A 113516-nucleotide genomic window follows, 5' to 3' on the forward strand; every position below is an offset into this window, starting at 1 on the left:
GTTTATCCCTGATCCCAGTTTGGTTGTAAATTTAATTCTAACTAACCTAATTCTAGTTTTAACTTCATCACAGCTGTCTGTAATGTTACAAGCAGCATACGTACAGAGAAAATACGAGATAGACATGAAATGTAGAAATTCTTCCCTTGGGGCTTTTTTTATTTCCTATTGCAGAAATATTCATGAAAAAAATACTGTTTTCCTTTCTTGTCTTCCATGTTGCTTCCTTACAAGCTTCCTCCTCATATCTGCCATGTACAATTCAAAGCAGCACCACAACCAGCACTGACAGATGATGAAATTCATAATATACTGACCAGACTTCTGCTGGACATCCCAGCCATCAGTTCCAGCAGGGCAGCCGTGATAGCTGTCATAAACCACTGTGCTAATTCCATTTGGGATCCATCACCTAACACATTATTTAGTGATCTGTGAGATCCGGCTCTAGAACAACTGAAATGTTCAGGCTATAGACTCTCATACATAGAGCAGAAGATAGAGAAAATGAGTAACAGAAGAATCGAGAAACAAAATATACTTAGTGCGTAACGATTACATTTTGTGATTGTTTCTCCCACAGCATGAAAGTGTAACACCGTCCCTTTTCCTTCAGAGAAACACAGCTGGGTAGCCAGGGAGACATCAATTGCAGGGACCGTGATCATGCAGTGCCATCAACTGTTTGCTTCTGGTATCCACAGCATCTGAGACCTATTGCTTTCAACAAAAATGAGCGAAAAAAACTATGAAAATTGAGCAACTCATCAGGATTTTATTTCTGAATGAAAGTTTATCAATATAAGTACAATATTTTGCTACAAATCTCAGGTTCGCTTTTCTTGTGCAAGAAGCTGGACACCTGAGGGCAGGTACCTTGCTGTTGAGAGCAGCAGTTGAAGCAGCTCAAGCACTTGTGCCATCTGCTGGGAACAACTTAGTTTAGTGTTGCTGCTTGCACAGGGAGCAGCAGACCCAGCCCTCCTTGTTTGGCAACAGGCCATCTTTGACAATGAGGTTGTTCCGCTTCTTTTAACTATTACTGATACTAAGTAAACTTCATGCTAGAGAAATCCTGTCTCTTTAGTGAAAGCAGTTGCAAAAGACAGGAACAAACTGTCCTTGCACACCTCAGCTGTCTGCAGAGAGGCTGCTTCTAAAGGTGAATCCTGTTATGCAGCCGAAGAGCACAAGTCTCACAATTCTGGTAATGAACCACTCCTCTAACGAGGGGACTCCATCTCAGCCATGGGCTGTCTCCTTTTTCGGAGCAGAATCCTGTAATTTCCTTCCTCATGGTTTTAGTCTGTGCCTGCCTACAACTCACCATGCACATGCCAACGAGCATGCTCTTGGCGCAGCCATTCTGCCCTACACAGAGCAATGACAGGGTTAATGCTGACCAGCTGCTAAAGCCAAATTTGATTTTTAATTCTTCATGCTTATTTCCCTGAAATGTATCTCTGGGAAAACATGAGACAGCAGTGCATTTTCTGCTGGAGAGCCAGGCAGGCTGGTCTCTGTGTTGAGCTTGTTTATTCATGGATCGAGCCTGTCCCTGAGATAAAGGCTGTTCTTTCACAGGATTTTGGATCTCCTGTCTCGGATCCTTTGAGCTGCATCAAGCCAACGTGGGCTTCCTCCTCTGAAAGGTGACACTTTGAAAGACTTACTGCTGTTGCAACATGTTTCAGAGCTGAGGTTTGGTGTTAGTTCCAGCCCTCACCCGTCTGTGCCTGGAGAAACTTCAGGATGCATTGCTTATCTCTCCCACCAAACCAGGCATACAAAGACTAGGTTGACCCCAGGGTAAGAGGAGCTCATGGAGGAATGAACTGTATTATTAACACAGTTGGCTCTCAGTGGCCTCTGGCCCACAAGGGACCCAGCCGCAGGAGCAGCAGCATGCTCTCTGTAAAAGCGGAGGGTGGTATTTTCACCTTTGGGACTACACGGTGCTGAATTGCTCTACCTGCATATTGTGATGCCGAATGCACGGTCCAGAAATACCAGCTAAGAAGGACTGCAAGCACTTTGGAGGTGATGACTGGAATTTGACCTGGACAAATTGTAGGAGCAGTATAAAGGGATCTGGGGGCACCTCGCTGGAAGTAGGAGGCATGAGCTGTGACAACATGGGCAGGGCAGTAACGAGCTGGAGTAGGCAGCAAGGTGAGAAGGTTGAAGGAGGTACAGCAGGCGACTAAACAAACGTGTCGACAGTACACTTCTACAAATCCAGTATTATATGTGGATCTACGTGAAAGGAGCATTGAATACAAATAATTCTGCCATGAGTCAGCACTCCCAAAGCCTCAGCAAGAACACTGGGAATGGCCCAGACGGATACCGGGAAAATAGGGGCTATGGAGAAGATCAGGGGAAAAAACAAGTTTCACCTAGAGAAAAAAAAAACAAGAGAGACATATGACAATAACTGATCTAGCTGAATCGGTGTTTGCAGCTTAAGATAACACGCGGGTGCCAAGTGATTTTGCTTTTGACTTTCCAAAGTAATTAACCTTCGGACCAAGACTAGGCAGGAAACTAATGAAGTCCTTCCATCATCGAAAAGGAATCTGACAGTGACTTTGACGGGACCAGGATTGTATCTGAAAGTATAAGAGAAAATTGGGCTCCAGGATACTGTAATTGAACAGAGTGCCTTTCAGCCCCAATAATGCTTTGACAAGTGGTGCTGCTATAAACTTGAGACTTGGGAGTGGGGGTGCGTGTGTGTTCAGCCACTTCTTATCCAAAAGGATTACATGCATTATAAAATTGAACTCTTTTCCTTGGATTCCGTCTTGGAGACAGAGCTAGACTTTTCCTCATGCCCCAAAAATGCTCTCTCTCGCCTAAACGCCATTTATTACGGTTGCATAAAACTTCTCTAGCCGATAAGGATCTTGGTTTTTTCACCGAAAACATGCAATTTAAATTGCAGGGAGGAGCCACTACTGAAACAGTTTTTAAAAGTGACCTCGCAATTCAAAGCGTTTGCGAACTTTTCCTCGTACGACGGTGCGCAGAATGGCACCCGCTGCCTGCGCAGGTGTCCCTTATCGCGAGGTTCAGCCAGAGAACGGCAAGAAAACCAAAAAATGCCATCGCCTCGTCGCTCGAGAAGCTGCTGCACTTCCCAGCCGGAGCAGCTCTCTCCCCGCGGTGCCCACCACCGCCACGGCGGTCGGCACTGCCCGGAGACGGAGCCCCGGCGAGACAAAGAGCTGACGGCCCGAAGGGCGCCAAGGTGTGACAGAAAACGGCGGCCTCATCCCGGCCCGACAGGCCCTCGGCCACCTCGGCCTCCCCCCCCCGCGCCAACGTCCCCGGGAAGGGAAGGAGGGAGGGAGTGGGGGAGAGCCGCCCGCCCTCCGGCCTGGCCGAGCCCCCTTCCGCCGGTGGGCGCTTCTGGGCCGCAGGGGCCGGGCCCGCCCGAGGCGGGACGGCGGAGGGGAGGGGGGACCGGAGGCGCAGGGCTCCCCCCACCCGAGGCGGCTGGGCCGGGGGTGGGGGGAGCGGAGGGGGCCCGGCCCCCTCCCGTCGCTAGAGCAACCGGGCGCCGGCTGCCGCCCGCCGCCGCCGCCCCGCCGGCCCAATGGGGTAGGCGGGAGGGGGCGGTGGTGCCCCCCTGGCGCCGGAAGGGGCGTGTCCGCGGCGCCGGAAGCGGGGCCGCAGCGCCGCAGGGTGTGTGTGCGTGCGCCGAGCAGCGGCCGCCGCGCTCCCAGTCGCCTCGCCCGCCGGGATCCAGGCCGCGGTGCCGCCGCCCCCGCCAGGTGAGGGTCCCGGGCCCCTCCCCGCCGGCCCCGCCCGCCGAGCGGGCTCCCTCCCCTCCCCTCCCCTTCCCTTCCCCTCCAACCCTTCCCCCGCCGCTCGGGTTGGGCCGCGCCGGGCCGCTGCGGCCCCGCTGGCGCCCGCGGGGGGAGGCCTCCCCGGCCTGCCCCCCTCCCCCCGCCCGCCTCCCCGCCGACCGTGCCGGCGCAGCCCCGCGGCGGGGAGGGGCGTCGAAGACCGCAGCAGGCGGTGGGGGGCCGCTGCGGGAGGGTCCCCGCGCGGAGCGGGGGGGCGGCGGCGGGTCCTGGCTGCCCGCCGCGAGTAACGGTGTGACCCTCCCTCGGCTGCTGCCGCCGCGGAGCCCGGGCGGGCGGCGCCGCCTCCCCGAGCGCCCGGCCCGGCCCCGCCCCGCCCCGAGTGAGTCTCTTGCTCCCGGGAGGGTGAGGCCGGCCCCGCACACCTGTACCGAATGGCCAGCGGCGGTGGGGGCTGGCCCGGCGGCCGGGGGAGGAGGGAAAGCGAGCCCCGCCGCGCCGGGGCTGGGGCCGGTGACAGTGACAGCCCTCCTCTTCCCGAAGGCTCCTGCCTTCACGCCCCCAAAGCAGGAAAGGGGTTTGGGGCGTCCTCGCAGCTTCACCGACCCAGGAGGTGGGTGCCCAGCCGAAATGCCGGGCCCTTCCAGCCTGAGAGGGGAGGTGCCGTTTCTATGCCGGCTGGTATGAGCCTGCTCACATAGGAGCGAAGGGGATCACGGAGATGTCGTGAACGCTTTAGAAGGAAACGCAACGATTTTATTGTTATTTTCCGATTTTGGTCGTTTCTGTCCACTTGGGAATAGAGATGCATTTAGGGAGGACACCAGAGGGAAAGAAGGTTGCTTCAGGCCAGCCCCAGTCTGCAAAAAGGCTGGGCAGTAACCCCAGACTAGCAACCGTAGGTTTTATTTGAGGTATGTATGATCAGATATTAACTGGGGTGATCAAATGTCAGTGGCGTGCAGTCACCGTGTTAGCATGTGGGAGCAAAAATGCATCTGACTCAGAGACTGCAATGTAAATTGGTTGCTTTCAGCTAAATTCCTTATTAATAATTAAAATAACTTTTCTGGTGGTAGGAAAACAAACTGCACCTCATGCAGCACCATAAAAGCTAAATTCCTACATAAAAATATCAGAACGTTTGTAAGGTTTTGTAACTTCGGTGACTGTAGGAATATTTGTGTCTTTACACATTCGCTGCTGCAGGACACCTCAGTCAGAAATTTTAATACTTCCTTATGGAAAGAAAAGCTTGCTTTTATTTTAAAATAATAATGAGACAAACTGGTCTAGGAAAGAAAACAAGGAAGAATGCCAGTGCCTTTTTCAGTCTTCATATCAAAGGACTGCAGAAATATAGCTTGTATAATATTTTGTTTATTAAATTGGTACCAATAAAGTGATAGACTGGTTGCACAGATGGGCCTAGTGCAGTTTGCTCAACCTCATTATGTCAGTACCGCATGTTCTGATCTCTGCTATTTTGATGTTGAGTCTTTTTTTTTTTTTTCCTAAGCAGGCCTTTGCCAGTATGCAGTTTTTTGTGCTGCATGTGAATAAACTCAGATGAAGAGGAGTTAAGTAAATGATTTGAATAATGAGGTAGAAAGTTAGTACTCTAATCCGCCTGGTATCATCATACATCCCAGTAAGATTAGGCGTTACAGTAGTGTGTCTTTTATATGGCCGCACTTTTTGCCCCACCCTGCAATATAAATACTCTCAGTTTATTATTAACAAAAGTGATTTACCTGTGATATGAATACATTAGTTTGGCATGAACTTTATGCCTGGGGGAAGATTTTTTGGGATAACTCACTATTTCCACCTGGACTCTAGCCAAAAACAATCCTGCTAGTTGGAACATAAAGATGTTACCGTGTAAGTATATTGTACTTTGGAACTGTGTGCTTGTCTCCACCTGCAGCTGTCCTGTGCAAAGTGCTATAGGTATGTAGCAGTGCAGTGCTTTTCAGCCCGCAGTCTCTCGTTTAAGTGACATTAAGAACAACAAGGCTACTGTCACTAAATTTAAGTTGTCCTTACAATATCAGTATTCCTACACGCTATTGGTACTTGTCATAGAAATTTCATAATTGTCTATGGAGACTGAAAACTCTTGAGTGTCAGTTTATTCAAAAATTATATTGGTCAGTTTTAGGAAGCAACAAGTAATGATGGCAGAAGATGGCCAGAGCAGGTTTAGGCATGGCTTTATAGAATGTTAATTTTATCTGAACATTTGCATAAAGATTTGAGCTGAAGGCCACGGTAGATGGTTAATCAGTAGGTGCAGAGGAGGCTAAAGTTATGTGCTGCACAAGGTCAGCAATAATATCACAACTATGAAGTCGTTTTCCTTTTTCCCTCATTATGTTTGCAGTATATTTTACTGAACTTGTTGTTATACCCAAGCTGTTGACAGTTGCGGAAGATTTCACTGTTCAGCTCTTAACAGGCACATTCATTTTCTAATCAGTTATTTAACAATACGTGGTAGCCTTTGAAGGAACCAAAACAGAGAAACACAACTAATAAAATTAAATGCCTAGTACCACGAAAAAGCAAGGAAGGTTCCTTGCACTCCATTTAAAGAGTCGATGCCTTTCCTGTAAAGAATATTTATTGGGAGCGATGTCTACTTGACAGTGGATGCCATCAACATCATGCAGATACTTGTGTCAGCATGTGTATACCTGAATTATGGAGAAGGATTTTCCGTTTGTTTTAGAAATAGTATCTCCAAAGCTCTTACCCTCTGTAATTATAGAACTGTAATTTAAAATCCACTTACCTCATGTGAATGTTTAATTTCGGAATGAATTGCCTATTCAGAAATCAAATAAGGTATGTTCACATATTGTTGGAAGATTGAACTACAAATTCTGTACCAGTCTGCTGCTTTTCCTGTTACAATTTGAATGAACTTAGAAACTTTGTGACTGAGAAGTATGATTACATCCCATTTCACCAAATCTGGTTTTACATTCATTTCTCACAGTGAAACATGCAGGTCTATTAACCTGCATCTATACTTGACTCATTAGCGACCAGTATGTCAAACCAGTAACCTCACTGCTTTCTCACCAGTATTTTTACAAAGTGGAAGCATTTGTCTGATAGATTCTCATGCTTGCTATAAAGAGAAGAACAGTACCTAAAAATCAATTACTTAATTAGCATCAGAAGAACAGGTCATTGAGAGCAGCAGACTTCAGGCCAACGTAGGCTCATTAGTATTGTCTCATCAGTTCAATATGTTATATAAGCCAAGATTTTTTTCAGTGTCAGTTTTCATTTGATTTCTGCAGACTTTGAACACAGTTAATTCTGATCTGTTTTGGCTTTGTCCTAAACAGCTCATCAAGATTGGAAACAATAAAGGCTAAGAAGCAGATGTAATAACTGCTGAGCAGTAAGATATAGTTCTCAAGCTCCTGCAGTCTTCTGAAGAACATTATCTGTATGTTTTACTCCTCAGCTGTTACTGAGATGTGAACATCCAGTTCTGGGTGTCCATCCACTCTTGAAAGATTGGTGGATGTACTGACTTCAGGTGCTGTTCCCAGGATGGTTGCACCATCCCCCTCTCACTGCATCTTCCACTGAAAGTAACAAGGCAGTTACAAACCGATGTGTTTTACAGGTTCTGACCTCGGCCTTTGATGCTTTGTTTCAGAGTCTTGTCTACACAGGCATAGAGTTTTTCTGGGGGGGTGGGAAGGAAGCACTTGTAACTTCTACTACCTGCATATATGCTATTGTGCATTTGTAAGAGAGATTGAAAGAACTCTAGGCTGTATGGGAGATAGAGGAAAAAAAAAAATTTAAAAAAATTACATTTCAAGTGTGGGATTTAGGGTGATTCAAATTTCTGGCAGCTGGTACTATTGGCTGTGACTGCTGGCTAGTGGTTGGCATTCCTTATTGTAAATAGTGTCCACCCACTTCTTTATGGAGGGCTACTAAGTTGTGGTTTGACAGATTCTTAAGAAGACAGTGTCTTAAGAATTTGAAATGTATTAATGCATCTAATATAAGAATCTTCTGCTTAGAACGGGCAACTTTCAGGACTCCTCCATGGCTGTGATCTGCACGTCTCTGCTCCTTTTTCCATATTCCCTCTTTCCCCCTTGCCGACATGGCATGGCTTCATTAGTCCTAGAATAGATCATTCCTGTCAGCCTCCTGTGCATCACCTTTGTGTGTTTCGCTCCTAGCTGCAGGTAACCTTTGTTAGATGGCTTCTGTTTGTGGCCTAGGAGTATTTTTAGCTCTAGGCTTTGCTTGTTTCAGACTGTGGCACACTGATCCATTGTTAGAGTGTGGCTTTCATCTCCTCTATGGGAGGGACCAGTTATAACTGATAGTTGCTTCTTTGCTTTTTCAAACATCACTCCTTTCCTTGTATCTTTTTTCCTTCTGGCAAACACTTCCCTCTTTTGGAGCTCAAGCCAGCATAGCTCTGCAAAGCTCTCTCCAAGCTTCTAACAAGGTAAGCAATGGAGAATCAAATAAGGATTTTAAGTGTTCCTTTATGCAGCACCCTGTGAACGAAATAACGGTAGGCTGTCGATTGCAGATGTTTTGGTGTGGGCAACGATTTTCTTACTTCATTTAAGTTCTGTGAAATCCATGTTATTGAATAATACTTTGTGTTTCATAGCAAACCTACTAACAGTACAGATATTAAGATGAATTAACTAAACAACTCAAGCCCCTGTATACGGATTTTTTTTTAATGTCAAAACTAAGCCAGTGAAGTTCTGAGGAACTCCATCTTCAGTAATTGGTTTGAGTTACATTTAAGATGTGCATAAATTAGTTACATCACTGAGGAAAGTTGTTTGATGAGAAACAAAATTCTAATGCTTTGTGCTGGTATTTCGCCTATATAATTGAGATGTTAAACTGGTTTCTGGGTCTCTTTTATCCACTAGGTCTTAATACCCTTGCAGTTCCCTCTGTAATTTCCTTCATGTGTCCTTATATGAACCCATTGACTGCCATGAACTGGCTTGCATCTAAAGATAAATATGTCAGTGAGCTTGATGAAACAAACTCTGCGCCATCTCTAAACTAAACTCTATATTGTTTGTAAACGGAATTCTGCATGGATGACTTGTCTACAAATTAGACCAGTATTGGCAAAGTGCAGATCAAAGATAAAACTGACCTTTCAATGGCAAAATGTAAACTCTGTTGGAGCTACTTGCCTCTGGACTTCAGTAAGCAGGCTTTTTCTACATAATAATCACATTCCGTAAGAAGAGGAGAAGATAAGACGGTTGCAATAGAAATGCTTCTAGAAGCTGTGCAGACCGTGAGGAAACTAGAATTGCTCTGAAACTGTTTTGTTTAAATGTCCTGTTATTTAAAGTTGCCTCTTGTAACATAAAAAGCATTCTTCAGGTGTACTTTGTACATGTTCAGATTTTAGTGAGTGGATAGAGAAATGCCACTCGCAAATTACTTCCTGCGTTAAGTACATAGTCTAAATTTAGTGCTGAGTTAAGAGAATGGTTTACGAGGTTTGATAGACACAACAATGAAAAGTGGGATGGGTTCACTCAATGGCAGACAGTCTGATGATTTCCTTAGGCTTGTTAGGTATCAGTACTAAGATACACTTCAGAGTAGGGAGAAAAAATTCACATCACAAACTCCACTTATCCCTTTCCATCCTCAGGAGCTATCCTTTTGATAAGTCTGCAGAAGCCAATGACAATATAGCATATCCCCATGGTAAAAGCCTCTTGGGAAAGACAGAGCCAAATTAATCATGCCTTACAAGAACTTGTCACACTGCTACCCACAGTCAGCCTGTCTTGTTGAGAGCTTCGATCTGAAGTCTGTGTGTCACCTTTTAATAGGTGCCAGAATCCACTAGTTTAAATGCAGTATTTAAAATGGAACTGAACTGCAGCCCAACTTTAATTACAAGTCTGCAAGACGTCTCTTTCCAGGAGGCTGGTTTTAGCATTAGATATCCTTACTGAGTGCCTTACAGGGATGGATGCGTTAGGCTAGATCTGCAGAGGGTGAAATGCAAGCAGGAGTGAGCATGACCTGCAAATATATAGCAGGTAGGACATTTGGTTGCTGGGTTTACTTCAGGAGCTTTCATGTGAAATAACAATGTTTGATTTGATATCTTGGGTGATTTTTTAATTATTTTTTGCTAACATGAAGTATCTTCAGCTGGAGGGGTTGAATACGCTCATCCCAAAATAATTTTGTAGTTGGGACTCCATACTTGGCAGTAGGAAACTCTGAAACTGCTCATACACACGATGGGAATTTGGGTCTGCATCTCATCGTCCTGGCTGAGGATTTAGTATAGGGACCTGGTTTCCCTGTATAATAGTGTGCTAGGTGACACTTTGATTAAAATACAAACTGAGCAGTGTGTGCAAGACATTCTCCATCAGGAGCCTGTCAGACTGGGATCTTCAAAGGAGATGGCCAGGGAAAAGGCTACAGCAGCCACTTCCAGCCTGTTGGTTCTTTCTAATAGGGCTGTAGATGCTTGTCTAATGAACAGAAGCCTATGGAAGACAATTGTAAACTTACTGTTTGTGTTTGCTTTTTATTGTTCTTCTAGAAGTTGTTTTTAGACTGTTAGGTCTCAGCCTGAAAACTTCTCATCTGGACAGTGAGAGTTCTGACTGGGATTTAGGTAGTAGGAGAAGAACGTTATTGCTCAGTACTGACAAGAATAACAGTTCTGGGTCTGTCTGAAAGTGAACCTACACCTGGAGAAATTTTACAGATTAAGTTGGGGTATTTGGGAGTTTGTGAGGTATCGAGGTCCACTTACTTTGATAAAGGCAAAGAAACTTGTTTAAGTTCTGTGAACATGGCCCTGGGTGGCTGAGTATAAGGTTGGTAGCCCAATGGTCGAGTTAACTATATGTTAGCATTGTCTTGTAGAAGTAAGCAACACTCAAGCTGCCTCACAGACACATTCCTTACTAACTTCATTTTTCATTGCTTAAGGTCTTCAGGGACCTTGTGGTCATGTGATAATGTTTTTCTTGGCTTCAGATGTTAAACTGCAGTATCAGAAATGATAAACAAATTGTTTCCATGTAAGCAATTAGTTCTGCAGTAGTGACTGTCATGTTGGCCATGTCCCATTTGGGTTTTGTGAATGTCAATGTTATTTAAAAGGTTTTGAAAACCTGAGACTGCAGCCACCCTAGCTGTGTAGAATTGTCCGTTATATGTACGTTGATGCATGTATAAAAAAAGTTTTCCGGTAGAACAGTATAAATGTACTTTCCGTAGTTGCCAACAACTACAACTTTACTGGCTATGGTTTATTTAAACCCACAGAAATACCTCGTGTAGTGTGCAAAAAATCTTCAGTGTCAGGAGGAGCTGTCCAGTGCTTCAATGCTCCTAACTAGTTGCTGTTGTATAATAGTGGGGGGGGAAACAAATGAAAAAAACCCACACCAAAACCAACCAAAACTGGTGGTTTCTGGGTTAGAACATGCAGTGTCTCCTAGGCTGAGCTGTGGGCCATATAGGAAAGGGGAGAGGTTTACATAGGGAACGTACCGATGTGCTGTGCTTAATGCCAATACAAATTTTGCTGCATTTTGAAGAATAATGCTTACATATCTTCAGGATTGTGATTAGTTGTTTACACATAGAAATGATACATATTTGGCAAAAGGTCAAATAATCTTTTAAAAAGAAACCCTTCATATTACTTTGTTAGAGTTGATAGATTTTCCACTTACTAGTGACTGTGAGTTCTGCTTCACTCTTTAGCATTAAATTCCATGGTGCAGACAATCGAGACATTTTTCTCTTATTTTTATTCACCGCTTATTACAGGAGAGCCATGGATAAAAGTGAGTTGGTACAGAAAGCCAAACTGGCTGAACAGGCTGAGCGTTACGATGACATGGCTGCTGCTATGAAGGCTGTCACTGAGCAAGGACATGAACTGTCCAATGAAGAAAGGAATCTACTCTCAGTTGCCTACAAGAATGTGGTTGGTGCCCGTCGCTCGTCCTGGCGTGTAATTTCCAGCATTGAACAGAAAACAGAGAGGAATGAGAAGAAACAGCAGATGGGAAGAGAATATCGTGAGAAAATCGAGGCTGAATTGCAGGATATCTGCAATGATGTTCTGGTAATAATCCAACAGCAAAAATAACAGTAGTTAGTACTGCAGCATTCTTCAGAGAGGCTTAAGGAATCTTACTAGTGCTGTAGACACTGCAGCACCTTAGCAGGGGAATATTGCATAGCCACATACTTGGGTCCAATTCTAACTCCTAAGTCATCTAGTTTGTTTCTTTGTTGAATTTGTTATAAAAGAGCTTTTTTTTTTTTTTTTAATAGAAAAAAGCAAATGAGGTAATGTTGAAGATCCTTAGCTGCTGGCTAGGGGTCACCATGAAAACAAATTTAGATCTGGGGCACTGGCATGAGTCCTGCTAAAAGGCCTACCATTTAAATTCTTTTGTTAAGGAATGCTGACGTCCTGAGGCTTGTTTAGGACTTTTTTTTGGACAGAGAAGGTGTGTACTTCTTCCCCCCAAATGGTTTTGCAATTTCTTTCACTTAGAGGAGAGGGATTCTTTTTATTGCTGTTCAGTTTGCTAAAGATCAGTCAGGAGCAGTTGCTGTCAGTACTGTCAGTCTTTCCATCTCTTTCTGAATGCACATGTGCTGACTGTGCCACTATTCAGTTTTTCAGCTGGAGCTGCAGATAGAATCAGTTTGCTGTGAATAATGTCACTGCTCTGTATAGAATTCAAGTTTGTGGCAGCAAAAGTTACCAGACTTGTGCTAATGTCAAGCTGCTGCTCTTCGTTAGCTTGGTGGTGGACATAGGTTTGCATCAGTATATTTAAAGGAAAATCTTCGTAGACTTGAGCCCTGATATCTGTTAGATTCTACAGGAGTGAATTGTGGATAGCCTCAGCACAGCAAGTTTTCTGCTTTCCAGGAATTAGGTTACAAGTAGTTTCTCTTTTTTTCTGAGTTTAGACAACAGCAGGCAAAGTGATTAACACATGAGTATACATAAGTCATTGTTAATGTTTTAACAGTTCATGCTTACCATTGTAACGAAGGCTGTTTCAGACATTATTTTTATGACTTGGGGGGGAAAAAAAAAAAAGTGATGTTTCCTTTCTCAGGAACTCCTGGATAAATACCTTATTGTCAATGCCACACAGCCAGAAAGCAAGGTCTTCTATTTGAAAATGAAAGGTGATTACTACAGATACCTCTCAGAGGTGGCATCTGGGGACAATAAGCAAAGTAAGTAGAGATGAAATCTCTCATTCTGCTGGGGGCCGAGCAGGATAAAGCATGAAAAATACTTGTGTTGTTCTTCCCTAACGTGAAGTATTTATTTCTTTTCGCTATTGCTCTATAGTATTGAAGACGGGTGCAGTGCAAGTCACTTTTAGAGAAAGACTTCACTGACATGAATAGAAGTGATTGACAGACATTCATCAAACCAGTCAAATTCTGCTTGCAGCCCCTGACTTCTCACTGATTCTCAAGCATATTTGGCAGTGTAAAAGCCTTTTCCTGGAGAATGTGTTTTTTCTCATGGAAAATGCTTTGTTCCTATCATCTCTTGTTTAAACTATGAATTTAGCTTGTAAGTCTTACCTGTTTGCAAGCTTTGTGCATGCAAATATGGGATATTGGGTTACTGGGTCCTAAGCCAATTAATCCTGAAATGTTAAAGTAATGCTGAACTGTGCCTGAATTTCTGGTGAGTGTCTGATGTAGTCCATGTCTTGCAAACTTAGTTTGACACCGTTCTGGAGCTGATTCTTACCCATTAGCCAGGAAGGGACTGTTGTCTTTCCTCTGAAACCCCAAGCTGAAATATGACCTACCTGCTAAATGTTTCCTTCAGTTTAAATATGTAGTTTAGATACCTCTTCTTCCCCATATGGTTTTGTCTGGATTATTGTCCAGATCTACTACTTCTTCAGCGAGGCTGGAAGTGAGTGTTTAATCACAGTACACTTTGACTTAGGTAGAGCTTGTGTATATTCAGATTGGTTGGAATTTATTTTGAATAAATTTCATTTTAAGTCTCTATTAAAATGTTGAACTGAATTTCTGTATGTCAAAGCTTTATTCGAACAAATATTTATGCCTTAATAGCTCAGCCAGTGGTAGGCTTTTACATCTAAAAACATTGAAAGAAGCGTCTGTGCATAGGTAATTGTATGAATATCTGGTGGCACATTAGTCTAGACCAAGAATGTAATAGCTTCCCCGGTGAAGTACAGTGATGTACTGTGCATTAATATGATTGTAATTACTTCTTGCAGCAACAGTAGCAAACTCTCAGCAAGCTTACCAGGAGGCATTTGAAATTAGCAAGAAAGAGATGCAGCCAACACACCCCATTCGACTTGGTTTGGCTCTAAATTTCTCTGTCTTCTACTATGAGATACTAAATTCTCCTGAAAAAGCCTGTAATCTGGCAAAGACGGTAAGCAGACTCTTCATATTACCAATTTTTGTGGAGGCTAAGGAGATAATTACATGGTTGCAATAGCACTTTGTAGATGATTATACTTTTTCATATCAAATTCCTTAAAAATGCTGTCATCTTTAAACTATTGTCATTGTAGCATACTTTCAGTAAGTTAGTTAGCTAGACTAGCTTAGCTTTAAGAAAAGCTAATTTGCTAGTGCAGTTGATCCAGTGAAAGGGGAGACAAAGTGCCTCTTATGTCCATGTAATTCTCTTAGAATGAGCTTGTGTCAAATTTGAAAACACTTGTATTAATTTAGCACTTCTAAAGTGAAATATTTATTTAAATTTGAACACTTCAGCAAATAGATGAAGTGTCTTCTTTGTGACTATAGTCATAGCCTTAAATGTCCTCATGTATCTGTGTGCATGCCTCTCTCATTGGACCGAAAAGAGCCTGTGTGATGGGTTGTGCCAAACAAATATTTAGTCATTTTTGTCTTAGCCTTCTCCCTAAAACAGGATTAGAGCCTTCTAAATGGAGCTCTTTTGCATCTGTGAAAATTGTCTGGTAGTAATTTGAATAATATGGCATTAGGTGAATCTTTGCATTCCTGATATGCACTTCAATAATACTTTGTAACAAGAAGTGATGTTTTGCTGTGTAAAATGCTGCTGCTGTTCCTGCTTTTTTAGTTAATATGCTTACATCCATTTGAAACCTGAATGAAGAAATAGCACTTATTTGTGGCTCTCGGCTCTCAGACTTGCAGCATGGGCTTTCATGATTGATGGGAAGAATGGCTTTATTAATCTTTTGCAGAACAGACCTGATTTCCTATGCTGTTTTGAAAAGAAATCCAAGACCTTCCACCCCACTGTCAAAAAACCCTTGTCTTCCATTTTCTTGCCTACTTACTTATGTACTATATATCAACTTAATGGTACCTTTTTCTTTTACTGCCAGTTTAGACAGTGAGACCTTCATTTTCAATGGAGGTATTGCTTTTAAGTGTTGTTCTTAAACCTGACTTCAAGCTGTGTGAATCAGTCTTCAGTATGACAGAGAGTGCGCTTGCCTCTTCAGTACTTGGTATTGGCATGGTAGTGAAGTTGTTCTGGGCTTTAATCCGGACCTCCGTGAAGACTTCTGCTTTCCCGCTGGTGGTCTAGTGATCTGGTGCTCACTTTGTTTTACATTTCTTCTCTTGGTGGAAAAGAAAAATTCTGGAAGCTTTTGTCACAGAATTTGAATAGTAATGTGGCAAATTTGTAAGCTCTGTGTAAGCAGAAGTGAATTCAGAGAGCAGAGTGTGAAAGTGCTGTCTCGCATGTTTTTAGGCATTTGATGAAGCGATAGCAGAGCTGGACACGCTGAATGAAGAGTCTTACAAAGACAGCACTCTGATCATGCAGCTGCTTAGGGACAACCTCACTGTAAGTATTACGGGGCAAACCGCGGCACTGTGTGCTGTTACTTCTTTAGGCTGCTGGACTCCGCTAAGTGGGACTTAACATCTGAAGACTTATATAGTTCTGTGCTATTAAAAGCCTTTTCTGAGCCATTAACTGCATGTCTTAACTGCACTGCTTTTTGTACCAGACCAGTTAGACTTGCTTGTTTAAACCAGAAATCACTTGTTAACCACTGTAACAAACTCAGATTTTTTTGTAACACAAAGTGGAGTTTGTCTGTTCTCAACACCCAGCTTTATGTTGAGCTTGCAAACTTGTGCTGGCTTTTTACTTGTTCTCCTCTACCCATTTTCTAGTTCATTATTCTTTAGCTTTACTGTTAAGTTCAGTTTTGTATTGCTCTTAGCTGAGAAAATTGCACAGCCACTGCTAATTATGCTGTCTTCCCTTTCCTGACAATTGTAATTAACTGTGTGCTTTCAGCATAAACATGTGTTCATATTTTCTTACAGCTATGGACGTCGGAAAACCAGGGAGATGAAGGGGATGCTGGGGAGGGAGAGAACTAATGGCTGTCACGCTTCACTATATGTTCAATGTCACCCTGTATCCTACACATATATCCCTTTGTGCGACAAGCAAAAAGAATAGTACATCGACTTTCACAACCTCAACGTAGCAAAAACTGTCTGTGGGGTAAAAACGGTTGGTTGGTGTTTTGTGTACTTAAAGCGGAGGTCGGTTATTATAATGGCATTCCGAACTTTCCTATTATGAACATTTACAGTTATGATTACCGTGTTTATATTTTTAACTGAACACTGTGATTATGGGTTTTGTGATTGCAATTGACTTTACAAAACTCTTATTGGTAGAAGAGTAGACATCAATTATGTAACTCTGGCGAGCTTAATTTGGCACCAAAATAGTCGAAGTACAATTCTGTTGTAAAGTTGTACAGAAAGTTATAGAGATTCTATTGTGACACTGGGGCATGGAAGGAAAACAGTCTGATGTATGGCATTCCAGTTAGTAACACTGCTATGAATTAGTTTAACAGGCACACTCTGTAGACATTTGTAACTAAGTCTGAGGCACCGCTTTCAGTCAGAAGCTCACTTTGTCAATCCTATCTTTCTGTGGATGGGGTTTGTTTTGGGGAGGAGGGTGATGGGGGAGTTAGCAGCTTGATTTCCAAACTCTTTACACTGGCAGATAACTGGGATTTGACTTCTAAAAGTGCTTTCATGCTCATACGACATGCATGACTAAGCCCCTTCCCACAGCAATAACTTACTTAATTATACCTTAGATATTCTTCAGTAGTGAGAATTCTTGGTTCACTACCATGGACTTGCAATAGGAGAAGCTTCAATTTTTTGAATGGCCTTATTAGTTTGGATGATACCATGAAGTGATCTACCACTTTTGCATTACTTTACTCTTAGGTGAGTTGAAATCTCCATGGTATTCCCATTTGGAATTTATCCTGAAAACTTTTTAAGTAATCCACTGAGCCATCTTTAAGTTCACTTTACAGAAATTTTTCTCCCATTGGACTCTGTTCATCCTTGACCCTCTCACCTGTTTAAACTCCATTAAAGCAATTTTGGACTCCCACATATGCATCATCCTTTCTTTGATTATGGGTGATGTCAGGATGCTGGGTGAGACCTGAGCCTGCTGGAGGACAGGTTTCTTTCTTGGATATTTGAGAGCTGCCGGTGCTGTTGCAGTCTTCAGCTCTTGTCTGCCATTTTTTGGTAGTACCAGGATCTGGCTCAAATATTCAGGATTTCCCGTTTATTGTACTGGAATGCAGACCTACACATTTGTAATGCTTGTAATATTTGAGCTCCAAACGTCCTCACCTAGTTATGTTTCAAACATGTCCCATTAAATAAAACCTAATAAGAGTTGCGTGAATAATGCAGTGGAAAAGATTAGGAATAGTCACCTATCAGTCTCGCGGTATCATCCCCCTACCTTCACATTCCACTTAGGTATAGGATCCATCTGTTTGTCTGTCCATCTGTCTGCTGAAGAGAATTTCATGCACTGATTTTAAAACTCCCCTCTACTAGCTGAACAAATTGTGCAGTTAATACTTGGCGCTTGATAAATGCAGTAGTGAATGTGGAACCGAGCCTGTCTGTATATCTGGTAGCTCTTTTCGCTTTGTTTTTACTGACCAGTATTCTGCCTAAAGTTTGCTTCTGTGACGGTTATATTGCCTAGCACACACGTGGTTGTGAGAATAGTATAGCAAAAAGAAATACCTGGTTATTGATGTACTAGATTTGTGTATGTCTTTTAAACAGTTCTAGTTTCACCTTACACAAAATAATCAGGAAAGTGTAAAAGAATACAAAAATGAATAATAAAAAAAAATTTTATCAGTTGTTTGTGTCTTTCATCTTTGCCATATTAGTGGCAAAAAACTTGCGGGAGTAAGATCACCACTTCTATTAAATGCACAGATCTTGGATTGTGTGAGTTGATTCATGATTTCCAAATGGTGTGAATACTTAATTACTCATCCCTTTGCAGAGACTTCCCCCCACACACCCTCGCAGATTTGTAGTAGAGAACACTGGTTCTCTTTGGTTTTGTTGAGGTCATACTTATAATATATTGTCATTGCAGGGCTTAAAAGAAATGCAGCTATAAATATATATTTAACTTGCCATGAGTCATTGCATGTTGTGTGGTTGAACACACTGTACATGAGAAAGGTCTGTTGGTTACATTTAAAGCTTTAAACACACCTTTCTGAACACAGGGTTAGCTCTTCAGCTGGCCCTCTGTCAATCATCTGTTTGCACACCCAGCTGCACTAGTGAACTATAGCCTGCATACATTCCAGGTAACTCCGCTCTTCTCAGCTGGTGGTGTGCAAAAGCACATCTAAGTGCAAGTGGAGGTGTCTTCCTGGGAATAAGGGTGCTTGAAGAGATGGATAGCAGTAGCCAGGCTAGTTGATACCAGTCAGCCTAAAAGTGCCGAGGAGGTTGGTTGGGGCTGAAGCAAGTGTCCTTCCTGCTTTCGGACCCTCGCTTGCTCCTGCAGTGGGACGATACAGAAGTGTGCTCTATGGATAATGTCACTTGGCTTCTTTTGATTGACCACTACAAAGGCATTAGGACCAAATCTAACTAGCTGCTGATCAAGCGCTGATCTGTCCTGTGCCATGGCTTTAAATAGTGGTGCCTCTGTTTATATCTCTAATTATTGCTACTTTGTCATTTTCTTCAGCCTTTATGGACATACCTGCTCTTAAATGATTTTATAGTGTTCACTAACTCCCAATCTGACTCATGCTGATGATGTGGTCAGCTCTGAGAAGAAAAAATCCTGGGTCCTGCTAGCTGCTGCTGTTCATAGAGCACTAGTCCTGCCTCGGTTCTTTCAGATAGTATCTCCCATCCTTACTGTCTCTTTTGGGGGAAATTATGAGTCCAGGAGACTGGTCTGCAGCAGTGATGAGTTGAAGGAATATCTTAATTTTTCAAGTAATTCTGTCTTATTGGGAAAGGGCATTCCAGCTGGCCCAGCCACAGTAAGAGTCCAGGTGTACTCTGTTTAACTGAACTAATTGGTGCTGCTGGGGCTTCTTGTTCCCGGCACTGATGCTCGTCTGACCTCTGGGTGAGGTGGTTCAGTGTGGGAAACCACCAGAAGGCTTTTGGGAAGGTAAGGTTTCTCCTGATCTGCACTGCAGCTGACCCTTCCAAGAGTCTGGGATGGGGCGGAGCTGAGCAACCATGCTTGGATTAGTTTTGCTTTAACGTGGTGCTGCATGGTGTGTGTTGCCTGGAGCAGACTCCTGTGTCTCCTGAGCAGTGTTCAAGGACTCCAAGGCAGCAGAGGAATCAGCTTTTTTCATGAAATCCAGCAGACCTGTTCAGCTGAAGACAATGTGAGACACTTGTCCTGCTGCACTAGCTTCCCAGCTTAAAAGTGTGGAAGCAGAGGGTGTGTGGCCGAGGAACGGGTCTGGCTGAAACGTGGAGGTGCTGGTGACTTGGGCCCAGGACAGCCCTGCAGACACAGTCGTGCTGGGGAAGTTGCTGGTGAAGTTGCTGGTGGAAGTGCCCTGCCCGCTGCCCTAGACTCCTGGGCTTTTTCATCCAGCGTTTTGGCTGTGCAGCAAGTCGTTTAGCGGCAAATCATCACCTCTCACACACGTACCAGTATGTCCAGCACAGCTGGGGTGTGATCTCCGTGGACGAAGGTGACCTTACAACACTCGTGTGTCATCCAGACAACAGGCGATGGCAGAGACCAGGGGTCTCTGTTGGGTGTTGAGGGAGCTGGCGGTGGAGTTTGGGAGCGCCCAAGTGGGTTTGTACCCAGCTGCGTGTATCTTACCGGCTCCTGCCTGGATTTCTTAGCTTGAGGGAATCGCCTCCCAGAACTTGCAGGTGATTTCCCAGAAACGCGTGGGTGGGCCACGCAGCGTTGGCAAGTGCTGGCAGCGTTCGAGAGCAGAGCACGGCCCCGCTACCCTTCCCTTCCTTTCCAAAGACACCAGGAACGCAGGCAGCCGCCCCGGCTGCAGTTGGCAAAAACCGTAGGAGATGCAACTGCTGGCTCCCTGCCCGAACCCCTTAGCTCCGCGGGGCTACGGCTCCCCCGCCCAGCCCTGCCCGGGGCGGGGGGGGGTGGTTACCGGCGCAGCTCGGGGCCGGGCGGGGCCGGCCCGGGCCGCAGCTGGCGGGGGGTGGGGAGGGCCCCGTCCCGCCCCCGCCGCCGCCGCGGGAAGAGGCGGGCGGTGGCGGGTGCCGCCGCCGGAGCGGAGCTGCGAGCCGAGCCCGGCGGAGCGCTCGGCGTGAGTGCGGGGCCCGGGGCCCGCTGCCCGGCTCCGGGCCGGCGAGGACGGTTTCTGCCGGGGCGGGGGTGGCCGGTGGTCCCCGCCGGCGGAGCGGGGCCGGGCCGGGCCGGGCAGGGCGAGCAGCCCGCTGCTTGCCGCCGGCTGCGTGTGCTCGGTCCCCTTGCCGTTGCCGGGCGCAGGGGCTCTGCCGCTCGGCCCTCGGCAGCCGGCGGCGGTGGGGGCTGTACCGCACCGCTGCTGCCCGGGCCGGGCCGGATCTCTGCCTGACCCTCGCCGCTCTGCCTTCCTCCTTTCCTTTCTTAACTCCCTTCCCTCGCTCTTTGCCCCGCCAGCCGCAGGGGAATGCTGGGTTTGCTCTCTCAGCCTGACTTTATTTTGCTGCCAGCCTTGCTGTGAGGGCCGCGGAGGCGCGTCTTGGCTGCGTGAGGAGCAGGGCTGGCTCACGGAGCTGATGCACGGCTCTTCCATCTTCTGCTCGCAGTGCTGACTCGCCTTTGACTGAGGGATTTGCTTAATGCACCTCTCCTATGCGTCTGCATTTATTCTGGGCATCCATAGGGTATCTTGATAAGTGTCTCAGGTCTTTTGAACTTTAAGGTAAGAGCCCCAAAGATGGGCTTATAAGCTTTCAGGGCAGGAGCTGCATTTCTCTTTTCCCAGCCAGTACCTCGGGGGTCTCAAGCAGTGACTGTCATCTTCACAAGCAACTTTATACCCAACTAAAACCAGTGAGAGACTGAGCGTCAGTTTTCCTGCTTTGAGGGCCTCGTCAGCAAGCTGAGAAATTGAGAAAGGCTGGCTAAAAACCTGTGTTTGCCTTCTTAGAGATGGAGAGGGTCACTGGGAGCGTGGGTTGCAGGGCTGCTCGCGGGAAGCTGCTGCCCTGGCAGGGCAGTACAGTGCATCAAAGCAAACCTTTGCTCCTTGGGTTTGCTCTGGCTGAGCGGCCAACTGGAGGGAGCCGTTAGGGAGGAATTAAAATGGAAGCCCCTGGTGGCAAAGGGCTATTTACCTTCTGAGGAATTAAACTCCCATTTTATTTCTCTTGGGTTTTGAGTGCCGAAAGGAGCAAATCGGGCTGTGTGGTGTGTTGCGTCCCTCTGGCCGTTGCCCAGGTGTGGGAGGGCTGCGATGTGCACATTGCCGCAGCTCAGCTTTTGCACCAACATTGAAATGTCCCTGAAAAATTTGGGAACTGCAGCATCCTTAGGGCATTCCTGGCCCTACCACTGTTGGTGGGAAGGGCATGGCTCGCACTGCTGTGGTGGGGCCAGCCCCAGCGTGGGTCTGTGGTTGCTGCGTGTGATCCAAAACCTGTGCTCTGAAGCCTCGGGTCTGTCTTCCTCCACAGCTGAGCTTTGTGATTGACCATGAACGCTAGTGGCCCTGGCTATCCGTTAGCTTCTCTCTATGTGGGAGACCTCCACCCGGATGTGACCGAAGCCATGCTCTACGAGAAGTTCTCGCCTGCTGGGCCCATCATGTCCATCCGAGTCTGTCGGGATGTTGCCACACGCCGATCACTGGGCTATGCCTACATAAACTTCCAGCAGCCTGTGGATGGTACGCTCCCTGTAACACAGCCCCAAGGAGCTGCCTCGCAACAGGGGCTTGGGGCATGCAAGAGATGGAAGGGCAGGCGGTGGAAAAGGGGGGAGCAGTTGTCTGAATGGATGCATCAGCTGTTGGGGCTTGGGCAATATTCTGCTGATGTTGAGTTTTGGTTGTAACTAATCCCAGTGTGCTCTCAGATGGCGACCCATCCCACTCCCATCTCTTCTTAAGAACTGGGAGAGGATGCAGCAGCTGGGCTTTGGGCTTGTGGGGGGAGGAAGGTGACTTGCAAGAGTCACCTCCCTCCAAAAGCTGATGGAGAAGGGCACCAAAACTCCTTCTGCCCTTCCCCAGCGCAGCCAGCTGCCTGCTGGCTCACAGCGTGAAGTGAAGCCCCTCTCCTGGCAGGCATCGCAGTGATACAGTGCTGTAACCGAAAGGTGTTTCATGCTGGAGTGAGGCAGTGGTGATGGGAAGGTGTTGGGTTAGTTGCCCTGGAGACCAAAATCCTTACTGGGTAAATGAGTTGGGCATCTGCCAAACTGGAGCTTGCAGTGAAATGGATGATCCCGTGGGAGTCAGACATGCTTTGGGGGGGGAAGGAAGGAGTGGTGTGGGCGGAGGGGAGGAGAGCAGCCCCTACCTGGCCCTGCTGCCGTGGGAGGCAGAGCTGCCCGTCTCATTTAGGTTAACGAGCCTCTGTCCAACAGTATCCCTGATTCCTGTGCCCGTCTCAGCTGCTGTAGGATGTGAAGGAGATCTGTTTCTGTTACCCTCCTCTCTTCCCCCTCTACTCGCTTCTTTACCAGCTGAGCGAGCCCTGGACACCATGAATTTTGAAGTGATCAAAGGCCGTCCCATCCGCATCATGTGGTCCCAGCGGGACCCCGGGCTCAGGAAGTCGGGGGTTGGAAACGTCTTCATCAAGAACCTGGACGACTCCATTGATAATAAAGCCCTGTACGACACGTTCTCTGCCTTCGGAAACATCCTGTCGTGCAAGGTACACGCGCCCGTGGGCCACGCAGGAGAAGGCTTGCTGCAGAGCTGCCCCACGTTCTCAGCAGCGTGCTCCAGCCAGCTGAAATTCACTTTCTCATTTCGCTTCCCATGAAGTTTCCTCAATTCCCACTGGCTCTGAAGCCAAAAGGCCCTGCTATGTTTCACTGTGAATGGGGGCTTTTCCCCCTGCCCCCCTTCTTTCCAGTGCCTGCACAGAGACGTTGTATGTTGTCCTGTCTGAGCTCAGTGCATCAATGGCACTTTGGTCTTGGTGAGCCACAAGCTCCTGGGCATCATATAAAGCACCAAGGGTCTGGCCCTGGGCTCACCCAGCTCCCTGACCTGCTGCCAACACCCCAACATGGCTCAGCTGCAGCGGGAGCAGGATGTCAGGGAGGGTAAATGCCCCTGAAAAATGAGGGTGGGTTTTGCTGCGACTTACTCGTGTGCACATGTGGAGAACACTAGTGTCTGTCTCTTTTTCCTCCTCCTTCCTCTGTGTTTGTAGGTGGTTTGTGATGAAAACGGATCCCGTGGCTATGGCTTTGTTCACTTTGAGACTCATGAGGCAGCGACTCGGGCCATTGAGACCATGAATGGGATGTTGCTCAACGACCGGAAGGTGTAAGTGCCGGAGAGAAGAGTGTTTTCTTGGCTCGGCACTTGGTTTTGCTCCTCCCTTGCCTTGGTGCACGCTCGGGAGCAAATGCCTGCCCTGCCTGGGCTGCCACCTCCTGCTGCTCTCTGGTTTCTCCCCTCTTCCCACCCCGCCCTCGCTGGGTGCAGTGGCTCTGCTGCTCGCCGGGGCAGTGAGTCACTCGTGGGCAATGCTGGTGGAAGTGTGATAGCAGTTTGGAGCCGTTCCTGATGGTAGGGAAGGAGTCCAAGCCTGGGCTGTGTTTAATTGCTGAGGTGGTGTAACGCTTGCCCACGAAGCAGGGCTGGTCCTCGATCTCAGCTGTCAGCATCAGATAATCTGGGCAGGAAGAGGTTTTGTTGTTCTTTGGCTCTCTGCTTACATTGCATCACCTTATTCTCTACATCCCTGTCTCTGCAGACAGAGGCGAGCGGCTGCCCAAGAGGCTTGGGGATACCTCGGGGGAAGAGAGCTGGCACTTGGTGGCATTCTTTGGGGTCTTTTGGCGTCTCCTGGGGTGACATCCCCAGCACAGGGCTGTGCCCTGTGTTACCACTCTCCTCATTCCAGTAGTGCCAATTGGGGTCTGGGTAGGGGAACACCAGAGTGGGACATGCTGAAGTTGTTGGATGTGAAACACAGGGTGGGTTTACGGGTGAGCAAAGCATGGCCTGAGGTGACAGGGTCTCTCATGGACTGTACCGAGACAGATGTGCCTGTGCCTGACACGGAGGGTTTCATGTCCCTTTCCTTGCTTCCTGCAGATTTGTTGGCCATTTCAAATCCCGCAAAGAGCGTGAGGCAGAGTTTGGGGCTAGGGCGATGGAGTTCACCAACGTCTACATCAAAAACTTTGGGGATGACATGGATGATGACAGACTGCAGGAAATATTCTCCAAGTTTGGTGAGTACAGTTGTTGAAGCAAAGTATCCTCATGTCTGATAAACTGGATTTGGGGCAACTGCAAAGAAAGCTGGGGAAAGAGCTTGCCTGGAATACCAAGCCCCTTCTCTTGACAGGGTCTGACTTGCTGAAACACCACCTCACCAAAGGACTGCAGTGGCTTAAGCGCACGTAATGTCCTGACAATTTTGCTGCTATGATGGAGGATAAGTTGTATTAGGTGCTTTCCTGAAAAAAAAAAGTTTTTTACTTTCTTGAGTAACAGAAGTGTTTGGGGTTTTCTTTGTTTTGTTGTTTTTTTAAATTGTCTTGAAACTAGTGTCCTGTCTGGTTATAGGAGCCCTGGGAATAAGAGATGCTGAGTCTGAATTTAAAGCAAAAAAGGGTTTTCAGTTTAGCCCATTACTGGAGGATGCCTCTTGTGACAGGGTTTAGTCTTGTACCAGCCCATGGACCAATACTGTCCATGCTTGGCCAGTGTTGTCTCAGGTAATTTGTGAATACCCTTCATACGAACCCAGTATATGTATTCATGTACAAGGGAGATGATAACTTCTGGCCAAAGGAACTCAGTGCACTGGCTAGAGAAACTGAAGAGCCAAGAACAATGAAAGCAGCATCCAGGGTGGGAGGGATTGCCCTCACTGACACACGCAGCCTCCCATTCCTGCCTTGCAGCGGGGATCCCGCTGTCTGTCCTCCCGCTTGGCTCCTCCATGCTGCCATGGCCGTCCGGTCTCCTCGCTGGACTGGCATCTCATGGTGGCTCCCAAGCATGGTGCTGTGTGCCGGCAGCACCCCCTCAGTGGGCACCCTTCTTCAGACAGATACTTCCCTTTCCTATTGCAGGAAAGACGCTAAGTGTCAAAGTCATGATGGACAACACTGGCCGCTCAAAGGGCTTTGGATTTGTCAACTTCGAGAAGCACGAAGAAGCCCAGAAGGCAAGAGGCTCCTTGCTACCTGTCTGCTGTCTCAGCCCCGAGCTTGTGCCCTGCTGATGTTCCCACCTCTCCTTGGGGGGCAACCTCACTGGCTTCGTGCTTGCCTGGGTGCTAGTACTGGCAGGGGTGCCTGGATGGGCAGGACCTGGCAAAGGGGAGCAAAGCTGATTCCCTGCCCTTGCCCAGGGACGTCTCTGCTCATGGTGGGGCTGGACTGGGGGGGTGGGTGAAGAGTAGAGCCGTGGCTGTTGGCTTCCCGCTGTGCTCAGAGCCCTTCCCTCCACTGGCAGGCGGTGGCCGACATGAATGGGAAGGAGATCAATGGGCGGGTAGTGTACGTGGGCCGAGCCCAGAAGCGGCTGGAGCGCCAGAGCGAGCTGAAGCGGAAATTTGAGCAGATCAAGCAGGAGCGAGTGAGCAGGTACCAGGTAAGGGGAGAGCGGGATGCTCCGTCCTGCAGGTCTGCACCAGGGACACGGCCAGGGCATCCAGGGACATCCTTGTCTTGGGAACAGCACAGGGCTCCCCAGAGCAGATCAGTGTGCTGGTCCCTTCTGCAATTAAGACCTGCACAGGAGTCCAGTCACTGCCTGGTAATGTCCTGAGAAGCAGTATCAGGAAAGAGGAGAGAGATCTAAACCCAGGATGATATTGGCAGGTGAACAAATGGGTTTGCTCTTTTCCAGAAATTAAAATATTAGTCTGGAAATGAGGCAGCTTCCTGAGGTCTTGGAGCAGCTTCATAGCGATGGTCTGGGTGCCCTCTTCACTCAGGGTGTCTTGTCTACGAGTGGAGCACACGCGTGGTCCTGGCTCCTCTCCACATCACCGATCCTGAGGCAGCTCCGGAGAGGACGTGTTTGTGGGATGTCCCACCTTCTGGCTGAGCTGCTGGCGAAAGACACATCCAGCTTGAAAAGCTGCTGTAAACTTTGGGAGCCCAAGCTGCTTTTTTGCCTGTTTGCAGGGGGTCAACCTGTACGTGAAGAACCTGGATGATGGGATAGATGATGAGAGGCTGAGGAAGGAGTTCTCTCCTTATGGCACCATCACCAGTGCCAAGGTGAGGGACTGGGGCTGTCGCTGGGGCTCCCGGGGTCAGCCGGCCAGTGTGCTCAGCCCTTAGAAATGGCTCGGGATTATCATCCTGTTGAGTTATGGTTCCCTGCTGATGGCTTGTATCTCAAGCCAAGTGTAAAGGACATGCCACTTGTACCCCACGCTGTCCTGAGGAGCTTATTGATTCAGCAAATATCTTGTAGCTTTGCCAAGTTACCCCAGCCCCACTGAGGTGCAGGGTATGGGACCTTAAAAGCCACATCGTTCTGAATATTGCACAGCTGCTCTGTGGTTTGGGACCAATGTGAGACTGATATAAATGGAAATGACCCACAAGCCACCTCGCTGTGGGGAGAGCGTGGTGACAGGCTGGTGTTTTGCCTTTTGGAAAACCATCAAAGTGTCAGTCTTGCCACCAAGACTGATGTCAAGCTTCTCTTGAAGGCCGTGCGTATGGGTGTAGAGGGATGGTCTGGCTTTTAAGGTCAGATACCTGTAACCTGTCAGCTGCCAGGGACAGATGCTGCCTGGCCCTCAGGCAGGGCATGGTGTCCCACTGATCCCAGCCCTCGCTGGCTCCTGTGGCATTAAGCACCGGAGCATTGCTGGCCCACGGGTCCTGCGGGGCTGGGGCACAGACCCCCTGGAAGATCACGGGCTGCAGATCTCGGGCTGGCCCAGACTCTGCCGTCATTTCCCAAACCTACTGGTTTTGCCTGAGCAAATCCTCCCCTTCCCCAGAGAAGCCTCTCCGTGGAGCCCCACGGGCACAGCCCCATCCATCCCGCCCTGGACGTGAGGGCTGCAATGGGGTGCCTGCGGCCGGCAGGTCCTGTGTACTCCCCTGCTGCGCTGTGCTTCGTGGGTACTGCAGTGATCTGTGGACTTAGCTGTCTTGTTCTAATCCAATTTTAGGTGATGACAGAGGGTGGCCACAGCAAAGGGTTTGGGTTTGTATGTTTTTCCTCCCCAGAAGAGGCTACCAAGGCCGTGACGGAAATGAACGGACGGATCGTCAGCACTAAGCCCCTCTATGTCGCGCTCGCTCAAAGGAAAGAGGAGCGGAAAGCAATCCTCACCAACCAGTACATGCAGAGATTAGCCACCATGAGGGCCCTGCCTGGCCCTCTCCTGGGCTCCTTCCAGCCCCCCCCGGGGTACTTCCTACCCCCCATCCCGCAGGTGAGTCCCTGCTCCCAAATGGCAGCCTTGTGCGGGGACCCGAATTTGCCCTGGGTGGGAGGAGGGGAGTGGCAGTCGGGCCAAGGAGCCTATCTCAGGTTGTGCAGCCCCGGGCGCACACTGGCGTGGGATTAGTGGGACTGGTGGGATCAGTGCTGGGCTTCTGCGTGAGCGGCAGGGCTTGCCAAAATGCTGGTGGGGTGCGGGCCCTCCAGGCGAGGGGCTGGGGATTTAGTAGCTACTGACTGCTCCTCAGAGGAGGGAACCAAGGAGGAGTTTGGTGGGAGGGTGTAAGCATGGACCACAAGTCTGCTGATGAAACAAGGGGAGGGAGAAGGGTTACAGAGGTGCAAAAGCTCACGGGGAGGAGATAAGTGAAGCTGCTGGAGGACACGCAGGCAGCAGGACTGGATGTCGATCTTTAAGTGCCCTGGCATGCTGCAGAGCATGGTTTTGGCTTGTCTGTCTGCGTGCCGCAGCCACTGAGATGCTCTGGGTTAGATCTGGCTCAGCTCCCAAGTCACCTTGGATAACGTGTTCTCCTTTCCTAGCCGCAAACCAGAGCTACCTTCTACAGCCCTAGCCCAGTTATCCCAGTCCGTCATGCCACTCGCTGGAGTGCGCAGCCCTCCCGGCCTCCCTGTGAGTTAGCCTGTCTCTCCCTGGGGGCTCTCGGCGTGAGCTGGGCTTGGTTAGGGTCTGTAAAAGCAGCACAAAGCATGTAGCCATGGGGGGCTGTTGCCTAGAGAATTGCACGGGGGTTTGGTGCAGGGGTCATGGTGATGGGCACCCGGGGATGAGATGCTAGGGTTGGCCCTGGAGGTGAGGTGCTCCTGAGCTTTCCCCCACCGCAGTCACTCCCCCACCATGTCTCCTTCCATGTCTTTGCTATCAAGAAGCTTTACTAATCATGCTCCATCTCTACAGCAGCATATCCTGCAGCTACCCCCATCCTGAGGGCTGCCGCGCCGCCTCGGCGCCTGCTGTCCAACATCAGCACCATGAGACAGGCCTCCACCCAGGTGCCCCGTGTGCCCCCCCAGGCCCAGAGAGTGGGTGAGTGGGGGAAGGACCCGGCTCGGACATCGCTGTAGTGGCTGTGCATTGGCAAGGGTGCTTGCTGCGAGCTTGGGTCTGCCTCTGAAGATGGATTGGTTTGTGGGATTGCTCATGGAAGAGTCTGCCCTCGGGTGTGATGGGACTGGAGCAGTGTCTGTAGTAAATAAGCATGTAACTTTTGGGGAAGGTTGTGGTCTTTCAGGTAATGGGACAGGTCTCTGATATGCAGATTGGTCTTGTTGGCTGCTGCTCCTTGAATATGTTCAGTAAAGATGATAATGCAGCCACAGCACCCTAGGCTTAGTGCTCATACTGAGATGGAGGTTGGGAAAGGACTTCTTGGGCAGAAGCAGAGGTTCTTACAGGCTCTGGCTGAACTGCTGCCAAGGCCAAGCCTCCAGTAAAACACACTCAAGTTAGAGGTGTTTGGAGCTGTGGCCTGAGAACCAGACCTTGCTGGCATCCCCAGTGCCTGGCTGTGCTGGGGCTGTCCCTGTGTCCCGGGGCATCCCCTCCACCTTGCCAGTGTGATGTGGCTGTGCCACTGCAGGGCTGGTGGGGTGGTGACCCAGCTTCTGTCCTGCACGTGGTGCCCAGAGCACTTCTCACCCCGAGACTGCTTCAACCCCGTGTCTGTCCTGTCACGCCCCTGCCTTTCGTGTGAGTGAGGAAGAGGAGGATGCTCACCGGGGCTCGCAGCGTAGCCCCTTCTGAGGCTTCTCTGTGGACAGGCTTTGAGGAGAGACTTAAGTACTGTAGGGTGGAAGCTGCCCACTTAGTGAGTGGGTGAAGGTCTGATGTCCCCCGAAACATAGGACCGTCTGGTGGGGCAGCATCTACCTAGAACCCTCCCAGCTTTGTGCAATTTAGCCCAAGGTCTTCTGCGGTGTTGAGTGTCTTATTGCTGAAGCAAGTAGGGGGACGAGGAGGGCTGCCTTTGGCTCATCCCCTCTCCCTTTGTCCTTGTCCCCTTATTTCTCTGCCCTCGCCTCCCTGCAGGAGGGGAACCAGGGTGAGCTGGGGCCCAGGGGCACTTGCTCTTGCAGCCCACCCTCCTCGGTGCTGTCCTCGTCCTCTGGCCTCTGATGCAGATGGGCGTTTCTGGAGGAGAGACAACGAGGTGTTAGGTGCCTTTGCCAGCTCTCCTGTCCCCTGCACAAAATCAGACCGCCCCAGCCCAGTGGGCAGGATGGCAGTGCCCTGCCTGTCCTGGGGAAGCTGCCTTTGACCTGGGGGCTGCTTTGAGCCCATGGGGGGATTTTTTGGACCCTCTGGCTGAGCACACTGCCCTTGTGGCTTCAGCCTCCCCAGTGCAGGCATGTGTTTAACGGGCTCCTCCTTAGAAATGTTCCCATCCCTGTTGCAGCCAACATTGGGACGCAGACGGTCAGCGCCCGGGTGCCCTCCTCGCCCACCCTGCCGCGGGGTGCCCCGCAGTACAAGTACTCCTCAGCTGTCAGGAATGCCCACCCGCCCGTGGTGGCCCCACAGGTAAACACTCTGTGGGCTCCCGGCTTTGGGACAGCCACTGCAACGTTGCATCAGTCCTGGTCCTGCTCTGGGTTAATGTGACTGCTGACCCCAGGCAGCCCCATGGCTCTGTTCATGACTGGTGCTATGGGGACTTTTCTTGGGGGCTGCTGGGGTAACTGGGGCTATGGATCCAATAGCCATGCAGCTGTGATGCCTGGCTCCAGCTTTCCTGGAAGCCGGTGTTTGGATACAAACAGGCAATGCCGGAGTCTGCATCAGCATCTCGGGAGGGGGAGATGTGTCCCCCCACTGTGTTTGGGGACCAGCACCATTCCTGCACGCCAGGTAACTCGCACGTCGCTCCAGCCTTTGATAGCTGCTCTTCTCTCTTTTTTCTCCAGGCGGGAGAACCTGCTGTGCATGTCCAGGGGCAGGAGCCGCTGACAGCATCCATGCTTGCAGCAGCCCCTCCTCAGGAGCAGAAGCAAATGATAGGTGGGTGTCATGGCTGTTCTGCTGGAGAAGATCCAGCTGTGGGGCTGTGCGGGCATGTGGACTTGCATGCACCAGGGAAAACTTAGCTGCTAGGAGAAGCTGTAGGCCTTTGTGTCACTGCTCTGATATTATGCTGCTTTTAAAAAAAATAAATAAATTCAGGCTGTGTTGGAAGGGTATGGAAGCAGCAAAACCACTCCCTGTCTATATTAGCTGCCTAGCAGCGAGACAGTGTCTGGCAAAGCTCTGCAGGAGAGGCAGAGCTCCATCCTGCCCGGCCAGGCTGCACCAGGGCATGTGCGATTCCCCTGAACTCTGAGCCATCCTGCATCGCCATGCTCAGGCGCTGATGAACAGCTTGGTGGCCGTAGGGGTTCGGGTCAGCTCTGCCGCACAGTCCTTGGGCTTTGGGCGCTGCCTGGCATCCTGCTGGTGGAGTGGCCGGTGCCCATGGCGTGGGAGGGGATCACTCACCCTGCTGCAGGGAGGCTGCCCTGCTCTACCTGCCTCGCCAGCTTGGCCTGGCAAAAGCATAGCATGGACCAGCTTTTCCCGCCCCAGGAGGAAACTGCTCCTGCAGAAGCAGGTCCCTTCACGTGCATGCTGGTGGGCAGGCATGGACAGCACTCACCGTTCCACTGCCCTTCTCCCACGGCAGGTGCCTGCTGTTGTCTGGCTTTACCTGGCAGCTTCCCTGCCTGCAAACGCTGTTGCTGTGACATGCTGGCATAGGTTTGCTTGTGAGCAGTGATTTTTTTTTTTTTTTTTTTTTTTTTTTCCCCACCACCATCACCACCCTTGTATCCCTTTTCGGTTGAAAGGACAGACCTGGGAGGGCAGGAGGGCTTGCACTGGGTTTGAAAATGCTGGAGGTCTTGCACAGCACTGATGTCCTCCCTGGTGTTTGGAGCAGGTGAGCGCCTCTACCCTCTGATCCATGCAATGCATCCCTCGCTGGCTGGCAAGATCACTGGGATGCTGCTGGAGATTGATAACACGGAGCTGCTGCTGCTCCTAGAGTCCCCCGACTCCCTGCACTGCAAGGTAGGAGGCACTCGGTGCCCAAAAAATCACATCCCAAAGGGCTAACCTGCTGCTGCAAGGAAAGGTGATCATGGCCCAGAAGATGGGCCAAGGATGTTGATAGCCCTAGGAAGAGAAAGTAGCTGGGGTTTTTTTTGGTTTTGTTGGTTTTTTTTTTTTTTTTAAGTGAAAAATGAGCAGAAAGGGCCCCGCATTGATGGCACTGCACCCAGTGCCTGAATGCCTGCCCACCTTCAGCAAAACGAGAAGCTCGGAGCAGGTCCCCAAAAGCCCAGGCCAAGCTCTGAGGGTGATTTGGAGGTGGCTGGGAGGTGAGAGGGGAAAAGCAGGGTGGGTGTTGCTCTCCGGAAGGAGATGGGGAGATGTTCTTTCCTGAGAATAGAAACCAGAAACCAGATAAACGCTGCCTCTCTGCAGCATTTCTTCAGTTTCGTCCTTAATCCTGGTGAATATTCAGCTTTGGCTCCCATCAAAACAGTTGCAGTGAATTGATTGCATCTCCTTGTTGCTCCTTGGAGACAGGATTCACTTTTACCCTTTCATTGACATTTTTGTGAAGGAGCCTGAGCTCTGCTGGGTGGTGTTGGGCAGCTTCACCTACAGAGAAGTCTGATTTCTCTCTGGCAAGTTCTGGCTCCTATAGAAAAGGAGAGATGCCCCAGCATTTCCCTAGGGAAGAGGCAGAAGAGATCTTTGGGCTGATCAGTCTCCTGCAAAAGCAGCAGACTTGGATTTTATTATTATTAAAGTCCTTTACCTCTTGGAAGTGGGTCTGTGCAGAGGCCAGATCAGGACCTGGAATATTGCACTTCTTGTGCAGTGCGCTCCTACATTGGAGCAACTCAACTTCTCCCCGCCTTGTGCTCTCTGTTGTAAGATCGAGGAAGCAGTGGCTGTTCTCCAAGCGCACCAGGCTACCGAGACATCGCACAAGAGCAGCACCACGGCATTCCTGCAGTGACCCCGGGTAGGTGCACGGAGCTGTTGCAGGCATCGGTGTGTGCATGGTGTGCTCAGGGTCTCTGGTTTCTGACTCTGAAACTGGGGATTGGGTTTCTTGTCCAGACCAAGAAAGGCTTGATGAGCAACATAAGTATCTTTGACTGTAATATTCCATTTCTTAAATTGCATCCTCCATTTTCCAGACTTAATTGTACTGCAGACATAGTTCTGTGTGGGGTTGGTTTTTTTTTCCTATGTTGACAAGGGCAACGACTGTCCAGCCAGAAAGGAAGATAGGAAAGGACCTTGCTTTTCTGTAGGTCTAGTGGGGACAAGCACAATCTTTCCTGGGACTTCCCAGTGGTTTTTGCAGAACCTTGTCAGTAGATACCCTATAAGATGTTAGTGGTCCTGTGTGGGCTTGATCAGGAGAGCTGGCCCTGCTGCTGAGGCTGACAGACACATTAAGAAGCAATTCAGACTTTCACGTACCCCTTTGAAGATAGTATTTTCTTGACTTGTGATCTCAAGGAAACTGTGTTAATCCAAGTTCAGGTGAATTTCATCTTGTCTGGATGAAATTCTTCCTCTAGCAGTTGAAAATTGCATATGTGGTTTCTTTGTTTCTTGTAGACTTCAGGACTGATAGCAAGCCCTGAGAACATTGCCTTTGAAGAACAGCAGTGGCAAGCCCACCATGCTTTTGGAATCGTGCCTGTACAGTGACCCTGGCTTGTCTTCAGTGCCCCATCCTATTTTTTTGTGTGTATTGTAAACCTGGCAGAATTTCTTCTTCCTGCACCTGTAAAAAAATTCCAACGTTAATTCTTTTCTCGCCACTGAAAGCATCTTGTGAAAATGTAGTGTGGAACCTAGCCTGATTCAGTTGCCCAGGAAATGACAAGTGCTGATCATCATTTTTAGTGAATTTATTGAGTTCTGTAGTTTTATTTGTTCCTGTAGCTGACACTAATAAAGAACTGATGCTTCTACCCCCAAAGCATGGGTTAGTTCCCTTTGCAGAAAGACAGCAAATACTTTTTCTCTGTTTCATGCAGGTGGAGGGATGGACTTAGGTCAGGCTGCTGTAATTAGTGTTTGAAGCTTGTGATGCTGGTGGGATGGCAGTCCTAAGAGCTGACAGGAAGGGACATATAGGATTAAACGAACAAATTGCCAACCAACAGGCTCTCCTGATCCTTCCTGACTCTAGGAGGATGGCTTTAAGCAAATTTCATACTATCTACCTGGATTTTATCCTTTCTAGCTAGCTGTTTTTAACTTCCTTTTAAAAGGCATCATCTTCCCATGGTTCTCCTTTTGCAATGGACCTTGTATGCCTGCAGCAGTGCTGGCACTGAGTGTCTTCTGCTGGTCACCACACCGTGTGTGTATGTGTCTGTGGTGCACAAGACCTGGCTTTTGAGGTAGTGTGGAGTAGCTGTAAATCAAAAGCTGCTTCTCCAATGTGTGTTCCTGACCAGTGGTTTCAAGGAGTCACGGATGGGCCTGAAAATATTCATAACCACATCATGCCCCACGGGGACGCTCCCTGCTTGCAGGAGTAGCTGGGACCTGTTGTTACTGTGTTCTGCTCTCTGGGCCTCTCCCAGAGCGTGTTGCTGTAGTCATCCTGGCCTTAATGCCCCGCTCTTCCTAGTTACGAATTTCAGTCCCTAGAGTCTCCTTGGTACTTGAGACTGGCAATGTGTTGACCTTACTTGACTGCTTCCTTGAGCTGACAGGAGCATACCTCCATCAACACCACCTACCTTCTTTCTGTCCAACTTGTGTGCTGGTGTTGCTGTCTCCATCTTCCTTCTGTGCTGTATCATACTCTCACTTCAGCTTGCTGCTGAGTCATCCCTCCTACCTCTTGTTTTCCTGCCAGCATTTTAATAGAATCGCTTACACATTTGCTCCTGCATGGTGTCTGCTCTGCTCAGCTGGGACTCTTCCCTGGGGCTTTTCATCATTCCTTTTTGCCTTTATTTTGCCAATTCTTCCTCTGACCTTCAATATTTCTTTTCCTCATAGCGGATGTCTCAGCCTGAACCGTGCGCTATTTAGATACCTCCTTCTCAGTGACGTGCTTATACAGGACTTTAATCCACTTAATACACAGGACCTTCATTTAAGTTGTTATTTCTCCCACAGTGTAACTGGCTGGAAGCTTTTTTGCTTTGTCTCTAGAGGAAAAATGTGTATTTGCATAAGTATAATGCACATAAGGAGCTGGAATGGAACCGTACAGGTGAACTTCATCCTGCTGTTGGCTAGCTTGTCTGCAACCTTTTTTCAGGTGTAACGGGGCAGTTCAGATGTGCCTATGACATCACCTACAATGCTAGATGGCTTGGCTGAAGAAGACAGCCGTAAAGCTACAGGGAATGCAGAGTGGGGCCAAGGAACACAAGGACATCAGAATAGTCTACGAAAGGACGTGAACAAGGACCAGGGTCTTTAAAATGTTTATCAGAAAAGATGAAGTTGGAGCTTGGATCCCCATGTGTACTGGACAGTACTGGAAGTTTTCAGAGTAGCTCCCTGGCTGAACTCCTCGGGGAAGTCTGAGGCTTTAGGGAGTTGAGGCAGGAGCAGCAATGCAAATGTGAATCTGGAGTCTCCAGTCTGGAATAGTTGCTGTGGCTTTTGAAAGGGTGGATGAAGGCATGCCTCTGTGACAAACACTCTCCTGCTGCCCATGTGGACAGCACTACCTTTGCGTGCCTGGGAAGCGCCCTGGACGGACAGCAGCACTGTTGCTGCAACAGAAGGGGGAGACAGAAGTGACCCTGAGCTTGAAGTAGTGTGTCTTGTTGCTGTGCTTGATCTTTGTCTACCTGGTGGTAATGCTGGGGAAAGTCTTAGAGATAAGGTACAAAAATGCATTGCTGTTGCTGAGAGGGGAAAGAGATGGTGAATGCTGCTGTAGAGGTGTTGTAATGAATGGAACAGTGCAGGTATCTGCCACTCCAGTTAACAGCAGGGCTGTTAAAAGGATAGCTCTTAACTAAGTGAAGCCATTCTTCCTCCTGTATTTTATGACCTTCCTCTGCTTATCTGTGTACTGCTGGCCTGTGCTTCCCCACCCTGAAATCCATCACGCTTACTTGCTAAGAGCTTGGGTGAGTGCTGGTTGCAGGATCAATGCAGCTGCCACGTTTAGAAGTGGGAGTGGAGTGAATGGAGCAATTTGTGCCCCTCTGCGAGGAGTTGTTTCAAGCCCTGGCCCATTAGAGCTGATAGAGTACAGCCCTGGGACCTAGAAAAAGCTACTTAATGTCAGACTAAGGTAATAAGTCTATTGTCTTTAATGGCATTAGAGGGATTGTCTGCTTTCTAAATTCAGTTCAGTGGGGTACCTGCCTGAAACACTGACTACTGGGAGAAGTAAGGTGGGAATCAAAGATATTTGAACCCTGACTTATGGGCTAGCTTCTATCTCCTGGTCTGTACTGTCAGTTGGCTTAGGTCTAGTGTTGTCCAGCATCTTGACTTACTAGTTAAAGTACTCTACCCATGCACAGTGTGCAAGGCTGAGCAATGTTTAGAAACCCTGACGTATTGTCACTATCTGACAGAGCAAGGCGCTGTACTGCAGCGCTTGAAGTCCTCTGACAAAAAGAGGGGACAGTATGAAGTGGTTACAAAAGTGTACCAGTTCCCCTACACCATCCATCATGTAAAAAACACAGCTCTAAAGTGAAAATAAACACGGTTTTAATGAGAACTGGTTTTAACAGTTCATAGAGTAACTCCAAGTATCTCTTTACCTACCATTTTATGTCAGTGCTATCAATACCAGATAAGGAGAAGATAAAAAAAATATAAACATGCATTGAAGTAGTAAGCCAGACCTCAGTTGGGATGTTACTGCATATCCTTCTCCCTGTAATGCCCCATAGCAACTGCTCCAAAAGGCACAGAGGAGCTAAAGTGGTTTTTAAAAAACAAACCAAAAAACAACACAAAAAGCAATTGTAAAATTCCCAAGCACCCAGAATCTGAAAGAAGTAGTGCACAGTGTAACAAGGCAGGCTTAACTTGCTGCTGTTTTCTTAACTGTGCAGCATAATTAAAAATAAAAGAAAGCTGCTACTGTAAACATCTGCCCAGCCACACTAAGCAGCAGAAACTCAGCTGAGGGCCAGCAGGCATCAAGTGGGAGAGGGAACAAGCTTGGCCCTGTGCAAGTAACTGTGCCTGTTACAAGAATGGTGTGTGGTGCTAGGGCAACTGCAGCAGTTCCTGCAGCAACCTTATTTAAGTAATAGCAGCACAAACGCAGCAAAAGTGTCACCTGAATAAGGACAAAAGCCCCTCTGTCTGTAGCTCTTCAAAAAGAGAATAGCCACTTCACACGCATCTTAGCCAACATGGAAATAGTCCCTGAGGCCAATAGTTACAGGCAAGTTGACTTCAACCAAGGAAGTTAACCTATATGCCTCTCAGGGAGGGGCATTATAACTTTGAACGATCTTAGAGCCAGATAATAGTTTGATACAGATTGTGTGTCTTAACATTCATTGTGCTGGCACAGAACCTGTTATGTCTCAGCAGCTGTGGAAGATAGTTTTCAATACCGATCCTGCATTAAGATTGGTCCCTGTAACAACATCAAAAGGGAAAAAGCGTTCTTCTGCAGTGGAAAACAAAGCTTTCCTTGTTGCTTGGTTACCCTAGGCTCTGTTCAGTTCTTGCAGTAATCTCAGTGCAGCTGTGTTCTTTGGTTCAGTTTTCAGCAAGCTCTTGATATCGGCAATACTTGATCTGTAATCCTAGAAGGAAAGTATTTTTTAAATGTTAGTACATTGAAAATGCAGTTTAAGGCTCTTGCTGCAGAATTACTACCCTGCAACACAACTAAGCCCCTGACTTCCTCTCTATAATTGCTTAAGCACTGGCATCGATGTAGCTGTTCTAAAATGCGCTTAAACTAGGGCTGAGAAGACAATTTTATCACTCAAGTGGGTTCTGAGTCCAACACCAATGCAGTAAGTCTTCCAGTACTGTCTAGAGAATCTCTCACCAGACATGAAAAGATAAAGCTCAACACAACACGTAGCTGCTTCCCGCACCTCCAGAAACAGGACCTGGTCCTGAGAAACTCATGAGATCCAACCAGCAAATAGCAATGCGAAAGAAACCACCCCCCCCAGTCCACACAGGGCTCAGTTATCTGATGGCAGATGTTGTCTAGCACAGAAACGAGTTCTAAACGGCATCTCTTGCCCTGATCGTGCATGAACAGGCTTCTAGTCCTAGCCTAAAAATGTTCAAAACTCCTGACTGACTTACCTTCAGCTCTTTAAGTGCTTGAGCACGTCTGTAGAGTGCCTTAACATTTTTAGGATCTAACCTCAGAGCTTCTGTGCAGTCCTGTACCGCTTCCTTGTATTGCTTCAGCGTCAGGTAACAGAGAGCTCTGCAATACAGATACCCGGTTAGAGACCTTTGGCTAACAGCAGCATCTACTGCTGCAACATCCATAGCAGATCTCAGCCAAACCCAGCGCTGGACCCACAAAGCTGGACTCCAAAACCAGTCTTTATCCTCGTACGTTATGTCATCTTGAGCTCAAGTTTGTTTCAGTTAAAAGGAGGGGAAAAAAGGAAACAGTTTTTCAGTCTGAAAAAAAAAGAAGAGGATTTTTAGAGCAACCTGCTCTATAGCTAAGAACTTGCACTTCAAGGATGCAGGTTCCTATCTATACCAGTCCAGAATATGCTCTGCTTGCTGCAATTGCCTTAGAAGTACTTTGAGTCTTTAAGTATAGCAGTCTGCAATTTGTGGTTCTTGGGGCAGCAGACACTACTCAAAATTAGAGTCCTGGCAGACAAGCATTAAAGGGAGAAATCCCTTAGCAGCCCTAAGATGAGTGTCTCCAAGGGTTTTTGCAGGACCTGATCAAAGGACATTATACAAACTACAGGGAAGACTGCACTTGGGGTGAACATGTGTGGGCGTTTTTGTTTTATTCATTTGTTTGGGAGCAAACATTAGACAGCTCTGTCAGAAATACCACGGTGGGTTTTACAAAGGGCCAAGAAGTACTTGGGCAACGAGCTGAGTAGTAGTACCTGTTGGTGTAAGTCGCACATTCCTGGCGGAGCTTTAAACTCTCACTGTACTTCTCAACTGCTTTTTTATGGTTTCCTTTCTTTACAAGGTCATTTCCTTCTTCCTTCAGAGTCTGAGCTCTCTCCGTGCCAGCACCACTCTGGTCTGGGAACAGCGTGAAAGAATACAGAACGCTATAAAACTGACAAGATCAGCACAGCCTCTCAGAAGGCAAATATCCCCATACCAGAGGCAAGACACAGAGACATCAAAGGATCCACAATCGGCCAAAAAGGCTGTGGCAGAACCAGGCCCAGGTTTCTCCAGGCCTCAGCCCCAGCTGCAGACATGCCAAGCAGGCGTGGCAGCTGTCTTGTTCATCACCCTTCTGAGCTACAGGGCTCTGTGCCCGACCCAAGGGCATCACTCTCACCTGGTTCTCCCTGCAGTGCAGTTGCAGGAGGAGCGTTTGCCCCGGGGGCTTCGGCAGAAGGAACGCTCCACCTCGTCTGGGCAAAAATGGGCACTGTGGGGATTGGCGGAAGCTTCTGGCGCCAGTTCACGCCATCCTTCTCCAGCAGGGCTTTAGTCATCCTGAAAGAGATGGCTGGCAGTCACCCCACCCCATCTGTTGGCTAGATGGGCCACGCAGTAGCCAGTAGGGTCACTTTTTAACCTGGCTTGTGTATTGAGGACAGCATCTCTCCACTAAACCCTTTACATGCATCTAAACTAAGTTCCTGCTACAGACAGGACATTAGTGAAAGGACCTTTGTGGCGGCAGGGCTAAAACTATCACAGGACAAGAGGTGGGACTGTCAGTACTCGGGTGAGCAAGAGATGTGCATGATGCTCCTCAGTCTGGCAAACGATGAAGTGAAGCAGACAGCTCCCGAAAGAGGACTACTACAGCAGCCTGTAAACCCAGCCAGCATAGGGAGCCTTAAAGGATAGGGCACAGGACCTTGTAGTTTATTATTTCCTTTAAACCAGGCACTGAGCAAAGCAGAAACAGTCCCGGGTCATTCATTCCTAGCCCTCAACCAGCACCTCGAAAGGAGCTAAGGGTGCCAGCAGACAAAGGGAGCGCATGCGAAGCATCAGAGGCCTCGCTTGCCTCGTTCGTGTGCTTGGGACCCAGCTCCCTCCTGCCGCGGTTGCAGAAACACCCCGAGGCTCTCAGCAGCAGCAGCTGACCGAGCTGCTGTATTCCCAAACCTTTCGCTACGACCCACCGAGAGCAGGCTGTAGCCTCACCTGTTGACGCCGTCGTGTGCCGCCTGTATGGAGCAGTCCACCTGCAGCGCGGTCTTGTAGTCCACGTAGGCCAGCTGGTACCTCTCCAGGGCCTCGTAGGCGGCGGCCCGCCTGAGGAGGGGTTTGATCCCGAAGGGGACCAGGTCGAGGGCGCTGCGACAGAGCGGAGAGAGCCGCCCGGGGCGGCGTCAGCCCGGGGCGGGCGGGCGGCCTCCGGGGGGGGGAGGGCCGCGGAGGGACGGCGCGGCCGGGGCAGGCCGGGGTCGCTCCGGGGCTGTCACCGTCCCTGCCTCGCCTCCCGCCCCTAACCTAACGGTGGGGAAAGCAAGCGAACGAGCCCTCGGGCCCCGCCACCCCCGGCCCCGCCGCCGCTCACCCGCTGCAGTCGGCGACGCAGAGGCGGCAGGCGCCTTCCTTGAGGTGGCAGGCGGCGCGGTTGGCGAGCAGCACGCTCCGTTCCTCGGCGGCGGCCTCCCCTGCGCCGGGACACGAGCGGGAGAAGTATTCAGCTGACGTCCGCCCGCCGCCCGCCTCCCGCCTCCTGCCCCCCCGGCCCGGGACGCGCCGTACCTGCGGCCTCCAGCAGCGCCAGCGCGCGGGTGTAGAGCGCGGCGGCCGGCCCGTACTGCCCGCGGCGGAACTCCTCGTTGCCGGCCCGGCGCAGGGCGATAGCGCTGGACGCCGCCGCCGCCATCGCGCCGCCTCTCCCGCCCGCGCCGGGCCGGGGCCGAGGGAAGCCGGGCCGTGGTCAGACCACGCCCCTCTGCTCCGGCGGGGGGGGGGGGTGCCAGGCCACGCCCCTCTCTCGGCCGGGGCGGGGGCGGGCGCTGCCCGCTGGTTTCCGGCGGCGGGCGGAAGCGGTGGCGCGGTGCGGCGGGCTGCCATGGAGGAGTGAGGGAGCGATCGACCGACCGACCGACCGACCGCCGCCCCGTAGCGCCATGGAGACGGTGCAGCTGCGGAACCCGCGCCGGTGAGCGGAGCGGGGGTGCTGGTGCTGCGGTCCGGCCGGCCCGTGTGGGCCTTCCTGGCGGCGGCGCGTCCCGGGCCTGAGGGGTGTGGGCGCGGGGCCTGGCGCCGGCGGGAGCGGGGCAGCCGGCCGCGCTGAGCTCCTGCCCCTCCGCCTCTCCGGGCCCTGCCGCCGCCCCGAGCTGGCAGGCAGCGGCTGGAGGAGTGCCGGGGCCGCGGGGCCGGTGGCGTTAGTCGCTTCGCACCGGGACGAAGCGGGTAGTGCCGGTAGGTCCGTGCTGTGACAGCACCGAGCACAGGTGGTGGGAAAATGGCTTAAACCGAAATACCGGAGCCTGCGGAGAAGGCGCCGGCGGCTGCGGAAGCTCACCCCGGTTAACGGGGCTGTACCGAGGGGTGTGCTGACCCGTGCCGGTGTACTGACAGAGCCCCCCGGTAACGTACCCTTGCCTCTCTTCGGGTGAGTTCCGTGCAGATTGGTTAGCCTGCCGGCGCCCTGCCCGGCCCTGGCCCAGAGCCTGCCTTCCCGCTGCCCCGCGCTGGGCCCCGGCACCCCGGCGAGGTGCAAGCCCGCTTCACGGAGGGGTTTTGGGGCGGCCTCCGAACGAAGCCGTGAGCCGGCTATCGCTGAACGGCAGGCCGCAGCGGAGTAGGTCTGCGGAGGGGTTAGTTTGGAGATCGGCGGCAGTTCGAACGAAGTGTCGGTCTGTCAGAATGCTATCAGTGCTTTGCAGCTGGGTCCCAGGGCACGGTTTTGGCAGCGAACAAAGGAAGCTGCTGGCTCTGGTCTTCAGTGACATAGTCTTTTTTTGTTAAACAAAACAGTGATGTGTCTTCTGTTTAAAAAAAAAAAAAAGTCTGGTTTTATTCTGTAATTGCTTATGTCCTTGTTTAACTGGAAGGTGATTCAGATTAGATCTGAATAACAACTTAGTCGAGCTTGGTTTTGTGTTGCTTTTATATCTGTGTTGTATAAACATACAGTAAAAAGGCGGAGTGTGTCTTTGACAGCAGCAAGTGCGCTGGACGAACTGGACATTGTGAAGTAATTGCGCTCCTGGACTATAGCAGAAACGATGTAGTTTGATGCAAGCGCAGTAGCTGTCTGGTTATTGTGTTTGGGGGTGTGAAAAGCCTTTAAATAGAATTTAGGCCTCATCTTAACTTCAGCAGGAAGGATCTGCCTCTTGCATTGCCACTTTTGGGGCTTCTTGGAAATGGCGGCTTGTGTGGTCGCTGATAGTTTGGTTTTTTCCCCCCCCCCCCCCTTTTGTCCTCCTTCCACACCTTCCTCCCTCCACATTTTCACAAGGACAAGTAACATTCTGTTGGTTAACACTTATCTTTGCAGGGAAGCTAGTGACTACTTTCAGTATTTCACCACTTCCTGAGTCTGCTTCTTTATAATGTTTCCTTTGCTTCAGGAAGCCATTGTATGTACTCCATGCGTGAGCTGCTCCTCATGTATGGCTTTTGTACATAAACATAATAGCCAGGAACCAATGAGTCGTTTCTTGCTCTTTCTGAAGAACCTGGGGAAAAAAATTACATATTTAGTATAAAAATTAGCATGCCTGTGGCTGGAGTCATGGTCTTTGACAGCAGCAGTAAGAGCTTTCAGTAGTAATTGGCAGTTGCAGGTGACCATGCACATTTGATTTCAAACACCGCTCGCTGTGAGACCAGTAAGTTCTGAAAACTCTGAGACTAATAAGTTTCTGTATTTCAAAAATGCGTATGAGCTAGTTTGGGGAGTTTGGAGGATTTTTTTGTTTGGGTGTTTTTGTGTTGTTTTTTGTTGTTGTTTCAGGTTTTTTTAGTTCATGTGAAAATGAAAGAGCACTTGTTTGTGGGCTATTGGATACTGTTTGTTCAACAGTAAAATACTTTGTTTTCAGAACTTTTTTTTTTTGTGTAGTACTCGGCTGTTTCAGGAGGTTTCTTGGTGAACAGCTCTCCGGTGTGGTACAGGTGGACTGAAACAAATGTGGTTGGTCATCTTGTTGCTTTGTGTATGGAATCTCCCTGAAAGTTGTACTGGGGGTGAGGGGACCTAAGTGAAGGAACACAGTACGTAGCATGTTTTTTTTCTGCTAGGAAGTATTTCAGCTGACTCTTATTAGCAGTGTATTTAAGAGGGATGGACCAAGCAGCATTAAGATCCTGAGTCACATATCAGTTTCTTTTTTTTTTTTCTTCTGATAGGATATTCCTAGTATATGTCCAGGCCCACAGAGTCAAGATCTGAACTTCCGATTTTAAAAATGTACAAGTGAGATCAATATTGCCTCCTTCCTCCCAACAAATGTATTCCACATATACTTAAAGGCATAAGGGAAGATGATGTTACCTTTTGCATGGCCTTAGTACATATCCTTCCATACAAGATATTGAACTTTAGTAGGTATGTTCAATAGCTGCAAGACTGTACAGTGCTGTGTTGGGATTTGACCACTAGCATATAGATCCTGAGATGTGTTTCCGCCAAGAGCAACGGTAGATTTGTATGCCCAATCAAATTCTGTTCTCTGTAATTCCCAGTACTCTTTTGCTATTAGATGCTAATAATATTCAGTCACGTGGTCAGGTGAAATAAACTTACTTCATAATAAATTTACTTCATGCTAAGCCTTGCGTACCTTTAAGCAGTGCTATTTATTCTTCTGTTTCAACACAGCCCAAACTGCCGTAAAATTAAATATAATGATTTGTCTATTCTTACATATACAGGCAGCTGAAGAAGTTAGATGAAGACAGTTTAACCAAACAACCTGAAGAAGTATTTGATGTATTGGAGAAGCTTGGAGAAGGGTATGTGTTCTATTACAATGTGCCCAATGTATGTTTCTCTAAGAACAAATCTGTGTAATGAGTATGTGTTCAGTGGTCTCTTTTTTCACTTTTGTCATGATCCCATTACTGCAAAGGTATGTACCAACATAGTGACAGTGTTTGGCTAGTAACAGAATAAAGAATTTGTTTTCCAAGGGTAGGATATCTTAATCCAAACAGCTTATGGCTCAGTAGTAGGGAGTTAAAACATTGTTGAAAAATGCCAGTCTGGACTTGATAGGGCTCTGTGGGAGCTCAAGAGGTTTTGTAGTTCATCCCTGGTACCTCTTGCAGAAGATCTGTGTGGTGGAAATGAACTGTTGCATTGTGCCACTTGGTAAGGCAGAGCAGCATGGGAATGCTCGGTGAGTGACATGTTTGCCTTAAGCAGTTCATTTGAAAAAACTGATTTGTAAATCTGCCTGGCTGGTGTAAGTAAAGAAGCTGGAAATAAGACAGATAATATCTGAAAAGAACAAGCAAACCTCTGTGACCAGAGCTGTAGTTCTTACTGATGCTCAGCTGGTACTGTATGTTGGAAGAAGAGAGAATTGTATTTGCTGGATTTGTGTAAAAGGCCATTGCAAAGCTACGGGCAGTGTAATGGTGGTTGGCTCTTTTCTGACCATCTCAGTAAGCTGTGACTTATTTGTGGTATTATAGTGTTTAGAAGCTAGTGGACTGATCATTTACATTAAAATACAAAATATTTTTAGCAGAAGGATAGTTAATTTTTTACCTGATGGCTGCACTTGCAAAAAGCAAAACAATAACATTTGCATTTTAAAAATGTTATTGTATTAATTGTTTGTTTAATATTTTGTTTCATAGTTCCTACGGCAGTGTCTTCAAAGCCATTCATAAAGAAACGGGTCAAGTTGTTGCAATTAAACAAGTTCCTGTGGAATCTGACTTGCAGGAGATTATAAAGGAAATATCCATAATGCAGCAATGTGACAGGTAAATGTATACTGCAAAACCCATTATTGGTATGCAAAGAAAAGTATTGTCTATGATCTGGCATTTAATCAAATAAAAGCCATGATGTTGCCTTAAATGTTTTTTAAAAGGCCGGACTTGTACGATCAAGTTACCTCGTATCAACTGAGTCATGTTAACTGACCATTTGGGTAGTGTTAATCCAAGCAAAGGTAAGACAACAAAAATTTAGCTTGCAACAAGAGAGCATTAAGCTAAGTTGAATAACCTTGCACTTGCTGCCAGCAAAGAGCCAAGCGTGTGAGCAGTTACTGCCGATCTCCCCATGTGCCATCACTTGTTGAACAGTGGTAACCTGATTGTGTGCTAGAACAGCAGTTCCCATGCCCAAAGGGTTAATGAATTCTAAACAAGTTTTGGCATGGACATAGAAAACTGTTAGAAGAGGGTTTTTCATTTGTTTGTTTTTAAGGGGCACGTGGATGAGAGCCACTAATGCATGACTGCTCTTGCATGTGCATAATCTACATGCTGTCATCTGCTTGGGTGGCACAACTGTCCTTCCCAGCCATTTTCTGCCTGTGCAGGTTCTAGTGCAGTACAAGCTGTCTGCTGATCTGAGCATCCCCAGAATAACTTGCTGGCAGCTCTGCAGGCTGATGGTTGGCTCTCTGGGTTGTCTTTGCATGTTTCTTATGGGAAAGGGTGTTGTACTAATTTAGCTAATGAAGAGCTCATGGGTGCAGAGGACCTCCTCTCAAAGTGTGTCCTAGGCTGAAAGAAAATACACAAATTTCTTCTGGTATTATGAATCTAGCCTTAAGAAACACTATCTTGATGGACTTCAGGCTTGGAAAACCATATAAAATAAATTACATTAGCAATATAAAATTATGGTCCCAGTCATTTACTCTATTGCATTTCACTCGCACTGTCTTTAAATGAAGGTGACTGGTGGCAGACAACAAAATGTAACTTTAAAATAATTTGTTTGTGAAAAATCTTACTGTGTAAGTTGGAAAGCATTACTAGGTGTTTCTTTCTTAAATTTGTGTCGTGGTTTAACCCTAGCCAGCAACTAAGTACCACACAGCCACTCACTCACTTCCCCCCCACCCAGTGGGATGGGGGAAGAGGACTGAAAGGAAGAAGGTAAAACTTGTGGGTTGAGATAAAAACAATTTAGTAGAATGGAAAGGAAGAAACTAATAATGATAATAGTAACAATAATAAAATGACAATAATAATAAAAGAATTGGAATATACAAAACAAGTGATGCACAATGCAGTTGCTCACCACTCGCTGACCAATGCCCAGTTAGTTCCCGAGCAGTGATTCCCCCCCAGGCCAACTCCCCCCAGTTTATATACTGGGCATGATGTCACATGGTATGGAATATCCCTTTGGCCAGTTTGAGTCAGCTGTCCTGGCTGTGTCCTCTCCCAACTTCTTGTGCCCCTCCAGCCTTCTTGCTGGCTGGGCATGAGAAACTGAAAAATCCTTGACTTAGTAGAAACACTACTTAGCAACAACTGAAACCGTCAGTGTGTTATCAGCATTCTTATCATACTGAATCCAAAACATAAAACTATACCAGCTACCAAAAAGAAAATTAACTCTATCCCAGCCGAAACCAGGACAATTAAATATGAACTTTGTAAGGCCTAAAATGAGACCTTACAGTTATGAACAGCAGAGGGAGTGAATCACTGGAGCATCACGTTTTCTGTGTGAGCATTAAGGGACACTATGCAGTGTGACTGACTTGCTAGTTCTACAGTTTTTCATTAGAAAATATTCAGCAGAGAATAGATTAAGTGCACTTTTGTTCCTTAGCTCCGTTCCCATAAAATCAAAAACAGTCTTTCTGTTAGTTTTCTGCTTTATCTTTTCCAGAGGACAGATGGTTATTCTGACCAATATACTTTACTAGGTTTTTTGCTTTTTGGGCAGCCAGAGAGCTGACTGTGAAAGACAGTCTTAGGTTGTACTGGATTCCTAAAATACATCCTGGACTAAATTATAGAAACAAGCAGGTGCATGTAGTAGTCAGGGAACATTCCTCTTAACATTATAGCAATTTTCCAGCAGACTTTGGACCTTATTTAATGTTTCCATTTGGTTGCAAATGCTCTGCAGCAGCTTTACCAGGGACTGCCATGGTTTGTTTCTCATTCCCTTGTCCTGCCTTCTTGCTTGCCACAGCACTGACCTTGTTGTAATCTGGTTCAGGGAGCTAAACCGGATTGAAGGCTAATTGCTCCTTATGTCTATAGGATTTATTTTCAGACAGTTTAGCTCCCTGAACTGACTTACTGGCAGGTCAGATGAGCACTGCTGTGGTGAAGAGGCTTAGCAGGACTGCAGTAGCCCTGTGCGAGTTCAGACTGTTTTGGATCAGGGTTTCAGTGGTACTTCAACTCTGAATTTCTAAAACTTAGTTAGGGACTCTGTGGTGCATTTTGCATATTCAGTTATGTTGGTTACTGGTATTTGACCCTTTGTTTTATTCTCCTTTTTTCACATTTCATAGTCCTCATGTGGTGAAATATTATGGCAGCTATTTTAAGAACACAGACCTGTGGATAGTCATGGAATACTGCGGCGCTGGATCTGTGTCTGATATTATTCGATTACGAAATAAAACTGTACGTCCTTTCTCCTTTGAATGTATGAATGGGAAATATGGGTGTCCAGCAGCTCAAGGAAGCTGAGTAGTGAGGGCATAATTCTCACGGTGTTCAATGCCTGACACAACTGTTGGCCATAACTTGAGATGCAAGTCCTTTGTTCCTCTGAAAATGAGAAAACTGATTACATTATCCAGATAACCAAAACTTGATCAATGTAATCAGTGGAGCAGATTTTGTTTTGTTGGCTTTCCTGAAAACCTGGACTGATTCTGAATAACAGACTCTACTTTGTCTTACTTTGGTTATTGCAGGATAAGAATTACTAGCTGAGAAAGGGGTTTGTTATATGAAATAGGGTGCATGTGTATATGTATGCTAGTTGTAATCTAATTCTACTACATAATGCTGTAAGTTGCTAACTAATTTCTCATTAGTATGGCAACCTTTAGTGAAGGGAATTAAATGGAAATTAGAGAATCTCAGTAAAACTGAAACGCAATAGTGTTACATCTCAGCAACTGTTAGGTTGGCAGTAACTCTTCTTTTCTTTAGCTCACAGAAGAGGAAATTGCTACAATAGTGCAATCAACACTGAAAGGACTAGAGTACCTGCATTTCATGAGGAAAATACATAGGGACATCAAAGCTGGAAATATATTGCTAAATACAGAGGGACATGCTAAACTTGCAGATTTTGGAGTGGCAGGACAACTTACAGTAAGTAAAACCAAGATGGTTGCATACACTTCACTTTATCTTTTAAACCTGCATGCGAGTGTGATGTGCTTGTGGAGACTTTGAGAAATTGTTCTAAACTGGTTTTTAGCACTTTACATCAACATAATGAGATACTAAAACAGCAACGCATTAGAGTAGAGCTTCCTCTGTGGAAGCCACTATACCTAAGTAATGGTTTGCAATAGCATTTATTGTTTTATTCAGGATATTTGTAACTTCTGTACGCACATTTCAATTCCTCTTTGCAGTCCTCCATATCCCAGTCTTGCTGAATCTAATAATGCGTGTGCGTGCAAGTGGAAGATAATTAGGATGATAATTCATTAATGAATGTTTGTGGCTAATACAGTTGCCATTGTCTGGATCTTTATCCTGCTCTTCTTCTCAGGACACCATGGCAAAGCGGAACACTGTTATAGGCACCCCATTTTGGATGGCTCCAGAAGTGATTCAAGAAATTGGGTATAATTGTGTTGCAGACATCTGGTCTCTGGGAATCACTGCAATAGAAATGGCTGAAGGCAAACCACCATATGCAGATATTCATCCTATGAGGGTAAGGACTGTGGCCTTTTAAAACGTGTTGCTGTATGTAAAGGTCTTGCTACTAAAGCTGGTTGAATAATATATCAACATGCCATCTTGCTTTTAAATTAGAGTAAATGATTTGTTTTCTGTCAGTTCTTTGTACTGTTGATTAAATGAAAAACAAGTCTTTGAGAAGGAGAATCTGCAAGGGAAGGAAAATCACAATGGTCTTCTGTTAAGACATAGCTGAAGCTCCCTGTGTTGGGTGTGACGAAACATATTTTCAACTGTATTATCCAAAGTGATTTTTTTTTTTTTTATGCAAGCACAGATTTTTAAGACTTAAAAATGGCAGATTCACACCTTTTGGGGCACATAATGCCTCAGACAGAAGTGTAAGCACCTGGTGAGAAAAGTCTGATTTCTTGCTACTTGATCCCTCTGAGCAAATTTGTGTATAATATTGGCACAAACTCTTCAGAAGCAGCAAACTTGAAATGTCTATCGTTCTTTAGTACCAGTGTATGTTTGTGTGTATTTATGTTGTATTCTTGGAAAGCTTTAAACTTTGTTTGGAAATCTGGAATATTCTTCTGTTTTCAGGCAATTTTCATGATTCCTACCAATCCGCCTCCAACGTTCCGGAAACCAGAACTCTGGTCAGACAATTTTACAGACTTTGTAAAACAGTGTCTTGTTAAGAGCCCGGAGCAGCGTGCCACTGCAACACAGCTTCTGCAGGTCTGCCTTTTCTTACAAGAATGTAAGCTCTAGAGAAGGCTTGCTAGGGTAGGCAGTGCTGTGTGTCTGTTGAGATGTTGGTTTCATTTCTTGCTGCTCCTGCTCACTACAAATTTTACTTTTTAATACCTCACTTAAAAAATCTTACACTCAACTTCAACTTTTCAGTTCTTCTCTAAGAACCAGTCTAACTTCAACTTCTTATCTTTGTCATCTCTGGGTTGTTTTTTTGTTTGTTTGGCTTTTGGAGTTGTTTGGGGTTTTTTACTTTAAAATTCTCACCAGCACTGCCAAGAAACTGCCTCTTGAAACACTAAAAAGGGGAGTCTAAATGAAAGTGATGGCTCTGAATGGTCTAGGCATGGTGATGATCTGTGTAATTGGTTCTCCACAGCTAAGCTGCTAAAGAAAGAGAGTTGTGGGAGGGGAATGAGCCCAAGGTCTCACAGCAGTAGTGCCTTTGGAGCATGATGTTGTTTGGAGCATGGGAGGTCTCCCTCCTGTGCCAGACAGAAGTATTGGATTTTTATTTTAGTAATGTATTGAGTTAAACCTTAATTTTGATTGGAGGTAGGCCGTAGTAACAGTGTTTTACTGTTGTATCTCGGTTCGGATGCAGTGCTTATTTGTTTTTAAAATACTTCTCAGCATCCATTTGTTAAAAGTGCCAAAGGAGTGTCAATTCTGCGAGACTTGATTAATGAAGCAATGGATATCAAGCTGAAACGTCAAGAGGCGCAACAGCGTGAACTAGATCAGGATGATGAAGAAAATTCAGTGAGTATTTAATAGCAACAAAGTCCAAACTCTTGCTCCTTTCATAAGGCTTAGCTGCTTTGTTTTTTGTTTTTGCAATATTTTGTCCAATTGCCTGTGGATTTGACTTAGTTCTCGAGTTTTCTACTTTATGACTGCTTAACCCGATGCTTGGTCCCTGCTCAATCTTTTTATTTCAGTGCGATAGCCAGCACGTATGGCTTACCGTTTAGCTTATAGTGTAGCTTGCGACCTGTGATTGAATAGGTCTACAAAGTAGTGTATGCAAAAGACTTGATACGTTTTCCCAGTTGGATTATATTATTTATGCAGTAATGAGACTTTTTCATTGTAGATTCAGGTCTTAGACTGCTCTCCTAGTGTGAAATAATAATATCATCTGTGATGCACTATGATATAAGTATGTTGTGTTGTTTTACTATTGTTGTGCTTTAGAACCCCCCTTATAGAAACTTTCTACTACACAAGAACAACCGACAGAAACCTGAGGTGAGGGCATGACAAGCGTTCAGGGGATTGCTGTGAATTTAAGTTCGGGCTCCTTGTTTTAGTGGTTACAGCATGTGAATATGGAAAGCATGTTGAAAGCTGTTCTTTGAGCCTCTGCCTGCTTCAACCTGAATAAATGAAATGGGCAACAAAAGGCATTGTATGCCAGTCATTTTCAGAGGTTAGACTTGAATAGCACGGTCCACACTATCTGTGCGGAAGACATTGTTCATCTAGTTTTCCAGTTTAGGACCACCTATTTATTCAGTGTGGAAGTAACTTTATTGGTTGTGGTGCCATGATGTTGACTCTAAGAGTATTGTCCCTACCCTCTCCATTTCTGACCGATCTGGAGTCACATTGGTGAGAGATGGTGTCTATGTAGTGGAGTTGAATGGTCTCCATCGCTGTGTGTGTTTTTCCCAAAGCTTCTCTACTCTGTGTCTGCCAGCAGAAAAGGGTTCCCAAGCACTTCCCAAGTGCTGTGGAAATTTCTGCTGAAGTCTTTTGTTAAATGATGTGTAGCTAACAAATTTATTACTTCCTCTCACCCACTCATCTCCACATAAAATTAATTTTCCTCCATTAACATCTAGTGTAGTGTTCTCCTCCTCTTGCTATTGGTTTTGAGGTTGGGAAGTAAATTATATAGACACCCTTGACAGAACAGATAAAATGTATGGAACACCAGAATGTGGAGTGGTGGTGTTCTTTCTTTCAGTGACATTGAGATGGAGTATTACAGCTTGATGTGCGAAACCTGTGTTTTGCCTCTTAACACTAATGCAGATCAGTAAGCCCATGGTCACACGTAAAGAACTGCAGACTTTGTCCTTATAACAAAACATGAGCACCTCATCCAAGGTGAGATGCCTGGAAACTCTGCTGTAAACCTAGAAAGTGACTTCTGTTCTTGCGGTTTGAATAGCTGGTCCACATTTCCAAGAAACTAAATAGATTCTGGAAATTTTGACCTTGTTCTTCATGAAATCCTGGTCACAATATATACTTGGTGAAGCACATGCCACCTAATGAAACTACTACCTCTGGCTAACATAATTACCTGCCAGGAAGGTGTCCTATCAGAATTTGTTTCAGGAGCTTGTGTTTTCCTGCAGAGTCAGTCTCATGAGCCTTGACAACAATAATTCAAAGTTCTATAATATTAGTACCTGTTAACAAATGGAAAGATAAGAAATAATTTTAATCTGAAAAAAATGACTAGACTTTGATAATTTATTTCAATCCTTATTTTAAGGATTTGCAAATTCAGTTCATTTTTCTTCAGTGCTTCTGAAGTTTGTAGCAAGTAAAACTACCTAAATGTTAAAGACAGATTCCTAAAAAACAGGGTGATCATTTTTCTTCAGTGCCACATGCACTCCAGACTTAGACCTGTTGCTGTCTAATAACTAATGACTCCTCAGTGAACTGTACCGCTTGAGATAGGGGGTTTAGATCAGTGGTTAAAACTGCCAACATGAATAGAAACATTAATGACTGGATGAGTATTGTAATCTACTCTTACAGACAGGTCACCAGGTCAGAAATGAGATGCTACTTGCATTGAGAAGCTTCTGCTGATTATTTATCTTATTTATCATGTTGGCAGAAGAGTATGAAGACTTTTCATTACCTGTTTGGAGATGATAGGGAGAGAACTAAGTGCATAAACAAAAAAGTCGCTTCTATGTGTATTTGTGAAAAACTCTGAATTAATAAGACTTGTCAGTGTCCTTGAATACAGACATTCTTCATGGGACTTCACCACAGTCAGTAAAAATGTATTTACGGCATCCTTGTACAGGAAGAAGATGAAACCGATTCAGGTACCATGGTGAGGGCGAGCGGAGATGAAACTGGTACCATAAGAGCTGTCAACACAATGAGTGATGGAGCCAACACAATGATAGAACACGATGGCACCTTGGAATCCCAGTTGGGTACAATGGTCATAAACACAGAAGAGGAAGAGGAGGAGGGCACCATGAAAAGTAAGACAACATCTTTAACTTCTAGAATATTACTTAGGACCTAATGTGGGCTATGATATGTATTCCTAACCTGCTTTGATAGTTTTGGTAGCTTATTGTGATGTCTTTTGGTTGTAGGGAGCTAAAACTCTTAAGGCGAATGCCCTCTGGCAGTAGAAAAGAGACACCCTTTCTAGGTCGAAGTTTCAAGCCATTCTTTTTAGTCTTGCCCTGGGTATAGCTGATGAGTTTTGCACAATTTCCACAAGCTTCTGTGCTGATCAAATTAGATCTGATTCTAGCTAGTATGGGGTTTTTTGTTGGTTCTTTTTCGTCTGTTTTGTCTTTTTCACAGAATGTAGACAAGGGAGACTCTGGCATAGGGTTAATAAAAAAATTTGTGTTGCTTTAGAAGGTGATCTGGCTGTAACTTGGCATCTGAAAGCAGCAAGTCTGTTTCAGAACTGATGCATCAAATTAAGGGCTACATTATGAAATGACAAATACCTTGCACGTTTCAAGCACAGCAAGGCACGCAGTGGGAGGAGCTAGCATCTCTCTAGACTTGTGTGTTTCTTTAGTGTTACTTTAATCACTAAGGACAAATGAATAAACTGTGTGTTGTTCTTCTGAGACATTCGAGTTGAAATCTGTTCCGCCCTAAAATAGAAAAGCTTACTAAAACTGCAAACCTTGTCATAGGATGTAAGATTTGAAATGATGTGACTTTGATCCCTGATAGTCTGTGGAAGACGTCACAGCTTGAGCTGGAAAAGGGTTAAAAATGTTTCTTTGATTAAAGAAATGGCAGGGAGAGCCTCCCTGGAAACGTATGACTAGAAGAAAAAGAATCTTTTCTCAATTATGGATTCTCATAGAAATCCGTTCCCACTGATTGGGTAGTCTCAACAGTATTGAGGCAGAGGCACTCATAGATTACTCAGCTGGCTAGCATAGATGTTTGCTTAAGGGCTGAGGAAAATGCTGAGTGAGGCCTCAGTAGTAAAATATGACCATCGTAGGCAAGGCTTATTCTTTTGGCTCTGCACTGCTTCCAAAGACTTCCTTGGCCATCTGATTTTGAACCTTTAGCTATTGTGGGAGAGGAAAAAATTCTCAACAGGAGTTTGGAAAAATCCTTTTCCCAGGAATTTCTGTGTTGAAAGCTTCTTCCATGTGGGGGTCCTCTAGAGCTTGTGGAAAGATACCAGTTTTGAGAGTGAAATTTCAGCAGAACCCGTTTAAAGAGTTTTCCAAACACTGATTTAGCACATTAAAAAACCAGAGGTGTCAGCCCACGTAGCAGCTTGTGGCAGCAAAGACAATGGAGTAATGCCATTGGGTTTTGTGGAACAAGGTAGCTCTAGCAAGGGGACAGGTGGATGCTTAGAGTACCTAAAAGGTCACCCAAAGAGTGGGATGTGTTAACAGCCATAAATAAACCTAGTCAAGTTGCAGTTTCTTTACAAATAGACAACATGGTTAGTTTCTCATCATCAGTGTGTATTGTTCCATTTCATGATTCACAATAACGGAGGCTTTACTGTCTGGAGTGCTCCTGCACTGGCTACTAAAGGTGCGTAAGTAAAGTGCCTCTTCATTTTATCTTCCTGTGTTTATCTTTCTGCTTATCTTCTCACAATCTTTTTAACCTTGCAGCACTTGTAACTCAAAAGCATCTAATGCTCTCTACGAAGTAGTGTACAGAGTTTTGAGGCAATGCCTTTGATAATACCTCTTTTGCAAGGACATACTCTCATTTTGAGTAGAATCAGTTATGAGGATATAGCAGTGTCCTTAATATAGTGTAGTTTCTAACCTCAAGAGGGAGCTCCAGAACAAGCTCTTAGGAGCTCTAGATCTCTGTGACTAGAAAGTCCAGTTTGTCTTTTAACCCCCCCTTAGACTTCAGACTTCTTAAAAACGCCCTGTTCTTCAACTGCCGCTGTGTAACGGTATTCAAAGCTGAGTATGCGGCAGAAGTGCTTGAGCAGCTCTGCCTTCTGGAGGAAGCATTTTGAGATCCTGGGTGCAAGTGGTGGTTGGCACTGGTACTGCTTTCATGTCGATGGGTTTCACACAGTAGTATCTAGTGAAACAGAGCTGCACTCAGCACTCTCTGCTGCAGGTTGTGCTGCATTTTAATAACTTGTACCTTGATTCCAAGAAATCTGATGTTAATAACAATTATTGTACCAGACTAAAACTTAACTTTTCCTTAACACGTTATTCTCCTCCTTACCCGGTAGCATAATTCTGAAATTCTGGCTGCTGCACAGAACAGTTGTGTTTGCTTCTTGGACACACTGCAAGGCAGTGTCTTTGAGCGGCTTACCCTTCATGTGAATTGTGTATAGCTCCGTTTTTCAGCTTGCTGTTTCCATATTCATGTTCTCATAACATTCAGTTAAATTGATTTAACTGTAAAGCTCATCGGTCTGCTGCAGAACTCTCTGGAGCAAGGTCTTTTTGTAATCTTAAATATAAATGTAATAATGCTGTTTGGAAACCACTGAGTTTGAAGAAGCTTCATTGATTCATATTTTTAAAGATGTCTATATTTCATTTGGCAGCTTGTGTTATGACTCACAATAAAACCTGTTTTAAGTCAATAAAAAAGTTCTGATTTTTCTTGCATGGCGTTAGTAGGAGAATTTAGCTTCCCTAGGTGTCTTGGGCTTTTTAACTGCAGGCTTCTGAGCTTGTGTCCTAGCCCTTACTTCTAATTTAAAAAACTAAATGTATGTATTCACCAGTTTTTGGTTTGGTTTTCTTTCTTTTTAATCTAAAAAGTGTTTATAGGACATTGAAATACGATGCTTTAGATAGGATTGTCTTCAAAATCTCTAGCAAACAACTTCCAATAACCTTGACAGTGATTCGTGCATAGATCGGTTCCTGACTTTTCAGGCTCAGAGGAAAAGCATTTTTAAATTCCAGTATTTTACATTGTGGGAGAAGTTTTGTTTTGTAGTCAATTGAGCTGTAATTCTGTTTGCTTAAATTCTTTCATTTGCTTGGCTTTTTTCTGGGCATTCAATATAAATAGTCAGGCAGCATTAAAAATGTCACTATGATATTCTATTATGTATTTTGAAAGCACTCAAGTGATTGCCTGAAACCGCAGATTCTAAACTGTGCTGTGACACGTTTTACTTATAAATCGATTGCTGACAGATTACTTATGGATAGCAGTTAAACTATTCCAGGAAAACTTTGGAAGTAGCTGAAGAACTATAGATGAACAATGATTTGTAATAACAGACATTTCCATTGTGCTTGAGAGCTGGAATAACTTTTGAACTGTTAATATGTCTGAAATAATCTTTTAAAAAATTTTCTATGAGAGAATATATAGTGCTAGTAAGCAGTGCAGCATTTTTCACTCTCTTTTTTTGCTTTTTCTGCTTTATTTGCTGTAGGTCTTTAGAAAGTGGAAACTTGGCATGAGTTTGTCTCTTCGATTTAAAGAGTGGAACATAATTTTATAATAAAGCAGATAAACATATTGCCTTCCTTGGACACTGCAATACAATCAGATCCAAGTGAAATAGGATCTAGTTTGTCTAGTACTATAATCTGTCCTGTTTCCTATGTTAAAGTGCCTCTTGCTTGTTTAAGCACCAAATAAAATGACCCTGGAGAATGTAGAACTGCCAACAGTGGCGTGAGTTGGGCTGTCTGGTTTTTGGGTCAAGATGAATGAGGGATCTGGAGTTGGTGGAAGAATTGTGGGTGTGGGGTTTTTGTTAATGTGGCACACATTCAGTAGAGCATCTGGGGCAGAGGTAGACCAGAAGCTCTAATAATGCTGTTGCCTCTACCTTGATAATGTAATGTGCAGGTAAAAATTTTTAATAGCTGGTGAATGTGTAAAATAAAAAATTGTAGGCTTCATTCTTATAATATAGTTAGGCGTGGTTTGGGTTTTGTTATGCTTTTACCATGCACGCACTGCTAAGCATGGTTGTGTCCTTTTAAAAACATACTTCCCCTTTTGAGGGGAGATTGAGTTTCCCTAGCAGATTAAATGAGCTAAGATGCAAACCTGGCAATTTGCTATTAGAAAAATGATTCAGAGTAAGCTTGCTAGTCTTGGTGGCTTTGTGAGACATCCAGTGGGTGACACTTAAACCTGAACCAGAGAAGTGTTACTGCCAAGACTTGGGAAACCTTTTTTCCCCCACTAATGAACCTGTGATTTTTCATGTGAAGCAATGACTGTAAAAGCTGTAATGTGAACAGCAGAATGAATATGGATGGCAGAAGGTTTATGTGACTGCATTAATATTATAATTTAATAAAGTATTACTGGTATGTAGCTGAGGTGTAGCTATAGGTGGTGTAATATCAGTAGTTGTCCAAAAAGTGTGGATGCATGTTATCCAAATAGCTGATGCAGGTACTGTAGAGAATAGCTCCACATCTTGCCAGGATTTACATCATGTGTGCAACAAAGCTATTGGATGTGTTTTGCCTCTGGTTTTCTCCATAGACAATAGCTCTTCATAAGCAGCTTCTGACTACTTAGTGTTATTAAGGTCCAGTGGTACAGTTCTGTGTTTAAAATAAATTGGTCCATTTAGGCATAATTGGACCATAAAACACTCTTAGCGTTATGCATTTAAATAACACTGTTTATAGAAATACCTACCTTGATTAAATTCTTCTCAAACTGTAAGAAGCATTGTACTGCCACTCTTGAGGTGTGGAGAATACAAATCTTCACAGATAAGTCTTCCAGTTGTGTTACTTTTTGACTTTTATCTTAATAGCAGCCTTGCTGGCAAACTTGACATAAACAGTGGCCAGCACAGTTTGTTTAAGAATATCAAGTTGTGCGGACACGCAGACAGTATTTTTGAGCTATGGGAGGAGTTTTACATGCTGTCATTTTGTTGTGGGGGTTTTGCTGTGGGTTTTGTTTTTTCTGCTTGAATAGTGGTAGGCTAGTGGATGTCTGTGCAGTGGGCTAGCAGTTGAAGTAGTGGTTCTGTGCAGACTGAAGCATGAAGAAAAGTTAAGTTTGTGATCTAAGTTGGATGCTTGTCCACCTTTGGTTGTCCTGACAAAGCTTTGACAAAGCTTTAATGCTAAGACAAAGTTAATAATTTGTTAATATTTATATTTTCAGAGACATTGAAATTGGAGAAAGAGATGTATGTGTTTAACACAGCTATTTTTGCTGTTCCTAACACTTTATTATTAAGAACTCCTGCATTTGTGATGATGGGGGATGGAAAGTAGGGGGATTTTTTTTTTTCCCTGGACAGAAGCATTGCCTTGAGGAAGATGGGAAGTATGACTAACAGTCCTAATAGCTAGCGTACAGGAGGCAGTATGTTTCAGGAGACTCAATCAAGAGACAGAGTAGTAGAAAGTCACTTAGTAAGTATATCTCTGTCCTGCACGCATGCATATATTTGCACTTACGGGCAAACTGTAACCTACCTGTCTCTTCTAAGAATAAATTCACTTCCTACTGGATCAAAATAAAACCTGGAGAAAGCTTTCCTCCTGAGCAGGAATGAGGAAAACTATAAACTCTTAAATTCCTTAATTGCAGAAGTTTAAAACCAAATTTGTTTTTACCAGCAGATTTTCAAGCTTCAGGAAAAAAGTGTTCATTGCCTTCTTTTCTATTCTCTCTAGATAAGCAAATGAGTTTCCGGGTTATGAATAGAAAGGGTATTAGCAAATGCTTACGTGGTTATATGCCACTGGGGGAGCCTGAGCTGTTCCTCACAGCATGCTGGACCTGAAGACTGCATCCCTGGTTGCTTCTCATTAAGACTCATCAGAACCTGAGCCAGATGATGCAGGATATGAAATGTTCACTTCTTGCTTGATGCACCTTCATATCTCGCTGCCTGTGTCACATACTGTGGTTACTGGACTAAATTGGCAATTCAGCTAATGAGGTAAAAGACATAAGGTGTCCACTTGACATGAAAATTGAAAAATGGAGGAAAATTTGTGATGGAGGAAGAAAGCTGCTATATATTTATAATCTTTTCTGAGTTTTTATGTAAAAGATCCAAAAGGAGGTAACCTGGTCTTAAACAGCTTTCATTACTGTGAGGATTTCCTCCTCTTTCAGAAGGTCCTCCCTTGTATATACCACAGCTTTTGATGAGTGTCGGTACTCTTCTCCTTAGGTGACTTTGATGTCTTATATTCATTAAAAGAGATTGGTTAGGATACCTAGCTTTGATTTTTATGGTCATTTAGGAGCTCCTTAATAGCAGGACCTGTCAGGTATGTTCTGCTTTGATTTAGTCTGAGATAGGCCATAATTATGGGAAGACTTGTCCTCATAAGCTTCAATAGATATGAAGTGTTATGTGGTCTGCTTTTAATGTGAGGAAATCTCAGCTTGTGTTGCCATGGGGTGAATTCATTAATGATGGAGCACTTTTTGCTCTGGTTGAATAAATTGGCATCTCTGCTCTGCTGCATAAAATGACTCAGTCCTGTTCATACTATACAAATTATGCTGTCCAGCTGCTAAAGTTCAGCTGTGATCTCTAAGAAATAGCCTGAAGCAAATAAAACTGCAATTCCATTTGAAATTTAATATTAATGAAGTGTTGCTTGCACATAATCATCAGGCACTGTTTTGTGCATCCTAAATACGTGTACATTTTCAATCTTAAAGTTACATAATTCAATCTAAAGCAGGCAGAAGCTTACTGAGACTACTGGGGACTAAGCCTGTTACGTGAGAAGTCAGCGAAAGGTCTATGCTTATTTAGACCACTAAAATGAAAGATGACATTGGATATGACAACTCCTAAAAACAAAACAAAAAATTAAAAAAGGGCAAGGAGGGAAGGTGAACACTGTAGAGGATGATGGTTTAAATGCCGAAGAGCTGAGGTGTTGTCGTGGTTTAACCCCAGCCAGCAACTAAACACCACGCAGCCGCTCACTCACTCCCCCCCACCCAGTGGGATGGGGGAGAAAATCGGGAAAAGAAGCAAAACCCGTGGGTTGAGATAAGAACGGTTTAATAGAACAGAAAAGAAGAAACTAATAATGATAATGATAACACTAATAAAATGACAACAGCAATAATGAAAGGATTGGAATGTACAAATGATACGCAGTGCAATTGCTCACCACCCGCCGACCGACACCCAGCCAGTCCCCCGAGCGGCGAATCCCTGCCCCCCCACTTCCCCGTTTCTGTACTGGATGGGACGTCACATGGTATGGAATACACCGTTGGCCAGTTTGGGTCAGGTGCCCTGGCTGTGTCCTGTGCCAACTTCTTGTGCCCCTCCAGCTTTCTCACTGGCTGGGCATGAGAAGCTGAAAAATCCTTGACATTAGTCTAAACACTACTGAGCAACAACTGAAAACATCAGTGTTATCAACATTCTTCGCTCTGAACTCAAAACATAGCACTGTACCAGCTACTAGGAAGACAGTTAACTCTATCCCAGCTGAAACCAGGACAGGTGTGCTCAAGAACAAGTGCATATACACTGGCTGCCCATAAACTTCAGACTGGAAGTGAGAGGGTTTATAACTCAGGAGAACAGCAAGCCTGTCAACAGCAAGGACAAAGCAAACCAATTGCTTTACAATAGATCTTGATCACTCTGTGAAAGGGACTATATAATCTTGTATACGATAGCAAAAGACTATGCTGCTTGTCCCAAGGGATCCTTTCTGGCATTATGTCTGACTAAAGGCAGTGATAGCTCTGGTTTCTTTAAAGTTGATATGAGTGCTCTTTACTGCATCTCTGCAGAGCTGTTTTGAGCTCCTGCTCACAGGGTTGCAACTTCCTGAGCTTTCTGCAGGGCATTCATGATACTTTCCTAGCATAAGTCAACTTAAAAATTTTTGGTCTTGTTGCTTCTGACACCTCATTCTCATAAACGCAAGTATTCTCCAGCGCTGAGGCCAGTTGTATCTAAAGAATGCAGCCTCCTGAAACCTTGACAAATACATATACATGTACCAAGTATCATGTTTTAGTTTGATACTGCTAATGTAGTAATTAATCACTTCATTGTTGTTGATTTACGTTACCTTCTTTGTAGATGAATTTGTAGCATGATCTCCTGGACTGTTCCCAGCCACAACTCTAGCTCCAATTTTTGTGATATAAGGGAGGAAATCTCTCACTGTGGCTTCAAGAATAGGTATTTTAAGTATTAACTTTATAAACTGACTTGAGTAAAGAGCACACAAAATGCGTTCCTGAGGTTATCTTTCTCTCATGACAAGCTTTGTGACTCTAGAATTTTCACCCTAGGTAGATAATAGCAATCTCTTTCAAGAGGAAAGAATAATAAAACAAGGATTATTCTGCTGTCAAGTTTGAGTAGAGAAGAATAATTTTAGAGAAAAGCAGAAATTCTAGTTTCATTACTCAGCAAGCTTGTTCAGATAGATAGAAGGACTTTGTAAATCCCACTTTGCTTTTGAAGGCGTCCTTTGAAGCTCATGAGCTTCTGAAAATTTTCAATTGTGAGAGCTAATTTGACAAAATCAACAAAATAAGTGCTTCGATTTCTGGGACTAGATGATACTGAATGATCTGGTTTCATGGATATTCTCTACTACTGGGGGAAAAAAAGTAAATATCTTGCTGGTTTAATTGACTATGCTGTTTATTCTTTATTATTCTACTTTCTCTGCAGCATCATATGGAAATAAAAATGGCTTGAAGGCTCTCCACACCTTCTTTGTCATCTTTTGCTTGATGTAAGGAGGTCCGTATGCTGCAGTCAGCCACTAAGACTGACCTCTTCCATTCCCTCAAGTGTTCAGACGGGTGACATTTTCTGGGAGGGAGCACACTGCTTAAGTTTTTCCTTAAAACTTACCCTTGCTGTAGCCTGGCAGAGGTGAGGATCCAGTATGCTAAGGCCACTGGCTGTTGCTGATGTTGCCTCGCTGGCTTTTTGCAGTGCCCTGCTGGTATCTGTCAGTTGTCTTTTGGCTTGTCTGGGCTGTTTGTGCTTTGGGTAAGGACTGTCCCAGCTTGCATGGTACCAGATGCAGTTGGACTTGCTTTCCACTGCTGAAAGGGTAACACTATTAGTGAAATCAGTAGTAAGCGTAGCGTGCTGCTCCTTTAAAAATCAGAATCTAAGGGGATATTTGTTGTTCACAATTTACAGCATCCTCTACCTTTGGACCCACCAATTTCACATCTTTTTCTGTTCCCACACGCAACAATACTGATGTTCTAAACCTGACTTTATACCAGACAGCACTTGTGAGTTTTTTTGCGGAGGGCTTCTGCTCTTTACTACATGGCAGGCTGAACGACGATGGGTCCTCCCAGCGCCTGTGGCTCTGTACAGCTAGCCCAAACCTGCAATTCTGCAGTCAGCTGGACCGGCTCCAGCAGAGCTGTGGTGTTCCATTTGTGTAATTAATACAGCTCCTAAAAGATGACTGAATATCTAAATGGTAGACCATTAATGGCTCCAGGGAGCTCTCGCGGCTCATCCTTATAAGCAACTCTTTAGGTTCCAAAATAAATGCATGGTGAAGCCCTTCTTGTCACCACAGGGTGACCTTCTCATAAAAGGCTCTTCTCTGTCACAGTTGTGATCTCACTTTCTGTCAAATGTTCATATTTTAGTCTAACCCTATAAAACTAGAAAATTAAATGCTTTTTGGCACAGACACGTTTAGTGCAGTGTCATCTTTCAGCAGTGTCTGCTTCTGCAAATAGCAGTGATTGATTTTTGTCTTCAGCTGCCTTTTATCAAAATCTTAAAGATATAGCAGTGTGACTCTTGTGTTGAATTAATAGCAGATCATTTTTGGAAAGATGACACTGCTGTTAAGTGCCAAGATTGACGAAAAGAATCCAGTCGTGCTGGGATGATAATTTATTTGGTGTAGTGTCTGTCTGTCTCCAGGAGGGTTTCTGTCAGTCTTGCTGCATACACACCCCTACTAGATCATAGCAGCAACTAAAATTTCAGACATCTTAGATCTGTATTCTGGCTATTTTTCATTTTATATTATCTTTTTTTTTCCATTTTTCGTTTGTCAGTTAGCAATCTCAATTTTTAGCAGTTTAAACAAAAACCAAACCAATGCTAAATAAAGATGCAGTGTTACGTGTTGATGTGTAGAAATGTCCTAAAATTGATGACTAAATGTTGCATGTGTTTGAAAGGCCTGAGGTGACTGCAACGTTAGAGGTGTCTGACAGCGGGTGTGAAGGGCATGAGTCTCAGAAGAGCTTGGCTTGGCAGGGACCTCTGGGAGTCATCAGTCTGGTTCCCTGTGCAATGGCTGGGACCAAGTGCAATGTCAGATCCGGTTGCTCGGGGCCTTGCACAATCGCTCCAGCCCTGCTCCATTGCACAACCATCCCTGTTGTGAAAACTTTCTTCCTTATGTTCAGCAGAGTTGCCCCCTTGCTGCAGTTCAGGCTCTTCCTCGCATCCTTTCACGAGGGAGAGTGGGGCTATGATGGCCTGCTGGAGTGGGAGACCGCAGCTAGAGCCTCTCCTGCCCTTCCCAGGCTGAACAAACCCCCTTCCCTCCCACCCTCTCAGCATGGCAGAGACCCCTTCGGTGTCCTGGCAGCCTTGTGCTGCAGCCCCCCAGCTTTTCGGTCGCTTGTACTGCTGGGGCTGAAAATCTAGTTGTACTCTTCGGGATTATAAACTACCCCCACCACTTCATGTGCTTTCTTCTTTGTTGCTTTCATTTCTGCATGAAAACAGAAGTTTTATTAAATAAAGCTTGGGTTTGGATGTGCCTTTCAATAATTCAGTGATGCTACAATAGGTTGTTGTTCAGTAGATGTAACTAGTCCTTTACAGATATTGCAGTTCTTGGTAAAATACAAGATGTGGGGAAATGAGCATGATTATTTTAAGTGACACTCTGAATTAAGCTCTGGTATAAGCTAACAGTCTTTAAAAAAAAAAAAAAAATAGAAAAGAACTGAATAAGCCAGTGTCACTGGAGTGAAACACTTGGTTTCAAAGTCTCCTGTGCTGCAAACAATTGTTTTCAAAACATAGAGTACAAGCTTGTTTTAGATTTTCTTTTTTTTTTTTTTTTTTCCCCTTAGGAAGCCTGAATTACTGAGACCTAGGCTGGCTGCTAGTAAGCTGTGTATAGAGTAGCCTAGTTAGTTATGAATTCTTCTATTTCTACAAAATTTGTTGGTGTTAAACATTGCCATAATGGGGCATAACAACTTACCTCCTGCTTCAAACAGGCTGTACTGCAGCAGAATACAAGGGGTGTATTTACTTCATTCTAAATAAAAGTTTTATCACTTAGCTGTAATTGGATTGCTATTGTATTTCAGTAATTATTCCCAACAGCAAATCTGTTTTCTACATTGCAGACGTGTCTCTTCCCTGACTGACCTTCACGCAGCCTGTGTGAAGGTGTCTGTCTTGATCTAATTCTGTACGATGAGTTTTTTGGTTTTGTTTTTAAAAGAGGGAGAACTACTGCCAGGGGTAGAATAATTTGTCTGTGTTCTAGTTGTCATGGTGCAAAAGTATGAGCGCTTCAGTTCATGCTTGAGCTTTTAGCTGACCCTGGAGAGGCAGTACAATGCAGTGCTTTTTCAAAATGCATCATGACATTTCAGGTTGTATAGAACCACACTTCTCTCAGTATCACAACCCAAATATCCTGCCAAGTTTTCTCATACTTTGCGGAAATTTGTTCTGTATTTAACATGTCTGTAGACAAATAACTTCCTAAAGTATCTCATAGCTGACCAAGGAATTCATACACTTGTCTGATGATCAGACAGTGTCTGCCAGGGAAGTTCTGGATCACTGGATGGCAATTCTATGTGCAAGAATAATATTCGGTGATTAAATCTTAATGGGTTTCCAGAGTAGCTAATATTTTTTCAAGAGGAAAGCACTGCTGAATGTCCTTAGTGAGGACTGTCTTGTGATAGCCTGCCTTCTGGACAAACTTGTGGAAGAGTCAGTGTTACGCAGACCCCTGTATTGGCTTTGTGTGGCAAGGTTTTGGTAGTGGGGGGGGTTACAGGGGTGGCTTCTGTAAGAAGCTGCTGGAAGCTTCCCCTGTGTTCGAGAGAGCCCATACCAGCCGGCTCTAAGACGCCGGCCAAGGCCGAGCCAATCAGCGATAGTGGTAACGCCTCTGTGATAACATTTTTAAGAAGGAAAAAAGTTGGGACAGAGGAAAACGGCAGCTGGAGAGAGGAGTGAGAACATGTAAGAGAAACAACCCTGCAGACACCAAGGTCAGTGAAGAAGGAGGGGGAGGAGATGCTCCAGGCGCCAGAGCAGAGATTCCCCTGCAGCCCGTGGTAAAGACCATGGTGAGGCAGGCTGTCCCCCTGCAGTCCATGGAGGTCCACGGTGGAGCAGATATCCACCTGCAGCCCGTGGAGGACCCCACGCCGGAGCGGGTGGGTTCCCGAAGGTGGCTGTGACCCTGTGGGAACCCTGCGCTGGACCAGGCTCCTGGCAGGACTTGCGGATCTGTGGAGAGAGGAGCCCACAGAGCGGGTTTTCTGGCAGGACTTGTGACTCTGTGGGGGACCCATGCTAGAGCAGTCTGTGCCTGAAGGACTGCACACCGTGGAAAGGACCCATGCTGGAGCAGTTAATGAAGAACTGCAGCCCGTGGGAAGGACCCACGTTGGAGAAGTTCGTGGAGGACTGTCTCCCGTGGGTGGGACCCCACGCTGGAGCAGGGGAAGAGTGTGATGAGTCCTCCCCCTGAGGAGGATGAAGTGGCAGAAAATAACATGTGATGAACTGACCGTAAACCCCATCCCCGTCCCCCTGTGCCGCTGGGGGGTTGATAGAGAATCCGGGAGTGAAGTCGTGCCTGGGAAGAAGGGAGGGGTGGAGGGAAGGTGTTCTGAGATTTGGTTTTATTTCTCATTACCCTACTCTGGTTGATTTGTAATAAATTGAGTTAATTTTCCCCAAGCTGAGTCTGTTTTGCCCGTGACAGTAATTGGTGAGTGATCTCTCCTGTCCTTATCTCGACCCACAAGCTCTTTGTTATATTTTCTCTCCCCTGTCCAGCTGAGGAGGAGGGGGAGTGATAGAACAGCTCTGGTGGGCACCTGGCGTCCAGCCAGGGTTAACCCATCACAACCCCACAAACCCATCAAAGGACGGCTCCACCTGTGTGCTTGTCTGAAGCTCTGAACTTCTGGTTGATTGCCTGCATGACAGATTATTTCAAATGTATGGCATTCAACAGTGAACTTACTTCCACAGTCCAGAATTAGGCTATTCTGATGCCATTTTCTGTTAACTCTAGTTCTAATCCTGCTTTCTGAAAAGGATGGTTTCTGCATTGCCTAAAACATATGTTTCAAGTATGAGTAACCTACTTCAGTGCCTAGAGAACCATATTTTATCAGAACAAAAACATTTTACTAGGTATTGTTACAGTGCTTCCTTCCATTATGCTCACAGGTTTTTGTGAAGCATTTTATCATGATGAGCAGTACAATGGCATTAAGCTGTGAGTAGTCTTTAGCTGTGTTTGCAGCTGTCACGATCTTGTGGTGCAGCCCTGTTGAAGCATGTTTGCTGTGCAAGCCTGCCTCTTCATTTAGATTGCGACTCTTTAGAAGATATTAGCTGCACTGTAACTCACAGGACAGGCCAGTTTTAACTGTGAGTAGTCCGGGCAGCAGCTGATGCTGTACTGGTTCCACTAGTAAAGAAATCTTCCTTTGGAGATACTGAAAGTCTTTCAGTCTTGACTTGCTGTGAAGATAAATTTTGTGTTTTCTTCCTGTATTGGCTTTTATGCTGTCTGTGCTAGGAATCAGTATTTTCATCCTTTCACTTTTCATCACTTCCTTCCCTATTGCGCTGTCATCACCCTATAGCTGAAGCTGCCTTCTGTTCATGGACCCCACCTCCTCTCTCTCCAAACAGCGCTGGGGATCTGCTTTGATCTGGGAACTTGTGACCCTGCGTTTCTTCCTTCAGTGATGGAAACCTGTTTGCTGAATGGATTGCTAGATTTATTTGTATGTAATGGTACTTAAATCACATGAGCAGGGATTCGGATGGTGTGATGGTTAAAGGAAGAAGGGATACATTAGTGCTCATATCCCTAATGCCACCAGCTATGCAATGTATCTGGGCACCCTATGACAATGTAGTTTTACTAGCTCATTGCTCTTAATGGATCAGCAGCATTCCTCCTTTTCATTTAACTTTTGGTTGTTCTAAAGAATAACTTAGACAAATGAGAATAATGTAAACCTAGTTGTGCTAAAGCTTTGTGCTCTTGGCTATATCCTTTCTTCTCCTATCAGTATGTGTGGATTTTTTGTTATCAAGAATGATGCTTGGGAGGCTTATGAGACCTGCTCTTACAAATCAAAGTATTCATATTTAGGGGGTTATTTTGTCCCCTCTGTCTCTCTTTGTACCCTTGCCCATTTCTTATCACCCCAAGTTTCTTAAATGCAGTCTAGAATTGAATGGTTAATCTATATATCTGGCTTATTCAAGTAATCCACTAAAAGTGTGTTCAGAGGAATTAATTTACAAAAAGAAAACTAGGGCAGTAAACTTGACAACTTACTGTTTATAAAAAGAAAAAAAAGAAGCTTTGCAAACTGGTTAATCCTTTCTGCCCAAGAAATTTAGAACTTGACTACTTCTACCCAAGTTATGTGATATTTGCATGATAGATTGTGGTCTTTGAAAGCCTTGCTTTTTGTACTGTTCCATTCATAAATATAAAAATGAGTTTCTGCTTGTAAAACAACACTGTTTAGTTTTGGAACTTTGTGTATTTTGCAGTGCATGCAACCTCACTGGGATGAAAAAAGAACCCAACCTCTCTAGTTGGTAGCAGTTTAGTTCTAGCATTCACTGCATGAAGCTCGGTTACCTGGTAGTGTGTTTTGATGGATTGGATTGCAGGTCTAGAGACCAAGGCCTCCAGCATTGTAATCACTTGTGTGGTGGGCTTTAAGCATCCATTCTCCAGTTTTCTCAATGTACAGTCAGTTTTATGATTGAAAAGCTGCTGAAAAACCAGTACTTTAGCAAGTACTTTAGCAGTACTACGTGATTTAGTGTGTGCTAAAAAAATAAAATCACTTTTGGGCATGATGTAAGGCTGTATAACTGAAAATATATTTTTCAAAACTGTTTTTTTTATTTTTAATATTTCCAGGGAGGGATGAAACGATGCAGCCAGCCAAACCGTCATTCCTTGAATATTTTGAGCAGAAGGAGAAGGAGAATCAAATCAATAGCTTTGGGAAGAATGTGTCTGGCCAGACAAAAAATTCATCTGATTGGAAAGTACCACAGGATGGAGACTACGAATTTGTAAGTCTATACTTTGAAATTCAATCATTGTGACAATCTGTAAGATTTTTAGTCAGAGCTGCTATAAGATTATTTCTTGTTTTGACAGACTAATGGAAACTTGAGGAGATTCTAATTGCTAATGCATTTGGATGGGGCATTTTGAAAAACTCGTTTTCTTTAGGTATTTCTCAGTAATCATAACCAGTCATTATCTGTATAGTTTCCTTGTTTAAAAGCAAACAAACAAACAACAAAGCCTGAGGACATGAAGGTACAAGCTATCTTGCTTTACTTCCCCATTATGCATTTAAAATAAAAGAATAGAATTCCAGATGGCAGTTAGGAAATGCAAATCCTGAATGTGTAGTGTTTGACAAAGAACAGCGTTAGAACCATTGAATTTCCTTGTTTTTTCTCAAGCTTTGGCACTGGGTTTTGGTTTATTATATAAATGTTGAGCTTGTCTTCATTTCTCTTTCAAGCCCTCAATTTCAGTCTTCCTAACTAAGGTTCACATGCTCAGAATTTTCAGGAACTTTTCAGAAGTCCAAGAAAGATCTACTGTTCATAAATTTGATGTAATTTTTTGTGAGGATGGAAAATTTCTGGTTTGAGTTCAAAATGCCAGAAGATGAACGCTCTGCTGAACACCATTCCCTCCACTGCATTTTCTTTCAATGATACTTCACTGCAAGCACTTCTTGCTTTAAGTGCATTGTGCACCCTTACGATGTCTGTTCATGTTGCCCATGGTTTAGGTTGTCATGCTGCGTTCAGTAGTTGGTGAGATTCACTCCACCTTCACAAAGCAGTGTGGAAAGCGAAATCCCTCTGCTAGTCACAGCTTGAGGAAACGCTTTACTTTAAGTCTGGAATAATAGCTGAAGCTTTTCATTCTCTTTGTACAGATTGTATAGACTACTGCTATTACATATATTTTGTTGTCTTTGCTGCTGTATCTCAGATTTTCTTATTTAGGCTGAAAAGGATGGCTAGCTGAGGAGACCTGTTGCATTCTCTTTCTTGTAGCCCTTTGCACTACAGTTATGTTTAGCCTGAAGGCTTAAAGTCACTGCATAAACATGTTTTGCAAAAATAACCTGCAAGCTGCGTGTGTATCACAGGGTCTGGGCCAAACACGTGATTCCAGTCGAGTCAGATACTTTATCTCATTCACCTTACATGCTGTAATTTAATTTAATGATAAACAATTATTTTTCAATGTGTGGTATTTCTGAGGAAAGATGGGCTGGTTTGGAGTATCTTAGAAGTCTTTTGTAGTCTGCAGAAGATGGCCCAAGGGGAAATTTGCTGTAATTATTTTACTTTCTAATTTGGTTGATAACAAGTTTAGCAATTATCCTTATTTCCACTGAGTAGGATGTATTCCACCCTGCATACCATGAGCCTTAGGTGCAGGCTACACCCAGTGAGCGGCACAGGCAGCATGGATGACACAAGGAAAGGTTGGTGCCATTCTAGCAAAGAGGACCTACAAGTATTTTTAGAATGTGGAAAGCAACTGTTTGACACGCATGTGACCTTGTTTACTGATTTCCATTAGTACTGAAGTATTGCCATGTGCATAGATTACCAGTGCGCTGGAAGCAATAAAAGCTAGCAATAAAATGGGATTTGGGTCACCTTCATGTAGTAATTTGTAGAAATTTTCCTTCCCAGCTGTATTTATTTCTCTAGTTCAACTGTGTATGAATATACCAGCCTGTCTTGCGTGCAGATTTTGTAACAGAGTTACTTTCTTTTCTGTAGCATAAGAAAAATGCTTGAAAGCAACCTTAATAAATACACATGGGTATTTGTATAGTCCTTATCTGAGGGTTAGTAACAGGAACCTCACATTGTGTAATGCCTTTAAAGACTTAAAACTGGGTATTTCTCCCATTTGGCTAAAAATGGATCAATTTGATGGCTAGCTATGGGTAAAAGTAATGTTTATTAATGCTTTATTAATTGAAATCATCAATGCAGTAAGCATTGTGGAATAAGAAAAAAATACATTCATTAGGTGTATCGAGTACATCTGTCCTAGGCTTGCCTGCAGCTATAACTTATTTCTGCATTGTCAAAGTAGGTAGGTTTAAGCAGACTTTGTCTATAGAGTTTGCAGGATTCCAAGTAGAGATGAGATCACTGAGGTGCTGGGTGAATACTAGTTTCTCCTGGGCCTTAAGAAATGATTCAAATATTATTGCTTTGTGCTACTGCAGAGTAGATAAATATGCCTTGTCTTCTCTTCTGTGTTCTTCTCCTTCCTATGTCACTAGCACCTGGAATCTCCTGTCTTCAAAAAAAAAAAAAAAAGGCAATATTAAATTACAAAAGATTTTTGCTCTTTTCCCCTGTGGCAAAACCATTTGACCTTTTCTTGACTAACATTGTTCCTCTGAAGCAGGCAAATAAGACACTATTTATATCATGATGGCAATGTCATGTTAGATAAGGGTTAGATTGAGTCAGCCCCATCCTCTGCAGAGCGGAAAACCCAGAGATCCCGTTCTAAAAGGTGATGAACTTCATTCCTCTCAAACGTGGCGCTCTGGCTATGTCCTGGTTGTGGCCAGAAATGGTATAAACCCAGTGTATTTCCAGCCTTGGACTTCTGAGGTAGAAGTTATTATTAACTGATTAGTCAATGCCCGATGGTGTTAATGTTTATCCCCACTCATGTTTGAACAAGGATCTCTAAAGATTTAAGCACTGCTTGGTTACGAAAAATGTTTTCAAGAACATTATGATTTATTTAACATGGGGGAAAAAAATACTAATTATGGGCAAAAATTCTTGCTTTTAGGAGGAATATAACAAACTCTAATATGAAAATGCTGCAGGGGTAGGCTGTTAATGGGCAGGCTGCATTGTATGTAGAATTCCTAATTGCCATAATCAGATCTCGAAATTTTTGTAGTTGAATTTAATTTTGCCAGTGAACATTAGTCACATACTGTTGCACAGACTTAAATTAATGATGCTAGAAGATTTGTTTAGACAATGTCATACATTTTTTCTCTTTAATCTTTCAGTAGTACTGTAACATACAGCAAAACTAATTGTGCAGTGTTTCCTGCCCTTTGACAGAACAAACCCTTTGCTTATTCCTATTTTAAAAGCCTTTTAACTGCTCTGAGCAGGTCAGTATTCTAATATAGCATGTGGCTAAAGTGGGATCACTTCTTTTTATTCTGCTCCTGCTTGAAAGGCCTTCAGTCTTGCCAAACCTATTGTAGCACATATTTGTGGATCATCCAGTCATGAATGTTTGTATTATATCACTAACCATTTTATTGAAAGCCTGTTTTATTAGCAAATTAGCAGCTTCCAGCCATTCATGGCTTATGGTAGCTATGACAGTACTGAAATGTTTTCAGTTTTATTTCATGAGTTATTTCATGAGTGTGGTTTCTCTTGTGAAAAATGAGTGGCAGTAGTGCCCCTGTCAATCTTGAATTTTGCCATCATGATGCAACTGCTGTTGTTTTAATACCTGTAGTGTTGAGCTTAGGTTTTGCTATAAGTCTAAGTCATAATTTTTCATATATCAGTGAATCTATGCTGATTAAGTATCCTAGGGGCTTGTTTTGGATGTGGAGTCAAATAGGACTTGAGCTTTTAACAGACACTAGAGCAAGAGTACTGCAGGACATCAAGTCTTTCTGTAGGCTTTACACAAGGAGTTGAAGCCATTTGCTCCAAGGCTTTTTTGATTCCAGCACCTGTGTACCTGCTGACCATTCCTGGCCTGTGTAAGGCAGCCTGTCAAGACCTTAACTGGTACAGACACTTTTACGTTGGCTTCAGCTGCTCTTGCTATCCGTGCTTCACTGGAAGAACACCAGGTGATAGCTGAGCTTTTGAAGGAAAGCATTGCCATTCACCTGCAGGACCTCAGTGGAGAACTGCAACCATCAACAGTCGTTTTCTGCACTGGCAATCTTCATCCTGCTGCTGCAGCTCTGGGAGGGAAGCTGACATTCAGAAACAAGGTTTATGTCTCTTTCCTAAGAAGTATCCTGCTTCCTTTGGGAAGACCTTGTTTTGCTTGCATATGCTAAATCTTGGTGAATCAGACCTTTCCTATTCCTACAATTATCAACAGCCAGTAGTTTGGGTCTTTCCTTCTCACTCCTTGGCTTAAAGAAGAGGGTGTACCATCACAGGTTCTCTCACTGAAGCAGAAAATCTTTGGAGCAGAACTTTTTTCCTTACAAAAATAAAACTAATGTATATCCTTGAGAGTGTCAAGGTGTGCAGAAGTAGAAGGAGTAAACATGGCAAATTTCTCAGCTTTCTGTGGAAGGACTGCGGAAGATGGTTGTTGTCATGGCCTCTGCTCACAGGTTCACCACACTTCAGTCTGCCGTGAGTGAATCTGTGTTTCAGGTCTTGTGTTTCCGTGCTGTGAGTGCTATTCTCTGCACTAGCTTATCTTTTTAGCTCCCTTTGAGAAGTGTCTCATCGGCCACTGATGGGAATTTCTTTGGACAGGAAAGATTGGTGTGACTTCCCCCAGTTCCAAAGCAGACTTTTTATCACTTTTCAGTGCACAGTGTCATCTCTTTCTCTACTGCTGGGGGAGACTGTCCTGCAAGCAGTAGAACTGCTGCTTCTGAAATATTTGCAGGGCAAAAGAAGGAAGGATGAGCAGGAGGTGTTAATTGCCTCTAATTGAGGGGAAGAATGCAGGTGCTGATCAGCTGCAACTTTTGTCAGGGCTGCACAGTCAGAGCCCTCATGTACAAGCAACAGTTCTTGTCTCCACCTCACCATCTGCTAGACAGAGATGGGCAGAGAAGGGACTTTGTGGAGTTACAGGAGTTGCAGGAAGGGCTGGGTTTGATCCCACAGCTACAGATTTCTTTCCGGTAACCAGTTGTCTAGCCTGTTGCTTCCAAAGTGCTTGGTCCGCAGCTTGCTGTCGATACCTGACTTCTCTGTGGACTGTGCTCCTTAAAATTCACTTATTTTGAAATGAGGTATCTTTGTTTCAAAAGTGTCTGTCGATGTCTTACTGTGGTCTTTGGTTTTGCCTGGAAGCTCTTGCTCCAGACAGTATTCGTCTTCCTTACACTGAGTCCTGCCAGTGGCTCCTTGGAGCAGGAGGCTGTAGGAGTTGGATGGTTCACCAAGCCAGTGGGACAAAGGAGTGACCAATAGAAATACATTTCACGCTTGCGATGCAGTTTGTTCGGATAAGAGACAAAGCAATAGTCTGGCAAACTGTTGAAGCAAAACATCAAGAAAACACATTTTAATAAAGTCTACTTTCTAAAAGTATATTCACATCTCTTGGAGTTCTGGAATTATCTGCACTGCAAGAGTTGGTATCACAACTGCAACGTCCTTTAAGTAACTTCGAATAACTGTATGTCCATTTATACTTACTTGATAGGAAATGGTGGTATTTTTTGTCTGTAAGCAACTTCTAGCCAGAGCTTTCAACAGCTACTGCTTAGATCTTTCTTTTTCACAAGTATAACATAAATGAAAGTGAGCCTTCCTCTTACCTGAATGGAGGTGTAATTCTTTTTCTTGAAGTAGTAAAGAAAAATATAATTTTCTGTTTATTGAGACAATGTTTCAGTATGCTGCTCTCATCTGGGACATCCTGTTTTTTATTAACATCTTCATTTCTGTGCTTTTACTTAGTAGTTTGAAACATTACATTGGAAACAAAGATTTTAAAATACATAAGTAAACCCAGCAGAGAAGGAAAGTGTGTTAGACTAATGGTGTCTTCAGCTTGTTCAATTGGACAAATGGCTGTTGGTTTGCGGTGAAATCATGAATGTGAATCCTTTTCCTTCTAGTTAAACAAATAATGTATTGGTGTGATAACAAGAGATTGAAGTTCTTACTGAAAAGTTTATAGAAAGCTTAATTCTTTCAAAGCAAGTCACATCACATTAGGGTGATATTGTGTTTTTGAGTCTGGTGGTAGACATCAGCCTGACAATGCCTGCAGATCAGGGTCTGCTTATGCATATCAGCTGTGGTCCAGGCAGTAAGAATGCCAACCACAATGGGTCACTGCAGGCTGGAGTCCAAACCAGGGAAGTGCAATGCCTGATGCACACTGCAGCTCTGTATGCCGCTCAGCCCTGGTATGAATCTGCAGAAGTTGGAGCTGGTATCTCACGGTGCACAGTGTTACGTTTCCTGCATCACCCGGCTGCTTCCCCTACACCACTACAGAATGACTACAGTTAAAAATGGGTATCACTCAACACAGTATATTTCTTCTCCCAGCTCAGGACTGTGGTGAAGAATGGCTGCATACTGGAATCATCTGTTTCTTTTGTTGGAAGTGATTTATAGGGAGGAACTGTTAAAGGGCAGGTGATTTATTGCTTATCAATAACAGTAAACACATTCTGCTTTACAATGATCAGAGTCTCTAATTTATTGTATTCTGTCTGTGAAGGTGTCATTTGTCTTGTGAACAGCTTATTGTCTACCAGTACCTGAACATTCAATATCTTTGGTTTCTCTGAACGTTCATTTGGATAGCATTTATTAGCAATCTAATATTGATGCTTTATAGCTTTACTACCTTTTGTCCTTCTAAAAGTTCAATCGATTAAAAACTTGGGAGTATTTTCTGTACAGTTGCAGGCTTTGAGAATGATGGCAGGCTAAATAATTGGCTTTCATTTTGTTGGAACTGGTCTTTGGGTCTTTTCTAGCAGTAGGAAGAAAGCAAGCTGAAGGATACTTGGATAAGGCAGATGCTAGAAGAAATGTACTTGCATTATATGGGTAAGCTGCTGTTGTGTGACTTTAGTTTATCATTTTATAGTGTTTCCTGACTGTACTGTGATCTTCTCAGCTTTATCTTCTTTTTACTTCTGTCTTTTAAACAGCTTGGTAAAGGTGTCAGATGCAGGCCTCTGCACTAATCTTTCTGTTCCTCCTTTCTCCCATCAAAATTACTCAAGTGGATAATCTGAACTTGTTACTAAGACTCCAGAAAGTGTATCTGCCTGGACAAAAGCAAAAAAGGCTTTATTAGAATGTGCACATTTGCAGGTCATTTCAATGGGATTATTTGAAAATCTAATAATCTTGAGACTTCTATTGAATTATTATGAAACTTGCAATACATTCTTTCTTTTCTAAGAGAGCAAGTTTCTCTGACCCTTGTGTGATGAATGAAGATTGATTGTTCCAAAAATTCATTTGAATATGTATAGTTTTGTGTAGAAGAAAAAAAATGTGTTTGGTTAAAGTAGAGCTTTTTTCAATAACATTTTTTCTAAGACTAAACCAAACACTTTGAGTCAATCTTCAGGGATTTCTCTGTCCAAAAGTTTCTTCCCTTCATCTATCATGAACTCTCCTTTTTCCCAGCGGTGGCTGGAATAAAAATTACTTCTCAGGCACTGATTTCTTCCAGTAGTCTTTCTTTGATTGTAAAGTGAACTTATTTGCTAGGGCATTCATCAGTTTGAGAGATAAAGCCAGATCTGGGATGGCTGATAGATATCCCTGTCTAGGTCCTATGGAGCAAGGGCAGATTCCTAGTTGGGAAACAAGTAAACTTGAGATACTTGTTTGTGCTGTGCTGAGTCTAAATAAAACTTTCATTCAGTGGGAGAGCATTAAGACCATAATTTGGGGGAGCGTGGGGGGGGAAACACAGACTCAAAAAGAATATTTTTTTCTGACAACAGGAGGTAGTCCAGAATAGACAGCTATTACTTTCCAAACCTGAAATCGTACCCCCATGGTCGTTATCTCCTGCTAACTGAGGAGGATCTTGAAGTGTAGTACCTAGATGTAATTTCCACTGTGAAGTATGATTTATAAGAAGAGACAGGTTTTTGTGATGTTTTATTCATTGGTTTTAAATGTCACCTGCCTTGATTCATAACACTGATGTCCCTTAAATGGATTTCCTTTTTTTTTTTTTTCCCTTCAGCCATCTGCCAAGCATTTTTAAAGCTTTGCTAATTGTTTGTGTTTCTGTTAAGCATTACCTTTTCAGCATATTTAGTATCTTCTTCCCAGCAAATACTTTCAACTTGTGGCATCTTTATTAAGGAAAAATGGTTCATTTTGTCACCTTGTAATCAAACATACAGTCATTTTAAAAATAAGCCCAGGAACAGCTTGCTTATCTCTTTTTATTGTTTGTTAAGTGGTCTTGAATCTTCTGTAACATTTGCATGAGGAAGTCACTCTGAACCTTACTGCAAACTTTATCGGATTCATGGCTGCTTCAAACCATCAGTGTGATTTACAGCAGGCTCTATGTATGTAGATTTTATAAACCTTTCTAAATTCCCTTTATAACAACAAAAAAAAAAACAAACCCAGAAGATGCCACATTTGGTTTCAAAATTTGTTAGCAATATTTGAATTGAAAAACGTAGTTCAGTGGCTTGACTCATATCTATTGTGGAAGAGAATAGATTTCTGCTGTCTTACATTTGGTAACAGGGTCATTGTTCACCACCTGCTTTCACTTTGGTGCATACTGACATTGATTGCAATGTACTTACTGCTACAACTTGCTGTCAAAATTGCTTTTTTTTTTTTGCTATATTTTCATATATAGCAGGCCTTCTGTGATATAAGGCTTTTTTAAATGAAGCTTGAGGTGAGTGGGAAGTAAAATGAGTTGCTGCTGTTTCTGTTGAATTGCTTAGGTCATAGCCCTTAATGGAGGCTGAAATAATGTAACCCGAAATCAACTTTATCTGAGAGCATTCAGACTTGTAAATGCAACATCATGGACTATCTTTGAGGCCCCTTTCCTACTGCAGCATTTAATGAGCTGAGACATTGACTGAAAGTTTTGTGGATGAACTAAGTAACTAACAGAACTTCATCCAGGGTCTTTGATCATGGGATTTGTTCCACTACTGCTGTATGTTTAAGGTCAGGCTGCAATGTGTGTTTCTGCTTTGGGAGAAAGGGAAGAGGAATTAATAATTAAAGGTGTGATGTTGGAAAAAATCTCTGAGCATACTGAATTCTTTAGAAAACCTGTTTGAGCCTTGTTATGCCTTGAGATCTGTTTTCAGGGCTGGGTGTGTTCTTGGCACAGCATCTTCCTTAAAGAACACTGCTGCTCAAACAAGATCTATTTGAAATGCTTCTAAAATCTTCTTGCAACTCATCTGTCAGTACAAATGTTTGTAAAGGGTAATGTAGCTTAAAAAGACAAGCCTGTCCAGGTTTTTCTCATCTGTAGTAAAAAGGGCTCCTTTTGGGGACTCTTTGCATCAGGAGCCTAATAGAGCTGCTCTGGATTGCCTCTTGTAGGATGGAGTCTCTGGACCGTAAGGGAAAAGCCTGGGTATAAAGTCTCCATCAAGCTTCTGTGAATACTTTCCAATGGGCTGGGTCTTATCCGGACAAGTGCCTGAAATTATGTACTGTGGAGGAGCAAAGTTATCTCAGCTCTGACTTCTGGACCTGGTGCATTTACCTTTGTGCACCCTCTTCTTGTATTACGATAAAACCTGCAGAAAAATCTAGATGTTGGCTTATTGCCGGCGTTATTTGGTGTGTGTAATTATTGGGTGTCTCCCTGCTTACCTCAACAGGAGACTTTGCCGGGGGGGGGGGGGGGGGTGCTCATCATGTGTGAGGCATGTTTGAGGTCTTGCTTGTACAGAGAAGGTAATGGAGTTCGCAGTTGGCCATGGCTGCTTCCAACAGCCAGGGTATCCTGGGAGGTTTGCTGTAGCTTTTATTTCCATAACCTCAGTGACCAGATGGCTTCAAAAGCCTAGCTTTGACCTTCAAGAAAGGGGGAGAAAGAGTAGCCTGATACACAAAGACTGATATAGTCTGAAAGGAATATTATTCAGAATTGGAGTGCTTAATTCCTTCATATTTTGTGACTTACCATCATGCAGTATCACTATACAGAGATGCCCAAGTAATAGTGAACACTTGGGAAGACCTTGCATGGTAATGTGTGCAGGTTCGTGTGATATGGATTTTATGGAGATGGTTCACTGGCGGACTGTTCCAAAAAATGTTTGTCTCTGAGATATTAAACATGTACCCCTGGTTTTAAAGACGACAGCCTCTCCCATGGTCATGCAGCTATTCATTTTCCAAAATGCCCTGGAAATCTATGTAGTTCAGGCTTTCCTCAGAAAGCTTTTAATTCTCTCTTCCTTCTTCCTTGCCTTCAAATTGCAGCTATGGCTTCCTTTCCCTTGGTGAAGGAGGGGAGGCAGAGCAGCGTCGGACCGGGCTTTTGCGATGAGCCTCACTTTTGGGTACAAAAGGTGTGGTCTTCCTGGAAACAAACCCTCTTCAGCAGCTCTCCTGGAGTTGGAAATAAACTAGGAGACTAAGACTCAAATTAAAAACATTTGTTGAATAAAGGTTAATACTCTTTAAGTGTTAAGATAGTTTTAAACAACTTTGGCCTATCTATAATGCCTCCTTACCATGGATGATACAGTCTTAAGCCTTTGAAACTGAAACTGTGTGTCTTAAACCTTCATTGTGCATTGCAGATTTAAGTGTGTGAAGTCTTCAGATAAGTTAATGATTCTGCTATACCAGTAGCAAACTTCTCACTCCACAATGGAAGACTGTATTCACATACTAATTTAGTGTTAACTAATTGGTTACTCTGTGTTTCATGGTAATAGTACACTGAGCAATATTGTATGAAGGAATCACTCTTACTTTAGGTATTCTTACTTTTACTTCTTCAGGAGTTCTGCTTTATTCAGGATAAGCGATCCTGAATAAATAAATTAATTGTTAATCCTTAGGTGAGTAGAGCCCTTAGGAGCAAGGGAGAGAGGAGGAAAGGGTATGTCAGATTGGAAGGAAGCTCCATTACAGGCCTGCATACCCTTCCTAGCAGAACTTAGTTAAATGTCTCAGATTTGTAGAAAATTTTATTTCGTTTAAAGGAATCAGCATTTTCTCACAGATTGCTTTTCTTTAAAAAAGAGGGAGGGGAAAAAAAAGTTTGTCAGCTGTGTACTTTACAGTTGATTTGTACAGCTAGCCAGATCTTCAGAGCCCAATGACATGATTTATTTTAGCATGTCCAGAGGTGTTTTGGTACTCTCTTAAGAAAATTAAAGCATAATCACTTAGAGAAGGGAAAAAACCTCTACTGTGTTTCTCCTTAATCAAATCTCTGGCAAGCAAGTGTTTTTTATAAGCAAGTGATTCTCCTTTTCTGCTCTTTTTTTCTTTGGGTTTTTTGGGTTTTTTTTTGTTGGGGGTTTTTTTTGTTTGTTTGGGGGGTTTTTTGCACTTGTCCAGGCTGGCTGACCTTTTAGCTTAGTTTCTGATTCAGTTACTGAAAAAAAACCCAGTGAGATAACTTGTCTTTGTGGTTACAGGATTAGTCAGCCACTTTCTAAGTACCTAAAGGATTTTAAGGTTTGGACTTAACTTTAAGTTCAGTGCTGCAGAATAACACTGACACAATCTGTTATTTCATTTGTTTAGATTAAGTGTGTATGGTACTTGGGATGATTTTGGAAGTGAATAAGATTATTCATACTCATAATTGATAGTAAGGCTAAAAGGGGAAATTTAGTCTTGGAGCATAGAAGATTAAAATGCATTGCTCTTTTTAAAAAAAACTTTTTTTTATGACCACTCATATCAATGAGTAGAGCTTTGGATGGGTTTTCTTCCTTAATATAACTTATGTACAATGCTGAGGGTAGTAACAGCATGCAGAGGTTATATGGTTGTACTGGCTTTAACACCATAACTTCCTTGAGTGTTTTAGGGATTACAGTAAGGATTAATAAAGTGCAATTCTTGGCTAAGAGCAACTCAGGGATGGCAGTGTTATTGATGCAGGCTATGGTGTTCTCGCGGTTGTGCAATCTTCTCTGCTCTGTGGGTAACCGCTCTGAATAATCGCTGCGTAGTTATGTCTGGGTAGCCAGAGTAGCCAGGGAGATCTGGATGTTTGCTATAATCCTCTGAAATTGGTTTATGTATTGGGAATTTTCTGACATCTTGCCAACAGCAAAGCTCCCCCTTACAGGCTTTTGAGAAATGGGGGAAAACTTCCAAACTGGGGAGGGTGAGAAGGCAAAGCAAAGATGCCTCTTAGCTGGTGAAGGAGCAGTTGTGTGTCTAAAGCATGTGTGTATGTCTCTTCCACAGCAGTCACAGGAATTAGCTACTGAAAGTACGCTTGAGGGTGGTCCTTGCTGAACCAGCAGGATCAAATGTTATGGATGTAAATATACCCTCAAATAAGAAATAGTTGAGTAATAATACTATGGCAGTTTTTGCTATGGAAGAGACAAATCCTGAGCGTGGAGTGCAACTTAGTGTGCACATGCGTGCGCGCACACACACGCATATACTTTCACTCATATAGACCCTTTAGATCCCCTGAAATCAGAAAATCAAATATCAGCATAGGATATATCAGCTGAGGAATGAGGGGTGACTGGGGAAGTGTGTGAGTAACTTCCCAGCGAGATCGCGGCTATTACATGGCTCTTACGTTAGCAAGACAAGGCGCAGCAGAAGCCCGCGGCTGGGAGTAGGTCAGCTTGGAGGCGAGCTGTGCTGGGGCGGGGGGGCTGCTGCCTGGCCCCAGGGTACGGCAGAGCTTTCCTTCAGACTGACCTGAGTCAAGGCTCAACTCAAATCCATGTTACAGCATTACGCTGCTGCCATCCAAGTAATAGCCAGAAAGCTAGTATTGATGAAGCTTGGGCTTTTCTGCTTGTCTTGTGCTCAAGGCAGCCTTTTGCCTCGGCAGCCACTGATGAATGAGGTTCCATCAGTGAAGTGGTACTGGTGCTGTGAGCAGCAGTGCCTCGAGTGGAGGGGCAGCTTCCCAAGAAGCTCATCAGGCCATGATTGTGTGGCAGCTTGAGAGAAGCCTTGCTAAGCTAGCAAGATGCTAAGCTGAAAAGAGAGGTCTTGGCAGTAGTTCTTACTGCAGATGCAGGACAGAGGGAAGTTTCCAGTTTAGATGTGGTCTTCGCAGTGTATCTGGCAGGGAGCAGTGCAGGAATGAGAATGGCAGACGCTGCCTTCCAGTAATTCTGTAGGAATAGTACAGATACAATGGTTCAGTACCATACACCTTTATTCAAATAAGCAGAGCTACATTAGAAAATAACTAGGATCCTTATTGGCATTGTAGCACTAAGATGTTTCACTTTCAGTAGCCATAAAACTACACATTTCTGAAAGTAAGGTAGAGCTAGCCCAAACATGTCATCTGAGAAGGCCTAGGTCTCCTCTGATATTAACTCTCTATTAAAATACTTTTTTCCAGTTTGGCTAGGGATGAAATGCGGAGCGGGTGTTAGTGTCTGTCCTCCACAAAAAAGTGATGTTGTGATTGTACTCATTTAACTGTTTCAGCTGCTTGACTTGCGCTGACTTAAGTTGACTTGGCCTCTAAGAGCATATGATGATCTAGTTGAAAGCTGAGTGTTATGTCTTTGTGGGAAGTCCTCTGCTGTCTAGATGAGGTGGCCTGAAACAGCTGTCTCCAGATGTGCACTGATCACAGATCCTGTTCACTTTCTTTGGGAAGTTCTAGCCACAGTGCTGTTTTGACTTGTGCTGCAGCCCATGGTGTGTTTTGCTAGCACATTGCCTAAATAATTAAGATGCATTAAAAGCAGAAGCTTGTGCTGCTGAGACTTATTTTTCAAATCCTTTGAAAGATTAATATCTGTATTTTTAATCTTGCATGAAATCCCACAGTGAGTGCATTTCATCCACTGCTTTCATAGCAGTGAGAAACTTCACTGACATGTTAATGCTAAAAGGGTGGGGAAATAAAGATCATTAATGTTTGTGTAGGCTCTGGGGTTTGTGCTGATTTACTGTAGCCCCTCTGTAGCATGGCTTCTTGACAGATTTGTGAAGTTGTAGGGACCTGACAATCATGATGAAAAGTGGGCGGTAAGCGCCTGTAGGTTCTTAGATTCTTGTGTCCCTTGCATTGGACAACTTACAGTGAATAAATAGTTAATGCCTGCTCATACATTATATCAAGGCCTCCTTATGCTAGAAACATAAATGAGAACAAGGCACTTAATTTTTAGATCAGTGATTGAAAGTATGCCAAATGGTATTGAGCCAGCATTTCAGGAAAAATGCTAAGGAAAAAAATGGCATGCTATTCCAACACCAATTTATATCACCGTTTTCAAGACCTAAAGTCTGGAGCACTGCTTAGCATGAGAAATCGCCCTCTACATTTAATTTTGGCCAGAGAAATTGAATGCTTTTTTTGCTGGTTTAAAAAAAGTGCATAGTACTATTGAGTAATCTGTTCCCTCCGAGTCTATTTGATACGAGCATTTAATTGATACCACGTTTAACCAGTCTTTCAAGTTACAGAAGGCTAATTCCAGAATAATCTCAGTTCTTACACTTGTCAGAGCTCACATTCATGAATCTTTGAGATTTGACACCTCCCCCTAGCTCATGGTCTTCTGTAGCACCCATGCACTCTCTCATGCTGCAGGCTGAATTACACTCTGAGGTGGTTGCTACAAATAGTCGCAGCAAGTGGTATCCAATAAAACCCTGCTTGAGGAGACGATAGAAAAAAAGTTCAGAAGTTGAGGTGGATATGCATCAAACTGATCTGCAGGATCCTGGAGAGGAAGTACAAGTGTACCCTTGGTTTTATCGGAAGGGAAGCATCTTGATAGCATTGCTGATAGCCAAGGTGAAGTGAAGCAAGAGTTTAATTAGTCTCTTCCACAAAGAGCTTCCCTTCCCAGAGGACATCTGAACACTTAGTAGACTATTTGTAGGAATTCTCTTCTACTTACCTCTAGTAAGTAGCCACTTATCTCTAGCAGCAAATTCCTATTTGGTATTTAATGTTTAGTGTAGCTTGGATAACTTGGTTTGGATAAAAACCGTTCTCAAGCCATGTTGAGATTTTGCCTGTGTAAATACACACAAGTAAATGAAGAGTTGTGCTCCCTACTAATATGATTCAAGATGTCTTGAGTTTCTTTGGGGGGCTTTGATCACTGGGCATGCAGTCAAGAACTGTTAGATTGCAAAGTAAAACTAGGCAGAAAAGGAAGATACAACAATAAAAGCTATGCTAAATAGACAATTAATTTGTTTTTTCTTTAGTTCCCCTCTAGCTCATATCTTTTCCACTAAGAATTTATTTCCCTGTGTAGCGTGGGAAGCTGCAATTTTATTACTTCTGTATTTTAGTCTTCAAACTCCCACTGCCCCGTATGAAGTGATAATTGCGAAAGCCAGTTTTTCTAAAGGCTATTTAAAACTTAAAAGTTTGACACCAAGTTATGTTGAGCAGTAAATGCCACCTGGAATATTTGGGTTAAAGGCAGACTGGTTGCTGCAGCTGGGTGTTTCTTTTCTAAAAAGCCACAGGCTATTGGTTGTAGAGGTGGGAGGATATTCAGAAAATACTCTGTGTGAGCATGTGGAAGACAAGTGTTCAAACTCACAGAAGTTATGGTAGAGGAGTATGACTAGAGGGCTAAGGAAGCAAAGAACAACTTCCTAATTTTATTTGTAGGATTTGCTGTAGTATCAAGACTTGAAAATATCCCCCTTCTGCAAAACTATTCAAATACATTCACTGTGGGGAAAATAGCCCCATCTCACCAGTGTCATATATATTCCTATTTTGTTCCAGAAGTCAGGGTACATCTGTGCATTTAAAAGATGATGGTAGAACAACTGCATCCCCTCCCTGGAGATGGAGGGTTCATGTTTGGCACAAGTTTCAGGACTTCTAAGGGTATTTAAAAACAAAGCCCAGATAGCATGAAAGGTTGCGAAGATGCAAAGAAAGGGCTTTAGTGCTAAATCTAGGGATCGTATTCAGTGTCAGCAAGTAAGAAGAAAGTTGTAGGAGGAACATGTTTTTCACTTGCACCAAGATAATATTTTTTGATTCCTGTGTAGCCGGTGAGTTAGTGCTCTGCTGAAAGTCTTTGTTGGGGGAGAAATGTGTGAAAGCTGCTGGGAAACAGCTCGTTTCTATTTGATGCTCATAATTCATGCAGCAAGAGGATTTTGGTGGAGGAGCAAATAAGAATGATAGCTGAAGTGACTCAGGGATTGCTGGATGACATCGTATTTATGTCAGTAGTGCAGACTGGTCCGAGTCAGTGATGACCTCGTGCTGCTGAAGGGCCGTTAAGGGACCAGAGGAGTATGCTAGGTCCCAAACTGGTCAAGCTACAGACCCTGCTGTAGGAAAACCAGGCACGGGTGCCCTTCAGTGTAAGGACTATGGGTACCAAGAGAACTGTGACAAATCATTTGCATGAGCTATAATTCAAAAAGTTTTCACTGTTTGGATTTTTTGTTTGTTTTTCTTGTGGACAGGGAAGGGGCTGAGCCAATTCTCTAGGCTTTGTGTTTTACAGTAGATCTTGTGTGAAACATAAATCTGGTGTGGTCTGTTTAAAAATACTGTGGCAGGTTTTTAGACTGCCTCTTGCTCAGGATAGAACTGTGTAGGTATAAATTTCAGACCATGGTGCCCTTGAACATCGAACCTGTGGCTATGTCTAACGTCTGCAGAGAGCCTGTATTTATTCTCCTTTTGCTGCTTAGATTCATTTACGTTCAGTAAAATATCACGTTGCAGTGATACTTTACCTGACTGTAACAAATGCAAGTGGGTGGTTTTTTTCCCCCCCTCTATTTTTAAAACGCTGATTTGAAAGGACGGCAACTCAGAAGCAGTTTGCTGAGGTGAACGTTGTTCAGCAGAGTAGTTATCTGCAAGTCTGTCTGAAACCCTGGCAAAGGGATGTCATGAATAGCTTGCAAATCTTCTCCCTGAGGAAGAAATTGTATATCAAATGATCTGTTCCTGATTTGTCAATCATTACTGCGTATGCACGGAAAGGCCGTAGGTTATGTCCTTCTGAAGGATGTAATTATATATGTCCTTCTGAATTATATAGTAGAAATCATCAGCATATTAAAACAAGATGTTGCTGTCAGTGGTGTTTGCAGCCTGAAGAACAATGAACAGCACGCATGGCCGTGGGCGAGAGGCTTTCAGGTGAACACTTGCAACTCTGATGTTTGTCTTCAGTTGGACATTTTTACAGAGTTAAGATCATTCTCAAAATCTTCAGTAAAAATATAACTGTTAATCAAATGGTTAAAAATTAGCTTTCTGCACATACAACCTTGCTTGAACAGTTTCACTGTGCTGCCGCCTCTCCCTATTGATAGCTGTGTTTGACCAACCTTAGAACAAGTATTTTATATCAGTCTTTACTTTTGAAATGAGATTCCTTCCTTTAAAAGCTTCTCTTAGCTATTTGATCACTGTGGACAAAAATAGCTTTTACAAAGACACTTAGACTTTTTACAACAGAAGAATTGCTGAGGAGAAGTGTGGAGAGGAATGGGACTGAGCCCGTGGCTAAAACCAGCTCTAATTGCAGCTGTTCAGTGCTGAGACTTTACCCTGAGTAACCATCTGTCATGAGATGCTCTGTCCTTGTCCTTCTTTTCTTATTTTGCTTCTGGCGTTTCTCTAAGAGAATAATGTCAGTATCTCAGGAGTCTACCACTGCAGAGACAGATACGCTAGACTTTTAAAACTTCATTTCTGGGAGAAAGTCTGTCTGTGACACTGGCTTACAGTGAAATGCCACACAGCAAAGTGAAATGGAGGCCATCATGTTTTAAGCAGTTCTTTTTTTTTTTTTTTTTTCTTTTCCGTTTTTTCTTTTAAAGATGCATGTGCAAGTGGAAGAACAAGCTGAGTAATAGCCCAGCTCAGGTCCCAGGGCTCATGTTGTCGTGGGCCTGAAGCACAGCGGGAGCTGAGGGCTAGGTGTCCTCTGCGACTGCGTGGGTGCTCGGCTCTCATTAATAATTGAATGCCTGTCAGTCTCGCGTCAGCTCATCTGTGGTGAAGTCACATTCTGGACCTTTTACTAGTGTTGCCCTTTGGCTTCTCTGCCTCTTTTAGGAGCAGCATGGCATTCACAGCCACGCTGATGTTATTCCAGATGAAAACTCTGTAATTAGTTCATCCTCATCAACACACAGCATTGCACACAGGATGTGTTTCTGTGCTCTTAGAATTTTTTGCACTGCATAGACTTGCCTCAGTTCCTTCTCCCACCATCCCCATTCTGTTTAACCCATGATCAGTCTCCTTAAGTAGCTACTTTGTCCTGCATTACGCATCTGTGCGGGTAACCCACTTCCCAATTTGTTCATTTTAATATATATCTGTAGGCTTTTGCCCGCTCCAGACTTATCTGTACTCAAAGCATCTTCCATACTATTAGCCATCTGTCCTGACAAACACACAGTCCCAGGAATTGTCAAAGCCATTGCGTCCCTTGGCAAGCAGTTGCTTACAGTTAGCAGAAATACTTTGTGTGTCAGTATCCATGGAGGATGTCCCATGATGCTAGATCATTCAAGAACATTAATAGGGCAGGTTTTTCATCAGACTGCCACGTTCTCAGGGACTGGAGAGACCATCGCTGTAAATCCGCTCTACCCTCTGGTCTGCCAACTCTGGCAGTTTGTTTCTGACTGTAAGCAGCACCCAGCACTTTGGGAGGATGGTGGAGAAGGCTCAAAGGGCATCCGTGGAAGATTGCAGCCCTAGGACAATTTCTGACGTCTAATAGTTGGCTTAAGCTGTGAGCGAGGTATTTTAGATGTGTTCCAAAACTCTCTTTTCGTAGTCCAGCACTGGGTGTTCTGGGAGAGCTGACAGCCATTTGCTCTGATATAGCTGCTTAGTATATATGTTCAGTACTTGAATTAATGTTTTCTTCTTTTTTGCATTTTTATTTGACTGTTCAATTCCCTGGACTGTGAGGAAGAGGGATGTTGAATAATTACCTGCTCCATAATAAATCAGTGTGAAAAGGCAACTGGTGCCATGCATCAACTTAAACTGCTGTCTGGTAAAGTTGCATTAATATGTATAAATAATGTATATCTTTGCGGAGCAAGCACTTTGTCTTTCTAATGAACAGTTGCCTGATTGGAGAGGCCAAAAGACTGTATACCCTTGCAAGAAAGGTTTTGTTTCACATGTGCCTAGATTATTAAAGTGGATTCGTGATCCTGTAACTGCAACTAGGAAATATCTTATTTAGCAGAATATGCTAAAGAATTTCAAAAGACCTTCTGAGAAATCAGCTAGCGGATGACTTTGTGGTTTGGGGACAGGTATCTCTTCCACCTCAGGAAGAAGGATCAGGATTTACGTATTTTGGTATTGATACATTTTAAGGACTGATGCAAACTACCATTAAACAGCCAGTAATTCAGTTGTTGCCTTGTAATAGGCATCAAGCATTTCACTGTGTGTTTCGGTTCAGAAATGGCTTGGAGGATAACAATGGTAGCTGACTAATTAACATCTAAACCAGGACGGCAGCATCGCTTGCATTTAACTGAAGTAAAGATAAGTCACTCAATTATGACATTTGTTGAAAGTCTAGAAATTGACACTTCTTTGTTCAGAAAAAAACCCAAATTATTATACGTGTTCGTAGTACCCACAGCAGGTGGTCACTGAAAGCAGATGGTGCAAACGGTCATTCCCATCCTGCTGCAGTAGCTGTAAAATGGTGCCTCCCCTGTGTTTCTGGGGGTCACTTGGTCTTGGATGGGAAAAGGACTGATACTTAGGTGAACATTTGAAGCACTTCCAGTGTCTGTATTTTTTAACATTATCATAAAATCCTGTCTGTTCCACAGGTTATAATATTACATAAAGGGTATAGCTCTGGACAATCTAGATTGTCCCAGGCCACACTTGGCATCTCTAATCACAGAATAAAAGTATTCTGTGCCAGTTCTCAGCAAATTGGCACATGCAAGAGAGCCAATTAAACAAAGGGCAGGCAGATAGGGAATTCAGTGAAGGGAAGCTTGTCCAGACTAGCCTGACATCTTCACATGTACAGTAAAATACAAATTGTACTTGCATATTATATCAGTATGAGGCTGACCCAAAGTGACCTGTTGTGTGTGTTCTGAGATTTCTAGCTTGGAGGAGTCTGAATTCCTCACTGTGATTGAGGTTCAGCCTGATTGTACATAAATGCGGGTTGGTTTTTTTTTTCAAATGCAACTTTTGACAATGATTTTTTTTTCTTCCTTTTCTGTCTCCTTTTGTCACTTAGCAGAAGGAAGTCTAGTTGCAAGGAAAGGGGAGGGGGAGAGAACTTCGTTCCTGTTCCATCTCAATACAGTATTTCTGTTCTAAGCCTGCAAAATGAAGCGTTAGAAAAACAACTCAATGGGGGAAACATTTCACTGGTTGTTTTATACACTCACGCTGTCACTAAACAGAGCATGTAATGTATCTGTAAAATGAGCAGAAGCAGCCCAGTATCCTGACGCTCATGCCAGTCTCGCTGAGAGCAGCAGTCTGGAGCAGAACTCTTCCACCTTCTCCTACTGGAAGATGCGCTGTGACCATCAGATGGGCAGCAAAATCCCTGTAGATGTGTGGATGGTGGCTGTACTGATGTCGATATCTGTTCTTCTTCTGTCTCCCTGCTAGCTGAAGACTTGGAGTGTTGATGAACTTCAGAGGAGGCTCTTAGCCCTGGACCCCATGATGGAGCAGGAGATTGAAGAAATCCGCCAGAAGTACCAGTCAAAGCGGCAGCCGATCCTTGATGCCATTGAAGCCAAGAAGCGGCGGCAGCAGAACTTCTGAGCCACTGGTAGAATAATCTTCCATCCTCAAACAATCAGCTCCTTGCTTTTACGACTACTAAACAGATCGATTTCTATTGAAATACGCTAGCAAAATAGAGGGCAATACTTCTGCTCATTTATTTTTCCATAGCACCTTTGTGAACTCAGGAATGCTGTTAAGTGGAAAATCCTGATGGTATGTTTTAATGTTAGACATATATTTAAAACATTATTCCAAAAGAGTTTTGTTACTGTTTTTAGGGGGACTGTTTTTGAATCAGAGGAACAGATAGAAATAGGCTAATGAAAGTTGGCTCACTCTCTTTTCAACTGAACTTTCAGTAGTCCATTTTGTTTTAAGTTAATATGGATTGTGGTATTTAATGGCTGCATCCTTTGTGGGTTTTGTTTTTGTTTTTCTTTGTGAATGCACAGACTCAATTTCAAGCTGTTAACTGTATCTTTCTACTGTTAAGGTACTGCTAAGTTTTAGGTCGCTGAAGAGAGCAGGTGAGAACATGTACAAACTGTTCCAGCCTTTTGAAAGAAACTTAAATCTCATTTTTTAAAAGCCTGTAATAAGCCCCATGCCTTACACTGTGTGCTTTAAGCAAGTGTGGTTTCTTCAAGACCTCAGTTTTGTCCTCTTTTTGTGTACTTTATGAATTAATATGAGTAGATAAAGCATGTTGTGCCTCCATCAGAAATTACGTTCTGTAATTTAAAATCCACACTGACTTAAAACCAAAAGCCAGTCAGTGATCTGATTCCCCTTCGTCTGTCTGTTTGGAAATGTCCCTCAGGGCGACCCCGCTGATGGTGGAGTGCTCAGAAAATGAAACTGTATTCAAATGGGTGGAAGTTGTGTGAACCTCTCTCAGGAATTAGGTACTTCTGCTGTGTCTGAGAGGACTTAAAAATCTCCACAGTTTGTGAAATATTTTATAGGCTTCATTTCAGATTTACATCTTTAGATGCTCGAATAAAAACTTAAGTTCAGAATCCTTCACATTTCTGCAAGGTTTAGCACATTAGAAAGGTTGAACTGAAATTAAAGACTTTGTTGAATTAACAAAGATGTGCATTTGTGGCGGTGGAGCAAAGGTGGAGTTGATCTGGATGAGAAGGCAATTACTGATGTCCTACTGGAAGAGATTCAGTCTCTTCTCTTCCAGTTCCTCTGGATGCTCTTGTGTTCTTTCTTTACATTTCCCTGCCATTCCTGCCTGGTATAGCTCAATCAACAAAAATGCGCCAGCATGTACAATCGCTGTGAGGATGGTGCAATTAACTCACACCAGTAGAGTGGAGAGTAAAACAGAAGAAGCAAAGAGCCTCGTTGCAGGGCAGAGACCAAGTGATACCTCTGCCCCATGGGCTGTAATAGCAGAGGTATGTAGTTTTAGATGTATCTAGCATATGATGAAATATTTGGACAGAGCAAGTATTTCTACTGATGTATTTTTATTTTGCTCTGATAGAGGGAAGAGTTTCCATGTCATTCTTCTGAAATAGGCCTTGGTGCATCGCCTAGATAATTAAACTAAATAGCAGTGTCTCTTGAATCAAATGCTGCTAGAGAGGTGAAGTGTTCATTTCACGCCTCTGTAGGCTCTTTTTTTCTCCTTGGAGCAGACTCTTGGCTACTGTTAACAGGTATACTCCATTGCTGTGAAAGGAACCAAGCCATTTTTACCCCCTCTGCAGATCTGGTTGCATCAGTTTGTCTCAGTTTGATATGCAGTGCGAACACAGCTGTTCCAGAGATCAGCAAACCAGCTGTCCCTGAGTGAAAAGGGAGGCAGTAAGCAGTGTATCTAGGGTGCTGATGTAAGAGTACCTCCTGGGATAACCAATGATCTGATAGCCTCAAGTATTGGGAAAGTTTTGAATTGGGAAACCAAGTAATTAAAAGGTTCATTGTTGTTAACGGACTAAAATCCCTTAGTGTGGACTCTCTAATGAGGTCTAGTGAAGCGCTGTGTGAACACCAGGGCTCACACAGTGCTCGTCTGGAATCTGTGCAATACATTTTGCCCTAAACATGTGTTTATTATGAGCAATATTTGTTAGCATCTTTTGCATCAAAGAAGCTCCCACAACTTAGGAGGGAGTTCTCTGGTGAAGTGTTGGATCTTGTATTAGACACTTGGATGGGTCTGGCCCAACACCTCTGGTGTGATTGACATGCAGATATGTGATGTGGTAAATTGTGCACTGCTTGCATGTGGCGTGGATCAAGCAGATTCTGCTGGGAGTAGTTTTACCTCTGCACTGTGTAGGTAACTTTCTAGTGATTGGAGGGCATTAGAAAACCCAAGTTTTAGGTGAAACACCACAGGGTGGTGTCTATTGATGGAATATGCAACCTGTGACTGCTGTAACTGAATGTAAGCACTCTTGAAATACTCTGCTTTGCTGATGTGATTGTCTTAAAATACAGCAAATGAACCAAAATAAGTAAAACTGGTCCAATGGCTTAAGTGTCTTTGAACCTTTCTTAAATGCGTGCAGTGGCTGAGACTTGATGTTTCTTGCACTTGGAGCTCTAATGCAGAATAATTATTTTCTCCTTCACTGATTTTCAATCTGTTAGAGAAAATAATTCCCTTTCTGGTCCCTTTGTAGAGTGTCTGGGAGCATAGTACCTGCTCACTTCTCAGAGAATCCTCCAGGCTAAAAGCGAGGCTTGTACCATAAGAGAAAGCTGTTCCGACAAAGTTTTTAAGCAAAAAGCTAGCTTAATTGTGAAGCTGCATTCATGTGCTCCTTGGGTCCATCTGCACTGCTGAAAGTGTTCTGGACAAACCATTATCTTTGCTTCTAAAACCTAGAGATACTGATGATGTCAGTCATGTGAGACTTAAAAATGTGAAGTTTGTAGCTTTAACTTTTTTGTAACAAAGAAATTAGCAACACTGGCATAAAGTGCTGACTTGAAAAGCTATTTTGTAAGATCTGGCTGTTTGTATATAATAGTGTTGGGTCATTAGTTTGTATATGTATGAAATAGTAACTTTTATTGCATTCCTCTGAGTTTGATACAGGAGATTTTATTTGATCTTTCTCAAATATCTTGCCTTATTTGTTCAAAGGGGCAAATAAACTGTCCTTACCTGAAAGCATCAGTGTCGTGACTCATATTTATGCGTTAAAGTACTCTGGTTTATTCTTGCTTATCAGGACAAGCTTTAACATGATGTGCCTCTAGTTGACCAATGTTATGCAAAATTCTGGAGGAGCATACAAGCTTTAATAAACACAAGCAGAAAACATGTCAGATACACATTTTTTGAACAAGCAATTCTTTAGCCTTAAAACATTAGTAATTCTGCACCTCAGGGAGAGATTTGCTTCAGTTCAGGGGCAGGTCTGCGTGCTGCCAGCTCAGTGACAGTTCAGAAGGCCATGCAGTGGAAGTTCAGGCAGTTTCCCCGCAGCGAGGAGCGTGGGCAGCCTGGAGCTGCAATCGCGCAGGAGGTTCATTTGCCCCAAGGGGTGCTCCGGCAGATGGGGATGGTGAACTCTGCTGTAGATACTTGCTATCTCTGCTCTGTTATTTCACACTGCAGCAACTTTCCTGAGCCTGCAGTCAGGTTGGGGACTAGGTACGTATCAATTTATTCACCTTCCTACACAGCAGGTGAGGCTAGAGGCTCACTCACCTAATTCTGGCTGACTTGCTGCGCTTTCAGCCTTCTAGCTCGGAAAAAGATGAAGTTGACAGAGAGTGGGTGCTGCCTTCCAACGGTGAACTGTTGGCTTCTACGTGGTTTCCCTGAGCAGTTACTAAATCTGTCCTGAAGGGATGACTAACCGAAGCAGAGATAGAATTCATTCAGGAGTCAGCTTTGGTTAGCAATCCTGGAAGAAACAAAATAGATCTGAGCTTTTAAATGTGAGGAAGGAGTGTGGAAATCAAAGGGAGGGAGACTGCGGGCATTTCTAGTAACTGGGAAAGCCTGGAGCTCTTGCATATTCTCAACAACGTTACCAGGATATTGTGGAGCCCCAGCATGAAGGGAAGGTTGTACTCGCAGTGCAGCAGCAGCACTGCAGCCGTACCAGGGGAGTGTTCATGTGCACTCCATTCATGCTGGGAGCAGTGCACCTGCTGCACAAATATTAACTGCATATAACTAACAAAACCAACACTGACAAGTAGCCATGAGCTGGGACTGATGTTTAGCCAGGTTTTCCTCCCCTGTGGGGGGAAAAGTCAACTTCCCACAAAGCCCGTAGCACCAGCAGTTTTTCTCCTCCTCCCATAATAATTATCAGTACTAAGGTACAGGTGTTGCTGTGCCAGTGTCCTTTATGCCCAGCTACTCTTCCCTACAGCCTCATTTTGTCCCATTTCCTCCTGTCCGCAGGCCAAAAGTGTCTGAGCATGTGCTTTAGATAAATGCTTTGAGTGTTGGCTGACAGCCCTGACTTTTGAGAGTTGACAATTTTTCATTGCATTATTCACTCTGGCAAAATTTTAAAGAGTCAAACCAGGAAACGCCCATTAGCTCTTTTGAGACTGAAAGTGACTTAATTGCCCTTTAATTTAAGAGTCAAGGAAGACAGCCAACTTGTTTAAAAACTTTAAAACAATTCAATTCCATCTTCGAAGCACAGTCTGTTCTACTCCCCTCTAGGTTGTCACTATTCAAATCAATACAGCGCTGGAAGCAGAGGGAGCCCAGAGTCCCTGAATCCCATCCAGAGTGGTCACAGCAGCAGAACAGCTTCTTGCAGACCTGCCTGTGCACGAGCAACCCATGGCTGAGCTGTAGGGTGGCCTTTCCTCAGCCCCGAGAGGCTCGCAAGGCTCTGGACCATCACTCGTTGACTGTAGAGGGGATGATCTTGAAACAAAGCCACAGGGCAGTTTTCTCTGTCTGCTGCTCTCACCAGATTCAGGATCTGGCTGTGAACATGCATCGCTGGTGCTGTGCTTCCCTGCATGTCTGACCTGTGTTTTTCATTTTCCTGAAATTCCTGTGTGACCTGTCTAGGCATATTTGGTTAACTTAATTCCACAGCTTCAAGGCTATTCATTTAGCTATCTCAAAGGGTTAGAATAAAAGCCTTGAGTTTATGTGTTTCCTACAACTAAGTTAATAGCTGTGGTTTGGGTAAAGGCTGAAGTGAACCCATGAGTATATGCAGACCTTGGGGCTTTCTTACTGCCAGGACAAAGTGTTTTAGCATAATTTTGTAAAGAAAAATTTGACTTACAGCACTGTTGGTCTTCACTGGTCTCCCTACATAGTTCAGCAAATACCGGAATTACAGGTAACACTGATTTAACAGGTACATAAGCAGTCAGCTCTGATTTTTGACTCTCTGCACTCCGCTGAGATCAGCAGGGTTGTAGAAGCCTATGAGCAGGAGAGATCCCAGAAACGCTGCCGGCGAGGAGTCTTTCCTTCCTACAGATCAAGCCCTTTAAAATCTCCCAGTTTTCCAATAACCAGCTGAGTGCACAGACCATGCTCAGGGTGGTCACAGATCTGAAAGTTGGCAAAGGAAAAGAAGTTTTAAACAAAAGTAATGAAGTTTACTTTGTCTCTTTGAGCAGAGTGATCTAATTCTCAGCTGCGTGAAATAGCTTGATAAGGTCACTCCTTAGTCACCATTCCCTGGAGGCTAAAGAGTCACTCTTTCATCAATCATTTTGTGAGTGTGGAGAGCAGCTTTTCTAGAAATAACCTGATAAAGTGTTTAATTGATTTACCCACTGTACCAAATGAAAACACAGTCACTCTCAGGAAAACTGATTAGGGATTAGCAAAAGAACATGAATTTCCTACTTGCCTTAGAAATAGTAAGTCAGACCAGTCCTGGCAACCCATTACTGCACAGAAGTGTCTCGCTAATGTGAACATGGGCTGTGATCACCCACTCCTCTGGTGCTGGGCACCTTCCTGCACCCAGTTCTTCCCTGCTCTGCAGAACCCAAGCTCTGCTAGATCTGCTTGCACAGCAGTGGGAGGATTTTCCTAGTGCAGTTACTCATAGCCACACAGATCCTAATGTCTTCACAGAGAGCAGGAGGCTAAAAAAAGAAAACGTCTTTCGTGGCTTTCCCAAACCCGAGCTTGGAGCTCTCACACACCAGCCCTGCTCTGAGGGCAGCTGCCCTTTGCAGCACAGCAGAGGGGCTTACGGGAGGTCCTGCCTTGCTTTTAACCCCCAAGTTAGGGGAGCTTTTGCCTTGGAAAGATTAGCAGCATGTGGATTTTTATTTTTTTAAATGGAAAAATCTCTCAAAGGAATAAAGATTAAACTATTTTTAACCCCTCCTATCACATCTAGCAGAGGAATGCACTTGATGCAGGGAGAGCAGCAGTACGTCTTCCCCTCTCTAGCCAGCCCCCTGCAGACAAATAGCCTACAGACACCCCCCTCATTTCAGAGCGTCACAGAGGCCACTTAGAGCATCAGGAGCTAGCTCAGCTTTTTATGTTGCCTTCAGGATAAAGGAGGATAAAGCCTAAGCAGCATCAGAGCACAAACTACACCCCCTGAAACGAAGAGCCAGCTCCCAAAGAGCAGCCACCCCCTTGAAGTAGCCAGACACACTGGTGGGATGTTTCCTCCGTGCAGAGAAAATTGGCACTGGGCTTGCTCAGCTTGGCTAGGGATGCTGCTCCTTGTGTGCTCAGCCTCTGCCTGCTCTGCCTGGGGGCTTAAAACCCTCTGCAGGTGCAAAGGTATTTCCATAAGCAGCCTGGTGCTGTGCGGTGCTATTCTTGGGGCTCTTTTAAACCTCCCAACGGGCTACTGAACTTTTCAAAGCCTACAAGCAGTGTTGGCCAGAGGCAGCCTGTGATAATGTAGCTTAATTAGCGATAGCTCTGCTGATGATCACAGTCCCTATCATGGGCAGTTTGCTGGCTGGCCACTGGAAGCTGGTCTGAGCTTTGCCTTTGCAGCAAGGAAAGTGGTGGAGGCTGGATGTGATTAGGGCCACTAAAGCCGACGGGATGTTCTCTGTGCCAGGAGATGGGATTTAAACACAGCTGTGGTATTCAAGCAGCTGCTGGCCTCCACAAGCTAGCCTGAATTTGTCTGGGTGGGCTTCAGCCCCCCTGGCTTTAATGTTTGGAGCTAATGAAAGCAGCAGGGATGAATGGGGGATGAACGCAGCTGTGAATGTGATGGACCAGCTCCTCTCGGGTCTCCAGAGCTGCAACGGGCTATATCCCCTCCTCATCCCGGGCACTGATCCCCTGCCCTTGCTAACAACCGCAGCTGAAAGCAAAACAGCTGGGAAGCCAACAGGGAAGGTGCACACACATCCTCCAGCCATCTGCTGGCAGAGGTGCACCTAAAACGTCGTTTAACCAAGTCAAGCAACAAATACTTGCTACTTGAACTATATTTTCCTTTAAATTGAGTCTTTTCTACTTTTAGTCCAAAACATGACCCACGAGCCAGGGGTTAAAATTAGTTTCTTAAAACAAGAGTGGCTATTAGGGGGAATAACAGCCAGCTGCTGCCTCTTGGCTCCCAGCACTGGGTTTGCTCATGCTGGTGGCTCAGCTCTCACCTCCCTTGGTATTGCTGATCACAGCGTGTGTGTTTCTGCAAATTTCTGCTCCTCCCCACGGGCTTCCCAGATTGCATGGATGTGTAACAAATGGAATGGAGGAACGAACCATGCTTGGATGGGGCAAGCTCTTTGCTTTGGGAATCATCCTGCATTTTTAATGTTAATTGCAATCCTTTCAACTCTCTCTAAAAGCTGCTTTGCACTTCCCTCCCTCCCAGCCACGATGCCCGGCTCCCTGTGCGGCTCTTCCCAGTGCCCGCTGGCTCCGACCCATTACCTCGCACCCCGGGAACGCCCCATTCATTGGACATCCGGGGAGATGGGTTATCCAAAATGCTCCAGCTAGGATAACACCAGTGATCCAGGCACAAGGACTAGCTGTCACACACCATCTGGGGCAGGGATGAGGTGGGGGCTGTCAAGGTGGGAGCCCCAGTGTGCTCTGAGACGGTGCTGGAGCCGGCTCATGGGGACCTGCAATCTCTCTGGGAGCAGCCTGGCTGCTCCTGCTCCCCGGGGGCTGCTTGCTCCGACCCACTGACCCAGCCCCAGCTCAGCCGATGTGCTGCATGAGCACAGGTGTGCCGAGCTGTCACGAAACAGAAAGCCAGCCTCCAAAGTGGGTCACTTAGGTCTTTAATAAAATATACAGTATGCATCCCATGCATAGATAGAAAATTAATTTACATGCTCTTTTAATTATTTGCATAATGCTTTTTAATTGATACATGTAATTTAGTCTTCACATTTTAATACATTTTGCTACTGGAATATTTATGGGCAGAAGGGGAAACTCCTTCCTTATTTCAAGTAACAGTGCAGCGGGAGCTGGTCGGAGCAGATAATGGAGCTCACCGGTCCCAGCTCGCAGTAAGAATGAGCGCAGAGCAGACCACAAACTGTCGATATTGGAAGACTCGATGACGCCAGGAGCGTGAGCACCCTCCCATCCCGCACCGCTGTTTCTTGGGGACCCCTCCCCGAGTCCCACTGGGGTTCAGAAAGGCTGGACCCGCACTGGCCTTGGCTTGTCTTTTCTTCCCCATGATCAGCAGATTGTTACAGGCAGAGCCAGCACCGGCAACTGCAGCTGTGCCGAAAGCCAGCCAGGACAACTGGTGGCAAACATCACCAACCAGGTGCCCGGGGCCATCCTGCAGCCATCAACATATTTTTGAGCCAATTATGTCATTGCAGGGTGCACATTTCTCCTGATTGGAACAGGCGTTGCTGGGTTTATTCCTCTGTGCACAAAGGAGCTGCACGATTTCCAGACAGAGAACTGTGGGTCAAGGAAAAATTCTGTAGGGAATTAACACTGTGCTGGGAGCAGCCCTGAACTTGCTCAGCCGGGTGGGGGATCCGGGCGGGAAGGAGGTCCGGCGCTCCAGGAGGACCTCCCTGCCCGGCTGTGAGGTGCTCGGAGGCTGCGGTGATGAGGAGCAGTGCAAGGTCCCCTCTGCCCCGGCTCTCCCGTGGACATGGGGGGTGCTCCCTCCCTGCAGAGGGAAGGTGAGTGCATTGGTACCCCGGGAGCTCGGCTCCCTGCGGGGACAGAGGTGATGCCCAGGGCAGTGTGACTCCCCTCCTTACAGCACTCCTGCCCCTGCCTGGCCCCAAGGCAGGGAGGGACGAGGCAGTAGAACGAAACCAGGCTGGGGAGTTGTGGTGATGGGGACCAGGGTATGTGCCGAACCCAGCTGGCTTTGGTCATCTCCACCCCAGCATGGGCTGCTGCAGCCCCTGGGCTCCCTGCCGGCTCTTCCCACAGTGGAAATCATGAGCATATGACAATGGCAAAGGCAGCTTCTCCATGCCCAGGAACATCCCCCCATGTCTGCTCCCTGACAGCCTTTTGCAGGGACTCAGCCTCCGCTGTGTCCCGGGGCCTGGGTGCCAGCAGCCACAGAGAGCAGCTGCTCCTCCAAAATAAAGGCCCCACAGCATGGGAGCCCCATGGAGCAAAAAAAGCTTGGGGGGGAAGAGCCTCACCAGGGGTGGCCCCTCAGTTCCCCCAGCTTGATCCCCTCCGGCTGCTCCTGCCTTGGAGGACAGCATCCCTTTTGCCTGGTCATCCCCGGCTGGTGTCCCCCCTTCATGGACAGTGCTGCCGGCCGTGCCACGCTCCCGGCACAGCTCCAGATCCCTGGGGGCTCCTGGCGGTGGCAGCGCAGGGAAGCAACTGAACCCCAACTGCAATGGAAGCAAGGTGAGGTCCAGTCGACCCCACTGCAGGGGCTGGGAACAGTGAGGCTCACACTGAGCTGGACACCACCTCTCCTCCCATATGACTCATTTCGAACCCCCTTTACCCCATGGCCGGCGAGGCAGCCGAGCCTTTTGAGGCTGTTTGCAGCTGGGGGTAGGACGAGGTTGGGGCTGGAGATGATGCCGACCTGGCACAGGACCTGCAAGGGCAGCCAGCCTGGGCGGGCGCTGCCTCACCCTCAAGCTATTTAACCTCACCCTGGACAACACAAAACCTCGGGGCAGAGGAAAACCCCCTTCACGCAGCCGGGGCAGTGCCTGATGAGGGGTCACCTGTATTTCTTTTTTTCTCACTCCCTTTCTGGCAGGGGTATGTCCAGCCCCACAGCCTCTGTTTGCAGCCATGGGGGAGCATGGCTGTCGCTGGCTGAGGGCTGAAACACATCCAGGCGGACCTGGCCACTGCGTCCTGGGGGCTGGAAGCAGCCGGCACCCACTGGGCATCTCCTCCAACCCCTCCTGTCCTTCACTGGGGGTTTGACACCAGGCGTGGTGCGAGACGGGGAGAGCCTGGCTCCTCCGCCATGTCCCGGTGCAACAGCCGTGCCGTGCTCACGGCGAGTGAGCAGGTCCCACGCGCGCCCCGGTGCCACGGCACAGTGGGGTCAGGGTATGGGGTGGGCGCCGGGGGTCAGACCGCGGCGGTCGGGGCTGCCTCTGCCCAGGGAGGACTCGCTCAGAGCCTCTGAGTCTTGGTCATGGCTGGACATGCTCTCCGCGTCCTCGGGGTCTTTCTTCCCGCTGTTCCTCACGGCCGCCTCCAATGCCTTCTGCTTGCGGTAAAAGTGGGAGAACTTGTTGAAGATGATGGTGATGGGCAGCGCCACGACCAGGATGCCCCCCAGGATGCAGCCCGAGGCAGCCAGCTTGCCCGCCACGGTGACGGGCACCACGTCGCCGTAGCCCACGGTGGTCATGCTGACCGTGCCCCACCACCAGCACGCTGGGATGGTGTCAAAGCCGGCGTCTTCCTCCTTCTCGGCGGTGTAGGCCACGCCAGAGAAGACGGAGACCCCCACGGCCAGGTAAAGCAGCAGGATCCCCACCTCCCGGTAGCTGTGCTGGAAGGCAAAGCAGAGCGGAGGTCAGTGGGGGCCACCGCACCCATCGTGGCCAGGACACTGGCACCCCGCAGCGCAAATACAGCCCTGCGTGCAGACTCCTTGCATGCCTCCGTCGGAGATCTCGATGCCTCTATCCATCTCTGCCTCGGAATGTCCCGCTGCAGGGCCGGGCTGAGACGGGTCAGGGGGTGCATGGGTGACCCACACCTGGAGCGAGTGGGGCAGCCAGGAAATCAGCCCTGGCACCCACAGCCGCCCCTCTGCCCTCCACCAGGCTGCGAGGAGGAGGCAGTGCCAGGAGGGAAGGGGGAACCTGTGCTTCCCAGCCAGGGTTCCCAGGCAGAGGCTACTCCCCTGCCTCCAGCACTCACTCCGACCTGATCTCGGCTAATAATATTTAGACACATTTTCCTTTTATCTTGGCAGGTCCCCAGAAACCACCTCTGCAGAAACCCAGGCAGCCTCTAAGTGAAGCGATTTGTATTTTCCCAAAATGCTGGCGCTGTGCTCACAGGGAGGACGTGCGCCTCTGCTGCAGGCTCAGCTCTAGCTCTTCAGCCCTGGGCTCCCCGGCTGCCAGGGACCCCGCAATCGGAGCCCCAGAGACTCACCTGCTCCCTCCTATACCCCAACACCATCTACAGTCCCAGGGTCCATTTAACCCTTCGTTACACGCCTGGGTAGGAGGGATCAGGGTGCTCCAGCTAGCGGAGTTCAGCAGGCTTTTGCTCTTACGTGCTGGGGAGGGATATTGCACTCCGGGGACGCAATTCTAGGCGAGGCAGAAACTACCCCCTGCCCCAGTTTCTGTCCCCTGTGGTTCCATTCCTGGGGACACTTCAACCTTGGGGTTCTAGATGACTTTAACCTGTGTTTGAGCTGGCTATAGGACACCAACAATCCCAAAGTAACATAAGGCAGTCCCTGGCTGGGCTCACTGCAGCATGGCGGCTGCTGCTGCTCTGTTGCTCAGCTGGGCTTGGGCAGCAGCTCCGATGGCCCTGCAGCACGCCGCAGCGGGGTCAGCCTCCCATCCCTCCCCCAGCACCCATGGGTGCAGGAGCCAGATGGGGGGGGGGGGAAGGGGGGGGTGTCTTTGCACTGCCTTGTTGCAGAAAGAAACCTGGGTGGAGGCAGCCAGTGCTCCCCACTCTGTTCCAGACACCAAATGAAATGAGATTTGACGGCTACTAGAGGCAAAACTCTGGCTGGTGTGACTCGGGAGGCACCAGCCTGGCAGTAAGTTTCTCCTGGCTCGGCACCCCAGCCCCAGGGCTGGGTGACAGGTTGGGGGCTGGCCATTGGCACCTGCGCAGCACCCAATGATCCCTGGCGAGGGGTCTGCAGGACGGCCTGAGGGCAGAGAGGCTTGTTCCAGGGGGAGAGTTCTTGCAGAAACTACTGTTTCTGAGAGAATTACATTTCCCTTCCAGTTTTGCTGCTTCTGCATGGGAGACTCAAAGTGAACCTCTGAGCTGTCATGAATCCAAGCAGCCCTGCTCATCAGGTCAATCCAGGGATCCATCCAACACCAGTGCGGGCTGGTCCCAGCACCCACCCCCATAGGGTGCCGCATGCCCCGGCTCGCCAAACCCCACCCTAAGGGGTCTGGGAGCCCCAGTGGGAATGGGACCATGGGACACCCAACCTCCCAGGTGGGCGCATGGGACCCGGGGGTACAGACTGACAGCAGAGGTGTGCAACACTCCTTGAAGAAACTGTCATTTCTCTGGTTTCAAACTAAAACATTTGTGTTGCAATCTTTCTTTGGATATTCTTAATTTTTTAGCAAAATATAAACCTGTGCCAAAATCCTGGGGTGGGAAAAGGCAATGGGCAGTTAGGGAACGAGGCAGCAAGTGACACAGGGAAGGGGACTGCCAGAGGACAAGCTGGGACCAGGCAAACTGCCATGGGCCAGCACTGGGCCAAATCCAGCACCCAGCTCCTGCCCCTGCCCCATGGCTGGCGAGGTGTGAGCCGAGAGCCCTGCAGACCGGGAGGGGACCGCAGAGCCCCCGTTTTCTGGCAGGGCCAGGCTAACCACCCACCAGTGCCAAAACCACTGCCATCCTCACAGCTTGGCAAGTCCACTAGCTTTTTGTCACGAGTGAATTTCTTGGATGTTTCTGCTCACTGATCTGCCAGCTTGCTTTTCATCTTTTGGGGAAAGGAAAACAGAGCTCTGATCGTGGGGTTTTTTTCCCAGTCTCCTAATAGGCAGAGAATGCCTTATTGGAGACTACATAATGACTAAACGAAACAACATTTGAGCAAAGCAAACAGCAGAAGACATGGGAAAAGATCTTCCACCTTCAAGACGAGACACAAAGGAGGTGGATTCACCACAGGGAGCGAGAAGGCTTTGCTTAGACTGCTGGCAAAAGCTGCTCAGCTAATGCCAGTAATACCGAGGGGAAATAATCTCCTCCGCCGTCGCCTGTGGCTGCAAATGCCCTATAGCAGCTCCGAGGGGGCTCCTTGAGAAGGACAAACATCTCAGAGCCACTGAGTTTCAAAGATGTATCGCTTGGCCATGAAAGACTTGCTCCTGGCTGGAGCTTAACTGTATGTCTGTACGTCCCAGCTGGGAAGCAGCAGAGCCGAATAACCTTATACATTTTTAAAGAGTATCAGTTATGGCCCTGGCATGTGTTGGAGGGTGAAGGCAAGGGGGAAGTCAGGCAGCTCGATAACTCCCACTGCTTTAATTTACAAGCAGGGTCAGGGCTTGCAGCACAGGCGAGGCTCCAGGAATCTCTCAGCTGATCCTCAGGCACTGGCTGCCACCTATTTGCAGCCATTTATCTCCAAAATGTGTGGTTCACTCATTGATCCAGGGGCAGGCAGCCGCAGCTGGGGTTTGGGTGGGATGCAGGCTTAGCAAGCAGCCAGCCTTGGAGGAGGAGATGCTGGGTAATAAAAGGCTCCAGCAAAACAGCCACGCCAACAGCAATCTCTTTGGGCTCCTGCCCTAGCAGGAGGTCTGTCTGCCCTTGGGACAGCCATGGGCCATACATGGGCTCCCTCCCTCAATCAAATGTGCATTTTCCTCCAGTTCAGCAGAAAAAAATGAAATGGAAGAGCCTGGTTTGAGCCTGGCCAGAGATACCAGCGTGGGGACCAAGCACACAGATAGCCTGCGGTAGCAACAGCAGGGTGATGCATCTGCTGTCTGGGGACATGGCAGCTCTGGCTTTTCCAACCTATTTGTGTATTTAGGCCCCTAAGGGGACAGACAGCAACTCCTGTAGATCCCTGCAGATGCCTAAATTACTCAGTGCCTAACACCTATTGACTGCTAGTGGGAGACAGGCACCAAACCCACACCTGGGGAAGCTGCAATAATGGCCATGGAGGAAGAGCAGAGATGTGTGGGAAGCCTTTTCTCAATTTAAATAGGACCTGGATCAGGCCCCATGCAATCTGAAGACCATTCAGAGTTTATGATGCGCAAATGGCAGAAATCCTTCTGCTAGCACTTTCATGGCAGGGGAACAATTACTCAGCTTGCCAGAGCCATCGCACCCGCTTCCTGGCTGTTAACAGCCTTTACTCCTCTGCTGCTGCTTTATGCTCTTGCAATAGGAAGTAAATTATGATTAACAAGACGTTGTAATTTATGTGCCCAGTAAATCACAACGCCAAGCTGCTGCGTCAGATTTGTGTCTTCGCTCATCCCCATTTACAGCTGGCTCCGGAGTCCCCGGGAAGCAGCACTTTGCAGCACGTCACTCAGTGAATCAGTGGCTCAGCAGAGACTGGAGCCGGGACACTGCCAGCTCCCCGGATCTTGTCTGCTGCTTAATAACATGCAGATGATCCCATCAGTCCCTGCTCTGCTGCAATGTGTTGTTCATGCTTAAATGGAGCACAGAAAGGGTTCAGGGAGCCCTTCCCACATGTACTGTTTTATCTAAATTTTGCAAGCAGTGTTACACAGGTCTGTCACTTGCTAATTGCTCTTTCAAGGTGAGTGTTCAGAAGTAAGTATGATGCAGGTAGGACTTCAGGCATCTTCATTTCAAGCAATCCTCCGTGGACCCTGTTTTCAGCAGGCTTTGAGGATGCCAGGAATTTTTTCCCCCCACTTACTCTGATCATCTGTGGGCTTTGCAGGATTAGTGCTGGGCTGGGCTGGCCCTGCTTCACAGCAGAAGTTGGCAGAAGACCTTTCCTGCTGCCCATCCTCATCCCCAGCCACACTCAAGGGTTGCTTTTCTCCATGGCTCACCCACAGGAATGGGTCCAACCCTAGCAGGCGAGTCCTGCTGACACCAGGACACCCTATGCCAGCCCTGCCACTGCTGCAGCAGTGAGAATCGGGGTGTCCCCAGCCTCAGCTGTGCCTGCTTCATCCCTGCGATGGCCCTTCAGTGGGAGCAGCACCAGGAGCTGTGGGTCTGGCCCTGGCCAAGCACTGAGTGTGAGGAGAGCGTCCCTTTGGTTGAATTTCAAGCTCTGTTATGAAGATTGCTTTGTCGGTCATTTGTTTGACACACCATTTGTTTGAAGGCGGAAAAAGCACAGGGATATTTGCATGAACAGTGCTTGAAAAACCAGTCTTCTGGACTGAACGTGGGACCAGAGGCAGTCCCATGAGGAGAGGACACGTTTGCCCTGGTGACCTCCTCCCCGTGCCCAGTACAAGCCCTGCATGTGGTGGGGCATGGGGCGCATGTGTTGCTCTGCATCTTGGCTGGCTCGAGGATCAGCTTTAGGATTTCTCTTGATGTGGTTGCCAAGAATCAGAGACAAAGGCTGAGTTTAATTGGCCTCTGCAGGAAGCTGGATTTTCTGCGTAAGCACAGGAGGTGAGGGGACAGTTTCACCTTCCCCAGATTCAGGCACATGGCCCTCAGCACGAGGGGGACGGAGGAGGGAGGGTCAGTGGGGGAGAGCGGAGAGCCGTGCAGGGCACCGTGGCTGGTCTGTGCTGCACAACTGAGCTGCAGCGATGGAGGTCTGGGCTGCAGCACTAGGCTGGTGAGGATTTCATTATAACTTCATGCTTTGACCCGTGTCACAGCTGCTCTTGGTCTGTCTAAGGAGGCTGGGGGTACTGCGGAGGGGGTCTGGAGAAACACAGCCTTGGGGCACGCCATGGAAGATGAAGACCTCCTCTTACCAAACCTGCAGGGGTGCCATCTCTTGGCATGCCTGGACCCTGGTCCTTCACTGTCTCAGCATCTCTTCATCCAGCTCTTCCTCCTGAGGACCACGTGGTCCTGGGGCCAGCTTTCCCCAGCCTTGCATGCCGTGCTTTCCCCAAGCTTTTCCAGCAGGCTGAGGGGCAGCTGCTGGTAGCACAGGCTCTGCTGGGGACATGCACCCTGCCTTGGGCTGGTTGTCCCAGGCCCTGCAGCTAACCACCCTTTGCTTTTCTGTTGCTGCTCTGTGCCCCCATGGTTAACCATGTGCCAGTCCCAACCTCATCATACCCTGGAGCACCCAAGCGTCAGCTCAGCTGCACCAGGATCTCTATGTCTCCCTAGACGGACAGACACCGAGGGTTGGATGATGGCTCCCGACCAGCTGGCAGCATGCCCTTAGGAGGTTCCCCCTTCTCCCAGACTGGGGACAGAAGCAGCTCCAAGTCACACACGCTGGTGCTGGCATACCCAGCAGCTGCTGGCTGGCCCGATCCCTGGTCAGTAGGGTGCTCACAGCCCAGCTGGGCACTGACCCACTTCTGGTGGAACATCACTATCCACCCATGCATGGCTGAGTCCATTCCAACACCGTGCAACTGGGCTTGCACACCATGGTGGGGAGGGAATGGCTAAGTCCCTGGAAGCACCAGTTCTGCATGAAGCAAAGTCTGCAAGCAATGGGGTGAATTGCTGTTTGCTCTGGGTGGGTGTACAAAGAGGACTCATGCAGTGCTCCTCACACTTGGTTGCTTTAGCAGACACACAAGCCAACAGCCCAGCCCACCACCCCAAGCAAGCTTGCCAGACACCACCCAGAGCTGGTAGCTCACTGGGAATGGGAATGTCCACATTCCACAGCTGTACCAGAGGTCTCCTCCTTAACCAGAGACTAAGAGTAGATAAGGAGATAGAGAGCCAGTTTACCTTTAAGGTGGCCCCCAGCGACCTCAGTCCGGTGGAGTGCCGAGCCAGCTTCAGCACCCGGAATATCCTCATGAGCCGAAACACCTGCACGACCTTGCCCAGGTTGCCCAGCTCCGAGTCACTGCCCATGGTCACGTCCACCAAGAGGGTGAAGTAGAAGGGCAACACCGAGACAATGTCAATCAGGTTCAGCGGGTGCTTGAAGAACTTCCTGGGGTTGGGGGAGAGCAGGAGGCGGGAAGACACTTCAAAGGTGAACCAGGAGATGCAGAAATACTCCAGCTTGTGCAGGACGGGTTCATCGAGCACATTGCCGTTCTCATCCACCTCCTGGTACTCGGGCATGCTGTGGATGCACATGGTGGCTATGGAAACCAGCACCACACTGATGGACACGAAGCTGAAGAGTTTGCTGGGGATGGAGTAGCCGGGGTTCTCCATGGTGAGCCAGAGGCGTTTGCGCATGTTGCCGCAGCGCAGCGTGCTGTACCGCAGCAGGTCGTGGTTGATGTCAGAGATCTCATCGGGGGACGTGTCCACGCTGCTGACCTCGCTCTCCTCGTCCCAGTTGTGGTGCCGGCTCTCCAGCTTGCGCTCGTGGTAGCGGTAGCTGCAGCAGGAGTCCAGGAAGAACTCATTGATGCCCCAGTACTCGATCTCCTGGCAGAAGGAGAAGACGCACAGCTCCTCCATGACGTGCAGCTTCCCCGTCTGGTAGAAGTGGAGCACGTAGAGGAAGAAGCCGGGGTTTCGGTCAAAGTAGAACTCCCTGGCGCTCACGTCGTAGTCATCGCAGAGCTGCAGGATGGACTCCTCTGAGTCGCAGGAGAGCAGGCGTCCCAGGCGGGTGTCAGGGAACTTGGAGAGGGCACTGGAGCTGAGCCGTCTTCTCAGACCCCCCACGTTGATGTTGATAACGTCCTCCTCAAAACTGGGACCCCAGTAATTTAAGGTCTTGTTGACCATGATCAGCAGAGCGGGAGCTGGTTCCACCTGCGGATGAGACACAGTGGAGCTGGAGGGCACGCAGGGCTCCCCCCAGTTGATCCGGGGCAGAAGCACCCTGGGGAGTGAGGAGGGATGTTTGCATTTTGAAAAGTGAGGACCAGGGAGGGGGGAGGGGAGAGAAACTGCGTTAGGCAGTTGTACTTCTGTGGTATGGAAGGAAAAAAAAAAAAAGCCGATGATTTTTTCAGGTGAAACTTTTCCTTGCTTTTTTTTTTACCTCTTAAAGCTTCTCCCTTTGCTGATCACTAATGGCCAAAGGAATGCAGTTTACTGCACCTCCAGCACCTCATCCATAGGGCTTTCCTCGTTCAAACAGGTAATTAGTCACTGAAGAGAGGATTTATCCCCCAAAGAGCCTCCCCCGTGGAAAAAAAGATCTCGTCAATTCACCGCAGTGATTCTGCCAGAGCTTTGTAGCCCAACTACCTGTGTTGCTAATTAGACCTGGTCAAAAAGTCCTTAGATGGTGCAGTCTTCTCAGCAGCAAAGGCAGTTTTGCCAAAATCAGAGTGTTTTCACAGAAAGTGTCAGATTTAGGGAGAATTTCAGTGAAATAAGTGTCAAAACAATTCATCTGCCTGCTTTGTTTCCTCTTGTGTGTTCTGTCATGTAAAGTATTATTTTTATAATGTTGAAACGTAACAAAAACATGATTCAGAATCACTGATGACTCTGAATTAAAAACCTGTACATTGGCAGGGAAATAAAACCCAAAGTTTTGATTTCTATTGTGTTTCGGGATTTTTAAAAGTTTCAGGGAGCTGGGCTTTTCCATCCAGCAGAAATTCCATTTTCTAATGAGCAGCAGTTAAAGCATCTAGCAAATAGAAGCATTCCCACACCTTCAAACACATTTACCCGTCTTGGCCAGAAGCTTAGAATAAAAAGGCAAATAAAAAGGTTTGTGATCTTCTTGTGTCACCCTGAAATCAGACTTCTCCACCTACCTTATTAATCAAAATGCCTGGGGACGTGCGGAGCAGCCCTGTACCCACGTGGTCTCCCCGCTCCTGGCACGGGGGTGTTGGGTGTCCTCAGAACGGACACTGCATTTGCTCTCTTGGTTGAGGAATTAGATTTTTCCTCACGCATCAGCTACTATGGAAAAATCCCACTATTAGGCATGACTTGCTCCTGAGCTCTGCTCGTGCTTCCAGGGTCACCGCTGGTACCGACATGACTTCTGCAGCCACTCATGCTTTTGCTGCAGTGGTCACTGAGATATTTGTGACCTCCAGACTGGCCTGTCTCCCATCCCAAAGGCTTCCCTCCCTGGTTTTAATCAGTCAGCTGCTTATTAGAAAAATCTCTCACCTTCTCTGTCCTGTGTCACCCACTGAAGTTTTCAAACTTCTAGGTGACGCAGGGACAGAGGCCACAGACAGGCAGCAGGAGCCGAGGGAAAAGACTGCAGCAGCCCCCACGATGATGCCGAGGTGCCACCAGACCCCACACAGGACAGTCCAGTCCGACAGCAGCCACCGAGGACCAAGGCCAGGTCAGTGACATGAGGCGGGTTCCCCTCAGCCCAAAGGAACCCCAGTTCCCCTGCAGAACCCATTGCACCCCAGCCCTGTGGGGCTTATGGGGCAAACACTAAAGCAGGGGCAGGGCTCTGCACGTTTTCCAGTGTCTGAGAAACGCAGCATAAAAGGTTTGCCAGACCGGGAGGGACCTGGGGGACATTTTTCACATCTAAATCTGGAGGTCAGAGCAGAGCCAGAGAGGAACAGGTACCAGACTAATGGTTAGAAATAAACCCCAGAGGTACTTTTTTAAGCTGAGCAGGGCTGTGGGTGCAGCAAATGCTAGATTTGTGCGAAATAGTCTGGCAAAGGCATCTGCTAACTCCACTGCATCTCCAAGCCAGGGCTCCTTAAAGACACAGGCTTTGCACCACAAAGCCAGCGCTTCCCATTACACCAAGTCTGGAGGAGGCAACCGGCTTGTAATAAGCCTCAGAGCTTAATGGACTCATTGTCTTGCCTTTCAAAGGCGAGGAAAAAAGAGAGACTTTTTTAATGCTTAAGACAAAAGCAAGGGAGAAAAAGGGGTGTAAACAGTCCTTTTCAGGGATAAATTGGAATTTCTGTGACAGATTAGCTTTTCCAGGGAAGACATCACACAGCCCATCTGTGGGGTGGGGATGACTAATCCAGGTTCCTTCCAGAAGGATGCTCATGCATTCAGGCTACAAACACACACACAAGGGGCCGTGGGGGTGGGTCTGTGGGATCCAGTTTAGCCCACACCCGTCCTCAGCCTCTCTCCACACCCTCCCTATACAGCAGCTACTCCAGGAGACCAAGCCAAATGTCACCGAAATCAAAGGCAGGGTGGTTTTGGGGCTGGTCTGGGGCACAGGGCAGTCCGGCTGGCTACCGGGGCTGTGCTGGGACGGCAGGACAAGCCTAAAGAGATGTTCCAGCTCAGCAGGACCATCCCCAGCACACGGCTGTGCTGTACAGCTGTGGAGACATGCCAAACCCTGAGGGCCAGGAGGGAGCCAGCTCCCACCTCTCTCCCAGCTCCAAAAAAAAAAAGTGGGTGTCAGGACCCTGCAAGCCTTTGTACCCCAGGGAAATCCCTCCCTCCCTCCCTCTCTCCTTCCCTCCCGCGCAGGAAGCACAGTGAGGAGAAGGGTCGCGAACTGTCTGAGATGCTCCTTTCTGATGTTCGCTTCTGAATAGAGCAAATTATTTCTGCCCACATACAGCTTTCATCTAGGAATCTAAAGCAGCAATTAATAGTTTTATAACTCTTTTGCCTACTCGTTTCACGACTAGCTAAGCTCAGCTTTAGAACAAAACTGAGATTTGAACTAAGACCTGGTGTGATCTCCCATGTTGGATCATCAAAGCATGCGCCCATCTCGCATTTGCAGGAGGGGTATCTGCTGGGAAACAGAAGCTTACTTTGGTAAGGTTGGGTGTTTTTTTGTTTTAAAGCACAAAGGACAGAGAATACAAATGTGCCTGTCTCGAATAATGTGAATTTGCAAAATTTCCATAAATGATTGGTAAAATAGAACAGATGAAGCCAGTCTCTTTCTGATAAATTTTGAAATATATTGTAAGCTATTTTAAAAAGACAACCATCAGAATTACACAAGCCCTGTGTGAGCTGGGTGTTGGGTGTTCAAATGAGTATGTATCTTGTGGAGACAAAAATCTCTGATATATGCATTTATGACAGTAAAAAATATAAAAACAGATCAAGCATATCTGTAAGATATGCTAGAAGAGTTTCCCTTGACAACGTATTTTTTTCTTAAGGGCTTTCAAATGGAAGTTATGTATATTTATTCTAACTGGCAGAGGGGACCCAAGGGAGTGGGAAGGAAGATGCTAATAGACATTCAAGTGAGGATGCAGCAAGTGCAGGGAGTATTGCACACAGGGGCTTTTCCAACCAGGTACAATGGATTTAGATTAACAGTCCAAATAAAAAGCCCTGTACTTACAGCTCAGCGAGGCTTCCCAGCGGGGAGTCGTGTGGCTTGTCTCAAAGGAGCCATTAGAAATGCGCAGAGGAGGAGGAAACACTTGTCCTTTGCCTGTAGCCCAGTCCTAAACGCCCTGTCACCCAGGGCTTGTGACCCTGCACGTCCCAGGTGTGCAGGGCTGGTGGCTGCACGCCGCTGGAGAAGTCCTGCGTGGGATGCCCATGGGGCTGGGGTAGGGCTTGGGGTCCCCCGCTGGGTACCTGAGGGGGGGGAGTGGGGCTGGCTGACCCCCCAGCTCCTGCAGGATTGTGTCCCCACCAGCCATGCACTAGGGCAGGACTGGGGAGACGCCTGCTTTCTGGGCATCCAAAAGTGCCCCGTCCCCATCGCTGAGCGTCCCTGTACCCATCGGCCTGAAGATGCTCAGGCCCAAGGCCTTCGTTTGGCCGGAGGGGGGGTGTTGCCAGGCGGGCATGGAAGGGGGATTCCCACTGCTAGCTGCTCCCTGCAGGCAGAGCATTACCTGCTGCTGTACGCTGAGAGGCCACCAAAATGCCGAGGGCTGGGGATGCGGACGACTCCCTGCTCGCTTCGGGGTGCAGGAGGGGGCGATTACCAACAGCTCGGCTTTCCACTGCGAGCGGGCAGCCCAGCGCCTGCTGCAGATGATGCCCTGCCCTGTGCCAGCCTCCGCTCCCAGGTCCCACGCAGTGGGCCCACAGCTCTCCAGAGGGGACCCCCGCGCCCTGCCCTGCTCCCTGGGGAGGAGGACGTCCAGCCCCCCGTGGGGGGAAGGCTCCCGGGAGAGGGACTCTCCTACATGCGCCTGCAGAGGGACGGGGAGGGGTATCCCCGGGCTCCGGGTCCCAGCAGCATCCCGGGAAATGGGTGCTGGCACGGCGGCTCCCTGCTCATCCCGGGATGTCGGTGTCTCGCTTTCCCGCTCGTCCCGGTGTGCCGCTGCCACCACCCCTGCTCAGCCCCGCATGCCGCTGCTCCGGTTGCCCTCTCACCCCGGGATGCCGGTGCCCCGGGTGCCTGCCGCGCCCCAAGGTGCTGATCCCTGCAATGCCCGGGGACGCCGGTACCCCGGGTTCCCGGGATGCCGGCGCCCCGGTCCCTGCTGTTCCCTGGGTTGCCGATCTCACGGTCCTCACCGCGCCCCGGGACGCCGCTGCCCCGGGTCCCCACCCCGCCCCGGGGACGCCGCTGCCCCAGCCCCCGCCCCGCCCCGCGAGGCCGGTGCCCCGGGTCCCCGCGGTGCCGGTGCCCGCCGCACCCCGGGTGCCGGAGCCCGGCCCCGCGCCGCCGCTCACCTGCCTCGGCGCCGCCCCCGCCGCAGCGTGCGCGCCCGGCGCCGAGCCGCGGAGCCCTGCGGGACCGGCGGCGGCAGAAGCGCCGCGGGGCCGGAGGAGGCGTGCGGGGGGGGGGGGATCCCGCCCGCCACCGCCCCTCCCGGGGGTGCCGCCCTCCGGCCCGCCTGCCCGGAGCCGCGGGGTGGGAGCGGGGAGGCGAGGCCGGTCCGCGGTTCCCGGTCCCCGGCTGCCTCCGCCGCGGACGCCTCGGCGGCACGATGGGGCCGGTCCCCCCCCCCGCGTCCTCCGGGGCGGCTCCCGAGCTCTGTGCAGGGGAGAGGGCTGGGGATGCCCGGGGGGTGGGGGGAGCCCACCCCGTTCCCCGGGGAAGCCCACCGGCACCGCAAGACGGGGGGACCCGATTTTGGCAAAACCGGCGGGCGGGCGGGCGGGCGGGCGCGGCTCGCGGTTTCCCCCGCGAAGGCAGCGCTGCGGCGGCCGTGCGGGGCCGAGCCGGGGGCTGGCGGCGGGACGGGGAACCTGGGCCGGGCGTGGGTACCCCTGCCCCGTCGCCTTACCTGCTGGAAGCACCCTTAGCAGCCGGGAGAGCCTGTGGGACGGCTGGTGGGAGCCGCGGTGGGGGTACGGGCTTCACCCAGCCCCGGCCTACCCCAGCTCTTTGCAATGCTGCCCAAGTGGCGAGTGCTGCCCTCGGGGGGGGGCTGAGCCCCCAGAGCTATGTGGAGTGCAGCGTGCCGTCCCGTGCCGTGGGCGTTCAGGCCGAGCGGGGCCCCAGCAGCGGTGCCGACCTGCGCCGGGCAGACGATGCCCCTGGGCCCTCACAGTCGCCCTCCATGCGATCCAGCTCCATCTTCCTTCTCGGGACGGGGGGTGCGTAGGGCACCGGGGCAGCCCCCCAGGCTCGCTGAGCTCCCCGTTGTCTCTTTAAAGGCTCATTGGGAGGTGGGTGAAGGCAGCGAGTCCCAGGCATGGCACACGCTGGATTTCAGGTCAGTGAGCTGCCACTGCCACCCAGGGCCATCCCCTCACGGCCCGGGGACTGCTGCAAGCACACCAACTCCCCCAGAAGTCAGCTGCTGGAGCAGAGAGACAGAAAAGAGTGGATGGGAGACCTTCCCGGGGTGACGGCCGGGGCTGCATGTCCTTGCAGCGATGGCTCATTGCTCCGGCAGCCAGCACAGAGCTGCTGTGTCAGACAGGCAGCTCGCACGGGGCGAGAATTCACACCACCCTCCGCACCAGATCCATCGGCTTGCTGATGTCAGCCCGAGGGGCTGGAGCCTGCGGGCACTCACCCTTCTCCGGGCTTGCACGTGGCCGGCTGAGAGCTCTTTTTGGTGGCAAGCATCCTTCCCCCTGCCCGCGCACCCGCCTCCCACGGCCGCGTGTGCTGCCAGCCCCATCCCTGCGCCAGGCAGCGCTCGCCGCTGCGGGGCCATCAGTGTGTTTCCATGTGTGTGATGTGTCAGACTGTGTGTGCTGTGTGCTTGTTTACATGGGATAGAGGCAGCGGAGGAAGGGGGAAGGGATGACTTTGAGGGAGGCCTCAGAAATGAAAAAAAAAAACCGAGGAGAGAAAAAAAACAGCTGAGGGAAATTCCTCTGTTCTGTGATATGAAGCAAAAAGCATTTATTTTTATGGCAATTAGGGATGGCTGAGCATCCCTGGAAGCTGCAAGATAAACATGCCCAGCTTTGTCTGCTCTGGGCACTTGCAAGCCCAGCTTGCAGCGGGTGCTGAGCCCCAGTGGGGTGCAGCCCACGGGGTAGGAGGAGGGCTGGCTCCCACGTGGGTTTTTCTCCACCTGTCACTGACATATGGTGATCAGGGTGAATTTTCTTTTCCCTTCTGAAAATATTTCTCAGCCAGCCATTTTTCAGGGAAGGAGCCGTGCCTCGTGCTGCAAGGGCACCCACTTTGTCTCTGCACCAGAGCTGCATTTATGCACTGCCACAGACCTGAGCCCCGTTCCCAACAAAAACCAGCTCTCCCAGCACCGGGAGGTTTGCTGAGTGTTCCCTGAGCTGTGCAGAGGAGCTGAAGCGTGAGTGGGAAGCAAGGCA

The 113516-nt window shown here is 46.6% G+C and overlaps 5 protein-coding genes across 10 annotated transcripts; 3 read left to right on the forward strand and 2 right to left on the reverse strand.

Annotated features, from left to right (window-relative positions):
• The first annotated feature begins 3645 nt into the window (after window positions 1–3645).
• On the forward strand, window positions 3646–18104 carry YWHAB (tyrosine 3-monooxygenase/tryptophan 5-monooxygenase activation protein beta). Of its 2 annotated transcripts, none has more exons than XM_052789007.1 (6): window positions 3646–3779; window positions 11664–11964; window positions 12980–13103; window positions 14141–14304; window positions 15631–15726; window positions 16218–18104. In XM_052789007.1, the coding sequence occupies exons 2-6, from the start codon at window positions 11671–11673 to the stop codon at window positions 16272–16274; spliced, it is 735 nt and encodes a 244-aa protein (XP_052644967.1). In that variant the 5' UTR covers window positions 3646–3779; window positions 11664–11670; the 3' UTR covers window positions 16275–18104. The 2 variants fall into 2 exon arrangements, with proteins under 2 accessions (XP_052644967.1, XP_052644977.1); XM_052789017.1 differs by lacking the exon at window positions 3646–3779 and adding an exon at window positions 8258–8310.
• A 2359-nt stretch (window positions 18105–20463) lies between these two features.
• On the forward strand, window positions 20464–33850 carry PABPC1L (poly(A) binding protein cytoplasmic 1 like). 2 transcript variants are annotated; one of them, XM_052789066.1, is made up of 15 exons: window positions 20847–22102; window positions 22903–23096; window positions 23604–23719; window positions 24497–24636; window positions 25486–25580; window positions 25871–26008; window positions 26548–26643; window positions 27555–27821; window positions 28373–28463; window positions 28749–28877; window positions 30247–30371; window positions 30755–30848; window positions 31762–31892; window positions 32770–32859; window positions 33468–33850. In XM_052789066.1, the coding sequence occupies exons 1-14, from the start codon at window positions 21910–21912 to the stop codon at window positions 32851–32853; spliced, it is 1893 nt and encodes a 630-aa protein (XP_052645026.1). In that variant the 5' UTR covers window positions 20847–21909; the 3' UTR covers window positions 32854–32859; window positions 33468–33850. The 2 variants fall into 2 exon arrangements, with proteins under 2 accessions (XP_052645015.1, XP_052645026.1); XM_052789055.1 differs by lacking the exons at window positions 28749–28877; window positions 30247–30371; window positions 30755–30848; ... (1 more) ...; window positions 32770–32859; window positions 33468–33850 and adding an exon at window positions 20464–20536 and having other exon boundaries at window positions 21891–22102; window positions 27555–28490.
• Window positions 33851–36535: 2685 nt separating this feature from the next.
• Window positions 36536–40885, reverse strand: TOMM34 (translocase of outer mitochondrial membrane 34). The gene is made up of 7 exons (XM_052789081.1): window positions 40725–40885; window positions 40531–40630; window positions 40155–40307; window positions 39331–39491; window positions 38918–39062; window positions 38136–38262; window positions 36536–37615 (listed from the first exon to the last, which is right to left on the reverse strand). Exons 1-7 carry the CDS (start codon window positions 40846–40848, stop codon window positions 37517–37519), a joined length of 909 nt encoding a protein of 302 aa, XP_052645041.1. The 5' UTR covers window positions 40849–40885; the 3' UTR covers window positions 36536–37516.
• Window positions 40886–40990: 105 nt separating this feature from the next.
• On the forward strand, window positions 40991–91850 carry STK4 (serine/threonine kinase 4). Of its 2 annotated transcripts, XM_052789032.1 has the most exons (12): window positions 40991–41127; window positions 43854–43934; window positions 44787–44915; window positions 47429–47543; window positions 48081–48245; window positions 48655–48822; window positions 49398–49535; window positions 50184–50312; window positions 50748–50801; window positions 52609–52795; window positions 67931–68088; window positions 88589–91850. In XM_052789032.1, the coding sequence occupies exons 1-12, from the start codon at window positions 41096–41098 to the stop codon at window positions 88745–88747; spliced, it is 1515 nt and encodes a 504-aa protein (XP_052644992.1). In that variant the 5' UTR covers window positions 40991–41095; the 3' UTR covers window positions 88748–91850. The 2 variants fall into 2 exon arrangements, with proteins under 2 accessions (XP_052644992.1, XP_052645002.1); XM_052789042.1 differs by lacking the exon at window positions 50748–50801 and having other exon boundaries at window positions 40993–41127.
• Window positions 91851–96893: 5043 nt separating this feature from the next.
• On the reverse strand, window positions 96894–112914 carry KCNS1 (potassium voltage-gated channel modifier subfamily S member 1). Of its 3 annotated transcripts, none has more exons than XM_052789095.1 (3): window positions 112010–112914; window positions 105684–106676; window positions 96894–99603 (listed from the first exon to the last, which is right to left on the reverse strand). In XM_052789095.1, the coding sequence occupies exons 2-3, from the start codon at window positions 106647–106649 to the stop codon at window positions 99148–99150; spliced, it is 1422 nt and encodes a 473-aa protein (XP_052645055.1). In that variant the 5' UTR covers window positions 106650–106676; window positions 112010–112914; the 3' UTR covers window positions 96894–99147. The 3 variants fall into 3 exon arrangements, with proteins under 3 accessions (XP_052645055.1, XP_052645076.1, XP_052645065.1); XM_052789116.1 differs by lacking the exon at window positions 112010–112914 and adding an exon at window positions 111453–111581; XM_052789105.1 differs by lacking the exon at window positions 112010–112914 and adding an exon at window positions 110155–110489.
• Between the last annotated feature and the right edge of the window lie 602 nt (window positions 112915–113516).

This window comes from Harpia harpyja, chromosome 1 (assembly GCF_026419915.1).
Source record: "Harpia harpyja isolate bHarHar1 chromosome 1, bHarHar1 primary haplotype, whole genome shotgun sequence".
NCBI lineage: Eukaryota > Metazoa > Chordata > Aves > Accipitriformes > Accipitridae > Harpia > Harpia harpyja.

Coding starts and splice junctions, on each gene's coding strand:
- KCNS1 (XM_052789095.1), bottom strand. CDS start 106,649: ATGGTCAACAAGACCTTAAATTACTGGGGTCCCAGTTTTGAGGAGGAC. Junction 99,604..105,683: donor CGCTGGGGGCCACCTTAAAG/GTAAACTGGCTC, acceptor TTTGCCTTCCAG/CACAGCTACCGGGAGGTGGG.
- TOMM34 (XM_052789081.1), bottom strand. CDS start 40,848: ATGGCGGCGGCGGCGTCCAGCGCTATCGCCCTGCGCCGGGCCGGCAAC. Junction 40,308..40,530: donor TGCGTCGCCGACTGCAGCGG/GTGAGCGGCGGC, acceptor GCTCTGTCGCAG/CGCCCTCGACCTGGTCCCCT. Junction 38,263..38,917: donor TGTGCGACTTACACCAACAG/GTACTACTACTC, acceptor TCTGTATTGCAG/AGCTCTCTGTTACCTGACGC.
- STK4 (XM_052789032.1), top strand. CDS start 41,096: ATGGAGACGGTGCAGCTGCGGAACCCGCGCCG. Junction 48,246..48,654: donor GAGTGGCAGGACAACTTACA/GTAAGTAAAACC, acceptor TCTTCTTCTCAG/GACACCATGGCAAAGCGGAA. Junction 68,089..88,588: donor AGGATGGAGACTACGAATTT/GTAAGTCTATAC, acceptor TCTCCCTGCTAG/CTGAAGACTTGGAGTGTTGA.
- YWHAB (XM_052789007.1), top strand. CDS start 11,671: ATGGATAAAAGTGAGTTGGTACAGAAAGCCAAACTGGCTGAACAGGCT. Junction 13,104..14,140: donor ATCTGGGGACAATAAGCAAA/GTAAGTAGAGAT, acceptor TACTTCTTGCAG/CAACAGTAGCAAACTCTCAG. Junction 14,305..15,630: donor CCTGTAATCTGGCAAAGACG/GTAAGCAGACTC, acceptor GCATGTTTTTAG/GCATTTGATGAAGCGATAGC.
- PABPC1L (XM_052789066.1), top strand. CDS start 21,910: ATGAACGCTAGTGGCCCTGGCTATCCGTTAGCTTCTCTCTATGTGGGA. Junction 26,009..26,547: donor AGCGAGTGAGCAGGTACCAG/GTAAGGGGAGAG, acceptor GCCTGTTTGCAG/GGGGTCAACCTGTACGTGAA. Junction 26,644..27,554: donor GCACCATCACCAGTGCCAAG/GTGAGGGACTGG, acceptor ATCCAATTTTAG/GTGATGACAGAGGGTGGCCA.